At 37.1% G+C, this 111,855-nt stretch overlaps 1 protein-coding gene and 1 non-coding gene across 2 annotated transcripts; one reads left to right on the plus strand and one right to left on the minus strand.

Moving 5' to 3' along the window:
• The first annotated feature begins 25,637 nt into the window (after positions 1-25,637).
• MEGF9 (multiple EGF like domains 9) lies at positions 25,638-105,009 on the plus strand. Its single transcript, XM_016155954.2, has 6 exons — positions 25,638-26,385; positions 64,042-64,243; positions 85,851-85,990; positions 97,709-97,852; positions 98,293-98,562; positions 100,337-105,009. The coding sequence occupies exons 1-6, from the start codon at positions 25,794-25,796 to the stop codon at positions 100,786-100,788; spliced, it is 1,800 nt and encodes a 599-aa protein (XP_016011440.2). The 5' UTR covers positions 25,638-25,793; the 3' UTR covers positions 100,789-105,009.
• Positions 38,678-38,803, minus strand: LOC118601166. The gene has a single exon (XR_004950250.1). It is a non-coding gene; the product is annotated as a U6atac minor spliceosomal RNA (small nuclear RNA).
• Positions 105,010-111,855: the final 6,846 nt, after the last annotated feature.

Consider the following 111,855-nt stretch of genomic DNA (forward strand, 5'->3'; position numbering starts at 1 on the left):
TCGAGTTGCCTTCTACTTTATTTCCAGTTAATTTGGGGCATGTCATGGCAAGACATCATCAGGCAGTCTGCATGAACTCATCTTGTTTTTAGAAATATCTATTTTTGTACTAAAAATCTCTTATACACTGGAATAATACACAGCTATTAAGTAATGCTATGAAGAATAATACATGGGAAATGCAGAAACATAAGTGGAAAACATGATTAAAAATGGCATACAGCATGATTCAAATGAAATGGGTTTAAAATGCATAGGAACAAAATGAAATACACCGAAAGGTTAATAGTGGTTCTCTCTTGGAGATGAGATTATAGGTAAATATTTTCAATATCCTTTTTTTTGTGTGTTTTTCTAAGTTTTCTACAATGAGCATAAATTATTTTAAGAGTAATTTAAAATTGCTTTACAATGTAAAACAGCTTCAGGCATCATTTAGCTGAAATTACTTCTTTCAGGAGATATTAGGTCCCTACTCTGTATTCGGCATTACGCTAGGGCCTGGGGATACGGAGATGAATTGTGTGTGGTCCCTGTTTCTGGGAGCTCAAGGAGTAGTACACACAACTCCAAAAGGTGTAATAAAAGAAATACCGAGAAGGGAGAAGTTCTACTTAGGGGTGATAATCAAGGTTTCCCAGAGAAAGGAATCCTTCATAAAGTTTCCAAGCTACTGGGAGGATTCTAGGCACAGACATCCTGGAAATTGCCAGCCTTTGTTGGCTGGCTCTAAGATGTAAGTGGTTGGCTGGATTGTATTACCCCCAGGGGTTTTTGTAGTCAGTATAAGAACATATAGTTAATTTAGTCATATAGTCAACATAGGAACCAGAATTTGAAGATAAAGTCATTAAATAACTGAAATTCAACACAAAAGGAGCAGGTTGTTGGTGCTAGCAGCATAGTTTTTCAATCTTTCCGAATTTCCATATAAAAATAGCAACTAAATAGCAAAATTTAAAAAAAAAACAGTCAATACTTATAACAAAAGTAGGTGACAAGGTAACCCATGAGCCCCCAAATATAAGCAAATGAGGCAAACTGAAAACTCCCACAAAAACAGCATTTATGTAAGAGGAAGAGGAAAAAAGGAAGGAATTAGGGTAGTAGATGATGGACCTGAGAATGAGAGAACCCAAAATAGGCAACAGGTGATCACTGAAGAGTTGGGCAACCAATCCAAAAATGTCAGCTGAAGCTGGGAGGGGTTTTGTCCTGCCCAACAGTGTGAGGGCCTATGGTGATAACACCAGAAAGGGCTGGAGCAGGGCAGCCCTTATAATGTTATGAGACTGGCCCTTATAGCACAGGGTTGTACACTAGGGAAAACTCCTAGGACCAAAATCAAAATTGAGTAGGGCAGAGATGGGAGAGAGGCTGTATTACTCACAGTGTAGTACAGGAACATGTACTACACTACTGGAGTTTGAAGACAAGAGAAAAAAGGTGGATCAGACCCAAGAAAGAATAAGGATAAAGGCAGGAAGTCCCAGGAAACAAGCTGCCTTAGTTTTAAACTGTACGTAAAAATAGAAGAGGGGCCTCTGTGAAGGTTGGAAATCTTTCCTGAATGTAGCCTTATCCCAAGAAGTCGGGACAAATAATTTCACATAAAAATAAATAATAGAAAAGTATCAAAGCTAAATTCCCTACAACGTCGTTAAAAGAAAAAGAAGGCTAAAAGTGAGCAGAATGATATACAGGCAACGGATGCACATCAAATTAAAACAGGATATCACCTCGTACTCATGAGGATGGCTATTATCAAAAAGGCAAGACGTAGTAAGTGTTGGCTAGCACGTGGAGAACTTGGAGTCCTCAGATGTTGCTGGTGGGAATGTGAAATGGTACAGCCTCTATGGAAAACACTTTGATGAGTCCTCTAAAAGTTAAACATGGAATTACCATATGACCCAGCAATTCCACTCCTAGGTATATACCCAAAAGAATTGAAAACAGAGACTCACGCAGATAATTGTACGCCATTGGTCATAGCAGCATTGTTTACAAGGTGGAAACAACTCAAGTGTCCATCAACAGATGAATGTACAACAAAATGTGACACATACATACAATGGAATATTATTCAGCCATAAAAATGACTGATGTTCTAATATATGCCACAACATGTATGAACCAGAGAACATGCCAGGTAAGAGAACCCAGACACAAAAGATACATTTCATGATTCTACTATCTAGAATATTTAGATATTCTAGAATAAGCAAATTCATAGCGACAAAGTAGAAGTAACCAGGGGCTTGGCGGGAGGACCATAAGGGGAGTTACTGCTTCATGGATATAGAGTTTCTGTTCAGGATGATGAAAAGTTTTGGAAATAAATTATGGTGATGATTGCACAACATTGCGAATGTGATGAATGCCATTGACGTGTATGCTTACCACATTGAGTATACACTTTACCACATTAAAAATTATATGAAAAAGTAAGTTAGCATCACATATAATTGCAAAGCTGGGTTTAGAGCTCAGCAGTAAAAGCATTTAATCATTTTATGAAAAATATTGAAAAAATGCTGTATAAGCAGTGCTCTTAATAGCCTAGAAGATATGGCAAAAATCAGACATTGACAATCTAGACCTGAAAAAGTGATTTAGAAGAACTGACCTCTGGATGCACCAAAGTTATAGGAGTATCTTAACCAATGTATTTTACTATTGGTAAATGGATAAACAAATGGCGGTATATCCATACTACAGAATATTACTCAGCAACAAAAAAAGAAAAACTAACAACACATTCGATAAACATGGATGAACTTCAAAATTATTATGCTAAATGAAATAAGCCATACACAAAAGAATGCAAACTACATGATTCTATTTATACAAAATTCTCTATAAAAACTAATCTGTAGAGACAGAAAGCAGATCAGTAATTGTCTGGGGGTGGAGGAGGAGTGAAAGATGGAGTACAAGGCCCAGGGGAAACTTTGGTGATGGAGACATTCATTACCTTGATGATAGTGATGGTCTCACAGATGTATACTTATGTCAAAACTCATCAGGTTGAACACTTTCAATACATGCAGTTTTTGTATGTTAAATTGTACACGACCGAAGTGGTACAATGATTTCCTGTTCTTGCCTCATATTTCTTAATGCCTTATTTTCCTAAGTGTATTTACCATGCATATTCTTGGCCAGTCTAAGCTAATCATTTTGCTTCGGATAGTAGATGTTTGTCTTTTTATGTGCTTGCGCTCTCAGGTGGCTAATTAGTTTGCTCTGTGAGCTCAGGTCCCCTGGGTTGTCAACTCCTCTGTAGAGCGGTATTTTGGGGGAGGGTTGAGGACCAGACTCCAACCTACATCCCTCTCACTGGGGTTAAGAAGAGAGGAGGGGATAATCCTCAGGTCATGGAACCCCAGGATCCACAGAGTTACCCCTGATGCCCCTGATCCCTGGAAAGGTGGGATTAATCCTCCGTTCAGCAATTTGTCCTTTAAATTCATAGTAAGCAGCAGCCCTGGGAGGAGGCAGTCTCTCTAGGGTATAATCTCTAGCTCCATTTTACTTTTTTTCTCATTGGGACTTTTTGCTTTCCTGATCGGCTGACACACATGGCTGCCTGTGATGCCGGCCTCCCGTGGGAAGGGGAAGGCAGTGGTTATCCCAAGACGACACTGGGTGAGGCAACAACTGGCCTTCAAGGGTTTTCCTCCAGCCTCTCCCTTCTCTGCTCCCTCCATTAGCCTTTGCCCCAGGCCACAGACACCCGCTTCCTGGTTCCAGGTGCACCCACCAGTTCCAGGCAGACGTCTGCTCCCCAGAGCCTGTTCTTAGTTTTTGTCTTGCAATTCTTCAGCTTCATCCTTCTATTTCACTTGATTTCTCCAGAACGAATTTTGAGAAAGAAAAAGAACCCAGGATTAGTTTATCACTGTATTAAGGACTCCATAATTTATTTGATCTGATTTAAAACCATTTAATAATTAGGTGTCTACATGTTGAATAACTATGGTGTACACCTGAAACTAATAAAATTTTGTATGTTAGCTATGTTTTAATAAAAATCTTTTAAAAATAATGAATTAATTTTTAAAACCACTTAATATTATTGGAAGAGGTAGTCTAGATCTGAAAATCAGGTTCCGAACATTGTAAGAGAGCAAGAAGACAGAAAGAACTACAGAAAAATAGAAAATAGTTTGCTGATTCAGAACCCAGAAAAAGACATAACTTTTAAACATATTTTAACAAATACTTTAGAGCTAGATTCATTTGATTTAGTGTTGAGCGAATGTGACTGATATTACCTTGTTCTGAGTGATGGGAAAACTGAAATATAAAGAATTCTAATTAAGTTAAAATATTATCTTAAACTAGTACTAGTAAATGTTATCTTAAACTAGTAAAATGTTATCTTAAACAAATCCCACTGGCCTCCGGACCGTATTCTGAGTATACTAAGATTTTTCCTGCCTTAGGTTTTTTGCACTGACTCCTCCACACACTTCTCCCAGATCTCTACAAATTTTGCTCCCTCTCAGAACTTAGGACCACCACCCTTCCCACCTTTTCACCTTCCTAGAGATTTCCATGGCCACACTATCCTCAAAACCCCCATACTGAACTTCAATCACACTTGAACTCCTCATTTGCTCCCGCCCGCTTATATCACTTATCTCTCTATGAAATTACTTATCTATCGGTTTACCTCCTTGTTGTCTGTCTTCTCCCATATGAGGCCGGAGGCTTCTATCTTGTTCAACAGGTACGAATCCCCAATACCTAGGGTAATACAATGCGTGGTAAAGAGTAGGCCCTTAGTAAATAATTGTTAAACAAATGAATAACCCCATGTGCATTGCTGCTTCTGTAAGTTATCTATTGTTTCATAATGTTCTACTCTGAAATTTAGCGGCTTAAAACAACAATTTATTATTTCTCACAATTCAGGGGGTTGAGTGGGCCTGCCAGGCTCACCTGGGCTCATCCAGGCAGCTGCAGCCAGCCTGTGGCTGGTCTGGCATTGCGTGGTCTAAGGTGGGGCAGCTGGGGCCTCTCCATGTGGTCTTTCACCTGGGCTTCTGTATGATGTCAGAAGCCTTCCTAGAGGGTAAGGTAGAAGCAGTGAGGCTTTGAGGTCTAGGCTCCAGAACTCTACAAGTCACTGCCATCATATTCTCTTGGTAAATGGAGCGGGGAGGCCAACCCAGAAATAGACTCCAGCTCTTAATGGGAGAACCTGCAAAATACTATAACCTTGCTTTTTCATCTACCACATTGCTCCAAAGCAGCTTTCCTCGTTTGTAAACAGCAGAATCGTCCACCGCTGCCCAGCCCAGCAGGGCCCCGCACCTGGCAGGCCCCCGCACCTGGCAGGCCCCCACTGTTGGTCCAGTGATTGAATGAATGGCATCACTGATTCCACTCCCTTCAACGAGGTGGTCCTGCTTCTCAAGACACATTGGCTTATACTGCCCCCTAGTGGAAGGTGAGAATTGATACTTCTAGCCTGGGCCCTGAGAATGGTTCCTTTCTTCTAAGATTGATCTGCAGGATTCCAGGTGACAGATTAGGACAGGGGTTCCTAAATGTTAGCATAGATATGAAGCATATGGGATCTTATTAAGAACAGAGGACTCCTGGGCCCCATTCCACTAAGGTCGGTAAGTCTGGATAGGTCCAAATTCATTGAGTCTAGGTCTGTATGTAGGCTTTGTGATGAGTGGGTGTTAGAGGATGAAGATGCAGTGTAAGGAACGGAACCCCAGGATTAAGGACAGAGTGACATGCATTGGAAAACCACTCTGCCACTTTATATCTGTGTAACCTTGAGAAAGCCACTTAATCTCTCCGATTCTCAGTTCTGTCATCTGTAAAATGAAGGTTAGTGACAGCTATCTCATAGGGTTGTGGTGAGATTAGAAATAGTAGCTAGTTACTGCGCATAAGTTAGGCCGTGACTCAAGTTGGGGCTAATACTATTGGCGTAATACAACAGACAAAGGTCTGTGCAGATGTATAGCGTATAATAGATGTTCAGCAACCATTAGCAGAATTTAAATACTGTAAGCGCCAGAAAAACAAGAGTTATGTCTGTTCACCGCTGATTACCAGGATCTAGTGTGTCGAAAACGTCAAATGGCAGGTGCTCAACAAATGGTTTGTTAATGAAAGAATAAAGTTCTCAAATCCTATCTCTATTGGTAAGAATGTTTGTTTTCCCAATGTGTATTTCATTACCGGCACTGGTTATATCAGAAGTTTGGGGTGTGTGTGTGTGTGCGTGTGTGTGTGTGTTTAAGTTATTTTTAAGTCCTCTGTGGACTTCCAGACACATTTTGTTTTGTGAACACATCAACACTAAGTTGTCAGGTCAAGGGTTTTGTTTGTTTGTTTGTTTGTTTTCCCAGAAACCTTCTTCCCAGCGTGGCACAGTGAAAAGAATATCAGCCATGAAGATGGAAGACCATGGTTCAAATCCCAGTACTGACGAGTAGTGTTACTTTAGGCAACTCACTCACCCTCTCTGAGCCTCACTTTCCTTATCTGGAGCATGAGAGTGTTGTTGCCCACGACCCGTCCTGCTCTAATGTGTTAGGATTCTGTAAGTCGAATGCGATGTTTTCACTTAACCTCTTTATTATAAAAGTAATATATGTTCATTGCAAAACTTCAAAAAATACTGAAATGAATAAATAAGGAAGTAAAAATATCACCGTTAACCTTCTGGTGAAACTTCAAGTCATTTTTAAATCTCTTGGTAATTTAAAGCAAAAATTGGAATCAGAACATATATACTATTTTACAATGTGCCTTTTCTCACTTATTATCAGAATTTTTATATCATTGTTCTTCAAAAGCATGATTTTTGTGGCTGTGTAGTAGTCTGTCATATGGATGGATAGATTACAATTCATTTAAACAGTTCTCTGGTGTTGGATATTTAGGTTGGTTCCATTTTTTAGTGTTACAAATAAGACTTTGATGGCTAGCCTTTATACAAATCTGTACCCACATCTCTGAATTTCTTTCTTTGGGTTAAATTTGTAAAGCTTTTGAAATCTATTACCAGTTGCCCTCCAGAAAAGTTGCACAAATTCACAAATTAGTAACATTTGAAAGTGGCCATTAGCTCATTATCTCCCATTAGCTACTGTGGTTTAGAAAAACCTTTGCCAATGTCACAGATGAAAACAGTCCATCATTGTTTTAATCTAATGTTATTCTTATCATATTATTTTATTCTGGTAGAATGTAAAATTGCATATACACTTATTTTTACAACTTTGTAAAGATACACATACATATCAAGGGAGGGATTATAGACAAATGCCAGTAGTTGTGTGATGGGGTCGTGATATAATTCTATTGTTATAAATTTTTTAAAATTAAAAAATGACTTTTGTAGCAGATGACTACTTATTCCCCCAATTTTCTCATCTCCCTCTTCCTGGGCAGAGTAGAGACTACATTTCCCAGCCTCCCTGCCCCAGAATGTGGGTGTGGGGTTAAATTTGGGGACAAATAAAATATAAAAGGAAGTGATATTCATGCTTTGGGGGTGATCTGTAACTCAAGCTCTTTATGTTAAATGTTGGCTCTTTTCTCTTTCCCGGAAGTAGCAACCCAGCTTTATAATTAAGCAAATGCTGACATCTTAGGGGAATGGCAGAGCCACAGGGGACCTGCTTCCTGATTATAGCAGGGCCACCTCACCGACCTAGCCTGGCTGTTTGGATTTTTAAGAAATTAACTGATGATGATGTTTGGGCCACTATATTTTTAGAGTCTCTTTGTTACAGCAGCTTAGCTGTGACCTTAACAAATACAACCTCAAACTTCTCCCTAAGACTGGTAGGACATTTTGGAGATCATTTCACAGTTGGTGGAGCTGCTTCAGCTCTGGTAGCTGAGTGCTTGGAAGCCACTGTGCACTTCACAGAACACCAGAAAATAGTGGCCTTTTATATTCCTTCATATAAACTTTGATTTAACAAAAATTATATATTTAGCATAGTTTAAGTTTAGAAAATTTAGAAATAATACATATAATCTATTTATTATAACATAGTTTAAGTTATATTGATTATATTATTTATTATACATTATATGATATATAACGAGTGCATGTTTATAATATATAACATAATCTTTATAATAAATAATCAATATAAGCTAAGTGTATTGATGAAACACAAGAATCACAACAACATACATAGAACCAACATCCTCCACTGGGGCTAAATTTTAAAGGCTGCATGTTCATCATTAGTTTTGTTACATTGTGCATTATTAATGGCAATGGTTATAGTATAACAATAGAAAACATACATTAAAAGGAGTTTCCTGTGATTGGTTCAAATGAATGCGTTCACAGTGTGTCTTTGCAATCACTGCTCTGGGAAGTACATTACCAGGCAGCACTCTGAAGAAGTCAGCCTTTGTCCCAGATGTGTGGCACGCAGTAAGTTCAGAGGGTATGCATCCCAACAGGTCACCCGTTACCTCTATCAGCTTCATAAATGACTGGTTCCATGGCCCAGGATGACCTTGGTCCATGATTCTCATCATGGTTACACAGACCAGCTATGACCCACCCTCCAATGTCCTAAGGAGTTGCAATGCAATGTGACTGCTGCTTCTTTTTATCGCTTGGGAGGTGAGTCCTTCGTCCTGCTCTGAGTGGGTCCTCTCATCGCACCCTCAGTAGTGCAGGCTGGCAGTGATCTCCGGCTCGCTCCTTTGAGAAGGCCAGCTTCTGTTGCTCATGGCGATGTGGCAGAGAAGGGACACTCAGGGCCAGAAGGCAGTGGTATGCTTTCCAGCTCCACTTTACTACTGTGAGAACCAGTGTGGGAGAGCGATGCCAATTTGCATTTTGTTGTATTTTTTCCACTTAAGCTCATCATCAGCAATTCGCTTGTTGCTACATTGCCTTCGTAACTATCGTTTTTACTGATTATGCATTACTTCATCGAATAATAGAATTTATATAGAGAGAGAGTCCTTGTTGTGGACTCTTTAAGTAGTTTCGATTTTGTGTTACTGTAAAATTGCTGCAATTAATATCTTTGTCAATATAACTTTTCGTTTTGGTGGGATAATTTCCTCAGTAAATTGAGTAAGTTTTGACTACCTCTTATGGAAGATTAGGAAGATGTGGCAACATTTTTTGAGTTAGCATTGTTTTGCTGAAAGTCTTTTCTTCTACCTTTGGTGGTTGAGATTGCGAGGCCTCCCCAGGAATATGTCTGTGCCGCTCTCACTCTGGACAGTGGAGAGGACCTGCCGGGTGCCTGGCTCTGAAATCGTGTACGATGGCTTCTACATCATGGGTCATTAGTCCCATTGTTTTGGGTACAAAACTGAGAGGTAAGACAGACAAGTGGCTTGCCAAGGTGATATAGCTAGGAAGGTGGCTCCACCAGGAGTCAAATCCAAGTCTGCACGACTCCAGAGAAGGTGAATCGGAGTCCTGGGCACATGGGTATTTGTCTTCAGCTTCAATTTGTTTCCTGTGGCCTGGCCAGCTAGGGGTGTGGACGCTACTTCACCTCAGTGAACATACGTTAAGAGAATGCTGGTTTATGATTTACACTGAGAGGTTCTTTATGGTCCTTTACTCGAGGACACTAGAAAGGGAATTTCATAGAGTCATCGAAGGGCTAGTTAGTCCCTTATCATTTAATGGGAATATTTCAATAATTCCTAATGGGTCCGCTCATGTTGCTTGAACATTCCATGTTTCTTCACAGAGCTGTCCTCACTGTTGTTTCTAACTAGAAAACGCTTCCTGCCCACCAGCCGTCCAACAAACTCCTACCTACCTGTCAAAACCCAGCTCATATATCCCTTCTGTTGTTTTCTCCTTAGCAACACCATTTATAGATGCCCCTATGAGCGTCTTTAAAGTAACACTAGCAATATTAATACTAGTTGGTATTACTTAGTGAGTACCCACTATGTGTTAGGTTAAGTAGTAATGTACTTGTTCTTTTTTTTTTTTATTCTCCTCAGAATTATGCAATAAATGTATAATTATTTACATTTCTTACAGATGAAGAAACAACCTAGTGAGTTTAGGAAACTTGCCCAAAGTCACGCAACCAGGATATGAAGAAACAGATCTTTCTAACTCCAAAGTTCATGCTCTCCCCTTGCACCACGTCCCCTCTCCGGCACCAGACACCTGGACTAGCAAACGCTTGCCTGCCTCTGCCTGCGCCGTTGCCCGTGAGCCCGAGCAGGCAGGCGGGTAGGTGGTGGCTCTGATTTCAGGACTGCGGCCCACCGCCCAGTGTAGGCTGTGCTCACAAGTGCCCGATCCTAAAAGTTTAATAGGAGTGAATCGTTCCATTTGCAGGACTCCAGCCTGGAAAGTAAAAGCAGCGTGTTTGTCCTCTCCCTGTAGATGGGACAGGCCCGCTATCTCTATCCTAGGAAAGCGATAAAGGGGCAGGTCGTGCCTCCTTGAGGATTTCCAGATGTTTCCTGAGGCCATGAGAGCATTTCTGCTTCTTGCCAGTTCATGTGAGCTGCTGGGAAAGCCGGCTTCTGCTCTTCTGGATGTCAACAACCAACTCTAGCCAGCTCTCTGGAAACTGCCCTGAGATATGAAGCCTAGTAGAGGCCCACGGAGGATGGAGGTCCCGTCACCAGTGTTGGATTCTTGCCGAAGCCCAGCAGGGACTCTGCGGTGGAGACAGCAGGACCTGGTGGCTGAGATGCCTGGCTCTAGCTTTGAAAACCATCTTTGCCACCTACTAAATCTGTGGCTTTGGGGAAAGCTACTCCATCTTTCTAATTATCAATCACTTTATTTTAATTTATTAAGTTCTTCATCTATCTATCTATCTATCTATCTATCTATCTATCTACTTACTTACTTGCTTACGTACTTACTTACTTACTTATCTATCTTAACCAGGAAGTAATTGCCTCCTTTCTGGAGTTCTGAATAAAAAGATATAATGCATATAAAAACCCTAACCACCAAGTCTCACATGGTGCTTGCATACAATAGTGGCACTAATGATGATAACGATAACAATAATTATTAAACTATCCATGGTAGATTTTTGTTGTTTGCAACTAAGAATCCTGACTGGTACATTTACTATTATTAGTTGGCGGGGTGGGCAGAGCAGTGTTCTAGAAGGACATATGGATGGTTTCCCTCTGCCCCGGTCCAGAGCAATCGCTGTCCGAGAAGGTTGCTCTAATGCCCTTCGGGTATGCGCATGCGCTGTTCCTTTTCTGGACCCTCAACTCCTGGCGTAACCTTTGAGAGGCCTGGTCAAGACTCGGTCCCCAACTCTTCTGAGTCTCACGTAGCACACGATCACTTCTCCATCCCAACCACCTAACGCAGAATTGAGCAATTAGCGGGTATTAAAAATATACGCTTTTTTTTTTCTGAAGGTGGTGCGTAGTTTTATACTGAACAATATTTAAAAGTTAGAAAGCATTTTCACAAGGAGTATTTTATTTACTTATATAATCTAAGCACACAAATACCCACAAAAAATGATGCGTTTTATGTAAATTTTATTTAACTCTTCATTGAATTCTTCCAGTTTTCATCTACTGATAGACTTGTGCAGTTTTGGGTTCTAATATTTTCACTGGATATTCTTTTATATATACTTTTCCATGTCTTGACAAGATTTATGTTTGTTATTTTGAAGCTTGTCGTAGTATTCCTTCAAGTGACTGGACCAAGGCTTGTTCCTCTACCATTTTGCATGTGGGAGTTCCCATTTTCTGCTCTATAAAATACTATCTACCTTTATAAAACAAGTTTTAAAAACAATCTTTAGAAGTACTTCCTTAGGACAAATGCCTAGAAGCAGACAGAGGGAGCAAGGGATAGGAGCAGGTTTTCTTGTCCTTGTTATTTAAGGTTAGATCATCCTCAAGAAAGATAAAACCAACTCCCAGAGACAGACAATGTGTTCTCTCCTGGCCTGAAATGGGAAAGAAATACAGTGCCAATGAGATGACAAGATAATTTGTTGAGCTAAGCAGAATTTTCTGGAAGAGGCTGGACTTTTCCGTGAGAACATGCTCAACTGATGTGCCAGTCCTCTGACTGTCAGCTTATTTAGGGCTACCCCACCCTTGCCTCCACCGCCTCCGCAGGAAAGGTACATCGGCAGTTAATCTAGAGCTGGCATCCTCTAGACTCAACTATGAATTGCCAAGAGTCAAGTGCCTGTGGTGGGTGGAAGAAAATGTTTTACCTGAACAAGGCAAGATAGCCTGGAAGGGAGCACTGCACCGACCCTGGAGTTAGAAGACCTGTCTCCAGGAGCGGCCCTGACATTAACCTGCTGACTCACTGGGCGCTCCGTGCCACCCTCACCTGGATGGCAGATTACTGAAATTACACAATTCTAGATGCATTCCTCTGACTTGGGACTTTGACTCCGTATAGTACAGGACACCTGGGAGAGGACACAGTGTCATTTATACCCCAGGGTGAACTATTTAATCATTGCCGATTCCGAGAACAGGCCTGATTGAGGAAGGAGGTGAAGAGTCCCCGTGAAGACTCTGAAAGGAGGGAAGGCGCCCCACGAAGACACGCAGCTCAGAGTCTGGGCTCCCTTCTCTAGCTGCCGCTGACGTGTGGGGCTCCCCCGGCAGTGCAGAGTGCCTGCGGGAGCCCGCGACAAGCCTTCTCACGGTTGTTTGGCCCAGACAGAAACCCAGGATGGACGTTTCCTGAGGGTTTGAGAACTCACCACAGCTCCCAGTGGACTTGCCCAACGACCCCACCGCAGCCACATTGTGTGCGAGCCCTTGGCCTGCACAGCACGCATTGCACAACGATGCCCTGACTCCTGCTCTGTTGTGACTCTGCTACTCTGGAAGTAGAATTGGTACCATGATTTAATCTTGGCTGTGGCTCAGATCACACCCTCCTCGCAGGTTTATCTCCTTCCCCTCATTCACTATCTTCTATGCATTCCGGATTTTCTCTTCCTCAAACACACGAAGCTTGTTCTCATGAAAGAGACTTGTCACGTGCCGGTCCCTCTCCTTAGATCCTCCCATGCTCTCTCTTGGTCCTCATCCAGGCCTCAGTGCGATGGGCTCCTCAGGGTCATTCTGTCCCTGAGTCACTTTCTATCCTGTCATCAGCCTGTGTTTTCTTCTTAGCACTGCCATTTCCTAAAATTATCTTATTTACCTATTTACCCAGATACTGTCTGACTGTCTAACCAGAACGTGTGCTCCAGGAGCACAGTGACAAAGGCTGTTCTGTTCTGTGCTCAGAGCCTTGCATAGTGCCAGCATCTACGGGGTGGGGGGACCCATCCAGGAATCCCAGGCAGGGTCACCCTCGCTCATCTTTTCATTCAGTTTTCACATGTTCTCCTCAGCGGGGTGTGCATATCAGCCCGGCGGTAGAGAGGGCCCTGGCTGAGCTGCCGGCAGGTTGGGCTTCCACCCAGTTTCACCTGTAGCTGACTTGGGCCCCCTCTGCCCCATCTGCAGAAGGAGTGGACTGGACCAGTGGGCAGGAGCTCACAGAATCAGACGTTAGTTTGATATAAAAAGAACTTTTGAACAGAGTGGACAGGAGTCGGAAGGGTAACGCTACTGCTTACCTGCACGAGGCGCACACCTTGTCCATCCCTCCACAACCTGCTCACCACTCTCTGCCTTAACCGGAAAGCCCAGTGGCTGGGGAACTAGATCAGATGATCTCTGCAGATCGTTTCATCTCCGATTTCAGGAGCTTGGCTGGGAGCTGTTTATTTCTAATCCATGACCTGTGGCCGGCAGGGCCTCCAGGGAGGAGAAGGGGACGGACTGGATTAAGATTCTAATTGTGCGCGGGAGTTAAAGCTCGGTGACTCACGCACCAGCACACCAGCTAGTGACCACGTCCGTCCCACCTGCTGTTTGCTTTGAACTGGAAGCTGATGGTCTGAATCAGAAGTGCAGCCCCGACAAGAAACGAGCTCCAAGGCTGCTTCCGCTGCGGAGTCCCTGCGTGAGCTTGACTAAGTCTTTTCTTCTCTGAGCCTTGTCTCCCCCACCGCCCCCTGGAAAAACAAGAATGTTTGGATTAGAACTGATGCTTTTAAAGGCTCTCTCCTCTAAGCCTAACATCTTAGGATTCTACCAGTGAACCTCACACACGGAAAACCTAGTGCTTGTGCCAAGGCTCCAATTCTTCAGCAGGTCATCTTTCTTAGTAGACAGCCTGGTGGGGAATCAAGACCTCTGACCTCCATTAGCAGCAGCTCAAGTCCTCTAGAGTGTCTGTGCTTATTCACAGCTCTGGCTGGGCAGACGACATCACAATGTGATCTGTCAGTGGACAGAGCCTGAGATGCCCATCGAGAGAGAGCTGAGCCAAGTCTAGCCCGGAGTCACCTGGTGGCTGTGCCACCAGCATCCCGATTGGCTCATCCAGAGGGCAGGAGAGGGACTTTGTGCCTCTGTCTTTGCCCATGTAGGGACTCCTTGGGTAGCATCTTTGCCAAGGCCTCTCTGAATGTCCAGCCTTAAGCAGGCCTTTCTGTGGTCTTGAACCTGGAGGAGGAAGGAAGTACAATGAAAAGGAGCTTTTCCATGATGCCCTGTGATACTTTCATAATGTTCTGTAGTTTCACACTGCTTTTCTGAAATGCATCCGAATTCATCTGATGCACAACCACACGGGAAGAATAGGGAAGCCTAATACTGAGGTCCTGGGCCATTCTCTGTCCTGAGCCATCATTTCTTTCCCCCTATATGGTTCCTATAGGGATGAGAGGCTCAGAAAGACCAATAGTTGAATACACATTCTCTGAGCATCTTTTCTGAGCTAACTCCAGGTTGGGAGCTGGGAATTAAAGATGAATCATTAACTTTTTAATGCTCCGTAAAATATATTTACCTACACAAACACAGGGTATAGATCCTCAGTGGAATAAGCTTCTCATGAAATATAAATCTTTTAGATCACCATTGAAGGGATTGATACACTTTTCATGTTTAAAATAAATACTAAAATTTAAAAAATGAATCAGACATGGTCCCTGCTCTTACGGAGTTTGGATAAATCCTTTCATCCCTCAAGCCTTAGTTCTGTAAAGTGGGGTTAATGTTCCCCATCTACAGATGTTAGATGTAGCAAATCAAAGTATAGGATACTTAGTTATATTTGAAGTTCAGATATACAATGAATAATATTTTAGTATAAGTATGTCCCATGCGATATTTGGGATATACTTATACTTAAAAACTTTTCATTGTTTATCTGAAATTCAAATTTAACTGGCATCTTGTATTTTATATGGCACTCTTACCCCTGTCCAAACTAGTTCAGGAATTTTATAAGGTGCAATAGGAATAATATGTGAATTAACAATGTATGAAAGTGCTTTCCAGTTTATAAAGTTTTGTGTGAGCAGGACGGGTTTGGATTGCATTGCTTTGATGGAAAATGTTCTCTTGCAGGCTTAGAAGTCAGTTCTCACTATAGAGATCCCAAGATAAGAGGAGAATGATTCAATGCTGCATCCCAAATGGATACTTTTTATTCTAGGGCGGTGGATCCAAAACCAGTGGCACAAGATGGAGCAGCGCATGAGAAAGCCCCGAGTGCTTTGGTTCATAGAAAGACTCAAAACAGGACCCCTAGGATGTGAACAGCACTTGCTTCTTCTAACTGTATCCTCAGAAGTATAGTGTCTGCAACGCCGTCTGTGCTGCTCACAGTCTCCCTGGAGGATTGAAAGGGACAGGAATGGGCGGGATTTAAAGGGCCTGGAGACCAGTGTCCCGGCAGGGACAGGAAGGATGAGAGGGGTTTGTCTTGGAGATCTGTGGACTCAAGGGACATAAGCCATAGGTTTTCCATCCAGCGTGGGTCTTGCTTCTGGAAGGTGCCACCATCATCCAAGGTAAAGTTTTGCTTTAGTAAAGGGCCCCAAGCAGACATTCCTTTTTTTTTTTTTTTTTGTCTAGTCTAGAAGCAGAGCACCAATAACAGCAGCAATTGTTCAAAATGTGAATGAAGGCTGGAAAAATCCTTAAAATCCCCACTTCTTCCTTCTCCCATTTTCCAGATAGGGAAGCCCACGCCACAGAAATGACTCATCCAAAACCATGTAATAAGTTAGGGCCGAAGTAGGTTGCAACCCACACCTGCCGCTTCCAACTCATTCGCTTCAGCTCCCCCTCTCCTGAGACGCCTTCTGTTTCAGCAGGCCCCTCCCCTGCCCCCAAGCAGCCACTGTCCTCCAAGGCAATAATCCAGAGAGGCTGCCCAGAAACCTGTTTCTCACACAGGGGAAGGTGGTTATTTACTAAGAGTGATAATCATCTACTCGGGGCAGTACTTCATAGTTTGCAAAATACTTTCATGTCATTTATCTCGCTTTCCATCAACGTCTACCTTTCTACACCCTATACTTTCTGTACCTGTCAACCCCTTAGCACGCAGTACTCTCCCACGGAGAGGCAGTTTGTGTGGTGGTTAGAACGTGGCCTCTGGAGCCAAACTTCAGGGGACGGTAACCTGGTGTGAAGTTGTGTGGCCTTCGGCAAATTGTGTGACAGAGGTTAACTGTGCCTCAGTTTACTCCTCCATAAAGTCCTCGTGTGAGGATTAAATGAATTAACTTGTGCTGGTAACAGTACCTAGAACACTGTTAGGGCTTCACAAATATCGGCTACCACCACTGCTACTACTATTATTGTTGTTGTGTAATTTTAGAACTCTGTCCTATGACCCCAATGACCTTTTCCTTATTCCTGTTCCCCCTTCAAGACTCAGCTCAAATTCTCATCCCCTAGGAAGCCTTCTCTGATCCTTGTTCCCCAGCAGAGTTAGATGTTCTCTAAAATTGACTGCACCTATTTAAATGTATAAATTTGCCTATTCTCTGGTCTCACTCCTTGACTAAGCTGTGATCTTTGCCCCATCTTTATCTGAAACATATACGTGCTAAATCGATGGTTGCTGAATGAATAAAGGATCACATTGATTCCTCGATCTAGGAATCATTCTTAATTTCTTTCTTTTCCTCATGCCGTGCCCAATCCAACAGCAAGTCTAGACAATTATACGTCTAAAATAGATCCCGAACCTGCCTCTAGACCAGTCCAGACTACCACCTTCTCATATTTGAACAACTCGGCTTTCCCACTGGTTTCCATGCTCTTGCCCTGGCCCTGCTGTGATGCAACTTCATTCCGCTGCTTAGAACTCTCCTGTGACTTCTCATTGCTCTCAGGCTACGCACATGGCTCCAGAGGCTCTGCATAGCGAGCTCCTGCCTCGCCGGGTACCACTCTCTCCGTCATTAGTGTGCTGCATCGGTTCTGGTCTCCTCTGAGTTCTTTTCCCACCTCATGGTCCTAACGCCTGCCATTCCCTCTGGTCCTTGCAGAGCCGGCCCAGTTTTTGTGTCACAGCAGCCTTTTTTCTATTTCGTAGAATTTCTCATACTCTGTAAATATCTCACTTGCTCATGCATTTATTTGTGAATTGATTATCTCAATGTATTGCATGTATGACAAGCTTCAAAGTGTATCTCTTTTTTTTGGCTTGTTCACTAGGGTATCTCTAGATCAGTAATTAATACATTTCTGCTAAACGAGTGGATGAATAAATGAATGAATTCTCCTAGCAACAGAATGAGTAGACCAAATACATATGGTCACTTAACTGATGACAAAATCGAAGTGTAGAGAGGCTGATTCTTGCCTTAGGCCATACCGGGCTGGGAGCCCATACACCAGATCGTGGACTTTTCCCACTAGACCATTTCTCCTTGAGGGAGACAGACTCTGGGCTGAGAACCTGGATCAGCTGATTCACAGACTGATTCCTCAACATGAGACTGCATGGCAGAGAGCCCACGGTTCCTGTCTCTAAAGTAGTGCTACTCGTGTGTGGCTAAGGATTACATCCCATCCACTTCCAAATTCCAGGCTGCACTTGGGGCATTGCACACACCCAATAAACACCCAACAACTATTAGAAAAGTGCAGTGATTGTTTGAGAAAGGAAATCAGACCCACAGGCCTGAGAACAGGCTTGATCTCCCAGGACCCTCTTCGGAGCTGTTCTAATTTAGGCCTGATGGAATGGGAAAGCTGTTGTTTCTAGTTCCCTTACACTACTATGGCCTAATTTGGAAGATTCTGCCATTCCTGCATTTATGACTGCTGTCTGAGAGGAGACTCTGATTATTGACATCATTTAAAATATTGCTTTGGCCATTGATAACAAGCTGGCAGTAGGGTACCATTTCTGTGATTTCAGGTGGAAAGTTCCTGGAGAGGGAGCCAAGTGACATAGAGCCCTGGACCTGAAGTCAGAAAGGTAGTGCTGTGAATGGGAAGGAAGGCTCTTGGCTTTCCAGGCAGCAAACTCTAGGTGCCTTAGTGACCCTCAGCTACCTCCTCTGTAAGGAATGATTTGGGTCTGATGGTAGCCTGGGAGTCAGAGGGTTTGGATCTGATGCTGACCCTGTTGCTAATTTGTGGTGAGGATCTTTGTCAAGACCCTTTCACTCTCTGGGTCGTGGTTTATCATCTGTACAAGGACAGGTTTGAATGCAGCTCTGATATTTGCTCTTTCTACGGCTTTTCCAAAGAAACATTTGCCCCTTTAGGACTGGGTTTCCCTATCAGCCAGTCCTCAGAAGCCAGCATGAAATCAACACGGCTACCTCTAAATGGTTCAACAAAGCCTCTTAGGCCTAAAAGCCTGAATTCTCAGGGGCACTCTAGGAGTCAAGTGCTTATTCCTATCACTCTCCCAGCCATAGATGCTAGGTACACATTCCAATAACAGATACCCACTCCAGTGAAGGAGGATCTTCAAGAAGGCAAGGTCATAGAAGCAGGTTGGGGAGTATGACTCCTTTGAGAGTCTAGAAGTTGTGGGCATTAAACCCTAAGGACCTAAGGACATAGCACTCTCCTGGCCTTGACCTACTATGTGAAAAGACAGGGTTTAGGAAAATCAGATATGTCCCAATGTCCTCTGAGTGTTTACTATGGTGCAGGCTTTGGCTCAACACTTTACATACACTGTTGTTGTTGTTTTTTTTTTTATTATGAGTCCTGTGTGATAGATATTATCATCTTCATTCTGCAGAGGAGAAAGTTGAGACACAGAGCTAAAGAGACTTGTTTAAGTTCATACAGCTAGAAAGACCAGGGTAGAACCCAGCACTCTACTGCTAAACTACTGTCTCTCTTAATAACAATAGCAATAAAAATAATTAAAGTTGAGAAAGTTCAGTAAGTAATTGTGGAAATTACTCTGGACATGAGGACTAAATAAATGGCTATGAATTCTAATTTTTTAATTTATTAGGTTGGTGACTATGGGCAAGTCATTGGGCTTTTATATGAGTGATAGTATACTAACATATAAAATGGAGAAAATCACTTCTTCTAATTCACAATATACAATTTAACAGAATAATGTATGTTAAGTTTTTAGCATTGATGCCTGGCATATAATAAGTGCTCATTAAATGTTAGTCACGATTACTGTTAGTGCTACTACCTTCCCTCCAGAGTTGTTGCAAAGCTCAGCTGAGATAACGATTGGGAAAACTCTGTTCTGCACCTGTCAGTAAATCCCTTTTATTACAATTATAGCAATCTAAAGGAAAGAGTTATTTGTGAGGCTCTGGCTCCATTTCTCTTCCAAATGGTTCAAATTCTTTGCTCTGCAGCCAACATTGATGATGAGCGAGGGTTTGACTTGGTGCCCACTGTGAATGACGTCCTTCAGTAGATCTCCAAGAACTGCAGCAAATGCTTTTCTGAACTTATTTTTAGCACCAGAAGGATTTTGAAGCAGGATTTCAACATTTAGTTTCATTGTCTGGGGAAGGTACTTTGCAGTTAATTTGAGTTTACGAATTAGGACTTTCTCCCTTTCATCATCTTGAAAAGAGGTACCATGGAGGCAGATCCAAGATGTGGTTGGCAGAAACATCTCCAGATCTAAATGAATTCTGTTGTTGGTTATTCCTGATAATTGAAATAATCTGTGCTCATTGTGGAAAAAAAATTTGGAAAATGAAAAAAACTATTAAGGAGAAAATATTTTAAATACTCATAATGCAATTATTCAGAGACAAAGATCATTAATGTTTTGGTGTATTTTCTTTTGCTCTTTTATTTTATACACATATTCATATATTGTTTTACATAACAGGGATTATAGTATAAGTAGTCATGTAACCTATTTTTTTTATAAGACTTTATATATTTAAGAGGAGCTTTAAGTATACAGCACAATTGACAGTAATGTACAGAGGTTTCCTATTTACCTCCTGCCCCTACACTTATTACCCACATCCCTGCCAGAGTGGCACATTTGTTACAATTAATGAACCTACACCACGACATCATATTTGCTCAAAGTATATAGTGTATATTACAGTTCACTCTTGGTGTTGTACATTCTCTGGGTCTGGACAAAGGTGTAATGACATGTATCCATCATTATAATATCATGCAGAGTATTTTCACTGCCCTAAAAATCCACTGTGCTCCACCTATTTATCCCCTACCCCAAACCTGGCAACTACTGATATTTTTATTGTCTTTATAGTTTTGCCTTTTTCAGAATGTCATATCATTGGAATCATGCAGTATGTAGCCTTTTCAAATTGGCTTCTTTCACTCAGCAATATGCATTTAAAGTTCCTTGATGTCTTTTCATGGCTTGACAGCTCATTTCTTTTCAGTGCTGAATAACATTCTGTTGTCTGGATGTACCACAGTTTATTTATTCATTCACCTACTGAAGGACATCTTGGCGGCTTCCAAGTTTGAGCAAATATAAGGAAAGTGGCTATAAACATCCATGTGCCGGGTTTGGTGTGGATGTATGTTTTCAGCTCCTTTGGGTAAATACCAAGGAGTATAAATGCTAGACCATATGGTAAGAATATGTTTCATTTTATAAGAAACTACCAAATTGTCTTCAAAGTAGCTATGGCATTTTGCGTTCCCACTAGTAATAAATGAGAGTTCCTGTTGCTCTACATCCTTGTCACCATTTGGTGTTATCAGTGTCCAGATTTTGGCCATTCTTAGAGGTATGTAGAGGCAACCTGTTTTTTTCCACAAAGAATTTCCTTCGTGAATATAATTTTTTATAGGTGTATAGTGTTCCAACATAGGGAGGTCACAGAGCACAAAGTATTTAACCTACCCCTTATTGCTATCTATTTAAATTTTTCTAATTTTCACTATTATCAATAACATTCTGATGGACTTTTTATACATAAATCTTTATTTACTTCTGATTGTTTATTTCCCTTGGATATATTCTTAAAAGTGGAAATAATGTGTCAAAAGAAAGCAAATATTTTTCAGGCTTCCTGGAAAGTTTCTATCACTACATTCCTATCAAGAGTATGAGGCACTCCCTCACCAGCAACAAGTATTACCAGTTGTTTTAAATCCTTGACAAATCAATAGGTTAAAAAAAAATGGTAACTCATTTTCTCAATTTGCAAATCTTTGATTACTTACGTTGAAGGTACAGTACAGGTAGTCCATGCTTCTTAGCCGCTCGTATTTCCCAGCGGGTTGTGTTAGTGTTCTTAGCCGGACAGACTTTGCTGATAGTGGCCCCAATAATCCCAAAGTTGTCTGTGGATGACGTCAAGCCTTGCATCTAGCCACATCTGATAGGAGAATAGGCTCCAGCAGGATTAGAAATCGTTCCTGTCAGCATTGCTGTTTCAGTGAAACCAGGAAGGGGAAACTCTCCGTGTGTTATTGGAATCTGGGAGATGAAGTTATTTTTCTGAGCCATGTCTATTATATTATTATGCCTTCTTTTCTTACTCTCAAAGCTTCTCTTTGATTCTGCTCTGGCAGGAGGGCTAAATTTGGTGTGTGTGTATACTGCCTTGTAGAATGTGTTCATCAGCTTCCTACTATGTGCAGCACACAGTGGCCACACGAATGGACTGTGGAGTCTAGAGAAGAACCCGGCTTTGGAGTTGGGCAGATCTTGGGCAAGTTCCTTAACCTCTTGGTGGCTCATTTTCCTCTTCTTTTAAGTATGGGTGATAGCCTTACCTTTGGGGAATAAATGCATTATGAGTACAAAACTCCTGGAACAGTGTCTGCCAGATCATGAGGCTCCATTTAGCTCAATAAACAATACTCGAGCCACTCCTGTGTGTTTGTCACTGTGCTAGGTGTTGAAATCAAAGAGGAGTCAGCTGGGGCCCTTTATAATATCTGCATTAACTACAGGAGAAAGGTCAGGCTGTTCATCAACTCCGACAAGGCCCTGTCTGACACCTGCTGTTCTGTGGCCCTCTCACTAAGTCCTGTAGGTTGACAGCTCTCTTTAGAGCCTTGGCCCTTAGCTGCATTCTGGAACAACAGGAAAAGTGCCAGTCAACATTAGGTACACAGAGAGTCACAGCTATAATTTTAATTTTCTCTTTTCTTCTTAAAGTTGGATCATAAGCATTTTCCCTTTATAGTACAGTTGTTAAGGGAACCACTAGAGCCAGTTTGATTTCAGGCTCCATCGCTTACTAAGTGGCCTTGGAAAAGTGGTTTAACCTATCTGTGCCCTAGTTTCCTTATCTGTGAAATAAGGATAATAATAGTACCTACTTCCTGGGGTTCTTCTTAAGATTAAACAGAATATTTTATGTGTAACTCTTAGTAATGTCTAGCACATAGTAAGGACTCAATGATCTAGTATTACTATTTGTTATACTGTCTTCTTAGCCACCCTTACAATGACTTTGCATGATTAAGTTGAGCAGATATAACACCATTCTCTGCTGTTGGATATTTAACGTGTTTCTGATTTTAAACACAAAGAAAAATATTATTCCCAAGAAAATTTTAAAGTCATCTTGAAGTTTAGATATAAAGGCAGGGCAAGAAATTTAAGAATTAAATGTTGAATGAATAACATTAATATGCTTAAATTGCCTTTAAAAATTCAACATTCCTGTGTATATTATAGGGCAATGAACTCATCTCAGAAGTATGGGGTTTTCCTACTTTTGAGGCAGAGAGCTGGCCTGGATCACTTAGGCAAGGCCTTCTGGTCTTTCTGCAGACAGAGAAGCTGCATCAGCTCTTCTCTCCTATTGCCAGAGAATCTCTGATACAGCACAGCCGAGGGCCAACCCAGCATTTTCAGCTATACTTAGGAATATGTGGTAGGGCAACCATCAGGCCATGTCACCTGATGGGGAAATTATGAGACAGAGATTTCTGCTGTGGTGCTTCAGCCAAGAAGGCTCAAAGGTAGCATTGGTATAAATGAAATACGAACCTACACAGGCCTAGCACCTTCTGTGTGCCAGGCTCTGTAAAAATATTCTCTACCATCCTTAGCTCAACTAAATAAGACAGAATTTATTGGCCCCAATTTACAGATGAGGAAACTGAAGCTCAGACAGGTTCAAGGTTTCCTCCGAGGTCACACAGCTGGCAGAGTCATGACCCAGATCTGTCTGACTGTGAAGATACAAGCTCTTCCCATGGTACCAGAGGATTTTTCAGTTTAATTCAACTTAACAAGAATGGATTAGCACTCACACATATTACCCCTGCTAGGCACTGACAACAGAGAAAACAGCCGAGTGGGAGAAATAGACAAATTGCAAGTTCTAGTAGTTCTAGTAGTAGGCAGACACATGCCTATGAAAAGTAATAAAGCTGTATGGACAGTTCAATTTATCCTGTTGTATGTATTTCTGAAAGCCATCCTTAATCCTTTTAGGAAGAGGCCAGGGAGAGATAGATTGATAGATTGGGGTTGTAATCAATGAATAAACAAAGGGCAGTGGGAAAATTGGGGATGGAGATTAATTCCCACTCTGAGATCCAGGAAAGTCTTAGAGGATATGGTATTTTGGTTGGGGTTTGAGTGTGAGGAAGAATCAGCAAAAGAATATTGGGAAGGAGCATGACCTGTTCACCCCCTCTCATAACAAAGATAAAAACGGAATCTTGATTTGTGCTTGCTGTATAGTGGCCTGAAACCAAAACACCCACACACACCTCTCTCATTCTCCCTCCCCCATTATACATAGAGGGATCTACCAAGACACACGCAAAGATACTCACAGATGCCAAAACGCAAAGAAAATACACATGAAACACACACCAGTACACTTGCAGATACTTAAAACACAATATATGCAAACAGATACCAGCTTCCATCCTCATAAGCTCACGCAAATACATATAATACTCATACAGACCCACAAAGATGTTTATTCTTACATACACAAACGTGTACGTATTTTCTCCTCAGCCACTACTCATGTAGGTAAATACATGCATTTTTTCATTAACATGTACACAGGTTCACATGCAAAGCTCATCCTGCCTTTCTGGTTGGAGGCCAGTGAATAATGGGAAACCATGCACGAAGGCAAATATCACGTAGCCGAGGGCCAGGAATGGGCTGGCGATGGGGCTGGGATTAAGCTCTGTCAGATGACAAACCCGCCCCGCCTAGCTCCCTCTGAAAGCTGCTGAGCCGAGGCTGCAAGCGCCTGAGCAAGCTCAGGATCCTGGGCGGATGGTGCAAGGCCGCGCGCCAGAATTCCAACCTCATACAGGGTTCAGTGTCACCTAGGGTCAAGCTCTGCTAACGGACCAACCCCAATCCGTGCAATACGCAAGCTGGCTCTGGGGACACACAGGGCTATGGCGTGGGGCTTATCCTAACACAGGACACTGAGAGTAGTCAGCATTAATAAGGGTTTACCGCGGACCAGGCACTGAGTTAAGCCGTTTCAGTACATAATTCTCACAACAGCTGCGGGGAGGGGGTGGTCAGGGTAGGAGTGAGTTAGGTGTGTAACGTCCTCATTTTAGAGGTGAAAAACTGCGCTCAGGCCACAAAACCACTCAGCAGGAAGCAAGAAGCTGAGGTTCTACCCGTCAGTCCAATTTTCCCCAGGGTTTCGGATAATGGGTGCATGTGAGCCTCTCCCGAACGCAGGAACCTTGCACTTTCCGCTCCTGGCGGGTCTCTAGACCCCGGGTCCTGCCTGGCACAGCGCCTGGCCCACAGGCAGGTCCCTAGTGACGGCGTGGGTCTTAGTTCAAGAAGGCCCTCAGCAAGGGCCTCAGTTTCCCCGTCTCTGAAATGGGAATGGCAGCACAGACTTCGCAGGGCGGAGGCTAGGCTCGGCTCTCTCAGGCAGCAGAGGCAATGTTGAGCTCTACGGCCAGCCTCGTTGCTGCCACCCTCGCATAGCGGGGGTTCCAGCCCAGTCCCAACCCGGGTGCGGCTCCGGCGCCCCATTGTTCAAGAGGGCGGGGAAGCTCCTGAGAGCGGATTCTCCGCCCGGGTTGCTCTTGCCGCCCAATGGAGCAGACGACTTGGCCCGGCGTCTGCCGCGCGGGGCGCGTCCTTTGTCTGCTCCGCGGCGCCCGGTGCCGGAGGCCCGCGCCCCGCTCCTTGGGTAGACAAAGCCGCGGCTGCGGCGAGCCGGGTCGGCTGGAGCCGGGCTCGCACCACCCTCCTCCCGCCTTAGTACCGCCTCCTTCTCTCGGCGCCCTCTGATTGGCCCGTGAGGCTACAAAGAGGCCGAGGAACGGGCGGATCACGTGGGCTAGCGTGACCTCCCATTGGTCAGGTGCGGCTGCCAATCGGGGAGGGCGGGCTGTCCGCGCACGGCCGGGTCTCTCCCTCCGCTCGGGGGCCCGCCCGCAGGGCCGGCCGCCTGTCAGAGGGAGGTGGCGATGGTGCGCCCGGTGGCGGTGGCGGCTGCGGCGGCTTTTCTGGTCCGAGTGCAGGGAGAAGATGACTGACCGACCGACTGACTGAATGAATGAATGGCGGAGCCGAGCGCGCCATGAGGAGCCTGCCGAGCCTGGGCGGCCTCGCCCTGTTGTGCTGCGCCGCCGCCGCTGCCGCCGCCGCAGCCACAGCAACCTCGGCGGGGAATGTCACCGGTGGCGGTGGGGCCGCGGGGCAGGTGGACACGTCGCCGGGCTCGGGGCTAGGGGGCGAGCCCACTCACCCTTTCTCTAAGGCGACGGCTCCCACGTCTCAGACTCCGAGGACCGAACCCCCTCGCGCTACAGTCCACCGACCCCTGACTGCGTCCTCTTCAGCCGCGTCCCGGGAGACCACCCCTCCTCGGGCGACGTCCGGACCTGCTCTGACCACCCTTCAGGCGCCTCTCGGCCCCTCGTCGACACCCCCTCCGGCGGTGGAGCGCACTCCGACCACCCCCCGGGCGACGACAAGACCCACGCCCACCACCTTCCCGACGACCACTGGCCCGGCGCCGACCACCCCTTTAGCGACCACCGTTCCGGCGCTCACCACTCCGCACACCCCGACCCGCGTTCTCCCCGGCAGCAGCAGAGCCCCGCCCACCCCACCTGCCACCGCGGCTCCCACCCCTTCTCCCCCAGGTGAGTCCCAGAGCTCTTCTTCGCCGGGCAGGACCTTCCCCAGAGGCTGCCCATCCTTACCCCAGCCCCCGACTTCGAGGGTTGGGCTCTTGGCTGGAATAGACTGTTTCTTGCTCCAAAGAGTCCCCAGATTTCGACTCTCAAGGGGAGTTGGGACCAAGCTCCAGCTAACCTGCCTCCCCACCCCCCAGTCTGGAAAGTCTTTTGTTGCCCCTGGGCTGCGCTTCCTCGGGAGGGGGGCGGCTGCTGTGTGGAAGGCATTGCACCCCTTTCCCAACGGGGCTTTCTGGCCTTTGTCAGACACCCAGAATGGGTACAAACTTTTGGCTTCTGTTCGCTCACCCCATCTCTCCGCCTGCGTTATTTGGGAAAGAGTGAAAGCCAGCACAGTACCACCTTCAACCGATGGGTCAAAGCTGGAGTAAAAGGGATTCCTCCCAAAGCTCCAGTTTCCTGTTCATTTCTCCTTGTTTCTATAAATATCAGATGTGCATGTGACAGGTGGAAGGGATATTGAGAGGATTTTGTTTACAAACAGTAGTACAGACCAGTTGAGTCCCCCCTCCCCAAAAAGAGAGACATTGTAATCCATGTTTTCCCTGCAAATATGTGGATTCAGTAGGTCATTTGGGACAGGTGTGTATCTAGGTTGAGCACATTTATAAATTAGGTTAAATCCCTTCCTTTGCACCATTTTTTTCTTCCTTAATTATAACGTCAATGTGTTTGGACAAATACAGTTTAAAGCAGGGATGCCCATTTTTTTTCTCCCTGAAATTAGAATGTTCAAGTTTGCTGATACTGATAAATACCAATTTCAGTTTAAGTGCATGTAGAAAATAAGATTTCTCCTACTGTTTGAAGTCTTCAAGCAAAGTCAGAGACAACTCCTATTTTCTGCTTTCATTCTATAATGGGGCTGGAACTAAAATAAAACCCACCTTGTCAAGACCTTAGACAAGAGTTTCTGAATTCCTTTGCTTTGAGTTGGGGTGGAGATTTGTCCAGTCTTTTGTACTTAATGTTGATGGATCTCTGACCTAAATCCTAGGCTCAGTGATTTACTGTGGAGTCAGGTATGGACTTTGGACCGCAATTGAGTTTGTAGAGAGTTTTCCCACATGATTATTAGTCTTAATACAGGCTTGAATCATGGGTTGGAGCTTGGCATTGACATAAGTAGGAATGTAGATTATTCACTCATAAAAAAACGTACGTTTGCATCCCTTCTAGCTTCAAGGAGTGTATTAACGAGCAGGATTTTGACTGTAACCTTTTTTGGCCTTTGTATGGAGAGATTGACATATTACTGAGAGACAGGAAGCATGGTGCTTAAGCATATGAACTCTGGAGCCCATTTTTAGGATTGAATCCTAGCTCTGTGCCTTAACTGTGTAATCTTGGGCAGGTCACTTAACCTTTCTTCATCTGTGAATTGAAGATCATAGTACTTACCTCATAGGATTGCTGTGAAGATTAAGTTAATGCATTTACAGTGTTAGAACAGTTTCTGGTACAGAGTAAGCACCATGTGTGTTAGCTATCCTTATACTAGGCTTTGTTTTTGTGGGATAGAAAGCATTTGAGGAACCTAGTAGGGACTTGTGGTGATTTTTATTTGTTTTAGTAAAATAGAAAAAGGATGAGTTAGGTTTTCTGGTATTTGAAGCACACAGTAGCATTTAAGTAGCAAGATTACTTATTTTGAATGGTTACTGTAAGTTTGTGTAATTGATATCATTTATTTTTGTGTTGTTATTTTTAAATCACAAAGTAACCATTATTTGCAAAACAAAACAAAACAAAACAAAAAAACACAAAAAAACAAAACAAACAACCAGAAGTCTACAAAGGGAAAAGTGAAAGTCACTACTGCCTCCTGGTTCCAGTCATTCCCTAGAGATTACTATTGTTAACAGTTTGATCTCTTTTCAGACATTTTTCTGGTCATATATGAACATACACACAGAGTTTTTAAAAATAGTTTTTAAAAACTCAGAATGAAAGAATTCTATAAGTATTGTTTGCAGTTTGCTCTATTCACTTAACTATATATCGTGGACTTTTTTTTCCCACGTTAGTACTTAAGTCTACCTTATTTTTTAACAGTTGCATTTTTCATTATAGGAATGTATCGTAATTTATTTAACCAACTTCTTATTCATGGACACTTGGATTGCTCCTGGGCTTCACTTTAAAAAATACAGAGAAGAATGTGTTCTTGTTAAATCCATCATGTATATATTATATTCTCTAATACTTTGGCTGGAGTTTCATAGACTCCAAATCAATTTTAAATGAAGTAAAGTTGGATTGATTAATATTTGCCATCTGAACTGTTCAAGGCTTTTCACGGACTAACATGTACCTATGTCCGTGGTGGTCTTTGGGTGACAAAAGTTTTAGGAAGATGCCCAACTTCAGCAAATCGGTGTTTTAAAGTTTCTGTAATTTGTACTTTTCTGTGAATTCACTACGGATTCCCTGTGTTTAGTTATCAGCAGCTGAACTGACTGGACATATTAATAGGCAGTTTTAGCTTCACAGTGATATAATCAGGGTTGGCCTTTCTGTCTGAGCATGGGTTCTAGTCTACTTCAAACAGTAAACACATCTCTCTGACACAAGGAAAACGTCTACCTAAAATTAAGAGACCTAGTTTGGCTTGCAAAGTTGGATTCCCTGGCATTTGGGTAGATGGTTGTACAGAGTGTTTTATTTTAATGTTCCTCTAAGGACTGAATGCCATTGATGATATATGATTGGATGGTCTTCTAGCTGTTCTTTGAATTAATGAGAATTTCTTTCATAGAGGTCTAGCTGAGAGCTCTTGCTGGCCCCTCAATTAGGGCCCTCTTTTATTTACAGGGACACTGATCGCAAACTGAAACTAATTGCTAGCATGCAGGCACTTTCCTCCTACAGACCTGGCAAAACATTTGGCTGATTGGTTGGCTTGGTAGGACATTTTAAGAAGGTGAAGGGAGAGGAGAGGCTCTGATACTAGAGAATAATACCCATCAGCAGTAAGAGACTGATGTGAGGACAAATATTTGAGTTTTAAAATTATGGGCCTTTAATGCATCTATTCGACAGAACTTGGAGCAATTACTATCTGCTGCTAAGATTCTAATATAGATGCAAAAAAAAAAAAAAGAAAGAAAGAAAAGAAAAAAAGGTCCTCATGCTTTCCATTTTTCTGATTATGACAGCTAGGATTGAGTGGGGGAATACAGGGGAAAAAGAAATGGACCTTTAGGTCTAGATAGGACTTTAGAAGCCACTATTTCTTAACGTGGCTCGGTATTTTAAGAAATACTTCTATAGGCATGGATGAAGTGTTTCTCCCTGTAGTTAACACAGACTGGTTCTGTTTCTGCCCTTTGGGGTCATGTATAATAAGTCTGCTCTCTCTGTGCCATGAAGTTCTTCAGGGATTCTGGGACAGTGATCATGTTCCTTCTGAGTCTGGACTAAATAACTTCAGCTCCCTCAACTGTTCTTTATGTGACATTGTTTCACGTTCCCTCACTACCCTGGTCACCTCTCTTTTGGACTTTTTACTCTTTCTGTGTCTCTTCCAAAGTGTGGAACACAGAGCTGAACATACTATTCCAGATGTGCTCTAACTAGCTGTAGTAGAGAGGGCAGTTACCTTGTCCTTTCTGGATGTTATACTACTGTTGATGTAGTTACTCCTAATCAGAGTAGTATTTTTGGCAGCCATAACTTGTTATTAACTCATTAAGTCCATTAAGATAGCTAAGTCTTTTTAAAAAAACAAAAAACAAAAAAACCAACACGTGCTAGATGGGTCTTCCTTCATTCTGGACTTGGAAATTCTTGTTATTTTCTAAAGTATAAGCTGAGGCATTTGCCAAACATGTCAGATTTATTGTACTGGATTTGAGTCATCCTTTTAGATCCCATGTCTGTCAGCGTACCCCACCCAGTTTATTCACATTCACCTACAGGGTGTTCCTATAGACAGAGTCTAAGGACAAGTTTGAGCAGGTTATTCTTACCTCATAGGGGAGAGTAAATTTATAGATGTTAAACAATTTGGAAGGAAAGGAATAATAGTTTAGATTAGTTCTCTAGGGTCTCTTCCAGCTCTAAAGTTCTGTGATAATTTGATATGCATGATTTGGGGCACATTCATGCCCCCCAAAGAGCCTTAATCATGTATTTGTGATCTAAGTTAAGAGAGTAGGCTTAAAGCAAGTCTTGGAATTTAGAGTTTGAAAAAACTGACTCTCATGACATGTACATAAAATATTATGAATGGATTTTATTTGAAAGGAACATTCTGGGAATACATACTGGGAAATAGTTTATTTATCCTAAAACTTACTGCTAGGTTCAGGGTCTTATTTGCTTGTAGTTAGTTAAGAAGATAACTATTCTTTTAAGGAAATAGAAATTATTCAGGCTCCGAAGGTAATGTAGGTTCATAATCTTGCCTAAAACTTGTGGGGCTGGATGTGTTTCAGAATTTAGAATTTTTTGGATTTTAGGAAGTTAATAAATACATCTCACTGAGATCTGGGGCAGCATCCTATAATCAAACACATGAAAATATCTGCAGAAAAATGCATATATATTCACACTGAGTAGGATAAATAAAGACTGAAAATAGCCTTGCATTTGTTCTAGTCAGATTGTGCTGTCATATGAGTTAAGGAAAAAATTTTGATTTTTGAGTCTTCTGTTATTCAGCATCAAGTCTGAGGGATTGTGGACCATTTAATAGTAATTGCAAACAAATATGGTACTTACTATGTCCAAGGCAATGTTCTAAGTGCTTTACATATATGAATTTTTTAATCCTCACAAAAGTTAGGTATAATCAAGTTATTCTTTTCCTCATTTTATAGATAAGGAAGCTAAAGCTCAGAGAAACCCAGCTGTGGCAGAGCCTGGATGCACACCCAGTCGTCCTGGTTCCATAATTCATATTATTGGCTTTTAATGAAGTAGTTACATAGTAGAGGAGAGAAGGAGACCATTTTGCTAAATATATTGTTTTTTGTGTACTAATCTGAAAAAATGTCTACTGTTCTTTGGCATTTATTCCCTTCACTCCATTGTGCACTATTCGTTTACCTCCTTGAATTTTTCTGTTTCGCAATTTTGCAACTGTGATTTTAAATTACAGCTCTAATTCTTCCTTCAATTCAGTTCTAATATGGTCTGTGATAGAGAAAATTTTGACTGTAGTTTTTTCAGGGCCTGGCCCATGGACTTCTTAAATTCACTATATCTCGTTCCTGGCATAAGTACCTAGCTTTCTGTAGAATTTCCTTTGTCTCATTAGTTTTTGGAACAGCATAGTTAAACTCCAGAACATTAGTTTCAAATCTTTTGAATTATGTCCCCAGGAAGCCTTCTGGCTAATTGAAAATTTGCACATTGAATTAATCTGACTGGGTCTTTTTATCTTGATTTTTTAAAAGACCCATAAAATTAAAGTGTGCATTACTTTTCATCTCAGCATTTCTAAACATGTATGTATTAACTTCCAGACGTGCTGGCACCCTTATGAAAAGAATGGAAGAAAAGTATCACGGTGCTGTTTTTACTGATGGCTAAATTATGGCTAAGAGGTTACTACTCTAGGGCACTTAATAGATCAGAAGAAAATAGATATATAAGATCTTGTTTGGCTGAAAGACAGTCTTAGATGGTATTTTAAGTTTTAAACAGCTTTAACTTATACTTTTTGTCTCAATCTTGACTTTTGTTTGTTTTCCGTAGATCTGATATAAAAATCTGTATTATTAATGTTGAGATTATGTTATGGGCACCTCTTCTGTGGTCAGTCTTTTTTTTATGAATACCTTTTGGTTTATATGTTTTTCACTAGAAATAACTACCCTAATTGCCCTGGTAACTTTGAAGGGAGATGTTTTAAAAATTGTGACAAAAAAGATAATGCCTGGATACATATGTGTTTAGAGATAGTAAAGGTATGTTAAAAATAATTATCTTTTGAGATATATCTAAGTACATGTGATAAATTAGTGTCAAAATAATCCTTCTGTTAATGCCACTATTCCACAGATAATTATTATTGTCAGGAGAAGTTGTTCCCTATCACTTTTTCCTCATAAAAAAAAAAAAAAATCTTCTGTTCCCCTTGCTTCCTTTTTTACTTTAAACTCCTATATGTTTCTTTCACTCTTGTCTCTTATTCTTAACCTCATCCATTCTTTCATGTTCTTTAAGGAACCAAATTATTCTTTCTGCTTAACAATTTACCACTTTGTCCTTCTTCAGTGCCTCCTCAAAGCCCGATTCTTCCAAAAAGTCTTTCTGGAGGAACAAAAGGTCCTTGAAGATGTCCTGGTAACAGGGTGCACAGGGTTGAACACTTTGCACTCAGAACAAAACCTGTCTTTCTCTGTGACTTTGACTTTTTTCTTTGAATTTGTTTTTAATCTATTTAATTTATTATTAAGCCCACTTGATAAGAAAATGTCTTTATTTATGTAATATTCAGGACATGCTATTAATTTTCTCTTGTTGAAAAAAATGGGGAAAAAACGAGAGAAAAGATTTTGGTTTGGGGGTCTTCTTTATTGCCCAGCTCTTTTTTTTTCTTTTCCCTTCTGAGGAAAAAGAACTATCATAACAGAGGTTATGTGCCTCAAAAAAAAAAAATTCAAGCATTTTGAATAAGTAGCAACTTTCTTTTTCTATTTATAAATTATATGAGCTGTCTTTTGCGGGGAGGGAAGAGTAGGTGGATTGGGGCTACATACCAGTATGAAAGGTTTAATTTGGTTGAGAAACAAATGTTTGATCCTTTGAATGACAAAATTTCTTCTGTAGAAATCTAATTAAAGTTAATAGTGAACAGAGAGCTTCTAATAATTAACAAGCATGCAGTGCTTTATGGTTTATTAGGTGCTCTTAGAATCTCCAAAACTCTGACATCCATATTTTGTTAATTTCTGGGTATCATATGAGTGAATAAAGGCATAGCTTCTGTTGGTACTTTTATTGGTGAACATTGACAAAATCTCTATAGGTTTTTGGTGAGTTTCACATTTGATATTTTGTATTTCAAACTGTTGTCTTTTAAATTTATTTCATTGAATGTAAATATTTGACTGAATTAGTTACCCATATTGACAGGATAGAAAAATGGTATTCGAAGAAGAGGATTACTTTTTATTCTCTTTCCTAGGAAACATAAGGGGCTGAATGTTATGGAAAGAGCCCATTAGTAATTCTAAGTAAATAGTGATGGAGATAACGAAGGCAATGGAGATAACAAATAGTGATGGAGATAACTTGATTAGGAGGGCTCATGTAAATCTCATTTCTTCAGATTTAAATATGATTTACTTCTTTCCAAGTGTAGGAAATCTTAACATACTATTTCAGTTGTATTGCTTCAAGTCACTGTGTTGCTAGCAAAGAGATGTACTCTCTCACCTCTCATTACTAATCTAATATTTAACACTGTGATAGGAAAGATAATTAATATTACTTTAGCACACATTATATCCCTAGTTGCTTACCAGGACTTAAAGAAAAATATTTCACGTTATTTAAATCTTAAACAATGCAGTAGTTAAATATTATTATCCTTAATGGATGGCACATACTCAGATTTAGAAATGTAAAGTAGCTTACGCAGGTTTTTAAAGTTCATAAGAGCAGGGACTTCTGTTTGTTTTGTTCACAATTGTATCCCCAATGTCCAGCCGAAAATAGAGTCTCAGTATATATTTGATGATTGAATGAGTTAAGAGGTAATGGTTTATAGCTATACTATAATTGCCATGTGTTTTTGAGAAAAATAATGTAATCTCATGTCATTTTTCCTTAGTTTAAAAATGAACTTTTCTCCTTCTTTTCCCCTTTACTACTTTGCCAAGTGGAGTTCTTTTACATCCAGCAAGTCACATTAATTATTTATTTATTTTTTTGTTATATAACTTTGTCCTTTCTATTTTTCTTAAAGCAAGAACAGCAATAGACAAATGGACATCTGATGACTTTTGTAGAAATAAAGAGTAGCTAAGTTGGAAAAGCTGAGCACTTATCTGTAAGATGTGGGACCTTAAGTTCTTTCCCTGTTTCATCAGGTCTGTGATCTTGGGGAAGTCATTTCACCTGTAAAATGGGAGCGTTAGACTAGATTTGCAGTTTTTAAACTGTGTTATTTGGGGACCTTGTGTTCCTTGGATGCGTTTGGGACCAGTATAAAGAATGTGGAGGCCAAGTGAGTCTACCTTTGGGCCTTCCACCCCAACCCTCACTCCCACATCACTACCCACTCTTTGTCTCCGTTATCATCTGATCTATAAATGCTGGATTTCTTTCAGTAAAAACTATTTTTTTTTCGGTAAAAACATTTGAAATAGGAATTCTTCTCTAAAATTCTATGATAAAGAAATTATGGTAATCTATGAATTATTAAGTAAGCATTAAAATGCCTCCATTATGTTTAGTAGCAATATACATAGGAGGAGAGAAATATACCAAAATGTTAAGTGGCTAAAGCTAAATAATGGGATTATGGGTCAATTTTTTTTTCAATGAATATATCCAATTTTAATTTTATAGTCACAACAATAAATGAATGAAATAAAAAAGTGAATAAAAAGTTGTGATAAGCTTGGTAAGCCTTTACTTGCATGAGATCAAGTTAAGTTACTCAGGGCCACTTGACTGTAATTTCTACCATTGACTTGCCATTTTGGTTGGCATCAGAGATATTTGCTAATCTCAGCGAGTTGTGGTTTTGAAGAAATGAGATTGCTGAAGACAATACTCAAAAAATGAAATTTTCCTGAGGCCTGACAAACCTTAAACATATGGTAGGGATGACATATCTTAGATCTGGGGAAATTTAACTAAGATCTTAGAAGAGACTAAAAACAGAGATGATTCTTTATCCATTTTATTCTGTATAGGGAATTTAAAACATGCATTTAAAATTAATTAAAGTAGCTTATTGAGATAGATCTTGTTTAAATTGTGCAAAATTTGAATTCATGGCATTGTTCATAGCATTTATCAATAGAAGATCTTTGATTAGTTATTCCTTTAAAGATATAGAGCTCTCAAAAGTTTGGTTTCAGACTGTCCATATGTTTTGCAATTAGATGGGATTGTAACAGCTGTTCTATATGATATCCTTGCCAGGGAGACAGCTAAGCTCCGAGGGAAAGGAAACTTATTCAGTTGGAAAAGGAACGTATTCTGACTAGTCACAGGGAAAATGATAAGGAATAGGAATGTTTTCAACCTGTCTGGAGAATGTTAATAATTTTTATTTAGTAAATTTCAGACTTTTTAGATAACTGACGTTGGAAACCTTTGTTTCAGTCTTGTGTACTTCCTAGAAACTGGCATATTACCAGGGATCTTCTTAGATTTTTACCATTTTTTAAAAAAATTTAGTGCTCTTACTTGAAGTGCGTGAGCAAAATGAAGAGGTTAGGAGTGGTGGTGTTAACTGTAAGGAGAACATCATGTTCTGTATGACCATTTTAATTTTGGAAATAGTCTTTAATGGTGAAATTCCTTAAAAAATATTCTAGGGGAAGTTTAAATGTTGGCTTCTCTAAAGGAAATTGGATGAACTGAGCAGCTTTTAACTTCTCTTCGGTTCTATCATTTGTAGGTAGGTAATGGTAGTTTGGGGAGGGTTAATGGACAAAATGAGAGATAAGAGTGGATGCTTGATATTTCAATATATTTATGCTATTTTATTGTTTTTTGAAGCTTGATTAGAGGAAAGCATTGGGCTTTTTCTTCCATAGATTTCTCATTTGACTTCATTATAATCCTACAGCATGTTTGATTGATCTGTTCTATATGAACTGCATTAACCATATGGCTCCACCATCCATTGATGTGTGGCTTAATGAATAGTTATAAAGTGTTCCAAAAACACAAAGCAATCTAGCTGTTGGGTATTATTATACTGAATTGTTGGTACATTGCCTGCAAACCTACCCTGTTCAACTGGTTTTAGTTTTTAAGTTAGTTTGTTGCTTCAACTTGTCCATAAAGGCAGAGCCGAATGGTTTAGCTAATCAGTGGAATAGCAGTCAGAAAGACTAAACTCCAGTCTTTATTTCCATTTACTTTGTGAGTTCTTGAGCACATTTTTCAAAAATGGCTCTGTGACTTAGTTTCTCTAACTATAAAATGAAGCCTGTTACTTTCTTGTAGTCTCTCAAGGTTTTTTAGAAGTTACATATATAAATTATAGTGTTTTTTTTTCTCAAATACAAAGGCTTTATAGAATTCAAACTGTTTTCTGGTATCCTTTTCTCTTTACATGGTTTCTATAGCTTAAAATGTAATGGGAACAAGATAGCTTTTGATTAAACACTGCAAGGAAGTAAACACATGTGTTTACAGGTGGCTTCTTTATGCAAAAATATTTTTATGCTATTTTGGAGTTAACATATTTATATAGTTTATAGACAATTATGTTATGGCATTTTCCAAAGGTTTGGGATCCTTCAGTATTATTTTTCTCATTGTACTACCTTGAGAAAATAAAAATAATTCTTAGCTCATATTAAACTTATAAACTAAGTCATGCTTTTATAATTCTTTAACATTATTTTTAATTGATTGCTTTAGAATGGATTCTACTTAATCTTTTTATGATTATAAAAATAATACATATTCATTTTAGAAAATATAATGATGTGTAAAGACAAAAAATGAACCCGGAGATAACTAAAGTTAACATTTTAGTGATAACTCCAGAATTTTTTTACATCAATTCTTATTTTATCTCCTTCCCTACCATTGAGATCATACTGTTTGAATATATTGCTTTGAAATTGCTCTTTAACATGTTTCAAATATTTTAACATTGTGAAATGGGACACTTTTCAAATAAAGTTGAAAGTAGTACTGTTTTAATTTAAATGATCAAAGTCTGAGTGCTTACTACATTCAAGTTACTATATTAGATACCTCTTAATAATTACTGAAAAACATCATACCATAAAGCTTTTTTAATTACTAAGTTTAATATTTTATTACTGCGTACATTGCTCCATTTCTAACAGCAATAAATGTGATCACTTATTTGTTATGAAAACAGGTGTGGGCTGAATTTAGCACTCTTCTGAAGTCAAGTATATGACAGATCAAAATGGGAAAAAATTCATCCCTTTTATTTGTCATGTCACCAAAAAGAATGTAAATCTATTTTGAATAGAGATCTCAGACTCCATATGATGCTTTTCTTGAGACTTGGTACTCCTCAGCAGAACCAAACCAGTGATAATTTTTCTTGCATCTGTTCCAGCATAAGCATGATTTTTCCTGGGTTCAAGTGGGCCCTGAAAGCCCAAAGCCCAATGCTCTGGAACCAAGCCAAGCATTTAGTATTTTCGATTCTGTGATGAAAGAAGTCAAGGTGCCCATCTGCCCATCTCATATATTGCCAAAAAAAAAGGCCTAGGTGCTGTGCTAAAGAATATGCCGAAGTGTGGCTTTGGCCTTCAGGAAACTGATATCTACCTTACACAATGATCCCTATTCTCCGAAATTTATGAAGAAAAGGCTATAACTTTTTTAAAAATTTAATTTTATTATTAGTTTCAAAAGGCTATAACTTTTAAATCAGGGCAATATGAACCATAGTGCTATTAAGAGAGGGTTAAATTATTAATGCATGTAAAACAATTCAGAAGTGCTTAGTAATCAGTACATAGATTAATAATTAGCACATAGTAGACACTCAGAGTTAGCTATCATTATTAATAGCTTTTATTACCTAGGTCATGGTGTTTGAAAAACAGCAGAGAGAACTTTGTTAATTTTAGATTAATTGACACAGTCTGTAGACTGGCATCACATTGGTAACCAGGAAGACTTGCACATTATCACAGATCAACATTTTCTAACGGGTGGTTTTAAGATGCAGAGTAGGATCAACATGCTTGACCACATCCTATCCTTTCAGAGCAGCCCAGGTCAAATGAAAATTATCCTGTGACGTGTTGCAGATACAACAGTACCGGTACTGCTCAGAACTGGACTAAATGGAAGCTATTTTCTTAAAAAAATTTTTTTTTATTGAACTATGGTTGGTATATAATATTATATTGGTTATATTAGTTTCAGGTGTACAATGTAGTGATTTAAAATTTTTATACTGTACTTACAATGTGATCACCCCACTTATTCTAGTAAACAGCTGTCACCATTCAAACTTATCACATTATTATTGACTATATTGCCCTTCTCCTTTTCACCCATCTCCCAACCCCCTCCCTTCTGATAACCATTCGTTTAGTGTCAAAAATGATGGTTAGATGTCAAGAAGTAGCTGGCAATGCCTTAACCGTCTGCATGTTGTCAGGCCCTAGGACCTCTTTCATCTTTGTTAAGGGGAATGCTAAATTTCTCTCCTTTCATACAGCAGCGGAAGCTATTTTCAAAAAGCAAATGCAAAGATAGAACTCCAGGAATCCCTGAAACAGCTATTGTCCAATTCTGGCAGATGAATACTCTTCTGGGATCTTTTATAGGTATCAGGCTCTAGCCACAAATGACCCACTAAAATGAAAATAAGACTGGCCTATAGAAAGACATGACCACTCAATTTTATATTGGTTACACATTGACATTTTTGAAAGCCTGCCAAATACAACATGCACATACACAGTACAAGTCACATAATCTCCCTGGGCTTCTATACCATCATCTGTAACTTGAGTATAATAGTACTAACCTAATAGGGTTCTTGAGTGTTGACCTAGAATTCAAACCCAGCTCTGTCTGACTTAAAAGTCTGTGTTCTTTTTTTTCTTTTGACTAAATTGTGTTGCATTGCCAAAGCAGATGGGAGCAGAAAATGAAATAAAGCAGTCAGTGGTTACAGAGCACATTTTGGGTTGTTTTTATCGCCTTCCCTAGCCGCCTCCCAGCAAGCCCATACATCATTCTTCTCAGCACTTGTTCTAAATTACACAATGACTCAGGTTTGATTTCAGTAGCTACTGTGAAAATGAAAATTAGATCAAAGAGGTGGATATGGGTGTGTAGTGGAGGTGGGGAGAGGAGATAATGGAAATTAGATGAGAGTAAACAGGTAGACAACCATGATAAATGTACAGCAGACCTGAACAGTAACGGGGAGGTTGTCTACCCAGTGCTAACAGAGACAATGTAATGCTTATTAGCTTTTGGCAACACATACCACACACTGCAAAATAATAGTATTGATTGTTCTTGCCTTGGCAATAAAACCTTTTATCTTTAATTTAATATGGACTCTAGGTCAAGATGCTGATGTAAAACAATATGTTGTAAAAAGTAGCAGGTGATATTTAATTTTATAAAAGTCATAGAAGAATCTCAGACGTGCAGATGTAATTCATAGTCTGCCAGTCACCTGAGGATGCATTCCCCCTCTCCCAGATCAGACAAAGGAAAAACTATTATTTTCAGTATAGACCCAGCTACTTCTGATCTGTTTGCAAACTCTGTTGACAGATGATATACACAGTTTGGCAGGACTTGTATTTATTAGAAAGAATTACATAGCTTGAGTTTATATGGCATCAGGACTCAACAATAACATCCTGCAAGCGTGTAAGCACAGTGGTCAGGACGAACTATGCAACTATAGCTGTGGAGAATACATATCCAGTGCAAAACCTAGTCATAGACTCCTAGTTAAGAATTTAATGTGATAATGATGCATCAGTATAATTCTTCTATTTAATCACATAAGTCATTCCAGCACATAATGCTTAAGTTTCTTAATAGGACTTAAAATGTCTCTACAATCTGTCTCTGTAGTTATTTCCTACCACCTTTCTCCTTATGCTCTAAATGTCAGCAGAATCAAATTGCTTATATTTCCTCCCAAATACTATGCTTATTATTATTAATAAAGCAGTCATCTGTGTCAGATAATAAGAGCTTTATATGAATTATCATGACCTTGCTTAATTCTCAAAGAACCCAATAAGAAATATGTGTTATTATCCCCACTTTACTAAGCAGAAATTGAGGTTTGAGAATTTAAATACCCTAAGCAAGAAATCATCGCTAGTAAAATATAGAACCTTGATTCAAATTCAGATCTGTCTAGCTTCAGAGCCTCCTCTCTTAATCACTAAGCTAACTGGCCTCTGGTTACTTGGCTTATGCTGTTCCCTCTGCTTGGAATGCCCTTCTCTTCAGTGTTAATAAGGGCCTTAATTGTAAGCAACAGAAAACAATGCTTGCTGATTTAATCAGAAATGGAATTTATTAAAAGGATATTGAAGAGTTCACAGAATCTCCAGGGGAACCAAATTCAGGACATGAGCTAAAAATAATGCCCAGTTGTGTCACAGAGAGGTCCACTGAATATGTCACTGACACTACCACTGAACATTAGCTTGCACCACCAACACTGCAAACAGGTACTGGAAGCAATAGCAAGTACTGCTGCCATTTATTACATGACAGCCATCTTCTCCTCTGCCACCAGAGCCTCATGCTCATTGCTCCGAATCATTAGTTTCTCATTCTAAACCAGATGAGGGTGAATGTGATTGTTAGAGCCTCAATTACTTGCCCTTGTCTTGGATATAAGGGAAATGGGAAAAAAATAATCTGGTACTGTGAACCTTTGTGGTGTGATAGCAAGGCTTAAAAGATTGAGAATTCCACCAAATAGGAATTCTGAAATAGTAGGAAATTAGACTATGATGCTAGGTTACCAAAAATAATAACAGATGTCTACCACATCCCTTTCTTTCATCTGACAAATGTATTTGTCCTTGAAAAACATCCATGCAGCCTCCTATACTATTGTATCTTGTATATTCTAATTTTATATTTTTCGATTACTTGATTTTTAAGGATTCTTGTTTTAAGTATCATTTGTTTATGTTAACTGACTCTTCTATACCTTGTTATCATGTAGCTTATTGTAGCTTATTGGCCATGGCTTACTGATGTTTGTACTCTTTAACATCTACCTTGGACAGTGTTCAGCACATACATAGTAAGTACTTGATAAATAGTTGAACTGAATGGAGGCATAAATCCTCCCCACCTACCATCACTAGAATGCAAGTTCCATAAGGGCAGGGATTTTTTTCTTTGTCTGTCTGCTTCTCTTTTTGTTAACCACTCTATCTCCAGCACCCAGATTAATTCTTAGCATGTGGTAGGACCTCAGTAAGTATTTATTGAATAAATAGATTCTCCTAAATAGTAAATTCATTATCTCTGAGAATAACACAGGCAGAAAGTTCTTAGATCGTGAATGGCTGAATTCATTGTATTATTTGAGACTTTCCAACTAGATCACATACAATACGAGGCTTGAAACTGCCTTGTTCATCTCTGGTTACCTCTTCCTCCTAGCCAGAAGCATAACCAGAAAAGGGCAATTTGGAATTCTTTCCCAGACCTATCACTATAGTCACTAGCCGCAAAAATGGCCTCAAGTGCCATACCTGCTCGACATAAAACCTTTTTGTGTTTCCTTTTGTATAACTAGCTATATCCTGAGATTGCATCTATACTGGGAAGAAAAGGCTGTTGGGCAAACTGTCCTGTATCCTGTTTTAAAAAATAATAACCTAGAACAGTAGTGTTTCACTTTGAAGAAATGAGGAAATGAAGGCCCATAATGGTGAAATTATTCATACAAAGGCCATGGAATAGCAGAGACCTACCGAGATTAGAGAGCTGTAGCTTTTAGAGGTTAGCTCTTGGGAGGGAACAGAAGCACAACTATGTGAAGCTGAAAGAGAACTTTTGTTCAAGCTCATTAAAAAAGTGTTATTATTAGTGATAACTATCATCTCTGGAGCTAGCCTGCCTAGATTTGAATCATTTTCTCTTCCACTGACTAGCTGCGTGACCTGGGGCTGGGCCTCAGTTTTCTCAGCCTTAAAATGAGCATAATAATAGCATCTACCTCACGGGTTATTATGAGGATTAAATGATAACATATATGAAGCATTTAAAATGCCTGGCATAAGTAGGCCTTCTAAATATTAGCCTTTCTTGGTATTACTCTATTTTGAATAGTTACTTTCATTACTTCCAATCTTTTTGATTCTTTACTATCTCTCATCCTTTCAATTCTGAATTTGTGGTGTTATCCTGTTTTACAGAAAACCCGAGTCTGAGATCAAGTTAAATTGTTTGCCCAACGCTTACATAGCTGTGAAGTACTAGTTAGTTGGGACTCAACCCCAAATCTATCATTTTTGAAGCTCTTTCCATCATGGCAAATTAACATGTAAAAGTAGATTGAGTTTAATGTGCTCTATTATATCCTTCTAAACACTGTGGTTAATTATAATAAATCTTTTTTCCCCTGCCACCTTCACTTTCTTTTTTGATTTGTAGTCATTGTTTTTCTGTCTGTACCATAAATCTGTTTACCACCCTTGTTGGTTTTCCTCTTAGTTCTTTGGATTTGTAGTAGAAAGTATGCACTTTACCTGAAAGGCCAAAGCATATCATCCTCACATACTACTGTCTGTTTTAATTTCACTTTCATTTTTTTGTTAGACTAATTGATCTGTGCTATGAATTGTTTTCAGGAAGAAAAGACTTAGATATCTATTATGAGTCAGATAAGTAATTTTTATACATTTTAGCTAAGATGGCATCTAAGGACAAATTGTATAATTCCAAAAACTTAGGTCCATTTCAGTTAGTATAAAAGGTGACCCACAAATTTGTCAGAACTAGAGACAATATCAAATACTATTGAGTTGCTACAAAAATCTTGCAACTTAGTTAAGTACTTTTGTGTATATTACTTATTATGTAACTTGTGCATAAAACTCATATTGAGAAATTCCAAATGGACTGCAGACATTTGTTCCAAAAAAAAAAAAAAGTTTACTTAAACTTACTGTTCTAGAGAATTATTTCTCTTAATATATGATCTTTCTTGTTAACAACAGGCCCTTTAATAGTTTATCAGAAAATGAAGATTTCTCTTTCTATATTTTCATTTAGTGGATAATCTCATATCATAGATCACTCATTTAGAAATATACACACTTAAAATCAATGATTAAATAGTCTACAGGGACTAAAGCCACAAGTGTCAGGAAGCTATTACTTTGTATTTCCTTATTGCTTAACCAATCTTCTTTTTTTTCTTCTTCTTCTTCTTTTTTTTTAACCAGACAAGATTTCAGATCCTCTTTTCACCTGATATTTTTCTGTCTTGCCATGTTTAAACTGGCTTTCAACTATATTTTACTAAGATGGTTCAGTTTTACTAAGACTTTGCATTTATTTTTACTTAATAGAGAAAAGGGTATGCTTTTGTCAATATGTTTACATTGGGCTTTCCATGTTAAAGTAAGTTTCCTCTGTTTATCAGATTTTTATTAATCATCTGCTATATATCTAGAGCTGGATTGGAGAGATCCTGCAGAGACAGATAAAACACAGTTTCTGTCCTTGAGGACAAAGTGGGGGATACAGAAAATCACACTCCAGAATAAGTTCCATCACAGTGACACTCACGTACTGCAGGAGCAAAGAGAGGACTCCTCATGCAGACGTCTGGGAATTGTGAGTGACAGGTGGTGTCAAAGAAGGCTTTCCGGAGGAAGTTTTCTTGGAGATGAGTCTTGAGGCGGAGGAGAGGGAATGGCACTCTGGGAAAAGGGAGCAGCATGTGAAAAGGTATGGAGGTAAGAAAGCTCACACACAGCCTGTTTAGAGAGCCGGAGACCTGAGTGGCTTGCGTAGGGAAGGAGAGGGTCTGTGAGGGTAGAACAGGGAATGGTGGAATTTTCAGTGGTTGTGAAGTGATGAGGTGCTTTAAATGTCATGCTTAGGAATTTATTCTAAAAGTGATGAAGAAGTATAAGCCCCAAAGTGACATAGTAAGGTTTGTGATTTAGATCAGCCTGAAAACTACAGTGTACTCCTGAAAGAGTAAATGATCCCCTACAAAGATAATTAGAGGCCACTGTCTCTCTAATTTTTTTTCCAGCATTAATTTTTGATTAAAGGGTTTACATGCTAAGATAATGTAATAATAAGAGGGGGGCATGAATTAGTTTTCTGTCCTTTCTTATTAAGCAAACATTTGAAACCTATTTCGCTTGTTGGTGTAACTAACACACAGACTTGGCAAATAAAGCCAGCAATTGATGCTGGACCTCTTAATGGATCTGGTGTTAGACTGAACCCTCCTGTGTGCCAGGTACTGTGCTAGGATCTGAGGATAGACTGGTGAATGACTTAGGCATTTTCGGTCTGATGGAGGAACAGACTTTGTATGCTTTAGGATACTTAAGTATTAGATTCCTTTGCATACATTTTCACTTTTCGCCTTTACCTCAGACCTTCAAAGTATGGGTGAGGAAACCAAACATAACAGAGGTTTTTCCCCCTCCCCCACCTAATTGTGATATAATTGACATACAACATTGTGTTAGTTTAAGATGTGACGATTTGATATATGCATATTTTACAATATATGTGTATATCAAATCGTCACATCGGACATAATTACTGTTTTGTTGTTATTGTGAGACTATTAAAGCTGTACTAAGAGAGGTGTTTAATTTAGTCAAAGTCATAGAATAATGAATGATAACTAGCTATAATTCAATATTTCATATACCTAACTTCAAAAATTTTTAAACCGCTCCCCTTTCCTCATATATACTACTTTCCCTGACATGGCCATGCATATATATTTTGGAGCCTAAAGTAGTTTTCTTCCTCTTTTCTCTGAATTCTTTCCAATACCACCCAAAACCAGTACTGTCAAGCCTTGAAGTATCCAGTCATTGGTGGTTAAAAGTGCAGATTCTAAAGTCATATTATCTGGATTCAAATCCCAGCTCTATCTCTTACCTCTCTAAATCTGTCAGCCTACTTCATAGTGTCATGAATACTGTTAGGAGATAATGTTGCTAAAGCACTTCAAACAGTGAAAGCATAGGGAAAGAATTCAATAAATGTTAGTTGTTAAAATTGTCTTTGGAATAGCAACTCATCTATTTTCCAAACATTCAGGAAATTTTGTTAAAATGCATTTAAACCAACCTACCTTCTTCAAATTAATCTTGATGAAGTGCTTTTGCCTAGCATACTTATTTGAAATCTAACCTCTTTCAGGGGATCAATGAATGACCTTGTAATCACAAACAAAAACCTAAGAGAATATACCTGTGAAAGTAGCATAAAGACATTTGAAAACTTTATTATGGAAACATTTGAAAATATACAAAAGTTAACTGAATACCTATTACCTACCCAGATAACCATCTAGGCCATTCCTGCCTCATTTATCCCCCCATTCATTTACCTTCCTCCTGTATTATTTTGAATAAATTTCAGACATCTTATCATTTTGTCTATGAATATTTCAGAATGTATTTCTAAATTATAAGGCTTCTCCTATTTTTCTTAAATAGCTACAATGGTGTTATCGTACCTAAACAAAAAAAATTGAACAACTTCTTAGTATCATCCAATATATAGTCAGCAGAGTGCTTTCTTTATGATTAGGGGGGATTTTTTTTAAAAAACTAAATCTAAAGACTTGATCATTTTTGAGGAGAAGTAATGAAAATTGGTAACTTTCTTACTGTTTCTGACATTGCTAAATACTATACGTTGCTATACTTCGTATAGCCCAACTGAGGATGAAAACTAGCAATATAAGCTCTCCTTGAATTTTTGGGTAGAATTGGTTACATGTTATTATCTAGGTTTTACATGTGAGTAAACTGACTCAAAGAAATGACTTGGTCATATAAACTGCAAACAACTTGTGCTGAAATTTGTTATTTGAACAATGTTCATTCCATAAATGTTTATTGGGTTCAAGAAACTTACTATTTATACTTCTTTTAAAATATTTATGGCCTATATTATTTTTATAACAAGGACATTCTTATCTTTGATCACCTAATTTCTTCCATCTTTTGTTGTCTTAGAATTTTAAAGTACTTTCCCCCACCTCTGTCCTATCCTAATTTTTAGCTGGTATAGTGACTGTAGGGCTAATACAGGGGAAATTTTGGGCTCCAGCAGGGGGTCAATTGCAACTGTGAAAACAACTCAGGCAAATGGTCTATTGATAGTGGAACTTTTCATTATAAGAAGTTCTTTTCAAATTCCAGAATATTGGTTGCTTGGTCACTGAAGAGTCTGCACTACCATTCACTAGCACCCTGGGTGTCTGAGCAGACCTGGTTAGGAATGTACTGCTCATATTGAATGAGAAAAAGGGTTAGAGAAGCTGCCTCAAACATTGCATCACCCAAGTCAAACATTCTACATCTGATATATAGTTAGTACAAAACATTATTCTTTTAGAATATACCCTACAATACAAATAATGTCTATTTTGAATAGTTCCATCTTTGACTATAGCCACATATTTTTTAATACACATTTGACATATACATTACGACTTCTAAAGAGCATTGGCGAAAGCTTATTGCTTTCTTGGTCTCCATTGGTGAGTAAAATTGTTTTAATGTGTCAGATCTGGTGTTGTCAACAAAATATCCCACTGTGCCCACTTTTTTTTTTTTTTTATTACCACTTAAAAATTTTTAAACCTTTGGACCTTTTAGTTTCCCCAAAGTTTTGCATATTGTCTGCTTAACAATTAGCAGCAATGATAGTGCTGTTGAAATATGTCTTTGATATTAGTTCAGTTACATATCCAGAATGTTTATTCCCTTTGGCTTTCCAACTGAGGGAGCTGGGCATGAACTCCTCCTTTGGAAAATATCTGAGTGGGCAGACGTGTTTGCCACATTGCTCTCATTGTCTGTCTTTGTTTATTCAGCTGAAAAGCTGTACTTGTCTCTTACCCACGAATCCCAAGGTCTCAGAGCTGTTAAAATGGGTAGAAAAATTGTTTTGGGAAGGGAAAGGATACATCAGATATTGACATAATGTATAACGAAGGTGCTCTCTTAGGGAACAACATAATGACTTTAGGTGGTTATAACTCACAACTCTGATAACATTTTTTATGAGCCAGTTTTATTAGGGTCTTCGATTTTATACCATTTCCCTACATTCCAGATAAGAGACATTGCTAAGTCATTGGAACATATGACTTGTTTTTGCTACAATAGAAAACCAGGTTTTAAGGGCATGAGCATATCATCCATCCAATGCAGGTAACAATAAATTTCCTGTGGTCTCAGTAGCACATGTATGTTCTTGGCAGGCTCCTTAAAAGGTCTCTTTAACTTGATTCTTTCCCAGTCCATTCTTTACACTGCAGTCAGAGTTATTTTCTAAAATGTAGATCTGATTATGTCATTCTCTCTTCTGTAAAATTCCTCCATGGTTCCTCAGTTGCCCTTAAGAAAGCCCTTTACCTGTCACTGCTCCTGCCTCTTTTTCTATGCCAGAGTCAAATGAACTTTACTCAGTCTCTATGGTACTATGCTCTGTCTTACCTCCACGCCATCCCACATGCTACCTCCTTGCATTTGAGGTATTCTTCCCCTCTGCTCTGAGCTTGGCTGAACTTCCTCATTCTTTATGTTCCAGTTTAGATATCTTCCTCTGGAAAGTCTTAATTAGGTGTTTCTCCCTCTACAAATACACATTCCGTGTTTTCTCATAACATCGTGTGCATATTTCCATTTTAGTGCTTATCATACTATGTTGCTTCTTTGTTTTTCTCTCTACTTCAAGAGTGTAAGCTATATGGGGGGCAGGGACCATGTCTTTCTTCCACACTGTTGCATCTCCAGCATCTATAAATTATACTACCTATTTTTGGTACAATACTAGTTTGTTGAATGATTGAATAATCATGTGCTTTGCCAAGAATCTTTAATAACCTCAGAGAAAAAATAGGGTCCTCTGTTTTCATATTCTTGATATTTTTCTCCTCATCTTCTAGTCATATTCATTCATTCATTTGTTTATTCATTCATTCAGTTATTCACTAGAACATTGCTTTGAGCCTTTTAAACTTGCATACCTTGCCCACAAGCACGTGTAAAGAACGTGCAACGGAAAACTCTTGCATATACTTACCACAGACTTCCGTTGTCCATTCTATCTAAAATTCTACTCCCCAACACGCACACATACAGTTCCTCCTCTCCTTCAACCCCATGTTTCCCTTCCCTGTATTGCTTTTCCTCTTTACCATTTAACTATCTCCTAATATGCTAGATTTTTAACATAAGTTACTTATTATATGTGTCCCCTCTGCTGAGATTTAAGGGGCATGAAGGCATGAATTTTGGTGTATTTTATTTACTGCTGCATCCCCAGCACCTAATATAATGTCTGGCACATAGTAAGCAAATATATATTTGCTGAGTGAATTAATAAATTCAGGCCCTTGGATCTGCATCTTTTTTTTGTTTGTTTTTACCCTTTCAGTTTACTACCTGATTCAGTCTCGCTTCTAGTACTGTGCTGTTTGTTTTTCTTTTCTGTCTTTCTTTCATTTTTCAGACTTTACCTTTAGTCCTGTTTTGAGGCCATAATCTTGGCTACTCCAAGCAAAGATTCCATTTATCCATTTTATTACTTCGGGTAACCATCACTCACATCTGACCTCCACATCATCTAACCTAGTATTGGAAGCCCCAAGAGCCAGGTGTACATGTGTTGGCGAGGGGTGAGAATGCATTCAGAAATAAGTCAGATGTAAAACCTGTCCTTCTAGAACCTAGATAGGACAAGTAGATAAATAACTATCTTACAGGGCTGAGTAGGATAATATTTACTGATGAGAAATGTTAATGGGGAGAAACTTAGGTCTTGTAAACATTATGAACTATGTCAAGCTTCCAAAAAAGTATAAAAAAAGTTATATAGTGAGCATTTCCTGTATACCGACCACTCAGCTTCATAATATCTGAATATTCTTCCACATTTGTTTTGGATTTTTAAAATTTTGAAATAAAATTCTAGATATGATTAAAGCTTTAAGTGTCCCTCCTGACTGATTTCATTTAACATAATGACTTCAAAGTTCATCCATGTTGTATTATGTGACAGTATTTCCTTGCTTTTTAAGGCTGAATAAGATTTTATTGTCTATAAATCCTACATTTTGTGTATTCATTCATCTGTTGATCGGCATTTGGGTTGCTTCCACATCTTGGCTATTATAATAGTGCTGCTATGAACAGGGGAGTATAAATATCTCTTCAAGACCTGTTTTCAGTCCAGAAGCTGGATCATATGGTAGTTCTAGTCTTAATTTTTTGAGGAACCTCTATATTACTTTCCACAGCGATTGCACCATTTTACAATCCCATCAACAGTGTGGTGATAGCTTTTAATGGTACAGAAAATAGTGAATGGGATAAGTGAAATCAAAAGGGAAGTAGGAAGAACAGGTAAATTCCACCAATGTGAAGATTAATTTCATTTAGCCAAAGTGTGCTTCTGTTAGATATTTTAGCTAACATTGCTTGCTTCTCTAAGACTGACAAAATAATTCTGAGATGCTCTAAATTAAATTACAGCGGGCCAGAGGGTGGAAGGAAGAGAGAAGAGAGGTTGATCAGTTAACAACTGCAGGGCAAAACCAACAAAAGACTGCTTACATTCCTGAATGTATGTTGAAACTTTGAATTAACTTCCAGCTGGCTATTTCCACAATTATATAAAGAAAATAGCCTGGCACCTCTGCTTCTTGCTTATACATGAACTTTCTGGACTGCTGCCCACAACCAATCCTGAAGAAGAGACGCTTCTTCCTTACAGACTCCGTACCTTTATCACAGACTATGTACCTAGCCCCACTTCACCTTCTCCCACCTGCTTTATCTATAGCCAGTGTAAATTCTTTCATCTTTCTTCCTGAACCTGTTTGCATGAAAGAACCCCGTCAGCTCCAGGATGGTGAACGTGTTTGTCTTTTCCACCTAGTCCTGCTGCTGGTGGTTCAGACTGCATGCCCCAGGACCTGGTCCTTTTCTGGCCAGCGTTTGGCTCATTAAACTCTTTCTTTCAGAAAAGCTTTCAGGCCATGAAAGTTTTTTTGTTGTTGTTGTTTTTTGTTTTGTTTTGGTTTGTTTGTTTAACAGACTATTACTTCAGGAGGGGAGGAGGGAGCCAAATTATTTCTTTTTTGAATAATTCAATTAAAATTTTTTTCTGGTTACCTAATATATTCATTTAATTGCGGTAACATCGCTTTATAATGTTATGTAAGTTTCAGGTGTACATTATAATTCGATATCTATATATAGTATAGCATGCTCACCATCAAAAGTCCAGTTTCATCTATCACCGTACATTGGACCCCCTTTACCCATTTCGCCTACCCTTCACTTCTCTTCCTCTCTGGTAACCACCAATCTGTTGGCTGTATCTATGAGTTTGTTTTTGTTTTTGTTTTGTTTTGTTTGTTCTATTTCTTTTTGTCTGTTTTGTTTTATATTCCACATACGAGTGAAATCATATGGTTTTTGTACTTTTCTGTCTGACTTACCTCACTGAGCACAATACCCTGAAGGTCCATTCATGTCTTCTCGAACGGCATTATTTCATCTTTTTTATGGCTGAGTAGTATTCCACTATGAATATACCACATCTTCTTTATCCATTCATCTGTATGTGGACACTTAGGTTGTTTTCACATCTTGGCTATTGTGACTAATTCTGCTCTGATCCTAGGGGTGCATTTATCTTTTCAAATTAGTAGATCTATTCTTAATTTTTTGAGGAACCGCTATGTTGTTTTCCATAATAGTTGCACTGTTTTACAATCCCACCAACAGTGTGGTAATATCTTCTAACAGTATAGAAAGTAGTGAATGGAATGCATGAAATCAGAAGTGATGTAAGAACAGGTAAATTCCACCAGTGTGGAGATAAATTTCGCTTAGTCAGAGTATGTTTCCTTTAGATATTTTAGCTGACATGCTTCTCCAAGACTTATTTCAGGAGTGGAGGAGGGAGACAATTTATTTCTTGTTTGATTTATTATTGACTGCTGGTCCCTGAGAATTTCTGAGATTGTTAACTTCCAGTGGTGCCTTAGCAGTGATTAGAGGAAGTGTAAAGATTGTGTTTTGTATTACTTGCAAATCTGAACAAGGTCTTTAATACCTTGGTGCTCAAAATTTCTCATTTTAAAAAAATGAAGCTTGTAATCTGTTTAGACCACTTCTGACCATTTCAGTTTTCTTTTGAGGATCGTGTGTGTGTGTGTGTATGTGTGTGTGTGTGTGTAAAGAGGGGTGATTAGGTTCCTCTAATGGTAAGTACAAGAACAAGAATAAGTAGTGGAGTTGGAAGAGGGGTTTCTTCTCTCTTGTGCCCATTTTTTTTTTTTTAAATTTGAAGTATTACCCAAATGCTTAGTCATGATGATAAAGCAAAGAACTTCACAGCTTGCAGTGTTGAACAATGTTTATACTGTATAAGTGTTCGATAATAGTGAAGAGTGGCAGGAGAGTGGGAAGAATTTGTCAACATGTTTTGAGGAGTAAGAGGATTAGATAGAGAACACATAGTAAGATAGCTCACTTCCAGTTTGGAAAGAAACTACTTCTTTTAAGTGTCCTTTGGAATAATTCAAGGCTCAGCTATTTTACTTGACTCATAACTCCAGATCTATTAAACTTTTAGCACTGCAGTCAACTGCAGACAGATATATTTTCTACCTTGCAGTGTTTGTTTATTCAGAAAGCAAAAAGACTTAATATCACTGTATAATATACAGACAGGTATCTGTATGTTTGCAGAAGCAATCTTTACTTCTGCCCTAATTCAGATTTTCCTGTTAGACTGCTACAATAGTTTATCAATAAATCTGTCACTTCCTGTCCCTCCCCCGCCACAATCCTTCCTTCACACTACTGTTAAAGGTAATCTAATCCCAGCTGGATGCCTTATGGCCATCTCATCTTGGGGAAATTACTTAATTTTTCTATGCCTCCATTTCCTTTCTTTATTCCCTGTATCACCTTTTACCTACATTATAGGTTCCTTGAATTTTTTTCATGTTTGTGCATATAAAGTGCTTAAAACTGTACCTGGCATATAATAAATAAACAAATAAATAATAAATATTCGTAGAGATGGTACTGTTGGCATTATTATTGTTGCTATTTTTGTTTTCGTTTTTACTTCTGAAGCCCAATTCTGACCACATCATTACTCTGCTCAAGAAATTTCCATATTTTCCTTTTGCTTACAGCTGACTTTTTGGGCATATCAGAATCACTTTTGAAGCTTCTGAAAAATGTATATTCCTGAGTCCACCACCAGAGATGTCTATTCTGTAGGTGTATGATAAGCCCCAGGTTTCAGTGTTTTGCTGTGCTCCCCAGGTGATTTTGAAGCAGGTGGTACTTTTTTGGAGACTTATACTGCATATGATGAAGTGCGAACTCCTTAGACTGGAATTCAGAACCCGGTATACCTTTCTAATATGTATTTTCTTATTCTGTTCCTCCCTGTCAATCTTTGTTGCAACCATAGTAAGTAGATTTTTCTCTATACTCCTCTTCCCTTTATACCCCATGTATTTCCCCAGGAGGGTATGGCATAATTGTGTGATCAAATACATATTTTTTCTTAGCCACAAATAATATGTTTAAAAATTGGCTGTTGAAACTGTAATATATAGGATCAGCCTTACCTTTTTTGGAAATAGGAAACTATTCCTAGGTTATATCACCGGACGCCTTAGGATAATATTTTTATATTGACCTTTCCTCTTGCTCTCTATGCACGCCTTTTTTCTGAATTAATTTTCCAGGTATTACAATGAGCAAATACATAGCTCTCGCCTTTAAGTTGCTCAGCTGTGCTCTATAAACAAAGACACTAAGGCAAATATAGTCCCAACCTCAGAAGCAGTTGGCAGTACTTGAAGTTCTCTTCTTTTTGTTACCTTTTCTGCTCTATTGCTACAAAATCAAGGCATTAATGAATGTATTTAGAGTAATTTCTTTTAGTGCATTCAGAAATCTCTGATGATCCTTTTAATTCTGAATTCTTGGAATCTGTAGTAACATCTAAGGATGCTGCTTTGCTAATAACATTGCTTATAATAAAAAGGGAGGACAGGGAAAAGAAAGGTCCAATTCCAGGTATTTCCTTTGCCTCGTCTCCCCTAATTCTTAGAACACACGCCTAAGTTAGGTATCATTATCCCAATTTTATGAAGTTGGGCATTCTACTTGTTATAATAATAATAATAATAATAATAGCAGCTAAAATTAGTTGAACATGCACTAGACACTATTTTACAAAAAGTCTTTACAAAGAGGGCATGAAATTTAAGATCACAGAGCTTATAAACAATAGTTTCAGTATTTAAACCCAGACCCTTTGACATCATAAACTGATCTTCTTTTGTTGTGGCCTGGAGCCAGATTTTAAGTTGTTCAAATTCATTTTCTATCTACTTCTCTCCCTCTTTCCTCTTCATCTCCCCTTAAACTCAAGGATACTATGAAAAATGCTATATATAAGGAAGCTCATATAAATTCAAAGTTTGATAGAACAGTTTTTCTTTTAAGCCTTATAAGCACTATTTGGTTAATTCTTTTAATGTGTTCTAAATTTAATAGGGGCCTGACAGAAAAAAAATGCCTTTTCAAAAAGTAAGAAATTAATTTTATTAAATGACAAAATTAGATTGTTTCACGTAAAGCCTTGAAAAATGTAAACAAATGGGAAAACAGTGAGACAAAAAGAAAAAAATTGTTGCCTAAGTTCAGGTAAGCAGTTTGGTAGTTTAGCACAGTTCATGTGCAGAATTTGTAGAGATACTGGAAATACTACTTAGCAGTGTTATTTTAGCTATGAGAATGCATTTAAATAAAACAAACAGATCCCAAATATTAAATCAGGAGTCTGTGTCTTTGGCTCTTAATAATATATTAAGACTCACCAGCCAAAAGTCTCCAGTTAAGAATTATATTTGTATCTTGAGCAACTCTTTTCCCTTACCCTACTGTTTATTAATCACTTGGCTTAATGTTACTTGCTTACAAAGAAAACAGATTGACACCCCCCTCCCCAAACAACAACAAAAACCTGCATTTAACAGTACTAGGTGGAATTTCTTTCTATTTCATTATTTTTTCTTCTTCTTCTTCTTCTTCTTCTTCTTCTTCTTCTTCTTCTTCTTCTTCTTCTTCTTCTTCTTCTTCTTTTCTCCTACTAGAAGTCGCAGAAGAAGCACTCACTTCTTCCTCCTCCTCCTCCTCCTCCTCCTCCTCCTCCTCCTCCTCCTCCTCCTCCTTCTTTTTTTTTTTTTTTTTTTGAAACTTCTTTCCTTCCCTTCTTTTAAGGGAAGAAAGTTCTAGTGAAGTAGAATGAGGAAGGGGCATTGGAGTAAGACAAACCTGGGGGTTGAATGTGGTCTCAACCACTTACTGTAACTCCATGGTCTTGGGCAAGTACCCAGCTCCTTTAAGTTCTAGTTTTCCTATTTGTAAACAACCATTGCAAGGTGTTGTGAAGCTAAATGGTCATGCAAGTAAAATGTCTGAGGAAGTCTGAGACATTGTAGGTAATGGGAAATGGTAATTACTTTTATTATCATTAATAATAAGGCTGACCTAGGGATTAAGATAAGCAGTTGTGTGAAACAGTTTGCTCTGTTTTACCAACCACCTGTTGTGATTGAGGAAACTCGGAATTATATCTATTGTTAACCAGGTAAAATATGACCTTCAGTGGAAGACCTCACTCCATGTGACTTAAAAATAGAAGCCTTATTCGAAGAATCAAGGGGAGAACCATTAGAAATAATAAGAGAGTTCATCAAAATGACTACGTATGTATTCCAAAAAAATCTGTTAATAAATATTACTAATTAGAAGAGATAATGGAAAAAAGATCACAGTTTTAATCAATACCAATAATGATAAAAAGTTTAGAAATAATTTCAGCAAGATACGTATGAAACTCAGACACATGTTTTTTAGTTATGAAATTTCACTGAGAGATATAAAAGAAGGCTAAATAAATGATGAGGCATATCAGTGCTCATAGATGGGAAAACCGAATGTTGTAAAGCTACCAGTTCTTGATACATTAACTTTTAGAATAACTGGAATTATCGGAGGAAATTACATTAGGATCTTTTTTGGAGGAAATGTGGCATCAGAGTTCAGATGGAAACAAATAACTGTAAACAACTAAAAGAAAATGTAAAGAAGAGTAATACATTAGTGAAATATGTTCTAATGCTGCAGTTATTAAAACTTTTTTAAAAATTGTACTAATACAAGAATAGACAGATTAATAAATCAGAAACAGATTCTGTTGTAAAAAAATATATTAATATACAATATAAAAGGAACCAGAGTTCACTAGTTGAAGGGCATTTAGGTTATGTCCAACTCTTTATGAATAAAAGTGTTGTAAACATTCACTAAAACTTATGTGTGATAACCAGGAGAAGAATCGCTGGGTCATATGTTAGGTGTAAATTTAACTTTATAAGAAACTGCCAGAGTGTTTTCCAAGGATTCCTGTCAGCAACATGTAAGAGTTCTAGTTGCTCAGCATCCTTGTCCACACTTGAGATTGCCAGTTTGTTTTTTTAATTTAGCCGTTCTATTATGTATGTAGCAGTATGTCAATATGGTTTAATTTTCATTTTCCTAATAAAAGACTTGAACATTTTTTCAACTGTTTATTGCCATACCTACATTTTCTTTGGTGAAGTGTTTGCTCAGAACTTTCCCCCATTTTGAAATTGCATTGTTTTCTTATTGTTGTTTTGAGAGTTCTTTGTATATTCTATATAAGTTTTTTGACAGAAATGTGACTTGCAAATAATCTTCCAGTCAATGGCTGTGTTTACGTTCTCTTAGTAGCCTTTTAAAGAGCAAAAATTTTTAACTTTAATAAAGTCCAATTTATAAATTTCTCTTTTATGGATTTTGCTTTTGATATTATATATAAGAGTTCTTTGCCTAACACAAGGTCAATCAGATTTTCTCCTATTTTTTTCTTCTAGAGGTGTTATAGTTTTATATCAGGGTCTGCGATCTATATTTTTGTATAAGGTGTGAGGTTAAGTTGAAGTTCAATTTTTTGCACATAGATGTTCAACTATTCCAACACTATTTATTGAAAAACAATATCTTTTCTTTATTGAATTGCCTTTGCACCTTGTCCAAAATTAGATGATGGTATTTGTGAGGGTCTATTTTTGTGCTCTGTTCTGTTCCATTAAACTTTGTGTCTATTTTTTCATCAATAACACATTGTCTTGATTACTGTAGCTTGATAGTAAGTCTTGAAATCAGTTATGGAGAATACTCTAACTTTGTTATTCTTTAGCTATTCAAGTTTCTTTGCCTTTTCACATTTATTTTAGAGTCAGCTTGTGGATATCTACCAAAAAATCCTCTTGGGATTTCGATTGGGGTTTATTGAATCTGTAGATCTAATTGTTAACAGTATGTCTTTCCATTTATTTAGATCTTTTTCGTTTCTTTCATCAGTGTTTTGTAGTTTTTGGCATAAAGATCATACATGTGTTAGCTTTATACCTAAGTATTTCATATAGACAAATGGCAAGAATCATCCACATTTTATAGATTGAAACACTGAAACTCAGAGTATTTAGACTTATTGAAGGTCACAGAGCTGGTTAATTAGAAGCAAATTCTGGTTTTAAGGTGTCCTCAGTCTGCCTAGTGTTTTTTTCTACTTGTTTTGATAGGCAGAAGTTTCTCCTGGTAAAAGATGTGGACTTTGGAGTTATTCTGTTTGGGTTCTAGTCTGTTCTCCATACTAGTTAATTGTGTGATTTGTTTCATCTCTTTAAGACTCAGTTTCCTTATTTGAGGTACCTACCTCACAGGATTGTGGTAAAAATTAAAGGAAACTATATGTATAAAGCTTCTAGTGTGATGTTTGATATACATGTAGTACACATTCAAAACTTTGTTACTAGTAAAACTTTGTTAGTAGTAAAAGCTAGTTTTTACAGCCTTTCTCAGAACTTGTCATCTTGTCTCATTAATTAGATGAATTGTCTTTGAATTGTGGAAAACTGGCAGTGAGCCAGGGACAAACACTAACAACATGGTTCATAAGTGTGAGACAGAAAAAGTTTTACAAAACCTGTGCCATGTTATCCCCCCTTTTATGTATGTCTACCATAAAGTAGAAGAAATGTTTTGTAATAGTGAATTGTGATTAGAAATTTTAATGGATATATTTTTATTTTATAAAGTAAAGCTTAAAGCTTTTCTTTAAAAGTGATGGCTTTAAAACTTTCCATATCTACAAAGTCTGGTTTAACTCAAGAAACTCATCAGCTTTAATATTAAGTTTCCCAGCTTTGCAAAGATTTGTGACCCTGCCCTGGCATAACATAAATGTGAAATGTAATTTGAGTATCAATGTTAAGCGAGAGTAAGACCTTTTATAAAAATAAAAACTCTGTGTTGATAATTCCTTTCCCTAGAATGAGGCCTTTTTGAGATTTCTTTACTTTAAACCTACAAAGATGAAATATGAGCCTAATAAAAAGTACATTTTGAAATAAATACACCATACACTTAGGAAACAGGCTTATAGTTAAGACAATGTAATTTGTTTTTGTTATTTTCTATTCTTTTAATGCATAGGCAGAGGTTTGAATTAAGTATGGCTACTCTTGATTCTGACAATTATTTTTCCTTTTCAATTTGAAAATTAGGAGAAATGTCATTTTTGTAGATGCTATCCTAGGTTCATGACAAAGGGCAAAATTTTATGTTGGATAGACTGGATAAATTCAAAGTTCTTATACTCACATACATTTTCCTTGTCTTTGTTTAAATAGAGTAGGGTTTTTAATGATAAATCTCAAAGGGAAATAAATGTATATGAAAAAGAGATGAGGACCTTATAATTCTTTATTTCTCTCTTTTTTTTTTCTCCTCCCTCATTCTACACAGGGGTAATTACAACCCAACGTAAGTTGGAGCCAAAGGGGAAAGAAAATACTCTACTTCTTTTAGTTAAATAGCATTTTAAATCCTAAAATGTTCCAAAATTTCTTACGCAATAATCAGCTAAAGCTTTAATCAATTCTTATTATCTTAACTGTAACATTAGCTTTGGAAAAGACTGATATATGAGTTGGGTCCTATGTTGACATTAGTGCCAAGGTCCAGCTAGAGTAGTTGTATGCGGCATACCAAGGCTTCCCTCTAGCAAAATTTAAAAATCTAGTGGAGTAAAACTTCGTTGCTTTTTAAAAAATTTGTTTGTTTTTAAATTTACATTCCATAAAATTTACTCATTTGGTTTTTAGTTCTATTAGTTTGACAAATGCACAGTGGAGTTCCCAAACAGTTTCGTTACCCCTCCAGATTCCCTTGTGCTGCTTCTTGGTCGTTAGCCCTTCCTCCCACCCTCAGTTCCAGCAAAGCCCTGATCTGTTTGTTCTCTAGTCTCGTAGTTTTGCCTTTTCCAGAATAACGTGTAAATGGAATCATACAATATGTAGCTTTTTGAGTCTGGCTTCTTTTATTTAACATAATGCCTTTGAGATCCACCGACATTCTCTCACATCAGCGTTTCAGCACTTTTTATTGCTCAGTAGTATTCCATTGTGAGGATGCACCATGGTCTATCCAGTTTACCAGTTGAAGGACATTTGGATTGTTTCCAGATTTGGGTGATTATAAATATAGTTGTTATAATATTTGTATACAAGCTTCTGTGTAAACATAGGTTTTCATTTTTCTTCAATAAATATTTAGAAATGGAATTGCTAAGTCATATGATAAAATATCTTTATAAGAAACTGTCAAACTGTTTTCTAAAGTGTCTGTACTGGTTTGGATTCATACCAGTAATTTTCGAAAATTTCATTTGCTCTGCATTCTTGTCAACACTTGATATTATCAGTTTTGTTTCTTTAATTTTAGCCATTCTAATAAATGGGTACTTACTACCTCTTAATGTACAGTTTGCTCTTTGACTTTCATTTAGTGGATGTTGTTATAATGATTACACTGTGTATAGAGAATAGAACTACTTGTATCTGCAAGTCAGACCATGGTTCTAACACTCATATCCATTTTGCACTTAGAATTTGAATGAATGAAGAAACAAATGTTTATCAGAGCTCTGGATATGTGCTAAGTGGTCATGTTCTTCTGATAAAAATACTAAAGTACAATATGTGTCCAAATATTAAAAATAATATTTATTATTATGTTACATACCTACTTTGCATTGTACTGTGTCTCATTTAATTTTCAAACAATAGACCACAATTAATAGAGAGAGAAAAAAGAAGGAAAGGGAGAAGGTACAGAGATAGAAGATTATGCTATAGGAAGTTGGGAAGATGTGTTAGTCCATAAAACTCTCAAAATATTTTATATTCTGGAATCAGCTTATTTTTATGTAACAATAAGCCCCCCAAACTAAATTTCTCTGTAATTTTAGATGACTTCTTAATATTGACTCACAAAGTAATTATGTTTTCCTGCTGAAGATACTAAAGTGTAATATGCAAATAGAAATGTAGTTTCCAAATATTTCGAAGTCTTGGGCATAAACCCTTTCTCTATTTTAGGGAATATTTGGAACAATTTGAAAACTGGTGGTACTTTACTAAACACCTTTTATAGATGTAAAATAGCTTAAGAACAAAAGTTTACTTTTGAATACTTTGCTTACAGCTTATATTGATAATGTTTTAAAAATACTTCCAGATAAGCTTAAACGTCAATGTAGTTTTAATATTTTAAAATTTGGTTATAAGATTAAGTACTGAACCTTAATACATTTTAAATACATATCTTTTAGTTTTTGCTACTTTGAGATTGAACAGAAGATACCATTAATATTATAGTACATTTTGTATGTCTTCTGAATAGGAAGAGGAATGGAAAGTTTGGAATAGCCTGGAGCAGTTTTTTTATTCTTTCAATATTTGAAGACTTTGAAAAGCAGGAAGAAATAGAAAAGAGTCAGAAATTGAGTTTTGCAAAGGTCTTACCACAATTTTGCAGAGAAAAATGCAAATTTATTATTTTTTTTCCTTTGGGACTTTGAATTTCTATTTTCTTACAGTTTGGCACCAGGTTTTAGTTTCTTATTCTTCTTCAGGGTTCAAAGATTGCAGTCTCTGCTAACATTTGTGTTACTGTATTTCTCTGTAGAGTTTTCCTAAGGATTATAGAGCATTAAAAGGTACCTACTACTGAAATGACAGAGAGTTTATTCCATATTTACTCTTAGGCGACCAAATGAGCTTTTTGGCATTTCATTCAGACTTTCTGTGATTAGCTTTTTATGTCCTCTTCATATTTTTTCATTCCCATTAACATCCGTTAGTCATGTTACAGACAGCTTTGTACTTCTCTGGTGTCTATGATTCTACCTCATTAAAAAAAATCAGCCCTTCATCTCTTGTCTTTGGCTATAGGTCCTTCCCACTGCTTCTATCAATTGAAATTTCCTTTCTTCTTTCCATTTTGACAGCCTCCTAGTAAATTGCATTATTTCTGTATGAATATCAAGAACTGTGAAGGCTCTTAGAATTTACTCTACTTACAAGCAAGCAAGTTATCCTGACACAACCTAATGGATGTTTGTGGTGCTTTACGTTTATTACTGTTGCACATAACTATTCATTTAACTTGAGTCATTTCATTTGAGGTCACTCACTGGGATTAGGCCTCGAATCTGAGCTCCAAACAGGAAAGATGCAAGTGTTCCCTGACAGTTGGTATGCTTCGCTCCAGCTTCCTTTCGTTTGGTTAATTTGGAGAGGAATGTTAACACAATAGTATATTCTTGTCTTAATACTGCAGCCCCCATCCTGACATGAGGGTGGTCTGTCTTGCTGAAATATTTGCCAGTCACCCCACTCGTGTTAGAATGATTAGTACCACAGGTGTGTAATAAATAATTGCCATTTTCATCCTCTCTGAAACCTCATTCTAAACCCTCTATTTTCATCATTGTATTTGTGGGCACCCATTTTAGTAATGTATGGAGGCTGAAACAGGTGGGATCCCCTCTTATTCTCTACTAATATGACCTACAACTTGGATTTCTGAATTTCAGGGCAGTCTGTTTCCCAGACATTTTCCAAAACTGCCATGGCAATAAATTTAGTTCCAGGCTTTCAGATCTTGTCCACAGGGTATAACAAAACTGTGGCCTATGAATCTGACATTTGAACTGTGTTTATGTTATTTTAGCAAATATCCCTTTCTTCCAGTGATTGTATTAATTATTGCAGTACTCCAAACCACTTCCAGAGTATGTATTGGGGCTAAGTGTTATAGGTACTATAGTAGACCCTTTTACATACAAGTAAAGGCAAGGTAAGCTAACTTGCCTAAGGTCATAATGTTAGTAAGTGAAGGGGCCAGATATTAACCTGCAGTTGTCTGCCTCTACAGTCCGTGCTCAAAACTACTTTATGCCTCTTCAAATTGTTGTCATATAAGAGTTATAAGTAGTAGTTGTTATGGATTCCCACTAGAGGCAATAGCATTAGAGTTTATGGAGGAGTAAATTTCAGCTGGTTCTTGAAATGAGGGAAAGATTTTGAATATGTGGAGAGGGGAGAGCATTCCAAGAGGAACAGAACGAGCGAAGACTCAGAGATGGAACTAGAAAGAATATGTTCAGGGGATAATGAAGAAATTGAATTGACTCTGTAGAAATAATAACAAATGAACTTGATTAGTACTGAAGTTTCATCTATTAGAACTTTACTGAAAAAACCTTAGTTTTGTTTCAGAGTTCTTAGATTCGTTGGGTTCTGTTTTTAAAAATGCTTCAAAGCTTATCTCATTCATTGGGAACACTGATTCAAGTTTCGGATGGAAGTACATTAGTAAGAAAATAATAGAATAAACTTTTCTGTCTTTAGAGTTTTTAAATCTGTTCATCCATGTTTTGAGCTAGTTCTGCCAATACCAGAGTAATTTGGTTAGGTAACTTGTGATGAAATTGCTTCGGCAGGAAGAATGGGATGCATGTTGAAATTCTTCCAGATTTTGGAAGAAAAATGTTATTTTAAGTGTTCTGGTCATTTTTTTGGTGGAGTGAAGGCCTTGCCCATGAAGTTATAATTGGCAAGTTTACAGACCACTAAACATGGCTTTCTTATTTATAAAAACCACACACACACACACACACACACACACACACACACTGGAAATAATGTGAAAATGTAATTCTATCAAAGAAATGTCATGCTTACATAGCCTAGTAAAAATAAGAATATCAATTGAGATTGGAAGCTGATTGCTTTCCGAAGTTTGAGGCTGAGGAAATCTGAGCTCTCCTCTAGGTTTTGTAACTAACTCACCACTCAGCTTGAAATATATCTAAAATAATCAATCACTCACCCATACAGATTTATTCATTTGGTATATTTACAAATTAGAAGAGGTGTGAAGAACAGGATGATAAACTGATACCAAAATGAATGGAAGAAATGTGAGAGGTATAGAATTGGTATAGAGTTGGCCAAGTGGTAATATATTTGTGGGGTCCTTTCTTTTGATTTGTGCGGTTAAACAGCTTGTGATGACAAAGAATTTTGAAGGTTAATTTCCTTTTCTAGAATTGAGAAACGAACTTCTTCAGAATCTTCTATTTAAGACTCTGGATTTGCAGTTACCTAGTAACTTTTTTTAAATCATCAAAAATTACGTTAAAGATTATTTTTCCAAGCTAAACGTTTATCAGTATGATGCCATTTTGTATAGTGCCTTATCTCTCCAGAAGTATAATTAGTACCATAGATTTCTCTAGGTTTTTTAAACCTAGGTTCATAGCTATTTTGGAATGGGCGCTATTCCTAAAGTATGTACAATGTTTTATTTTATCTGTAGTTGATTTTAACTATAAGTTTTTGCATATGTTTGCAAAGTCCTATGTTGCTACTGTGTCAGACTATGTTGACAATACTTTCTTTCTGATAAAATGAGCATAAACAATAGCAAAAACCAAATCCTAATTGACTTTTAAATGTACCTGCATTAAAAGGCTAAAGCCAAGAACTGAATATTTCCATCTAAAGAACTGTTTAAAATGAATCTAAAGAAAATGTTTATTTTCTAATCTTTTAATTTGGGAAAGAGATTCAAATTTGGGAAAGATTAAAATTGTGATTGTTTTTAATCCACTGATCTGGATGATCTTGTAAACTTCCTCATCTGGGCTTTATCCCATCATTTCCTTAAAGTTTCAATTCTCTATTAATTTCTTCCCAGGAAGGACATATTAGCTTATGCTTCTAGCTGTAGCACAATCTCGTCTGACCTATATAAGTTATCACAGTGAATCATCTGAGACTTAGGCTTTTGCAGATATACAATGGGATTATTTATTATTTAACATGTCATTTCCAGCATGTGCTCTCACTGCCATGTAGACGAGCATAGGACCTGCCTTGGGAGATTTCCAGTCCAGAAAAACTGACCCCCACACATTGAAGCGTAGGGTCAAAGAGCTAGAAGGTGAAGAGTACTAGAAAGGAAATTGAGAATAGTCTCATAATTATGAGTGATACACAGTGTTATGTACTTCACTATATATATTTCCCAATTTAAACTAAATAAGCTAGAAAGTGAATTTGAACTAGAATTTATTTTATTCATCCTTACAAAATTGTCATGAACATCTACTAAGAAAAATAGTTCATTTTATAAAGAAAGCATTAAATCTTAATTAATATAGCTTTCCTTCTTTCCTTTGCAGAATATGTATGTAACTGTTCCGCGGTGGGAAGCCTGGATGTGAGTCGCTGCAACCAGACCACAGGGCAGTGTGAGTGTCAGCCGGGTTATCAGGGGCTTCACTGTGAGACCTGCAAAGAGGGTTTTTACCTGAATCACACTTCTGGGCTCTGTCTGCCATGTGAATGTAGTCCACATGGAGCCCTCAGCATACTCTGCAACAGGTAAGCAGCAGAGGGTAGAGGATAAGTTAATTTTATTTTACCAAGGGAAAAAAAAAGGCTCTTACTTTCAAGGACCAGACCGGCTTAAAGAGAGGAAGAGGAGCCATAGACTTACACAATATTTAATATACTTTTATTTCCTCATTTTGTATATTATATTTAATGTCAAGACGACAAAGCTTCTGATTTATAGACTTAGTTCTTTAGAAGCACTTGAGTCACCAGTTTTGCTTTGTGATAGTTTCTTTAAATTTCATGGAAAAAAATATTGAGAAAGCGGTTGCTTTCTGGAAGCAATAACTTCTAGGCATTTCCAGTGGAAATGTTCCTGTTACATTTATTAACATACCATTAGAGTTTCAGGAAACACATTCATTGGTTTACTTTTTTCACTCATCAAAATTCTAGAACTGTTTCTTTGAACATTTAAGGCTTAAACTTGATAATATGTTAATTTCTTTAGCTGCTGGGGAAAAAAGACTGGTTTCACTCTATGTACCAGCACATTTTGGGGGACCAAAACTAGATTACGCAGGAATTGTCTGAAAATTACTTTTAAAATGTCATGTTATTTGGAGGCAACTTAATCTAGTAGAACAGTGCCCCAGAATCTGAGGATTTGCCTTCTACTATACTGAGAGTAATTATTCTTTGACCTGGTATGAGGCACATAGCTTTTTGGATCTCAAGTCAAAAGCTGAAGAGATGATGTTGTATAAAGAAAAGAACACAAGCTTTAGAATCAATCTAACTTGAGTATGAATCCAAGATCTGCACTTAGGAGCTTCACATTTTCTGCAAGTTATTTCATTTCTCTGAGCCTCAGTTTCTTCTTAAAGTTGTTGTGAAGGTTAAATGAGTAGCATGATATAAAATGCCTAGCACATGTCACTTAATAAATTCTGGTTTGTTTTTGTTTCAAAGGACTATTGTTGGCTTAATGAGAGAATATTTTTAAAGAACGTCTAGCTCCTGGACATGGTTCTTTACTGTAGCAGTTAGCTCGTTTGCTTTACACGCAGAAGATCCTGGGTTCACACCCCAGTGGAGCCACAATCCATGGGGTATGGTCATGCCACCCTGAACAAGCCTGATCCTGTCTGATTTTGGCAGCTAAGCAGGGTTGGGCCTGGTTAGTACTTGGATGGGAGACTACTTAGGAAGAAAAGGTATTGTAGACATAAATTAAAAAAAAAAAAAGGTTAGCTCTTTGGCAAAAAATGTTCTTTATACTCAATGGTAGATATTTTGTATGCTTTATAAATTATAATGTACTATTTTGTACAATATTGTATCATATTGAACTTTTAAAAATATAGAAGTGAACTTGATTAAGGAGTTTATAATTTCAAGTGCAATAATAATAAATTTATACTTGATTTGTTAAAGTAGTTACTTGTTTTCATCATCACAACTCCTTTCACGTATAGCATTATATGAAAAAGATTTCAAGTGGCAGAAAAAGAATTCCAAATTAGGTCTTCCAATTCCAAGTCCAGTGTCCTTATCACCCTTCCCTATGGCTTTTATAATGACAAAACTGATAATTTCTGTTATTTGAAATTGAGAATATAGTAGTCGTTTACCATTGCTCCCTTTACTCCCCCAAAACATGCCCACACAAGTTATATTCAGAAGGTTCATGTTTCTTACCAATTTAAAAGATGTGATTTGTTCACTCTGGTATTTAATGGCATATCCACTACTTCTTTTAGAATAAGAGCCTGCAGACACATTTGCTTTGAGTACTTTTAGAGGGATAGAAAAGTACTTCTAGGCCAAACTACTTCCATGGAAGAGAAAAAATAAGGAGAGAATTGAGAGAGAATTTTAGAAACAGGAGAAGAGGGAAAAAATTATACTAATATTTATATAATATCTTACTGTTTTCATAGGTCTCTTACAACTTATTTCTGATTTATCTTTTTCCTGACAGTTAATGTCATTAAGTGACATAGGCTAGAACGCCATTCGAAAACAAGTAGTAACTATAAAGTAGTGGGAAAGTACACTGAACTATTAATTTAAAGGTCCAGGGCAGGGGTTTGTAAACTACAACCCATAAACCAAATCCAGCCCACTGCCCATTTTTGTAAATTGTCACTTGAATGCAGATGCGCCCATTCATTTACCCATTATTTTTGGCTACTTTTGTGCTGCAGTGGCTGAGGTGACTAGTGTTGACAGAGATGGGATGGCTTGTAAGCCTAAATTATTTATTATCTGGCTCTTTAAGACTATGTTTGCCAACCCCTGGTTTAGGGTTCTAATTATGGTGGTTATTGCCAGCTAACCATGTAGCTTTGGTCAAGTCACTTTACTTCATTTAAGCATTTATCTTTTCTTTTGCAAAGTGGTTTTGTCTTAAGGATCAAGCACGATAGCGCATGTGTAAATTTTTACAACCTGACTTGCTAGACAGACAATAAAAATAATAGGAACCATTTGTTGAGAATGTGCTGTATGCTAGGGCACTGCTAACTGCTTTATGTGCACTATTTCCTGTAATCGTCACAAAAACTCTCTTGAGGAGACTACTGTTATTTAACCACTTCGAATATGAGAATTTTGATGTTTAGAGGGTATAGTTAACTTGTCTAAATTTACGCACTAAAGCTGCCATTTAGCCCAATTGAACACATGTAATAAGCAAATATTTATTCTGTGAAGCAGAATGACTTCACAATTAATGTTTTTTCTAGTAGAAAACCTCTTGATATTTAATACCCAAATATCCTAGAATGTACTTACTCTCAATTTATTGTGTTTCGGCTTATATAAAAGTTTGTATTTATGGCCCAGAAATCCAATAAAACCATATACAACATTTAAAAAGATAATATGTGGAAATTCTTATGTTAAATTCCCAATATATTTGGTAGAATGTCACATGTGGGCAATTTGTAAAATGTACCATATGTCATCAAAGAGGAGGAACAGTATGTTATTGCATATGAAGCAACTGTAAACCATAGGGATTGTTTTTGGTCAGGAAGTAATGTTTTAATCATTTTACATCCTACACTGGGACTTATTTCTTACATATAGGTGCTTTACTGTGTTTTAGTTACACTGTAGGAAGTCGGTTAGTGGTTTTGGGTGACGTGTAATTAATTGTAATTTTTTCATTTGAAATATTGGAAAATAAGTTCTTTGTTATCATTTCATACAGAATATCTGATTTTCAGTAATGAATGATTGATGCTGGATGAGGTACACGATACCAATATTATCATTATTACCTAGTCAACATAAACTGTTTCCTATGTGTGCCTAATAGGTTCTATTATATTTAGTAAGTCTTTTTTCTAATGAGTATCAGATGATTTTATATTAGCTACATACTAACAAAGTATGTTGATTTTTTATATCCTATATCATCATTTTCTAATTGAAATCTGTACGAATCTCATTTTCCTGTCAGCCCCGAGAGGTGATGGCTGTTTTCTCTCTCTTGCCCTTCTCGCCTCTGGACCTGGAGTTGGAATAGGTGTTTTCCTTGCTCCTCATTGCCATTCCCAGAGTGGTCTCCCTTCCTCCTTCCGAAAAACCCCACCTTGGAAGCTTATAGCAACAGGCTGTGCTGTGACGCCTCCTTGTTGCTGTTCCCTCTTCTCGCCTGTATTTTTCACATGGCTCACTGTTATTAATCCGATACTGTGTCTGTCGTAATTCTGGATAATTTCAATGTCTGTAGAAGACTTTAACAATACTTTGGCCTTTCAGTTTGTTAACCTCTCTTCCAAAAAGTTTTCTTCCATGCTTTAGTTCTTCATTGTCTTTGGCCCCAAAGATAAGCACATTAAAATTTAAAAAATAAATCCATACTTCTTTTCTATGGGTTACTGCAAAGTAATGTTTAATTTAAAAAATTTTTAATAATATATTTCAGTATGTCAGGCAATTTGTCAGAACATGCGGTATATCATAAAAGTCACTTGAAAACCTGTACTTAAAGGAAGTCTTCAGAAGGAAGGCTTGTGAACTCTAAATCCAGCTCTGAGCACTGCATTTCTTACTACCAGAAAGGAAGTTGCAGAACTATGTGCTTTGGCAAGAACAAATGGTATACTATGCGGAAACACCTCTGTGTTCTGCTCTGCTATAAATTATATGCCGGTGAGTTAAGGGAAGAAGGAAATTATAGGCAAGTAGTGTGATATGTAGTAGAAAGAAAGCAGATCCTGAAATTAGTAGATTTTGATTCCATTCTTAGTTTAGCCACTTACTAACTTTACAACCTTGATTAAGAGGTTCAATCTTCCCGAACCTCAGTGTTTTCATCTGTAAAACAGGATTAATGTATGTAACATAAAGGAGTTTTATGAGGGTGTGTGTCTGTGTGTGTGTGCACGCGCACACTTACATTGTGACTGGCACATAGAATTGGCTTTATAACTACCTGGGAGTTGAATCTGTTTTTTAAAAAAGTGAGGAATCTAATTGGTGATTCATAAACAAGAAGAATTAAGTCAACCAGACTTGGCTATGAGTAGAGATTGGGGTATTTGTTTTTGTTGATAGATGAAAGAGGGAGTTGTTCATTTCAACAGAAAAAAATATTTAGATTATTTTCTTCCATTTTCATGAAAAAACCTACATTTTAGAGTAATAATAATAGCTAAAATTAATCGAACACATGCTAAGCACTATTTTGATCCTTTTGTACAAAGTAATTCATTTAATCCTCATAGCTACCATATCAGGTTGGCATTATCATCGTCGTCGTCGTCGTCGTCGTCGTCGTCGTCGTCGTCGTCATCATCATCATTATTCCCATTTGCAGAGGAAAAAAAAATTCCAAGTTAGGTAATTTGCCTAACTTACAAGTTAATAGCCAGGAAGTAAAATATTGAATCATTTGCAATCTGGGTTTAGAGTATGTATTCCTATCTACTATGCTGTATAGCCTTTCTCAAAATCTCAGATACTGAGCAAAGTGAGTATTGTAAGAAGGTTTGATGCTGTGCTGCAGACTATTTGGTATTTTGTAAGACTTTTTCTTCTGGTTATACTCTGATAATCAGACTCTGAATCCAGTGTGCTGTAGCCCATGCTATATAAATAACTTCTTGATAAGGACCAATCCATTTTTGCTTAGCAGAAATTGAGAACATCATAGGATCAGCCCCTCAATGAATAATTATAGATTACATATTTATTATTTTGCCATCTCTTTTAGTTGAATCTTTTTTGTGTTGAAAAGTGAGGAATAGAATCACAAAAGAGGAGTAAAATCTTTGGAGTGAAAACAATATCACTTTTGTGCTTATCAAGAAACTTATAACCTATGCCAGACTCAAATATATGAAACTACTAATAGCCAATACAAAACAGTTTATAAATGTATGCCAGGTTACTAAGTAGCATATTTTAGAGTAGGAAAAGAACAGAATAAGCTGAAGTAATAAAGAAAGCCTTTCTAGAAAAGGTGGGAACTAATATGTGCCTTCTAAGTTATGTTTTGGGAAGTTAGACGAGAAGAAGACTTTATCAGGAGGAAAAAACCATGCAAATTCAAGTGAATTTTATAAGATTATATAATGAGATGAGAAATCTGATCTCCTAACACCTACTCAAATTCTCTTCTGTTTATCCTCTCTGTTCTGTTTTTAAAAATAAATAAAAGTAGAAAAGTGGACTCAATTCTGTCCTGTTTCTCTCAAACATCTAATGTCCATGGAATGAACAGCTGGCTTTTTAAAAATTCATTTCCCTTTTCTTTATGCCCATATATTTCAGTGGGAGTTGTCCCAGTGAGGGTAGAATTTGGCTCCAGGAGCCAGATGTGGGTTGAGCAATGTCTTTGTGTGCAAACACAAAGTCCTTTATGTACTGACAGATGGCCACCCCCTCACATCACCATTGGTGTTCCAACCTGTTTAATTGGGAAGGAGTTGGTCCACAATATCTTAACTTTTCGTTTTTACTTTTGGAATGCATTTCTGATGTTTTCTTGATTTACATTTGGACATATGCTTAATAAATGAATGGAGAAGTTAGATAGCATTTTATCTCAAACAGCCTGAATTTCTTAATACAACCTGTAAAATATTGTCAGGGCTGACTTTATATGTAGGCAATGATATACAGATTTGAGATTTTTAAAAATGTATTCATAGTAGGTTAGCATACAAGGTGCATGGTAGTATAATATCCTTTCCATACAATCTGTGGTGGTTGTTATATACTGTATTTTGAAATATTTACTACTTTTCATTTTTAATTATGGGACTGTTCCTCAGGACAGAGAGAAAAATTTTGCTCATGAAGTAAACTTATGTTGAAATAAATGTCAAAGAGAAAGATGACAAAATCTCCGAGGCTCGTGTTCACACGGGGCTCTGAAAATCATCTCTTGTGTAATAAATGGGAGTAACAGCTGCTTATGTAAACTCTTATTTATTACTTTGCCTGTAATTTGGAGAGATCAAGGAAAAGTTATTTGATCATTAGGTACAATTAACAATTGAAGAAAGCTTTGTCATTTTATTTACTTGTTTCACTTAATAAAGACATTGCATTTCCCAACTATGTGTTAAAGACATTATCCCTGTGCTCACGGAATTTACTGTCTAGAGGAAAGATAGAAATGCAAACAAAATGTGAATATTCATAAAGGACACAAGCTATTCAGATAGGTCTTAAGAGAGGAAGTTATTTTTATATTGAGATTTTAAGAATGAGTAGAAGTTTGTATGAAAGCATAAGACATCTTCAGTAGATTGCAGGTGGCTGTTCCTTGAAGGCAAGGAACACTTGGTAATGGTGGAGAGGAAGGGTTGAAGGAGAGAGGGGAGTAAGAGATGAAACCTTTGTCTATTTGTTTACTGTTGTATCTCTAACACCTAGCACAGTGCCTGGCATAAAGTAGACTTAATAAATACTTGATGAATCAATAGAATGAATGAATGAAGAATAAATAGAGTCAGGCCATGAAGGAACTGATGTCATGCAAATTAGTTTATCCAGTGAAAAATATTGAGAAAGGAATGACATCAGATTTGCATTTTAGAAAAATTACTCTAGTGGACAGAGAGTGAGCTCTCGCAGAGAGACCAGTGAGAAGACTATTGTAACAATTCAAGCAAGAGAGGTTAAAGGCCTCATCTGAGACATTGATACTTGCATCAGCAATGTTGCTGGAGAGGAGAGAACCAACGTAAGATATATTTGGAAGATAAACTCTACAGGACTAAATATATGTGTATAGTATGTATAGAGTAGGGGAAGACAGATAACTCCCATGTTTCTTTCTGACTTAGGTACATGAGTGAAGAGATATTCCATTAATGGATAAAGAATAAAGGTAAATAGGCAAGTTGGAGGGACATGATGATGTTAGGTTTCAAATATGTTCATTTTGAAGTGACTTTAGGACATACAGTTGCATATACACCGTATGCCAAAGTCAAGAAATCTCTTAACTAGCATTTTCTTACACTATTTTAGAGAAAACAAAACAAAGCCATATAGCTTTAATTTTATTTAAAAAATTTTTATTTTATACCTTAATTATTATTCTTCCAATCATACCAATATCTAGTTTAAATTACCGTTTTTTGGTGTTCTGTATTATTTTTTCCTTGAAGATAAAATTTTAAAAGGCAGTCAGTCATCTGGGTCAAAAGCAGGTAACTCACCTCAGCCTTTGTCTTGTCATGGTTCATTTGCTTCAATAAATGTTTGTATAGTACCAAACGGTTTGTCTTAGAAGATATTTTAATCACATTGTACCAAGTATCTTGTTAAGTTCATAGCAAAACAAATTAGACTAAAATTTTAATGTTAATAAATGGCCAGACAGGGCTTATGCAGAAAAAGGCACTGAGTACATTCAGGTTTAAATATAAATAATGCTATTACACTTTGGAAAGTCTGTATGTTTTTCAGTGCATTTCTATTTTAAACCCCCCATTTAGAACAGGGCATGATCTGTCCTCCTAGTCTCCTAATGATTAACTATATATCAGCTGTAGTCAACTGAATGAAAAAAAATACTCCCGTCCCCCAGCTCTTGGTGACCTTTGTGAAGATTGACATAGCATGTCTCAGCAAACTGATGTCGTTGCTATGAATCGAGCATGTTACTTTCCCTAAACCCTGTTGCAGACTCTTCTACTTGTTTCATTTTATTAAGCCACTTCTAGGCCAGTTCAAAATTTTTAAAAGAAATATTTTGAAATCAAAGTGTTGTTATTGATAATATTAAAACATCATGCTTCTTCTGAGAGGCACTTCCAAATCTGTAATTATGCATATACCAATTTTACAAATAACCAAGTTCATATAAATACAGTATTTGGTATGAAGGTATTTATTTGTTCAACACATTTTGTGCAGGATACTTTAATAGACGCTGTGGGAAATAAAAGATAAATAAGACAATGGGAAGAACCTAGGAGCTTCTGATCTACTAAGGTCATTAAGCAATATATATATTACAAAGTAAAAATTGACCCACATTATAAAACATAAAGATAAAATATTAAGAGGATTAAGAAACTGGGAGATATCACTTATAGCTAGAAAAATTTTCATTGAGGAGATAGCTTTTGACCTCAGTTTTGAAGAAAGGAAAGGGTTTAGACATACGGAAGTGGGAATGGTTATTACAGAGCAGGAAACAGCAAGATTAACGTCTCAGAGATGTGCTTACACAGGATGCAAGGTGGAAGACGAGTGGGGGCAGAGGAGATAAATTTGGCAAGTCTTGCTGGGGTCAGGTCACAGAGGGCTCTAAGGGCCAGACGAATTATTTGGATTTTGTTCATGAAGCGATTCTTAAGCAGAAGAAAGATCAATGTTCTAGCAGTAGTAGAATGGGTGGATGTAAGTAGGGGAAGAGTAGAGACAGACTGAAAACTAGTGAGGGTCAAAATTAGAGTAATAATGAGAATGGAGGGAACATTGAGAGAAAAGAGAATAGTGAAAATGGCGATATTGCCCTGTGATAGCAGTATTCCTGCGCATAATTCTCTAGAAAGCTTATGATTTTTGCATTAATACAGACACACAAATCTAAAGGTAGTTTGTATTTCTAAGTTGAATTTAGGGAATTGCTTGGTCCCAGGGTTCCTTCTCGGGCCTGTACCCTCTCCCTATGCTTGCCATTCTTCTTTTGTTGCAGGCTGCAGGCATTGAATCTGCTTTCCGATGCTTTAGTCATTGCTCCCACCCACTGTATCCCATGGGATTTTTATTCCCCCATAAGCCTTGCTGCTGAGTGTCAAGCAGTGTCCCCATACCCATGTTCCTTCTGTGTTGCTAAAAATAAATCCAAGGGCCCTTTACCTTTTAACAGTTTTAAAAAACTATTCATCTTTTTAGAGACCTGTGGGGTAGCAAATATAATGGATATGGAGAAGTTGAAAGCTTATATAACTGACAAACTTTTCCACAAACAGGGTTCAAATATAGCCATACCTATTTTATTTTTCCAGTTAATTACTCTGACATTCATAGACCTCAGTAGCCTAAATCAGTTGCCTTCTTTTGAGGCAACCCATTCTCTAATAAGATGCAGTAAGAAGGGCCCGTTACCTTTGTGTTATTCTCCAACTTTATAACCTCAGTCTAATTGGGACAAGACGTCAGACTAAAACTGAGGACTCTTTTACAGAATATCTGACCAGTACTCTTTAAACGCTTCAAGGTCATAAAGGACAATGAAAGACTGAGAAATCATCAGATTGGAAGACGCTAAGGGGACAAGTTGAGGAAATGTAAGTTTATACCCTGGATTGGATCCTGGGACAGAAAAAGGACATTAGCAGAAAAATTAGAGAAATCTAATAAAGTCTATAATTTAGTCAATAGTATTTTAACACTGTTAATTTTTAGTTTTGATGAATATACTATGGTTATATGAGAAATAAACATTAGGGGAAGTTGGGTGAATGATATACAACAACCTCTCCGTACTATCTTTACAACTTTTCTTTAAACCTAGTATTATTTTTTAAAAAAAGTTAATAGAATTGTTATTTGAAGAAGTCAGTCAAGGGAATATGGATAATATTAGTCTTATTTAGAGGATGAAGTGTGTCCTGGTGATAATTCTTAGCTTTAGGTCCGGAAGAAGAAGAATTAGGATAAGGAAATAAACTTAAACTGCTGACATGAAGATCTGTCATTTTAGATGGATGTCGTTGTGGTTAGAATATTCAATCAAATTCATAGCCTATTTTAATGTTTTAATATCTTTTTTCTCTAACATTTGAAAAGAACTTCTGAAACTCATTTTCTACTTAGGCTGAAATGGAAGGATGCTTGTCACACAAAGAAGGCTTTGTCTTTCCTTGTGTCCTTGAAAGAAAATTAAATCAGCATGACTTTTTCCATCTCAGATAGTTTTTTTCTTTGAGGGTAGAGAGAAATATGGGACTATTCATTTTATTCTCCTTGGATTTGAGTTATGAACCTCAAAATATCTAAATTTTTCAATCCTAGAGAGAGATTTGGACTTGAAATTTTTCTAGATTTCCTATAAAAAGGTATGTAAGTGCTTCAGCCATGATTATTTTGACAAAGTGTATAGGAATAGTTTTAAAATGGTTAATTTTATTATTATGTTTTTTTATATATTAAATGAATTCTCTGGTATGATATATTCCATGTATTTCAATAATTCGGGGTTTTCAAACTTGCTCCTGTATTTATAAATTTGGTAGACTTCCAGGGAATGTTAATACTTAATTATAAAGTCATTTACAATTAATAGTATTCTTTTCTCCTATACATTTTCTCATTTGATTCTAACGACAACCCTGAGAGGTAGGCAAGGATGATTATTCATCAAATTACAGATGAGAAGTAATAATCCAAAGGTGACATGATGAGCCCAAGCTTGGATATCTATTACATATCAGAATGAGAAGAATTAATTCAAGGTCTTCTGACACCATACCCCATGTTCTTTCTGTTACATTAAACGTCCGTGACTTTCAGTTCTGGGTTAGTATATGTCTCTGTGAACAAGGTCAGAAGTTCTTAACCTAGGGAGTGCAAAAGCATATGAAATGTAATGGCGAGTATGTACATATTTCTGTGGAGGAAGTCTATAGCATACAACAACATTCAATAGATTCTCAGGGAAACCTGAGATACCGTCAAGTTTAAGAAGTTTTATTTATTCTAAATACTATATAGGAAAGACAGACATTCTTCTCACATTGCCAAAAACCGTAATGTGGCTTATATTATCAATAATGGAATCCCTTCTGTCTCTTCTACCAATTTTTAACATGCACACTATGACCATTTCTTTAATTGTTTTATTTTTGCTAGTCTTGAATTAATTTTTAAATTGTCCAGTAAATCAGATATTACAGGTATTTGAAATAAAAGTTTTTGTAGGGAAATCTGTTAGCTTTCTTGACCAAACTGTTCGTTCACTTAAGGAAGCTGCACAATCCAGGAGAGGCAGCAGGAGAAACAAAAGGAAATTAATGTTTAATAAACACTGTTAAAACTCCGTGCTTGATATTTTAAACATATGACCTCTCAGACTCCTCAGAACAACTTTGCTATCTTGTCCTTACAGACTGAGTTACTTAGCAATATAGCATAACTAATAAATGGCAGAGGTTAGATTTAAGCATAGTTCTATCTGACTCCAAGGCTTTCTCCACTGTACCCTGAAATAGAATGGGCAAGATTAATATGGCAGTGTGACTCTCAAGTAAGCACAGGTCTGGATGTGGGTGATCATGATTTATCCACCTAGGGACTGGTCCATGGAAACAAATCCAGACGTCAGTTCTGGGCTACAATGAAAATAAATATTTCATAGAAGAAGGCAACATGAAGTAATAAGAGTATCCATGGAGAATCATTTAAAAGGCAGGAATGAGGACATTTTAAATATCAAACCTGAGTCCTTCTGACTTGCTGAGGCTTAAATAGGCGTTTGCCATGTGGGAGAGCTGAAAGCGAGTATCATGGCCCTAGCCAATGGGGTGAGAAGTGGGAGGCAGGACAACTGGTACCAGGAGCCAGAAATTGAGAAATCGAGAAACTAGGGACAATTGTTGCAGTTCAGCCATTGAGAATATAGGGGAGTAAGGTCAAAGGAACCAGTAGGAAATGGGATTTAACAACAGACAGATAACTGAAGCTGATTGCATTAAATACCCTCTTCTTAGGTCAGAGTCAATACCAAATTAAGGATTCAGAGCTAAGCCCAGAGGTAGAAGTGAGGCAGCTTTACCAGTCAAGGTTAGAAGTGTAAAAAGTAGAGAGTGAAATAAGTTTAGTGATTTTTTTTTTTTTAGTTAATCTAGTGTAGTGGTTCTCCATGTATGGTGCTCAGAGTAATACCATCATAACCTGGTAATTGATTAGAAATGCAGATACTTGGACCCAACACCAGACCTATTGAATCAGAAATTCTAGGCTAGGGCCTAGCAATCAGTGTTATAACAAGCCCTTCAGATGATTGTGATGCATGCTAATATTCGTGGTATTGGTTCAGGGATAGACAAATAAATAGAACAAAAAAGACATATGTCATATTGCCGAGAAGGTACTAAAGCTTAGGGATGAAAGGATGGACTTTTCAATGAATTGTAGAGCTTTGGTTACCTATAAGGAAGAAAATGAGATTGGACCTCTAACTTATATCATATGAGAAAAATAAAGTTCAGGTGGACTGAAGACCTACATATCAAAGGCAAAGCATAAAACTTTTAGGAAGGCATCTGAATGACCTTGAGATGGGGAAGAATTTCTTTTACAATAGTATTAATGTAATAGCAGTACTTAGTTTTTATGTGTCACTGTTCTACATGCTTAACACATATTAACAAAGTTACTCTTCACAACAAACCTCTGAGAGTGATACTATTGTCTTCTCCATTTTACAAAGGAGGAAACTGAGGCAAAAAGGGTATAAATAATTTACTTAGGGTCATATGGCTAGTAAGTCAGAAAGCCAGGATTTGAATCCAGATATGGAGCTCCAGAGTGCATATCTTAACACTGTTAACCTATAATACTTACAAAAAGAGTAGAATACAAGACACAAACTGAGAGGAGGTAAGTATAACACATTAAACTGACAAAGGATTGCTTTTCCAGGAATATATAAAGAATGTGTACAAATCAATGTCAAAAATAATTGGGTAGATGCTTTATAAAAGAGGAAGCTCAGATGGCCAATAAACATGAAAACATGTTCCATCTCATTATAATCAGGGGAATGGAATTTAAAACCACAATCTGGTACCACTTCAAGCTGTTAGATTGGCAGAAATTTTAAAAGCTGATGATAACAAGTGTTGGTGAGGATACAGAGCAACGAGATCATTATTCCGTTGGTTATGGAGGTATAAATTGGTACCAACACTTTGAAAAACAGGCATTGCCTAGTAGAGTTGATCATGTACCAACTCTGTTATCTAGCAGTTCCATTCCTTGGTATACATACCCTAGAGAAAAGCATACTCATGTATACCAGAAGACACATGAAGTTCCACAGAAGCGTTATCTATAATTCAAAAGGAAAACAACTCAAATGTTTAGAAGAATGAATAAGTAAATAGGGTGATATTCATGCAATGAAATATAATATAGCTGTGAAAAATGAATGAACTAGAAGAAAACAATGGATTTTAATATAATTTTAAGAGTAGATAAAACTATATGATATATTACTTAATCATATATTCAGAGAGGTTAAATTCTTAAAGAGCTAAAGAATGATTAAAACTTAGTCACTTCTGGTGCAAGAGAAGGGGATGCAGTTGGGGAGCTCCACACAAGGGGCTTCAAATGTCTTTGCTAGTGGGTATTGAATTGTTGAGTTTATTGTTTAAATTGCATTGTTTTTAAATTTGTCTACTTCTGGATGAATGATATATTTCACAGTTTTAAAATGAAGATTATTAAAGTTTTACAAGGTTATATCAATAAAGCTGTTGGGGGGGAAAGCTTTGCAAAGAAACTGGCTGGAATATGGGGCATTTGCAAACAGTGCTAGATATATGTAGAAAACTAGAGCTCCCAGATCTTAGAATTGTATTAACGTAGATCAGAAGCACTGTCTCATTTCTTTAACAATTATTTTAAAATCCCATTCATCAGAGGAAATATTTAAATGACTATTGAGCCAGGAGAAGAGTAACATGAAAAAGCCTCTTCTAGGAGTATTGCAAGTTTATTAAGATGAGCACATTAAATCCTCTGGCTTGCTTTCATTAAGTACATAGAGGTAATCTATAATATAGAAGAAAGAGAGAAAACAACATTGTATTAGTAGGTAGAAGATCTAGGTTCTAATTCTGATTTTCCTCTTGGCTGTGTGACCTTAAAAACTGAGTCAGCTTACATTCCTGAAGCTCTACCAACTGGGCATGTTGAGAGTATTAATATTTTACCACATATGGAGCTACTAATATTTGGAAGACACTTAACTATGTGATTTTAGCTAATTTTCACAATCTTTTGATACAGAGATTATTCTTATTTTTCAGATAAATTTAACTTGCCCACTAATATCAAACAGCTACAAAGTTGCAAAGCTGAGACTAATGAATGCCCTAGAATTATAGTAAGGACTAAATTAAGTAACGTATAGTAAATATTATGCTATGTACTTCATTTATAAGCCCAAAGTAAGAACTCAGTAAATGTTAATATTGCTTCCTGACCATTCTACCCACCATAGGGCTCAGAATTCAAAGGCGTAGGACTTGGGTATGAAGGACTTGGTCCTTGGCACTGTCAATCAATATCAACATTTTGAGTTAAACAGATTTTTGTTTGCTTGTCTGGAAACTAAGCCACTTATACTGTCATCTCTGTGAGAAAATGAGCTCTAAAATCTAGGTACTACAAGTTAATTTTTGGAACACAGCATGCACACAAATCAAATATTAATAATTACTCATCATTAAATAAGCCTTTTACAATGGTTACAAAAGAATACAAATGTTAACATATTTGGGAAGCAACTTTTTAAAAAGCGAATACTGAGACCTGTACTTTTTCTTTTTTCAAAATGAACTTTTGAAATGCAGAAATCGCTAATCAAATAATGGAGTAGTTATATGGATTTGAGAATTCTAGGACTTTATTTTGTCCATTAAAAAAATAAGTGAAGGAAGTAGAAATGACTTTCCTTGTCGAATTAACTGACTTAGCCTTCCCAAGTTGTGGCTCTGGAAATATGACATTTTTATTTTTTATTTTTTTGCCATTAAATTTTACTTCTGACTTCTCAAATAAACTTTTAAATCTGACTTTGGTAAGATCAGCTATCAAAAGATATTTTTGCACTTAGGCAGTACTCTTTTTGAGTATTAAGAATTTTTGTCTGAATATGCATTTCCTCTAAACATATTTTAGACTATTTTCCCTCAGAAATACAAGGAATTTTTAGTATAATAGCCCAATGTTCTCAACAATAAAGCTATCTATTTTTTTTCCTCCAGAAAAGGAGTTTTACTCATTGCATAATGGCCTTTTCCATGATTGTAGAAAGACAGAGGAACACTAAATACAGATAGTCTTTTCCAAAATGTTTAATTATTGAATTTCTTTCATAACAAAAGATGAGACACTATTTTTTCATTGCCTTTATTAAACCATGACCCAAATATGAAATTAAGAATTGTTAATAACTTTTCATTTTCCCATGTAAAAGCTTTTTCTGGTTGACATAATTTTTTCTAGCTGTCTTTTAATATTACCTTTAAATTATTGAGAGAGCTTATAATCAGCAATTTTCTGTTAATTTCAGACTATTTTAACTAGTAGTTAATTAAATTGTTTTTAGTTATTAAAAATGAGGAAGAAAAAGAAAATCGATACATTTAGTTATCCATTTTTTTCTGTTTTTTGTTCTTTCCATGTCAGACTGACAACATGTAAACTGAGGAAGGAAGAAAGCAAGGCTTCTGAATAAATTGATTTCCCCTAATTAGAAATATATCTTTGGTTATTCTGTGACTGCTTGAGTTAAAATTGACAACATGATATCAGAAGGTATGCCGTACTCACAATTTATAGCTTGTAAATCTTAGGAAGAAAATCAACAATTTTTTGATAGCACAAAACATGGCAAGACATATGACAATTTAGGAAAAAGTTAAATCAATTAGCCAGTTGGTACAAAGCACATCAGATCTTGTTGGCTTTAGTTCCACCTGATGTAGGATTTTGCTGATCTTTTCTCTTGTCAGTTTTTAAATTTTCTTCCTCAAAACCTTTTCTACCGTGCGCTTTCTTTTCCTAGCCACATTTTTGCTCCAAACTAGTAATTGCAGCATAAATTCTTGCCATTTCTCTAGGATTTTAGCAGAATTTAAAAAGTTAACTTATTTTTATCTGTCTTTGCCTGCTAGAGATTCTAACCTATTCTCCTTACAATTCTCAGAAAAAAAATTCAAGATATAGGATCATTGTCATTATCTGCATATGTCTTTCATTTTCGAGTACTAATCATGTGCCAGACACTGTGCTAAGTACACTTCCTATGCAATCTTTAATTCTACAATAACCCTCCAAAGTTTGGTATAATCATCTTCATTTTATAAATGAGGATACTGAGCTTAAGACAGAACGAGTTCTTGGGCCCAGCTAGCTGCCAGCAGAGCTGGAATTTGAACCAAGCTCTCTCTATCTTCTCAGGCTACGAATTTTCCATGGACCCCGATACCTCCCTTCCTGTGTTCCACCCTTCCCACCCTGGTCAGTGTGATTATAAAATAATGGAAATTCTGAAGATTCTCCACCCACTCATCCTAAACAAAACAGAACCTTTAAAAAGACATTTTGGTTAGTACTTGTATGACACCCTATCTTAAGATGACACACCATTGCATTTCCTTTTAAAAAATTAATAGCTTCATGTCAGATAATATCTGTTTACATTTTAAGAAATTTTAAGTTTTCAAACCTTGTAATAGTTGCTCACACCTATGAGTGTGATAAATTCTCTAAGCACTGGCACCATAAGAAAATCTGAGAATTCTATTTGGGATAATTTAAGAAAAGTGTAGTATATGCTTAGTTTTATTTAGTGCAGCATATTTCTACAATGCTTGTGCTTCCTTTATAATTCTATATTCTTTTTTTCTGATATAATTCTCCATACTACATTAGCACTTTGCTAGCAACTAACCCATATCTATAAAGAGTGACATTAGACGAGCAATTTTATCTTATATTCTTTGTTAGTTAATTTCAATAGTATAGGTTTCTGACTGCCATTCGAAATCCGGTTAGTTCTTTGCCCTTATTCTCCAGATATGAAGATGTGAGTCTTCAGTTCTTTCATGGATAAGTGTAAGTGGTTTGTTAACAGACCTCTTTTTTTCTTCATTGCATTTATATCATTGACCTTTGCTTCAAAAAGCATTCAACAGTTTTTAACAGAGGGAGACCATGAAAGGGGGTGTTGTAAAGGCTTTATTCTATAAAAGAAGTCACACAGGGAAAGCTTTATATTTGCTGAGTGATTTAATTCTTATACATGCAGGAATTGGCCATGGGCCATGAGTAACATGGTGGAAAAACACTGCTAGTGCAGTCTCGCAATTAAACTTCTCCACTCCCTTCTATGTATCTTTTTAAAAAAGAAAAAAGCATGTTTTTTTTCCCCCGTTGTTTCAAAATCTATCCAGGAAAAGTGAAGCATGGTGTCTAGACTAGTCAGCCACTTTTGCAAGATTCATGAAGCCATTCGTGGATTATTTTTGTTAATCAGCTACTAAGGAGTGTATTCTTCAGGGAGGAAGATGCCTGCTTCAAACAGCCTGCTGGGTGCCCAGAGCAGGATTATGAAGGGAAAGTCTACTTACAGGAATAGCAACTACTTTGGGGACACTGGCTGTATATGTTATTAATATATTATTAATGATTAATAACAATTAACATAATTTTAATATAATTATCAAATATCAAATATTTTAAGATAATACTTCTTTCTTGTAGGTGGTGGGTTGGGAAACACCACCACTAAAAATAACTTTATTTTTCTGTATGCTGAATAATATGTGTAGAGAAATGGACAAGGATATTTTGATTAACATTTTAAAAGCTTTGGGAATTGGCTGATGAAGTGTTGTTAGTCATTCTCTGAAAGTTACATTATTATATCCTTTATAATTTTTGACAGTAGAGCAAGACTTAAATTGACTGGTTCCTTGTTGTTGAGTCATCACATATTCCTGAACTTCATACATGATGAATACAGATTTACTTTTCCAGATCCTTAACTTAAATACTGTGGGATATTCTTATACATATATACAGTGTAAGACTGTATATATGTGTGTACATGGATTTTTTTCTTTTGTAATTTTTTGCAAAGTTACTTAGAAATGGTAGGTAATGTAAATTTCCATTGCATTAAAAAAAACAGTGGTCATCTATATCATGATCAGTACAAAGTTTAAGCTTTAACTAAGTATTAAAATATTTGAGCTTGTATCTTTGAGAACCTTGGACTTGCTAAGCCGAAGTTTCTCTTCAAGCAGAAAATGCTCTTAGCTTTTGTTAAGGAAGATCTGAAATTTACAAGCAGTGAGAAAAGAGATAGGGTTTATTCTGGGCCAGGCAGAACAGCTTACTGGGATAAGAATCCAAATAAATAGTGAACTGTGTGGTGGTTGGAATCTATAGAATGAAGCTCAGTTACCCAAGTGTATATCAAGTCACTTGGCAGGCAAATTTCTTGTACAATTTAGAGTCAAACTCAGGGAAGGGTAGGTAGGTATCAAGGTATAGTGGGAAAAAAACTGGCATTATATAAATAATTACAAGGTTTGAACAATAACTTTAACCTTTCTGAATTTCCTTGATCATAAGATGAGGATTGTGAATTTTACCTGGTAGAGTTATTTTTAGGATTAGAGAGAATATATATTTATTGACATAGGCCCTCAATAATGATGGCTCATTGTTTTTGTCAGCAGCACGTCATTCCCTTTACATTTTTCTGTACATTTTTTTGTTAGACAAGAAATTGCATAACCCAATACACTAGGCAGCTTTAAGATAGAAATACAGATTTTGATGGGTGACTTCTCAGGATACTGGCCTTCTTTGCCATCTGGACTAGTTTCGTTTGAGGAAAGCCCTGAAAAATGTTGTATGTAGGACTGTTATTCTACTTTTCTACTCCTTTTTGGTATACCCTGAATATTGTAGAGAATCATGGTAAGTGGGATAGAGAAGTAAACTTCAATTCCAGCTCCTCAAAATAGGATTTTTAGGGACAGAAGAGAAAAGCTTTATTATTTTCCCTAGGGGATGCTGATAAACAGAGAGGCACATCTCAAATAATCAAAAAAGAAATAATAATAATCCTTAAGTTTCCATACTACAAGTAGAATACACATGGTTTAAAATTGCTTACTGCAAAGGTGAAAGCAAAGTTCCGATAACTCTCAAATTTAGAACTTCTGTTTTCACTATAGAAATAGCAATATGGGAAGTAGCAAAGGATTGCTTTACCTGATATGTGTAAGAGCTGTGTAAGTATTAACAATTTGAGCTTGGGCTCCTGATCTAAAATTAACAATACCATAAGAGCTCATTATTAGGAACTGAATCTCTTTAAAAAATTATATTGAAAAGCAATTCTACCTTGGATTGTCTCCCATCCAATGTGACTGGTGCCAAAATCTACTCAAAGTCTAAAATTTTAAGTTTCAGAATGAGCATATTAAAGAAGTGTCACACTGTTGGAAGAAAGGGAAAGAATTTTAGCTGTTCTGAGAACCATGGTAATTAGTCTGCCTCTTAATGGTTCTTTCTCCTTCCCAGTGCTTAACTCTAAAACTTAGTTTGTGTATTTATTGAACATTTATTTATCAAGCATATATTAAATGCCTGCAACAAACCAGTTACTATACTAGACTCTGAGGGCATTAAGATGGCTAAGATATGGTCCCTGGACTCAGCAAACTTACCAAGTAGGATATAAGAAGATGTGATACATACATACAATGGAATATTAACTTGACCATAAAAAAGAGTGAAATCCAGCCATTTGTGACAAAGTGGATGGACCTAGATGGTATTATGCTAAGTGAAATAAGTCAGAGAAAGTCAAATGCCATATGATTTCACTTATATGTGGAATCAAAGAAAACAAAATAAATGAATAAACAAAACAGAAACAAACTCATAGATACAGAGAACAAATTGATGGTTGTCAGAGGAGAGTGGGGGTTAGAGGGCTGGGTGAAAAAAGGTGAAGGGGTTCAGAAGTACAAATTGGCAGATATAAAATAGTCATGGAGATATAAAGTACACCATAGGGAATATAGTCAATAATATTGTAATAACTATGTATGGTACTAGACTTATTGGGTGATCACTTTGTAAGTTATCTAAATGTCTAATCACTGTGATCTATACCTGAAACTAATATAATATTGTGTTTCAACTGTAATGGAAAAAAGTGAAAAAAGTAGTATAATATCTGTAGGCTTATGCTAGGTCTTGAAGATAATAATAATAATAATAAATCATGATATAATCTTTGCTTCAGGTCTTTAATAACTTTAAATAGAGAAATGAGAATTACATTTATGAAAGACTATAGAACAGACCATAATTAAGATTAAAATGCAAGGTAGAGAGAAAAGGCCTCTGCAGACCAGTCAGAGAAAAGTTTCATGGAAAAAGATGAGCCTGAAAGCAGGAAAGTTTTTGAGAGGTGAAGAGGAGGAAAGACACTCTAATAGGAATGATTGTAGAGAAAATAACAATACAAACAGATATTTTGAAATAAAATTTTACAGAAATTGATGACATATTGGGTTTGGTTTGAGTGAGTGAGTGTAAGAGCATGGGGTAGAGAGAGGGGACTTAAAAATTACAACAGAGGTTTAAGTTTCACTGATTGGAAGAGGTGATATTGATGAAAGAGACATCTAAGAAGAGAAAGTGCGTTTATGGAAAGAGATGAGATACTAAATAAGATATTTTTCTTCCTTAAAATTTTAGTCTTTTGGGTTGACGTCTAGAATTTTTATATAAATTTAATCCAGAAAGCAACAAAGTTGCCCATTATAGTCATTTTACATAATTGTGAACTCCACTTTAATTACCAGAAACATTTTAATACAGCCTATACTTAAAGTAGAAAGTTATATCAAGTTTCTAACATCTAAATGGACATTAGCTGACAAATTCCTTGAGATCCTAATCTTAATATTCTTCATCTAAAAACTAGGTTGAGTGAAGGCTAGGTGTTTTTCCTTCTCCAGACTGGGCAGTGTGAATGCTGACGGAGCCGTGGAATGATTCAGGAATGAGGTGTAGCATTGGTACTGGTTCTAGCCCCAGCGCTTATTTATAAACAGAGAGGTCTAAGCACCAGAACTTACATGCTCCGTGGATCTTTTATCATTTATTTTAAACTACCCAAGTGCAGAGGATTAAATAGTCACAAATTATTAGTGTTAGTACTGTTAATTGCATTTATATAGTCATGAAACTTCAAGTTCCAATTCAAAATAAAAGTCAATACCTCTAGTAACTAGACTCTAATTGAAACAATTCTACATTAAGATCAACTTATGATGGGATTCTAGGCAACAAAATTTTCAGCTAACTTACTTTTGTTTATTGTCTTTACTTTTATTTGCAGTTCTGGGAAATGCCAGTGTAAAGTGGGGGTTACTGGCTCTACATGTGATCAATGCCAAGATGGATATTATCACTTCAGCAAGAGCGGCTGCTTGCCCTGCCAATGCAATAACCGGTCTGCCAGTTGTGATGCCCTCACAGGTACACACTCTCCTTGCTTTTCATGTAATTAGTCTACTGTTCTTTTCATGTTGAGGTCCTTCATCTATAGGTTGATTCTTTCCAAAGAGTTTGTAAGGGTCTTTCTCCTCTAAGTCAGATGTAATAGGTCATAGCAAGGCAAACTCCTGCAATAACAACTTGAAAAAAAATATGTTTCAAAATCATATTGGTTGGAGAGCTATGGAAGCAAGGAGGATGATATGAACTAAAATTTCAGAAAGGGTAGAACGTTTCCTAAGTGAGTTGATGATCACAGCCATTTCTTTTCCAGGGAACATTTGCTGATTCTGGGCACAGGCTAAAGAGCAAGCTTGGCCCAAGCAAAGGAATTCTTCTTGGGGAAAGGGTTGCAAGAAGAGCTTTTGGCAGTCATTAGGGGCTTGCGTGATAGATTGGAAACTAGAGGAGCCCTAAACACGAGGCCTGCAGGGACATGAAGGGAAATGACTGTGCAGAAGATGGAAGGCTGCCCCAAAGGTAGAAAGAAATCCCCTGGCCTTGTGGTACTAGGAGACAAAATCTCTTTGGAGAGGGCCTGGGATAACATACAGCCATCTCTTTCTCAAGATGTTGCCTAATTTTGAAGGTGCGTGGAGTGGGACCTATGCTCAAATCACTGAAGGGAAATGCTGCATCTTTTAGTCTTTCAGGGCCAAGGAGACCCAGGCCTGTTAGGCTCTCAGTCAAAAGCCTTCAAGAGCCATGCTCAAGAATATGATGAACCACAGGTGCATTGACTCATACTAAAATTGCAGTCCATCCTCAACCCATCTCAATTTCTGACTGGATCGAAGTGATCCTCTTATTATATTTACCTAACACAGAAAAGAGGAGTCAGCTGTGGTTCCTTCATGCACTGTGTCGGGCATACAATCAAAAGTGGTAGACAATGCTGAGGTAGGAAAATAACACCAACAGTAAAGAGAAAAACCGCTGAAGCAGACACAGGTGGTCCAGATGTTAGAGTTAGCATATGACTTTAAAATAACTAAAATATTTTATGAAAATAGAGGAAAAACCAGACCAAATAAGTGAAACGAGGCAACATTTCAAGAGAATTGGCACCTATAAAAAAATCAAAAGGACAATCTGGAACAGAAAAATACAACATCTGAAATTAATAACTCATTGCATGGGTTTAACAGCAGACTGTACATAGTGAAGACAAGGTTAGTAGATTCAAATATAGCTCAATTAAAATATCCAAACTAAAGCACAGAGGAAAAAATGCAATGGAAAGAACAGAGCAGGAAAAACATGTGGGATACAGCCAGTAGTCTAACATAAATGTAATTGGAGGCTCACAAAGGAAGGAGGGAGATATTGAGGCAGAAGCAGTATCTGAAGAGATAATGGCCAAGAATTTTCCAAATTAGCAAAACACATCAGCCCACAGATTCAAAAAGCTCAGCAAACCCTAGACAGTATAAAAAACAAGCTACCCATATCTAGGCAAACTTAGCCAAACTATAAAAACTAAAAATAATTAAATTTTCTGGTCTTTGGTTTTCCTAAATGTAAGGAAATCATTGTTTTCCCAATAAAAAAAAAAATCAGTCTACAAATACAAGTGTACTTATGAGAACAAAGTAGCAAAATATTTGAAGTTACGAAAGTGCCCTGGAAAAATCTGTGTTGCAAGCTTATTTTTCATTCTAACCCTCTACTCTATGGCAAAACAAATTCGTTTGGAAGAAATCGTGTGTGTGTGTGTGTGTGTGTGTGTTTCCCCCTTATTATGTGATCTGGTCCCTGCCTACTTGCCAGTTTTATCTTGTGCTGTTCTTTCTCTTTACTGTCTGTGACCCAGCCACACTGGCTTCTATTCTTAAAACAAGTTATGTTCCCTTGTCCCAAGGTTCTCATACGTGATCTTTCCTTTGCCTTTTTGATATCTCCACCCCTTCCCTGTTATTTTAATAAATCATATCCTTCCTTTAGTTAAAGGTTATTTCATAAGAAAGTTGCTGATGCTCCAGGATAAATGACAATTCCCACTTATGCACTCTCATACACACATATTTTTTTCATAGCACTTATCACAATTTGTAATTGTATATTTGAGTCACAGATGGCGTATTCACTACATTGTAAGTTCCATATTAGTTTTGTTCACCACTGTACACTGTACATAATCTCTGGCACAGAATTTGGCACATAGTAAGTACTCAGTGAATTGTTATTGAATAAATGAACAAATGAATGGAAATAAAGAGGAAAGATAACTTTCAATCCTGGTTAATGGCAGAAATGCTTCATCTTAATGAGTTGATTTAAATCACTCCCTAGACCTTATGGTACCAGGAAGCAGCCTACATCGCTGGTCCTTACTTCTCACTTTGCTTGCATCGACATTAAGTAAATCCCAACCTGTCAAAGCTCTGGAGATAATTTGAGGCAAAATAAATTCTTTTCATGGTTATGATTTGTAAAAGTTGCTAGTAATAAGAAAAAATAAATGGTTCCCCTAATTCAAAATATAATAAAAGTAGTATATCCAACATGAAGGACCGCCAAGACTTGATTTAAAGCTGCTAGCTTAATGTAAATCAGTCTTTTATCTCAAATGAGATTTTTTTTTTTTCTAACAGTGCTGTGGTTGCCCTCTGGTGGCCACTGACCATGTTTTCATAGTCCTTATTTCTATTCCCCCCACGCCCCCGCCCCAAGTCTTTTTCTATATTGTGTATTTTAGACTGATGTAGATTTTTAAAAGTAACCTTTTGTGGCAAGATAGATTGGGGAAAATATTTTGGAAATCAATTAGGCAAGTATATCAGAAGTCTTAAAAATACTTCCTTGATCCAGTAATTCTGTTTCCAGGAATATATCCTGAGGAAATAATTCTAAATTCATAAAAAGCTTTATGTTCAAAGATGTTCACCAAAGTGGTAGTTATAATTCTAAAAAAAATTGACTACACTATTTATAACAGCAGGGAATGAAGCGAATTATAGTCAATAATAACTGTGTGGTGTTAGATGGGTACTAGACTTATTGGGGTGATCACTTTGTAAGATATATAAATGTCTAACCACTATGTTGTGCACCTGAAACTAACTCCCTGTGCTGTACTTTATACCACATAACCGTTTTAATAACTGGTAATTTGTACATCTTCATCCCTTCCTCTTTTTCACCCAGCCCTGTAACCCCTCCCATCTGGCAACCGTCAAAATGTTCTCTGTATCTATGAATTTGTTTCTGTTTTGTTTGTTCATTTATTTTGTTTTTTAGATTCACATATAAGTGAAATTGTATTATATTTGTCTTTGATTCAAAATCTTAATGAAAAATTTCTTAGGCTAATTTTTTTTCTTTCCTGTATTTTTAAAATTTTATTTATTGAACACGTATTTCCCTTAAAATGGAGGTAGGAGGACTGTTATTTTTTAAACTAGCACTTCGTGTTCATGTAGTATCCTTCTTCCAAAGAACTCAGAATCTTGCGGTATTCACGGTGTCCCAGGGTGAGTAATGGCCTTAGCAGCTTGACTGAGTTGACCACCCCTTTCCTCCGCCATGACTTTCTCTCTGGAGGATATCACTTTTTTCTGTCCCTCTAGCTCTGCTAGATCTTCCTCTGGTCAGCTGTAAGCACTGGAGCGCCTCCGAGTTCAGTCCTGGACATGCTTGTCTTCTCCATTTCTACGCTCCATAAATTATCTCATTCGGTCCCCTGATTTAATTTAAAAGCCATCTACATATGTGCTGATTATCAGATTTGTATTTCTTCCTTGATCTTCACACTCAAAAATCTAACAGTGCACTTGACATGTCACTTGAATGCTTTAATTGGCATCATAATTCTAACACATCCAAAACAACTTTTTGCCCTGAAGCCAAGACTGCTTTACTCCTAGTGTTCTTTATTTTGGTGACTGGCACCATTCACCCAGTTGCTCAGTCCCAAAGCCTACGAGTTATATTTGATTCCTTTCTTTTCCTACTGCAAATATCCAATCTATTAGCAAGTTCTACCAGCCTGACATTCAACATAGCACCCTGATTCTGACCACCGTTCATGACCTTTATTGCTATCATTCTTGCCCAAGCCACTGTCTTCTCTCTGAACTACTCTGACACTCTCTCATCCATTTTCTCTCCCTTTTCTTTTTGGCTCTCATCCCCTAACCCCCACCCCATCACAATCCAGTCTCCGCATAACAACCAGGGTGACCTTTTTAAAATATAAAAGCAGATCGTTTCATTCCCATGCTTAAACCCTTCAATGGCTTCCCATCCCTCTTGGAATAAAATTTGAACTTCTTTTCTGGCCTGTACGACTTTACATTTTCTGGCCTCTGCCTTTCTCTCTGACCTTGTCTCCTGTTACTCTCTCCCTTGTTCACATGGGTTTGTCCTTCTTTCTATTTGACAGGTTAAAGTTTGTCTTCTGTCCTATAGAGAGGATCAGGCATTTCTTCCTACAACACACAGTACCTTGCTGTATTTCTGACAGGTTTACATGTAAACTGTGATGTGGAAACATAAAGAAAGAAACGGCTTTTTACAGGTGGCAATTTATGTTTTCAAAGCTTCATCACTGAATTTGGTTTAAAAGGAACCCTACATTCTTCTCTTTGACCACTTATTTTCTTGGTTACTGCCACCAGATTTCTTGATGCTTAGCCAAGGAGCATGAGATCATCCTCAGGAAACATTCATTCCTTCCCTTTGGGGATGACGGCGGGGGGGTGGATGGCGGGTGGGATGGGTGGGTGATCCTTTCCTTTGGCCATAGTTCAGCAAAGAGAATGTGAATTTTAAGACAGTATTATTATATTTGGATGGTTCCAGGCAGAACATAATGAACAAAGTTAAATTTCAGCTAATTTTTAAATATCATGAAAGAAGGATCCTCAAATTTTCAATTTTAAAGGGAACTTAGGTCTCATTTAGTTCAGCTTTCTAAATTTATAGATGAGGAAACTGAAGCATAAAGAGAAATATGTGGAATAGTCTTTCACCCTTTGAAATATTTACGTCACAGTAAGTCATTAGCCAAGGAATTATTATCCTATTTAAAAGATTAAAAAAGTGAGACTCAGAGAAGCTGTTTGCTGAAGGTCACATAGCTGGTAAAAGGTTTAGCTGGGAATGAAACTTAGTCCAGACATGAATCACTATACCATTTTTCTTATGTTGTGTTGCGTCACACAGAGGAGTTATAAGCCGTTAGAAAAGTAAATTCACATTATTAGTTCTTACAGTATATGGATTTTAAAGGCGGTGATCTTTACTTTTATTATAAAAATATTTTACAATATGCATGATATATTTTCCAATGTATTAGTTTTGTAATTAGGAAAAAAATCAAGACAATAAAAGTGAAAATGATACATGTATACCAGAGACAATTTGAAAATTAGAGGGCAAAAAGAACAGTGAAAAGACTGTTGCTCCTCACAACTATTGTTAGCATCCTGATGAATTTATGTCTGGTCTGTCCTTAGTACATTAATTTTCTTTCTCTATAGCTATGTTTCAGGTGCATGGTATTTTTAAAGCAATGTAGAGTGATCAGCTTTTAAGAGCAGATAAGTCTTATCGTTATAATTGTTTTCATCTTTACTTTTGAGATAACATATTTACCATGCAAGGGTATTTTTTTTCTTATTGACTTCTCATTGTAGAATATGTCTTGAAATATATAAAAATAAGAAATCTTTCTGGAAGAAACTTTAAATATTCTAATATAAATGGTTTAAGAGAGTGAAATTATATTTTGATAAGCACAAAGACAGAGGTTTGGAGTCTTATTTAGAATAGTAAAAAGTCCCCAGATAATAAGCATGTAGGCCCAGTAGCACTGTAGGAGCAAAGTATTAAAAGTATATATTTACCATTTTTTAATAAGAGTAGCAACATGACCTTTTTTTTTTTGCCATATTGCAAATGGCATGTTATTTGACTACATCTTGCCCCAAATGTCCATATTCTGTTACAGAACTGTCAAATTTTTTAAGGTATTTTTATACTAAAGTTTAAGACTTTATCTGAACTTTTTCTTAAAAATTATTTTCATTGGACATTTTTAATAGGAAGAGAGCAGGTAAGCAAATTTATGCATGATGTAGGTTTTGACTTTTCCAACCTGCAGAATACTTTGACATTTGAGATTATTTTATTTTTAGAGTCAAAATTTGGAGTGTGCTAGTGTTTTTCAACAATTTGTATTGTCACAAAAATACATATCCAAAGTGGGATAAAAATATAAGAGTTTCTGGAAAGAAATGAGTACTTTAAGTATTTATCTCTGTATGCTAAATTTATCACTATTTGTTATACATGTGATAAATATCATTAACATGATCAGGCCTAAATAATTATGATTTTTTAAGTAATAATATTTACATGCAAGTTTGATTTAATTCGAAATTAAGTGTTCAGATAATAAACTTTTGAGGATGTCTTTCCCAACAAGTTCATGAAGTTTTAGGGAATTCTGCTTTAACTACTTAACTAAAATTGATTGGAAAAATTGAAGAAATGGATAAATTCCTAGAAACATACAACCTTGCAAGACTGGATTATGAAGAAATAGAAAACCTGAATAGACAGATTACAAGTAATGAAATTGAATCAAAAATTAAAAACTCCCAAAAAACAAAACTCTGAGACCAGACAGCTTTAAAGGTGAATTCTACCAAACATTTAAAGAAGAGTTAAAAACTACCTTTCCTTTACAAATTATTACAAAAAATCGAAGAAGAAAGAACACTTCCAAACTCCAGCATTAATTACCCTGATACCAAAACTAGATAAAGTTGTCACATACACACACAAAATTGCAGGTCAATATAATATCCCTGATGAGCATAGATGCAAAAATGCTCAACAAAATATTAGCAAACTAAATATTATTGTCCATCTCCACACACCAAAATTAACTCAAAATGGATTAAGGACCAGAATATATAAGAACTGAAACAATAAGTTGCATAGAAGAAAACAGGTACTAAACTCATGGATTTTATGAATTTGACCTCCGACCAGGGAAGTAAAAGCAAAAATAAGTGAATGGGACTATCTCAAACTCAAAAGCTTTCTGCTCAGCAAAAGAAACCGTCAACAAGGCAAAGAGGCAGCTATCCAAATGGGAGAATATATTTGCAAACAATGCCTCCAATAAGGGCCTAATATCTAAGATATACAAAGAACTCATACAACTCAATAACAATAGAAAAACAAGTAATCCAATTAAAAAATGGACAGAGAACTTGAACATTAAGACCAACAGATATATGAAAGGATACTCAATGTCACCGGTTATTAGGGAAATGCAAATCAAAACCACAATGAGATGCTATCTCACACCTGTTAGAATGACTGTTATCAACAGGACAAGTAATAACAAGTGTTGGAGAGGATATGAAGAAAAAGGAACCCTCATACACTGCTGGTGGGACTGCAAATTGGTACATTTACTGTGGAAAACAGTATGGCACCTCCTCAAAAAACTAAGAATTAAACTACCATATGATTCAGCAATCCTTCTACTGGGTATTTACCCCGAAAATCCGAAAACATTTATCTGAAAAAATATATGCCCACTGATGCTCATAGCAGCATTATTTAGGGTGGCCAGGACATGGAAGCAACTCAAGTTCCTACAATAGGTGATTGGATTAAGAAGCTGTGGTACATATATACAATGGAAAATTAGCCTCCCATAAAAAATTTATTGTTTATTAAACACACACAAATATATACATATTTTGAGGGTCAAATTTACATTAAAAATACATTAAAAAGATCATACACTATGATCAAGTGGGATTTACATCTGCATATCAATCAGCGTGATAGATCAAATTAACAAAATGGAAGATAAAAATCATATAGTCATCTCAATAGATACAGAAAAAGCATTTGACAAAATTTAACAAAGGCGGTATATGATAAACCCACAGCTAACATCATACTCAATGGTGAAAAGCTGGAAGCTTTACTTCTAACATCAGGAACAAGACAAGGATGCCAACTCTTGCTCCTTTTATTAAACATAGTATTGGAAGTCCTAGCCACAGCAATTAGGCAAGAAAAAATAAATAAAATGTATACAAGTAGTTATGGATGACTGTCTGCTACTCAACTCTTGGCCACTGAGCAAAGTGCCTGTTGGACATGTGCACTTAAAAACGGTTGGATTTCTGGTGAATTGGGGGAAAGACACTTGGTCATCAGGGTTTCATTAGGGTTGGTGGATCTGCTCCTGAGTTCCAGTGGCTGCCATTCTGTCTTTTTAATTATGAATTACTGTTTAGTTTTATCATTAATATAGTTTGTTATGTGTTTGGTTTGCCCCGTGGTGGTTAATGCTGAATATTTGCCTCTATAGTGTCCTGGCCTATAATTTTTTCAGGACTAGAAGACTGTGAAAAACATGTGCTTCCTATAAAAACAGATATACAAGTTGGAAAGGAAAGGAAGAAGTAAAACTGTCTCTATTTGCAGATGACATGATACTCTAGAGAGAAAACCCTGTAAAGATGTTACAAAAAAAACTATTAGAACGAATAAGTGTTCAGTAAAGTCATAGTATATAAAATTTACATACAGAAATCAGTTACTAATTAGTTATCAGGAAGAGATATTAAGAAAAAAATACCATTTATAATTGCATCAAAAAAATAAATAAGGTGTAAATTTAGGCAACTAGATGAAAGACCTGTATTCTGAAAAGTAAAAGAAATTGCTGAAGAAATTGAAGTTGACATAAATAAGTGGAGAGATATATTGTGCCTACGGATTGGGAGAATTAATATAATTAAAATGTCTATAGTACCCGAAGCAATCTATGTATTTAATGCAATCCCTATCAAAATACCAATGGCATTTTTCACAGAACTGGAACAAAGAATCCTAAAATGTATATGGAAACACAAAAAACCCTGAATAGCCAATTTTGAGAAAGAAGAACAAAGATAGAAGCATCCTATTCCCTTATTTCAAACTATACTATAAAGCTATTGTAATCAAAGCAATATGGTACTGACATGAAACTAGACTTATAGATCAATGTAACAGAATAGAGAGCCCGGAAACAAACGCACACATAAATGTTCAATTGATCTGTGACAAAGGAGGGAAGAATATACCATTGGGAAAAAAAGTCTTTTCAATAAATGGTGTTGGGAAAACTGGACAGCTACATGTAAAAGAATGAAACTGGACCACTATCTTACACCATATACAAAAATAAATTCAAAATGTATTAAAGACTTGAATATAAGACCTGAAACTATATAACTCCTAGAAGAAAACACACGCAGTAGCCTATTTGACATCAGTCTTAGTAATTTTTTTTTTTAGACCAGTCAATTTAGGCAAGGGAAACAAAAGCAAAATTTAACTAATAGGATTATGTCAAACTAGAAAGCTTTTACTGAGTGAAGGAAACCATCAACAAAACAAAAAGACAATCTACTGAATGGGAGAAGATATTTGCAAATCATACATTTGATGAGGGATTAATGTCTAAACCACACAAAGAATTTAAACAATTTATATTTAAAAAAAGATTTAAAAATGGGCAGAGGTCTCGAGTAGACACTTTTCCGGAGATTCCCAGATGGCTAACAGGCACATGATACGATGCTCGACATGACTAATCATCAGGGAAATGCAAATCAAAATTACAATTACTTCGTACCTGTCAGAATGGCTATTATCAGAAAGACAAAAAATAACAAGTGTTGGTGAGGATATGGAGAAAAGGGAATCTCATACGCTGTTGATGGAATTGTAAAATGGTGCAGCCACTATGGAAAACAGTCTGGAGGTTCTTCAAAAAATTAAAATTAGACCTGTCATACAATCCAGCAATTCTACTTCTGAGTATTTATCCAAAGAATACAAAAACACGAATTTGAAGAGATATATGCACCCCTATGTTTATTGCAGCATTATTTACAATAGCCATATATGGAATCAACCTAAGTGTTTATTGATAGATGAATAATATAGAATGATGTGGTATATATATATATTGCAATATTACTCAGCCATAAAAAAAAAGTATGAAATCTTGCCATTTGGATGGGCCTGGAGAGTATTACGCTTAATGAAATAAGTCAGATAGAGAAAGACAAATACCATATGATTTCATATATATATATATATATATATATATATATATATATATATATAAAACACACAAACAAACAAAACAGAAACAAAATCATAGAAACAGGAAATAAACCGGTGGTTACCGGAGCGAGGATCTTAAGCAGTGGGTGAGATAGGTGAAGGGGATTAATAGGTACAAACTTCCAGTTCTAAAATAAATAAGTCATGAAGATGTAATGTACAGCATAGGGGGATCATAAATATCAAATCATTATGATACACATCTGAAACTAATTAGATATTGTATGTCAATTATACATCAATAAAAGAATTGAGATTTGACATGTATATTAATAACATTTTCATTCTTTTGGTTTTTCAGATCTTGCTCCAGTTTGTCAGACTTTTGTTTCACAACCATATTCTCTCTTCTCCTTTTTGTAAATATTTTGCAGTAAGGAAAATCAAACTATTTATGAATAGTTTTATACCACATGTAGTTTTGAACTGTATTTGGCTTATCATGTAAAATTTTATTGTATTCCTAGATTTATATGTTGAGTTTACTCATTTATTTCTGTAATAGTAGTTCTGAGTGTCCCTTTGAATCTCTGTCGTCCCCTGAAGATAGAATGAAAATTCCACTGCACTTTTTTATTCCCTGTTTTCACACGTTATCCTGCTTCAGTGCCTTACATATCCTTACTAATAGGGTACCAGAGGAGTGTGATTACAAAACATATAACTTTGCTTGACTCCTTTCCTTTCACTTTCTTTCTTAATTGTTTTCATTTTTATTTTGAATTTTTAAATATAAAAATGTATGGAAAATAATATAACAAATATCCATGTACCTACAACTAGAATTAATAAATATTAAAAATTTGGTATTTAGCTTAATATTTATACATATGTGTATATAGTTATATATTTGAAATAGAAAATTTCAAATAAAGTCAAAGTCCTTTCTGTTTTCTTCCCTAGTTTCATTTCTTTCCTACTCTTCATAGAGACAAGGAGAGCATAAAATGCACCTATACCCTCTCGATCTACACTTAATTTTTACTACATATACATGTATCCATCTGTTCAGTGTATTCTAAATCTATTTGCTTAGCATTGTTTAGTGTGGTTCTTAAAATTTTACCAATAGGTTCTCTCCTGTATGCATCATTCTGCGATTTGCTTTTTCAACCAACATTTTTTTAAGATTTATGCATGCTCATACATACAGGTTTAGTTCACTTACGTAACTCCACTATCCCAATGATCAAAATTGTACAATTTATCTATTTTCTTTTAATAGATCTTTAGCTTGTTTTTATTTTTCTTTGAAATAGTTGGCCGGCTTTCAGTCTGCAGTCAATCAATCAACAGAGCTTACTGCAACTTTACTCAGGCACTCAGCCTTTTCCTAAAGAGTTGACATTCTAGTAGGGGGTACCAAATTTATTGATCTGGCCGATAAAGAAATAAGATGGAGTAGAAACTGAACTCTAATCCCTATTAGATAGCTTTTTTTGGTCGACTCTTAAAGTCTTTTGTTTGCAGGTATGATTTATATAAAGTGAAGGTGCTTTCAGAATAAATCTTGAACTTCTGAAAATAATTTGCTTCTTTTAGGTGTTTGTTTAAACTGCCAGGACAATAGCAAAGGGGATCACTGCGAAGAATGCAAAGAAGGGTTTTATCAGAGTCCTGATGCCGCTAAAGAATGTCTTCACTGCCCTTGTTCAGCAGTGACATCTACAGGCAGTTGCATCATAAGTAAGGCCTTTCTCTAAATCTTCATTTTTAGAGGAAAAATCAATGAATCAGTTATCAATAAAGAAAAAGTGCGTCGATAAAGTTATGGATGCTTTAGGTGAAAGGGTGTTATAAAAACAGCGAAGGATTTCCTTTCTAGGAATTTGCAATCAAATCCAATTACATATAAGAAATGAGACTTGAGTTTTTGTTGAAATCGTATTTTACTTTGTCATGACTAAAGAGGAAGAGAGAGAAAAATTATGAGTGCCTGTCCATTGCAACTTATATCAGCATATTTCTTTTGTTCTCAAAGTAAACTTCACAATTAACAAAGTGTAGATTATTCATTTGATTCTCAAAGTAAACTATGCAGTTAACAAAGTACTAGTAGATGTTTTTTAATTTTCAATTGTAGCTTGAGACTGTATTAAATCATTTTGGTGTTCTCTCTGTTTTAGAATTGGGTGAATCGGAACCTAAATGTGTCCAGTGTAAAGATGGTTACACAGGCCAGAACTGTAATGAGTGTGCGAACGGCTATTACAATTCTGACAGCATCTGTATTAAGTGCCAATGTCATGGCCACGTGGACTCAATTAAAACTCCAAAGATATGCAAGCCTGAAAGTGGTGAGTGTATCAACTGCCTCCATAACACCACTGGGCTTTGGTGTGAGAACTGCCTAGAAGGTTACGTTCGAGACCTCGAAGAAAATTGCATCAAGAAAGGTAAAACTTCACCTAAGGTTGTAAATTTAATATCTAAGCCTAGCATTGAAAATTTCAGGACAGCTACTTTTATCTTTGTAAAACCTTCCAATCCCACCAGAGGAGTTTTCTGGAAATAGATTTTGAATTTTGATAGATATTTGCCTGAAACGATCTCCTTCCATACCTGCTGCTCTCCTGATACTCCAAAGTCAACTCCAGAGATTTGAGGACCAAGACAGAGTCATTACAATGTTCTCACATTTTCTCTTCATCTATTTTTATTTTTATGTTAATAATTTAAAAGTTCTATCATGTTTTTTTTTATCCTTTACTTCCTGTATTCTCATCACCTCCAGTAATCACCAAAGGTCTTTTAAAGTAGGAACTATAATCTGGTTAGAAGTTCCAGCTGAGAAACAAGAGTTCATTCTAGCATCTGTCCTAACTTTGGGCCTAAGTTTTGCCATTTGTGATAGAGGAAATAGTAATAATACTCCTTTTGATTTTTAAAGGAAAAGTTATTAATATGGCAAAATGTTCCTTACAGGGAGGTTCAGTAAGAGTTTAGATATGAATTAATGATTAGAAATTCAGGGTGAATTCAGGCTTTATTAGGTCACAGAGAAATTAGACCATGTTCTTCTATAAACCACTCTTTGATATTCTGACAGAAACTGAATATTGGTCTAATGGAAAGTTGGTCTGTGGCACGTGTCATCCTTCTGCCGTTTTCTTGACATCTTTATTCATTTGTGATCAAGGCTAAAAGACTCAGATCGAGCCCTATCACCAGCCTGGAGATCCTGTCACTCAGTTCTCGTTCTCATTCTCAGACTGACAGGACTGTGATGATTTTTATTAGATTAAATAACATAAAACATGTCTCTTTTTAGAGGCATAGACTGATGTGGCTGACTGTGATGAGGAATTATAATGATAATAATTATTTTGTTGAGTGACTACTATGTGCCAAGCACTGTAAACATTAAATATAATAATGTTATACAGTATGTTATTTCATTTAATCTTTCCCAAGAACTTTGCAAAGTAGATATCATCCCCATTATAGATGATGAACCTCAGTTTTAAAAAGATTGACTGACTTGTCTGTAACCACACAGTTCTACTTGATTCTAGAGCCTTCGGTATTTCCGCCAAACAGTGCTGCATTAGAAGAACATACTATAGTACCTTAATTATAAAATTGCTATAATCTGCACAAAGGAAAAATTACTACACATGCAATTAAAGGAGGGTCTTTTCTCTCTTGGCTGACATCAACTTTGGACATTTAAATTTTGTTATTCAGAAGTAACTAGAAATATAACTTTCCTGTTTTGTTTTTGCCTCCTTTGAAGAGAATTTTACCTTTTTGAAATGGCATCAGACACACTGAACTTATTTTAGTTCAAATGATTGTCATCTATCCCTGCCACTTTTAACCAAGTGATTTAGAGCTCACTAGTGACATATTTACTGCCTTTGCAGGAATTCATATGAATCTACCCAAGAATAAAGAAGGATGGAAAATTCCAACATTAGAGTATTTACAAAGATTTTAATTTAGATAGTAGATATTTCAGACAACAACCATGGATGTAATAATCAAGCTTTCTAGACCCTGATTCTTTTCACTATATTTCTTTAACAATTATTTTTAACTTGCATGATCTTAAAGCAGAATATCATGTCAACATGCCATATCAACTTCCACTCCCATATATTTCTTTTATTGTTTCTTAAAACTAGATAATTTTGTCTTTTACATTTCATTCTCTGTTTTTATTTTCAGAAGTTATTGTTCCAACACCTGAAGGTTCTACCATTTTGGTTTCCAATGCCTCTTTGACCACCTCAGTGCCCACCCCTGTTATAAATAGTACCTTTACCCCCACAACCCTGCAAACTATCTTTTCAGTAAGCTCTGCTGAAAACAGCACATCAGCTTTAGCTGATGTATCATGGACCCAATTTAACATCATCATTTTGACTGTCATCATCATTGTGGTGGTGCTGCTGATGGGATTTGTGGGGGCCGTGTACATGTACCGGGAGTACCAAAACCGGAAACTCAATGCTCCCTTTTGGACCATCGAGCTGAAAGAAGACAATATCAGTTTCAGCAGCTACCATGACAGCATTCCCAACGCAGACGTGTCAGGATTGCTGGAAGATGATGGCAATGAAGTGGCTCCCAATGGGCAGCTGACCCTGACAACACCCATGCACAACTACAAAGCCTGAGGAGCCAGAACTCTTCTCCACAGTGCTCACTAAGACAGTGTCAGTCCCTGGGCCAGACAAAGCTGGGTAGATTTTGCTGAGAAAGCAAAGGCATATAGTGCATCTGAGATTTTCAGGTACAAATTCATAATGCATTTATACTATTACTCTTAGTTTTCCCATGAAGATCTGAAGTGGTCACTGTCAATAAGGACTTGAAGTAAAGTATATTTTTGTACCAAACCACATGGGAGTAGAGAAAGGCTGAACCCCATAGTGCAGCCCCAATTCACTTTGACCTTCAAATAGACTCCTGGGGAGTGTCCACACAACCAGCGGAAACAGGATGATGGATGTGGAGGGGGAGAGGACTGCCGGAAGACTTCATCTCCATTCCTGAAACATGTTTTTTAAAAGGAGAGTCAGGGATGGTATTCGTTTTACTGTACTGAAAGACACTGAGGAAAAGCTGATGTCGGGGCTGTAGCACAATAAACAATCTTGATTGTTTCCAGAATAGGAGCAGAAAAGTCCCAAGAAGGTCTTTAGAAGGGTTCCACGATTCTTGCTTGGATTACAGCACAGGATTAAATCTAATGATAGAGAGCGGAAGGCAACATCTGGGAACAGGAAGCTGATAGTTCTCCTTAGGGTCTCAGTGTAAATGATAATTTGTCTAGAAATAAGGAATATTCCTGCCTCTAGAGAAATAAGGTGTATATAGTAAATGTAGCATATCTGGTCAACATTGTATTTGTATCTATTTGTAAAAAAAGATCATGTCATATTTTATCATCTAGAATGTATTTGTACAGCAGTTGATGGCGTTGTAAAAAGAAAATATGCGGATTGGTTAAAAATACTGTAAAATAGATGGCAATATTGCTAGAGCTGGGACTCTGGTGAGCATCAGTCATTTTAGTCCCTCTTTGGACATTGTTGAAATTTGTAAGCGGTTGAATGTTTCTAATCTTTCTCTTCGTTTCTCAGTCTAAAAGTAGACTTATGTGTTCTTTGACTTATTATAGATTCAAGCAATAGATTTTGAAGTCAATGATTGTTAAGCTGGGACATGGGCTGCACTCTCCACGCTACTCACCTAATTAGACATTAGCTACTCTACATATTTCACATAGATTAATGTAGAACATATCCTCATTAAAAATGGGTTTTTTAAATGTAAAAGATAGTCTTCCAAAGGAATTAGAATATTTTAGTTCCAAAAGAAAAGCCATCATATCACTTGGGGTCCCCTGTTTTCATGCCCGGGAAATATTGAGATTTCTTCTCCCCGCCCCCCATAGAAAAATACCTCCTACATTTAAACATAGCCTATCACTCATAGACCATCTCTCTGCAGTTTTACCATTCTGTCTTTTTGTCTGGTTAGGGGGTAGCATTAAAGTTGAGTGGATATGGTTAGTCCTGGCTTTTAGATGCACTTTTTTCTTAGAGGACATCTGCTGTTGCTCTTATCTATCACAATATTGACAGACTCTGGGTTAAATAAGCCAGGAAAAGTGACCAGAAATCAAATATAGGTATGTGTTAGGGGGAACAGCAAATCGTCAAGTGGTTAGAAGAAAAAACAATAGACCCAGGAAATACAAGTTGACAACTTTGCCTAACTCCCCCGGAGTAAAACCTGGAATTTGGCCGTACCTCTGTAGGAGGCCACTAAGTCGTTCTCAGGGTTTGGAGATAATGATCCGGAGGCTGTCCAGGCAGATAAGCTACTTCTGGTAACCTGAGGTGCTTTGGATACTCGGCCATTGCTCATGAGAGTACAGATTACTTTATGTTACATTACAGTAAAATAAACTAATATTTCTATATCCCTTTCAAGGCATCTTTCCATATGTGTGTCTTTTGTTCCTCATCGTAGCCCCCTGAGGGAGTAATTGTTATCCCCATTTTATAGATGAGGTTAACTCTCTTGTTTAAGGCTACATGATATGTCATTATTAGGCTTGGAATTAGGACTCTGAATCACATATATTGTAAACTATATGCTAATGCAGAAATTGTCTGGCCACAGACACAGAAGGCTGGGAGGAAGAGTCCCGCCTGTAAATGCTTCTAATTGTTCTATGTACAAGGTGCCCTCTAGGGCCACATGGCTATGAAGGAATTTTTGGAAAGAACACAGGATTACTCTCTGAAGCCAGAAGATAAGAAAGTAAAAACACCAGTTTGTGCTTCACTAAAGTGAACTAGCCTTTCCAAGCAAAGAGAGAAAACCTGCTTTCCCCCTCATCTGTCAATTACATGTGTACAAGGCTATGTGTTGCACAATTTTAAGGAACTGTGCAAAGTGGCGTACTTACCTGCCTTTTCCCCAGATTACCACCCCTGTAAAGCCAGAGATTAAGGATGATGAGAAGAAAACATTTGTTAAACAAAAGTTAACCCAACAGAGAAAGAAAGATTGTTTATCGGGATCTAAGAACTAAAGCCAAATAGTCCAGATTCTGGCCATTCCTTAAAACAGACTTTAAAAGATATCACAAAAATTGAATCACAATGTTTATCTTTAAATACTTACAAACAGTCCAAGATCATGTTTTTAATTTTTCCCAATGAAAAAAATTAAGGACTTAAAATTTTAAATTAATGTTATTTTGTGTCCTTTGCTTTTTGCTGGTGGAAATAATTTTGTTTTAAAATAATCAATCATGAAGTGATCTACTACCAAAACCAGATGAGGAAACTAGTGTGGAGAGCATTACACAATATTCATTTCTCTAAAGGCACGCCTCCCCCTCCATGAACTGTGGCATTCAGCACTAGGCTCCCATCAGTCCTTTAGAAACTAATATTGGAATAGTTTTTGTTTAAAGATTTAAAATGTGTTTATTTTCAAATAAGACAAGTGTGACTCTTATTGATAAATGAGACAGATATAGCTATTAAGTGATACTTTTATCTTCATTAACTCATTTTAATAAGCCCTTAAGCATTTCTGACAGATGCCCTGGGTAGTGTTGGTAGGTATGTCTGTCCTCCCTTCTTCCCTCCCTCCCTCCATGCTCTAGCTCCCAAAGGTCTCTATTAATGGAATTTCTCCAGTTACAGAGAAAAATAATAAAAACTAAACCTCATTTATACTAAAGTCCTAGGGACTTGTTGTGTTATTTCTAGGGATACCTGAATTTTCAGAGAGGAGAACAGAGCAGATAGAAGGGAGGAGAGAGAGATTTTGGGAGAGGATTTGTAGAAGCATAAAATTATATGGCACTTTCTAAGCCCAGATATTCCCAGGAAAATTGACTTAAAAAAAAAAAAAAAAGCACTTAGTGACTCATGAGTTTGTTTTGGTCTGCTAAATGCCTTCAGGACATTTAGCCCTTGTACCATTTTGGTGGCAGAGAACTAAACCAACAGTACTTCCTCCTGAGAGCCTCAGCTGGGATTGGGTTATTAGATCATTCACTTTGGTCCCATGTTGCTTGTAGGGTACATGGTGAACATAACACCACTTGTCATGAATATTCCTGGCTAATATATTTTGAGGTATGTGAGTAGGAGCTGAATTGACACATCTCAAGGAAAGCTCTCTGACAAAAGTTCAGAGAAGTAAAAAGCAACCCAATATAACTTATTAGAGCAAGGAAAGCATTTCTGGCCTCATCCATGAAGAACCCTTGGTCTGTTATGATCCTGATAGTAAGAAGTTTGGGATCTAAAATGAGTTTGGTGAAGCGCAGGAGAGAATTAGAAGGCTAATGCAAGTTGGTAACTCTGAGCCAGTGACTATGCCAAGGGGAAAAGCAGGAAGAACACACTGATTCATCTGAAGAAGTCAAATAATACCAAATGGACTAAAGGTTATGGATCATTAAAATGTCAGTGGTCGAATGATGATTTTTCAGAGACATTCGGGAATCTTTCTTGCTACTTGCGCGTACTCAGTGACTGCGACAGTAGCCCCAGCACGTGAGCCCAGGGATTCAGATTTAAGTAAGTCCAAGAGGTAAATGATTTTAAGTTAAATTTTAATGCTGGGCACGAGCACTCTGTAATACATTAAATTTCAGCCCAAGCAATTAGGGAATGTTTCTAACGTGTTAAACTTGTATTTTATGTCACTAAAATTCTAACAAATTTAAAAACGTGTCTCATACATATGCTGTACTAGGCTTCATGATGCATTTCTAAATTTGTGTATGATTTGAATATATAAAAGAATTTATACAAGAGTGTTATTTAAAATTATTAAAAAATAAATGTATATAATTTGTACCTATTGTAGATTTGTTGTTTTACTTTTTTTTATGTGGTCAGAGTTGTTGGAAGTCTTTTAATATGTATCAGAGATCATTTATTTTTAAACTACTTCATGAAAATCATTGAACTCTTCATGTATTGACCATACTTTTTAAGAAGGTCCTTTAAAGAATGTTTTCTACTTAGGAAAAAAATGCCCCATGAAGAAGATCCCGCCTCTAAAACAAAACAAAACAAAACAAAACAAAACAAAACAAAACAAAACAAAACAAAACAACATACCTTAAGAAAAAGGCGTATATTAACATATGTTCTTGTTTGTGCTTTTGCTTTTCACCTCAGATCCTTGGGGTTTCCATGAAAATGTTGTAGAAAACACTTGCTCCTTTTGGATTTCTTTTTCATACATATAAAAAATTTCCTTTAGTACAAATTCGAGGGGCCACAACCAAGTTCTATGTGTTTATTAGATAACTGGTAAGGAGAATACATCTTTATTATTTTGAAGTACTCTTGAAGACCCTCTTTTTTGACAAAGTTCAATGGTGTTTAATGGGATGCCACGTAGAGATCCAAGGGATACTTTGAAAAAGAAGAAACGCTTAGGCCTTTCTTTGTGCTGAGATTTTTATAAACTTCAATTGGTTTATTCAACTTTAGTTGTTGATACTTAATCTTTAAAACAGTTTTTTATTTTCTAGGTCACACAAGAAAACAAGTTTTATTACTTTATAATCCCACCTTATATATTTACAATCCCACCATATATATACATATATATGTGTGTGTATATATATATTCTATACCTGTAGTTCTATGATATACATATGATATACATTGGGTATTATTTTAAGGAAACAGAGTAAGCGTGGCAGAAATCTAAGCAAATTAAAATTTCAAGAAAAAGTAAATTTATAAATTTACCACAGCAAGAGGAAACATTGTCAGAAACATTACTTTCACAATATTTTTAATTCTTTTGATAAAAGTCTATCAAGTAAGGTTGCATTATAAAAATTGGCTGTATTTTTGATAGAAGTATAAGATGCACGTGTTTTAAAAAATTACACATGCTTTATTATAATTGAATCAGTAACTTCAGAGTAACAACTGTGCTTGGTTACATTAAAAAATAGTTAAGCTAAATTCAAAACAATGTTTTTCATGAGATGATAGTATGTGTTAACCGATAAGCTGAAAAGCAACATTTTCAGTTAATGTTAACAATCATAATTTTGTTTTTTAAGGCAATTTTACGAAGAAATTATCATAATTATTGTATAGGCTTTCTTATACCTCTGCCTACAAAATGAAAGTCATCAGAAAATGTTAAATTTAAAATGTGTTGCCTGCTTGTGTTAATAAGTAGATTTAAAAATGAACTTCAGACAGTTGCAGAAAAAAACGGCAAAATATTTTCTTTGTATGTAGTAAGAGTCGGTTTGGGTAATAAAGGAAGTGTTTGGGAGGAAATCTCCTTTTGAGGTTTCCTTTGTGTTGTCAGACCAACTGCTAAAGTTTTATACAACAATGTTGTTTTTCTTAATCTCTGCCCCAAGTAAGGAAGAGTCTTGGCCCTTCCTCAGGTCCACTGCCATTCTAACCCAACCATGTTAAACTCATATATAACTTCGTATATATGCCAGCTATATGATGTCTTTCCTCCTTTGGTGGTACTGTTTTTTCTATCACATCCTGGAGAATATTCCTTCATTCTTGACAACCCCTTGACAAAAGAAAATTAATCCATGCTAATTCTTTCAACCCTCCCATTTGCCTAATGAATACCTCTCTTATAGCATATATTTTTTTGTATATACTTGTTATTTTATGTCTTCCTCAGTAGACTCTGTATTCCTTGAAGCCAGAGCATTCTCCTATCTCTAGTACCTGGCGTAGTGCTGGCACATTGTGGCTGCTCAGTAAATGGTGGGTTAAAACAAAAGGTACTTGACAGATACATAAAAGAGGTGATATGTGAATTTATTTAGTGAAGTATTATAAGAAATTATATTCAATGGGTAATACGAAATTTTTTATTTAACAGAGATGTCAGCAAATTGGCTTCAGAAGGTCTGAGAAACTCTTGAAATCATGCTCTTTTCTGTGTGTGTGTGTGTGTGTGTGTGTGTGTGTGAGAGAGAGAGAGAGAGAATACAAACAATGTGTGTGTGTGTGCTTTCTGGAGAGAAAGGTCCATAATCTTAATCATAGTCTACAAAGTATCTAGTTCCCAAAAGGATTGACAACTACATGGATGGGGATTACTTTGTGTATTTCCGTAATAACAACCCTCCCATCAAATGTAACTCAGTATGGCCTTGATATAAGAAGTCCACTTCTGGGACTCTCTTGTAAAGAAATGACCTAAAAAGCAGAGACTTCTGTGCAAAAAATGTCTTTTTTTTTTTTTCACCAGAGTTGTTAAAAAAAAAGGGACAAACTCTAGGCGTTTCTAACAGGATGTGGTTTAGTGTCACATCTTGTTGAGATAACATACAGTCATTAAAAAGAATAAGGAAGAATGATTAATAACAATCGAAATTAAGTGAAGAAAAACAGGATCTTTTGAAGACATGCACACAGTCCCACTTCTAGTATATAGTTTAGAGAAACTTATCTACATTTCAAATTCTTTATTGAAGCATCAATTGTTAAAGCAAAATAATTTGAAACACCCAATTTGGCAGTAGAAGAATGTATAAACTGTGGTCTATCCGTATACTTTGAACAGAATTGTATGCAGTAGTCGAAAATCAATGAATTACAACTATTAACATCAATATAGATGAATCTCAAAAACATGCCAAGTAAAATGAACCATAGAGTATACATACAATATAATTTATATAATGGCCAAAAATAGAAACTGGAATATGTTGCTTAAAAATGCATACATATATAGTAAAACTATAAAGAAAAACAGGAAATGATTAATACAAGAGTAAAGATAACTTTGGAAGGGAAGGGGGATGTACAGATAACTTCAGAAGTATTGGTAATGTTCTTTCTTTAGTAGTGTGTATGTACATGGATTTCATTGTATTCTTTTAAAAACACAATATGTGAGTGTATATGCACACGTATACTCTGATATATATGTAACATTTCGTAGTGAAAAATTTTAATAAGATGTAAACTGGTGAATGCAGCACAATTTCAACTATGTTGGAAAAATACATATAGGAAATGTTTGGAAGGAAATACCATAACTTGGTGACATCTATACTAATGCAACAAATCCACTGCGTTTTATTTTGTAATGGTAAAAAATAAATTCAGCAAGAGGATATAGAATCCTAAATGTTTATTTACTTAATAACAAAGCTATTACCTATTATCAATCAATGTAATTCAATCAGACTGAGAAAGAAGAATCATATGATCCTCTCAGTATATGTAAAAAAAACATTTGACAAAATTCGATGTTCGGTCATGATAAAAATGAAAATGACAATGACAAAGTAGATGGTGAGATGCTCTACTATCAACTTATCGGTTTGATTCGAAGGCTGGGACCGTCTTCATCTTTTAATCCCATGGCCAAGCACAGGCCCTGGTACCAAAAAGAGCTCACTAAATATCAGTGAATGAATAAGTGATTGAATCAGCTGTGCTGAAGTTTTTACACTGGTAAATGTGGTAATGACATGTAACTATTTTGCAGTTTGTAGGCTTTGAGTTAGAGCAAGTCTAAGCCCAAAACCAGATAGACTGTTATTTTGGGCAGCACTGAGTCACTTATAAGTATGGATGTTTGTGAGTGACCCCAAGAACAAACAGCACAACTTTTCCTTCAGTGGAATGATGCTGATAAAGCTCATTCCTTCTGTGTGGAGAGATCTCGCCCACACTGGACTGCCTGTCCTCAAACACTGTGGCGTGTGCTGACCGGGTAGGAAGCAGACTCGGCCTGCTACATGGATGCTCTGGGTGCCCTCCCCTTCCTGCCTTTATTTTTAGTAGCTTGCAGAGCCAACAGGCTATAGCTCAGCTTTTTAATTTCCCCCCAAAGATTTTCTAAATGAGCCATTGTTATCTTTCATCGCCATAGCTTAGGGGATTATCCGGCTTCATTTGAAGAGGCTATTTTTACCAAGAGATGAGATTCTTCCAGACAAGAATAAAGATATTAATGGTGGTTTATTAAAATTCCGTTTTAGTTTAGATAATCATTTTGGGGTAATTAAACAAATTGTATAGACTCCAATGGGACATTAATCTTCAAAGGAACCATGTGAAATGGAGAGGCCTTTAAATTCTGTAGCAAGTACCAGAGTTTGCCAACAGTGACATTTTGAATTTCCTTTGGTAAAAATGAAAACGGAGCGATGTTAACAGGTATTGGTCCTGGGTGAAGAATGAATTTCATTTCCTTATAATCTGTACCTCACCTTTCCGTATTAAAAGACCACTAAACCGTTAAATCAGAGAGCTATGGATTCCGTTGTGGACCTCTCAACCACAGGATCTTGAGCAAGTTAACAGACGACTCAGTCCTATTGTCCTTGCCTGTAAAAGGTATAACGATGGTGACCTCTTAGGGTTGCACTGAGGTTAAATGAAATCTTACATATAAAGCACCCCAGCACACACCATGCCTCCAATAAATGCTAATTCCCTTCCACTCGACCTTTAAGAGGTCTTCAATAAAAGCTTTACAAAAAAAAAATGCAGTGTTATTCTTCTGTAATGAATTGGAGAACTGGATTGGGTACCAGGTGGCTTGTTTTCTGTTGAGTACTGGAGTAAGACCACTCTTAGGTTTTAGGTATATTTGGAATGAAATGAGATACTTTTCAAAGTTGAATTATTGCTGTTTCAGTGGGCAGCATGGAGCCAGGATGGCATCCTCAGGAGGCTAAAGCAGGTGGCCTGGCATCTTGTCGGCGCTCCTGAGGGCTCACGGGATTCACGAGTTGCCACGATCGCCCAGGGAAATGGATGGGAAGTGGGTACAGCGGTGTCCCCTTACCTGTGGTTCCACTTTCTGCAGTTTCAGTTACCTATGGTCAACAGTGGAGCGAAGATGGTAAATGGAATATTCCAGAAATAAACAATTTGTACGTTTTTAATGGCGCGCTGTTCTGAGTTGTGTGATGAAATCTTGTGCCAACCCGTTCCGTCCCACCCAGGACGTGAATCATCCCTTTAGCCAGCGTATCCACACTGTATATGCTACCCGCCTCTTAGTCACTTGGTAACTGTCTCAGACACAGAGAGAGGGGGAGAGAGAGGGACTGCATTCACATAACTTTTATTATAGTATTTTGTTATAATGTTTTATTATTAGTTATTGTTGTTACTATGCCTAATTTCATATTATATGTACACACACACACACACACACGTACACATTTATTAAACACTTACTATCTGCCAGGCACTAAAATAGATCCCAGGATACAGAATTAAAGGTCCCTGCTCTGCAAAGAAACCAGACACAAAAGTGTACATACTGTGTGATTCCAGGCATACGAAACTCTAGAAAAGGTCAGTCTTTAATGACAGAAGGTAGAAAGACGGTCTCCTGAGGCGGAAGGGAGATTCAGTAGGACTGGATCACAGGGGAACTTTTTGGGCTGATGGAGACGTTTTACATTGATCCTAAAACAAACCACTAGCCTTATGTGGCTATTTAAGTAAAATTTAAACAAATTCAGGTCCTCATTTATATTTCCAAGGTTCAACAGCCACACGTGGCCACTCTATTGCACGGAGCAGGTTTAGAAGATGTCCATCATCTTGGGACGTTCTTTTGGAGAGCACTGTGCTCTCTCTTGACTGTGGTGGTGCTGACGTGGGCGTCTAAGTTTGCCAAAGCTCATCGGAATGTATACTTCAAATGGATGCATTTTATTGCATGTCAATTATATTTTGATAAAATTGATTTGAAATAAAGTCCTACTCTCCAGAAGCTCATAGTCTAACAGAGCAGACAGCCAAGTTAACGGTTATAGAGCTGCGTTAAGTGCTACAAAAGGGACAAGCCCAGGGTGTCCTGGAGGTTCAGATGTGGGGCAGCTATCCAAACAGGGCCCTGTTAAACCATGGTTGGGGGAACTCTGGGAACTAGGCAGAGAGGGGGAAAGAAAGGCGTTCTAGACAATAAGATCCACTAACACAGAGTTCTTTAGGTGCGTTAGAAAAATACGCCCCACTTTAGGAGAGACTCAGTTAGGGAAGCAGAGCACGGACTGGATTTCGGCCTCCACCCATCCTTTGGCTGGGTGTCCTCATGCGAGCCACAGCCTGTGCGGTGTCCTGGTGGCCAGCCACACAGGGCGGGAGGCATATGCAAAGGCACAGAGCCTCACATTCGTCCCTCTGAGTAAGCAGGGGATGCGGCCACTTGCTTGTGGTCCTCCTGCCCTAGGTCCTGACTTGCTCTCTCAATAAAAATTCACTGCATTTAAGGGAGAGGCAAGTTTACCACCATCTCCTGTAGGTCACCATCAAGACATCAGTGCTTCTTTTAGTCTGCAAAACATCCAGACCACTGATTGATTCTATTACCCTTCTTTGCCTACAGCTATTGCCGTTTTATTATTCAGATATGCAGCTGGGACGGGTGCTCCAAAGGTGTTCCTGCGGCCTTACAATAGTTTTCCCAGTGGCTTTTGACTCATATCCAGCTTCTGATAGAAGTGGGATCTGGCCATGGTACTGAGGATGATCAATTTAGGCAGGGAGATCGTGATTTGGGATAATCTAGGCCTTCGGTAAATTTCCAAAAAAAACCCCCAAAAATATGCAGGAGCATCAGCTTTTGAGGATTAGAAGATTGAAGTCCAAATTCTTTTCTCTGTGACTAGATTGCTGTATGACTCTGGGAGAACTGGGTCACGTCTCTTGAGCCTC

Source organism: Rousettus aegyptiacus, unplaced genomic scaffold (genome assembly GCF_014176215.1).
Source record: "Rousettus aegyptiacus isolate mRouAeg1 unplaced genomic scaffold, mRouAeg1.p scaffold_m13_p_3, whole genome shotgun sequence".
Classification (NCBI taxonomy): domain Eukaryota; kingdom Metazoa; phylum Chordata; class Mammalia; order Chiroptera; family Pteropodidae; genus Rousettus; species Rousettus aegyptiacus.

Coding starts and splice junctions, on each gene's coding strand:
- MEGF9 (XM_016155954.2), top strand. CDS start 25,794: ATGAATGGCGGAGCCGAGCGCGCCATGAGGAGCCTGCCGAGCCTGGGC. Junction 64,244..85,850: donor CTCAGCATACTCTGCAACAG/GTAAGCAGCAGA, acceptor TTTTATTTGCAG/TTCTGGGAAATGCCAGTGTA. Junction 85,991..97,708: donor CAGTTGTGATGCCCTCACAG/GTACACACTCTC, acceptor TGCTTCTTTTAG/GTGTTTGTTTAAACTGCCAG.